Here is a 109,475-nt window from a genome sequence, read left to right as displayed (position 1 = left end):
CATAAATAAAAGAAAACAATGTTGTTTTTGTGCATAACAAAAAGCTCACAATTGTGCAGTCAAAATGTAAACTAAAAGACGCTGAGCACAATAACAAAGACAGATTTCACAGCTGCTCTGTTCCCAACTTGTACTGCGTGACTGACAGCCTGGAGTTTGAAATCCGCTTCGCAACCACGTCTCTTAACAGGTGCCATTTATGGTCCTTATACACAGTAGGGTAATATTACGTTGAAGCACAGTACGTATCACTCCGCGAGGCTCAGCCGTAATCCTCCGACAATCCATCAAGCGGTGCAGCTCCGTAGCTTATCAAAGTCGTACTAAAGCATTTTTTGACAGATTGCTGAGCGCCGTGTTTCACATAAAATCGGTTCGCGGCCATCAAGCACAACCAGAATTCATACATAAGGCGCGCTGTCAACTTTTGAGAAAATGAAAGGATGTTAGTCCGTGCAGCCCCTCTGGGCTGCATGGCGTTAGCGTCGTTAGCTCGTTAGCGTGGTTAGCTAGCTAACACGTTGACGTCGTCCAGCCCCACACACGGGGCGATGCGCAGTAACTTGTTAACGGAGATTTGCCGTGTCCATCTTGTCGCTTCCTGCAGGTGAAGCGATGGGGGAGGAGGGGGAGTTGTGTTCAGTGAAGGAGAGGCGAGGCCGAGTAACGTTGCGTAAAGACGAAAGTGGACGAAAGAGAGGCAAACTTGTGGCTCCACAAGTATAATTATAACGTAACATAGACTATATCGATATAAAGGATATTGTCACATCTTATATCTCGTATAAAAATATATCGATATTTTTTAAAAACTCGATATATCGCCCAGCTCTACTGGTAATGGTTTTTATTGGAGGTGAAACTCATTGGATTTACAAACAGTTTCCATTTCAGGCCACAGCATGTGCTCCTGGTGTTTTTGGCAAATGCCTTTGTGATGAAGCTAAAGTCAAAACTATATGCTATAGAATCAGAGACATATGCCAACCAGGGAATAGAGAACTGCTCGTGACTGTTTAGCATTGCTCCTTCACAGCATGAAAGTTCTGGATTTCTACCTAGGTTCTACCTAAGGTTGCATGGTTTTCCTTGCATTGTCTCGCTCAGTCCAAAGATATGTATGTTAGATTAAATTCTGATTCCAAATTGCCCATAGGTGTATGTGAAAGGTAAATAGAGAGTGAAAGTATATGGAATAACTCAGTTGGTGAATAATCTGTGAAATGTTTATTGCTTTGAGTTTTCAGTTAGTCCATATACAATGCAGTCCATATACCTTTAAAGCAGGTGTCAAACATAAGGCCTGGGGTCCAGAGTCAGCACAGCAAAGACTCCAATCCATCTTTGGAAAATATGAATGACGGCATAAATTTAGACTTTTTAACTGTTTTTTCCTTCAGATTTACAGCCTGTCCTACTGATAAAGAACTCCCCACAAGAATTCATGCTACAAAAACATAACTAGTAATAGATAAACGTTTAAATAATGCTTATCCTGTTATTTTTCACCAGTTGCCTTAGAGTTTAACTTGCTTCCGATTTTTATCCTCTCATATCTATTTCCTTATGTATGTATAACTAATGACGCTATGCTTACAATTATGGGTAAAAAGCTGCTTTCATCCGGTCGTTAAGTGATGACGTGACGAATCCTACTTGCGGGCCTAAAGTAGTCTGCGTTTAGTCAAGTCAAGGCTGACCAAAGTGCTGTACAATAAAATACAAATATAAAATACAATAAAACACAAGTATATAAAACACCTCACTGATAGTTAAACCTTGCTAAAAGCCAATGAGAAGAGGTGAGTTTTAAGAGCAGTTTTAAAAGTTACTAGGCTTGTGGAGAATCTGATGTGAGGAGGTAAACTGTTCCACAGTCTGGGTGCAGCCACAGCAAAAGCCCTCTCTCCCCTAGTCTTTAATCTGTACCTGGGAACATCTAAAAGCATCAGGTCTGCTGACCTCAAAGATCTCCTGGGGCGGTAAATGCTAAGAAGCTCTGCCAGGTAAGGAGGTGCAGTACCGTTAAGAACCTTAAAAACCAGCAGTAAAATTTTAAAATCAATCCTAAAAGCAACTGGGAGCCAGTGGAGAGAGCAGAGGACCAGAGTGATGTGGTCTCTCTTTTTGGAGTTTAATATGGCTTTTGTGTTGTTAACATGTTTAATGTTATGTATTTTCTTCTATTTAATCTCAAAAAGCTCCTAAAACAGTCAGTGATCACTGTTGACCTCCCTCGGCTTTTATTACCGCTAATCATTTATTTAAGCTCAGTTTTTAAAACCTTAGGATGTAACTACAGCCCAGCCCATGAAGCAGTATATGAATGACTAACCTCGTATTGTGGATGGATTATCTCAGTTGTTCTCCTGGCTGAAGTTTGGTCCTTTTACAGCATCCTGCCATGTGATTACATTTGTTCCTGACCACCGAGAACACTCACGTTAACTTTTATCGAGTGGAAAAAAAGTTAGCTTGTTTATATTATGCTAACATAGCTGTGTCGCTAGCGGTCACGTAGCACATCATTATATACCAGCTAGCCCAACTTCAGTAACCCTACAAACGTCACTGCTGTTTAGTTTTCTGTCTTCATTTATGCTGGAAGTGATAACAGAGCTGTACGTTTTAATTTGTTTCCAAAATCAAAACCAGGACATGCTATATTGTATTTAGATAGAAGCTAGCGAGCTAACTTCCTGCTAACTTCTAACTCCATTAAATGTCATAAATTCCGTTTTCATGGATGCCTGGATGTTAAACTCAATTGTTACACCCGGTAGAGCAGAACGCTGATCATTTTATTAAAGATGAAAGACTTTAGACAGTTTTTCAACTCTTAGTAATGCCATAGTGATCGTTTGATATATGGACCTGCAGCGGAGTTTAGGCCCAGACACGGCTAGTGACGTCAGACTTAACGACCGGATTGAGGGAGGCTCTGCATGTTTGATTTGGCAGATGTTAATACCAAGCCACCCTTCCTAACACAAAACCAAAGGAACTCTCAGGGATTGTATGTGTGCCTGGAAAATGACCCCAATGCTGTTCCAGTAAACGAATAATTATATGACGGTAAAGCAGAATGAGTCAAAGCACACCTGCCACAACTTGAATCCCAATTTCATCCCTGGGCTTCTTCTAAGATTAACAATCAATCACTGAAGTATATGCTACCCAAGGTTAGCCATGTCACAGTTCAGTGACCAAAAAGTAAGTTTCCCCTAACCACGGAAATCCACATTTCTGCTGCTGTTTATAGATCTTCTCACTAGTTCCTGGCTTATAGAAATTTAAAATGTCTTCTGACTTCCAGGAAGTTGATTCTGTTTATCTGGACAAATTATTATCAGTGGGAGAAACATTTAGTCACTCATCTTCACTCAGCTGACTTCCTCAATCTCACCTCAGCCTTATAACCATTATAAAATGACCAAAATTAGCACCACTGAGCATGAGAACCATTAGGAGATTTTCAGAAACCACAAGCCGCAGGCATATAAAGGTAGGCCTTTATACCCAGAGAAGAATCAAGCAGGCTTTTGTAGTGTTCAAATTTTTCAGAAGGGAGTACAGGAAAAAGTATCTATCATTTAAAAATATTTAATTTTCTTCAGCAGTTGAAATTACTAGTTACAGTGCTGGACCTTTCTGTGAGTTCAGGCCATACAGTTTTTATACTGCGAGAATACCAAATGATGTCTGTCTTCTTCCAGAACTTATCCTGATGTCTCCATTCGACCTCCTCTTCGCCCACATCCGCTCCTCGTCGACCTCCTATCTGCACCTGCATCACAAAGACACACACGAAAACACTTCAAACTTCTGCAGCCAATGCTTAAGCGCAGTAATATCTGACTCTCCAGACTTGATTTTAGCTCCATTGTAACTGAAATTTTATAGCGGGCATCCATCAGAACACATATCGCATTCCAATTCAGTTTTCTTTATTTCATTAAAACTTTAAATAATGAAGCCCTTCTGTAAAAGTGAATTTATTCTAACAGTAGCCCACTGTTGGAAAGAAAGCACATTTGGCTTCTTTCATGCTCCACTTAGTTGCACATCAGTGGACAGGGTCTTTGAGAGAAAGAGTTTCTGCTAAAGCTGCTGTGACAAGCTACACCTCACAAATTCATTTGGAATTAACTTATCCAAGTAGTTTTATTGCCTAAAAAGGGAGCAAAAGTAAAATTCTCCTAAATTACTCATGCTAACATTCCACAAAATAAATAACACTTCAATGTACAGCATAATCTCTCAACAGCCAGTACAGACTCTCATGCTAATAGTTGAAGAGAGTTTAAGTTGTATGAGTGTGTTTTTAAACAGCATTCTATCTATTCCAGACATACTCACAGTCTGCCAGATGACTAGATAATAAACTATTGCATTTCAGCTATACCAGGGGACAAACCAGACACAGTTATAATGGATGAAGGCTTATTCTAAATTATGTAAATGATAAAATGATTCTGAAAGTGGTCCAGTGTTAAAAAAAACAACCTCTCTATGAATGCGCACACATCATAGGGTCAACAGCAGTCATCTCTACACAACTCTCCTCAGAGTTCCAGTTTACTGGTATTGAGACCTAATAAACAGTCTAAATACTTTGGTAGGAATTTAAATGGGCAGCCTAAACCACATGCAACTAAATGAAAACAGTTCTGAACTAGCGGATCAAAATTCCTCAGTGGTTCAAAGTTCAAACAGTACTTTGCAGATACTGAGTGTTTGTTTGACCCCAAATCATATTGCTAGCCATAAAGAATTCACTGATGATAGAGATTTTATCTTTTTTCAACAGATTAAATTAAACCTCGTGCACTTAATGTAAAATGCAAAATCTATAACTGTTCTGTAACAGTGACTAGTACTTACAATACTCATGGTCCTGAGTTTTCGACTCAATGTGTAGTTCTTTTTTAATTTTGTTATCTTCGAATGATTTGTAAGGGCTCTTTATGGCTTTGTGTGCTCAGATCTTAGCTTCAGTTCCGGATGACTTGAAGTTTATTTAATTAAATTCCTTTTGTGGTCCCATTCTTCTTAGTTTAATTAGTCAAGTTAAAAAATATTTTCCTGTTCTGGTCAGTTGTGGTTGAGCCAAGCGTCTAGTCTGCATCTTAGTCTATTTCCTGTTTTATTTTGACAGCTTGTGTCCTGTGTTCAGTTTTGCTTCTTCCTGTGTCATTATGTCTTTTCATCCCAGCTATGTTACCCGTGTGTTTCCACTTCCCTCGTCATACCGTTTCCCTTTCGTCATTGGTGGGTACGTTCCATGATCCACCTTTCCTTTGTTAAAGTGTTTAGTGTTTTGTCATGGTCCCTGTGTATCTCAGGCCGGCCCCACGAGGCTACATTTATTTATTGTAATACTGCTCTCTCTCATGCCTGGGCAGATCTCACTGCGGGCCTCCACCTTTGGCCCACGCACCAAAGGTGCGTCTCGCTTTCGTTCACTTCCATCTCAGCTGTGTTGTCTGCATTTGGGTCCTCACTTAAAACATATGATCTGCCGCCAGTAATCATGACACAGCTGGGAAAAGTTGGTTTAGTCAGTTTTGTTCAAAGCACATCATGTAAGCCAGCGGTCCCCAACCCCCAGGCCATGGACCAGTACTGGAAGGGATAACAGGACTAATTACTGCCGTCAGCTGATCCCATGTGTAAATAATGCAGCTTTCCATTTGTCCAAAAAAAAAACAAAAAAAAACAAGCAAAACAAAAAGGGTTACTTTCTTTTGTTTGACATATTCTCATGATGAAAAATAACTGTAGTAACTGTAAGAAAATAACTGTTTCCTAACAGTCATGTTTATGTGCGATAAACACCCACTCAGTAGACATAATTCAGCTCCACACTCATTAGTTGTGATTTCCTGCCTGAGGAAACCATTGCTGAGACAGCACACATTTCCTGAAGTTGTGATCAAGAACCGCTAAGAGGTCTCCAGAAACCACAGACCATTGGATGTAGGCCATCGACTTTGCTCAAAGCCTGCTGGCAGAACTGATCTGCAAAGTCTGCCAGCAGAGTCATTTAGGGCCAAATGACAATTAAATTCTCTAAATTCTCTATTCTCTCTCATTACAATTTTAATGAATAAAGTCGTACTGTAAAAGGGATTTTGTTCTAAAATTACCTCACTGTTGAATAAATACATCATTTTTGCCATTATTCACTATCATGCAGACCAATGGAAAAGGTCTTTGAGAGACACAAAGGTGAGGTGGTAAAGTTGTTGTCTGGTGACAAGCTACTCCTCAGCTACACGCCAGGATACATCCCAAATAGACCTATCCAAGTAGTTTTAGTGACTAAATGATGTAGAACAATGTAAAAACAAAAAACAACAAAAAAAAAAACGTAGACTAACAGAACGGCACACAAAAAACAATACAGCAAGAGTAAAATTCTCATAAAAACCCACATTATCAACAGCATTACTAATTCTGCCATATGCAACTAATTCATCGACAGACAGGCCAGACTCTGTCATGCTGATATATGGGGCCAGCTTAATGCAATACAAAATGTCCTCATCAGATACCTCGCATCTCATGACACGCCACAGTTCATTATTACTGTGTAAGGCACTGGGCCTGCTGGTATCTCACAGTTTACTACACAGCAGCCATCACTACAATTTCCTTCACAGAGTAGCTCTGGGGAAAATGTCAATCAAATTAGGAGGTATCCACAAGCAAGGAAATTCCATAATTCCAGTTGTTGTTGTTTTGAATTACGTCTGTTCTCTATTATTATTTTAACATTTAAAAAAAACCATACTGTCTGTTTGTTAGCCACTAGTCATCCACTTCAAGACTGGGTATACATGTTTAACTTCTCATTATCACCAAAACAGAAATAACTAATCAGGCCATCACAGCAACTCAGCCCATGTACACAGCAAAATCTCCAGTGTTAAATTAACACTAGAGAGTGTCTATATGGGTCCACACCTCTGAGTGTTAAATACAACACTGAGTGTTAAATTAACACTTTTGACAGTGTTATATGTTTAAAAGTAACCTAGTCAGTTTTGAAGATTAACAAATACTAACACTGAGCAGTGCTGATTTTCTAACACTGGAATATTTCTAACATTTTGAGTTATTTTCCAGTGTTAGAAAATCAGCACTGCTCAGTGTTAGTATTTGTTAATCTTCAAAACTGACTAGGTTACTTTTAAACATATAACACTGTCAAAAGTGTTAATTTAACACTCAGTGTTGTATTTAACACTCAGAGGTGTGGACCCATATAGACACTCTCTAGTGTTAATTTAACACTGGAGATTTTGCTGTGTACATGGGCTGAGTTGCTGTGATGGCCTGATTAGTTATTTCTGTTTTGGTGATAATGAGAAGTTAAACATGTATACCCAGTCTTGAAGTGGATGACTAGTGGCTAACAAACAGACAGTATGGTTTTTTTTAAATGTTAAAATAATAATAGAGAACAGACGTAATTCAAAACAACAACAACTGGAATTATGGAATTTCCTTGCTTGTGGATATGCTTATGCTTATGATGAAGTCCTACTGTATAAAGCGAATTTACTCTAACAGTATCCCACTGTTGGAAAGAAAACACATTTCTGCCTTCTTCCATGCTCCACTTCCTTACACATCAGTGGACAGGGTTTTCACCAGATCCTCCCAAATTCATTTGAATTAACCTATCCAAGTAGTTTTGTCTAAAAAATGAGGCATGAGTAAAATTCTCCTCAATTACTCATGCCAACATTTTTTGACAAATACCCAGACCAGACTCTCACGGTAATAGCTGGAGACACTTTAGGTCGTGTGGGTGTGTTTTTAAACAGGATTCTATCCATTCCAGACATATTGAACTATGCCGTTTCAACTGTACCAGGAGACAGACCAGACAGTTTACTAAACACATTCACTAAAAATCTAACTTGAAAAGATTTAATGAGCCATTAAGACACCAACACAGCTAAAACATGAACATAACCATGCTGCAAGGATGCTGATTGGTCTGAACCAAAAGCACACAGCTGGACCCCTGAAAAAATGGATCACCCTCTGATTACAGCCTCACAAATCTCACAAGAATGTTTCTGTCTGCCATAGTAAGGGCTTCAGCACCCAACAATCTGATTTTTGTACAGCTACTTTTCATTTCATTTTAGTCACAGGCCACAACTAACAACAACTAATGGTTGATGGATGCATTGCTGTGACATATTTTTCTATTGGTGTGAAACTACTGTTGTGTTGGAATCTATCATATATGTGGGATGCTTATAATTAGATTTTTATGGTTGTTGTTTTTTCCAGGGAGCTTTGTTGTTAACTGAGCTGTCAGTTCAAGATCATCCTCACTGAAGATCTCCCAGTTAATTTACCTCCATTATGTCAAACACCTAAATATTTATAGATGAGGGAGTGGTGCTATTCTCCTTTGATGAGTCAGTGTAGTTAAGAAAAGGGTAAATAACCAAATCCCTGCTACTCTAATAACAAGAAGACCAGTGGTTGTATTTTGATGTGATATTGTTAGGGTAACACAGGGTGTCACACAATCTGGCATCTATAACTGGGTATAAAATACAAAAAAAAAAAGGCTGAGTGTTAGGATTGGTAGTGTTGGTTGCAGATGATTGCTTTCTTTTATCCATTAGTTCTTGGAACTTAATCTTTCATGTCTAAAACTTCACGAAGAGATGAATACTGAGTCACTCTCAGTGTTGTGACAGGCCAGCTTTAGCTGGTGGGTAGGCAATCCTAGAGCAATGTTTCCCTCTGCTGGAGTATTTGTAAATCACATTAAAATGTTCCTCACTGATGTTCACATAGAAATTACACTATATCCTTCTGAGAAGCGAGGAAAAAATAATCTTCCCATTAAACCTTTTTTGGAATTTCCTTCCCCCTTGGACAGTCTCGGTCGTTGTGTCCTTGGGCAAGACACTTCACCCGTTGCCTACTGGTGGTGGTCAGAGGGCCCGGTGGCGCCAGTGTCCGGCAGCCTCGCCTCTGTCAGTGCGCCCCAGGGTGGCTGTGGCTACAATGTAGCTTGCCATCACCAGTGTGTGAATGTGTGTGTGAATGGGTGGATGACTGGATATGTAAAGCGCTTTGGGGTCCTTAGGGACTAGTAAAGCGCTATATAAATACAGGCCATTTACCATTTGGAGTTAAAAGAGGCCACCCAAACACCTGAGATATCAATGGAAAGTCGAGGATTTCCTCTATGTCATACATCAGGACCTAAGAGGGTAGCTCAAATAAGTCAAAAGATACAGACCAAAAACAAATGTCCATTACAGAGGACATAAAAAAATAAGCTGTTTCTCAGGAGGATATACTCTGTATCAGAATGCTGAAACTACAGTTTTACTGGACTGCTTATGCCTCACCAAAAACAGCTATTATTGATAAACCTTTTTCCTGTGGTTTAGTTGGAAAACACCGTGAAAACTGTAAGCCAAACTGCGTGAAAAACCAAATTGACACTTGAAATTGCTCCATCCACTTACTAGAAAGAAAGTGCTGTACGCTGGACCAGTGGATGTTTCAAGCAAAACTATATGAGCATGGTGACAAATGAATTTCAAAGAGATGTATTCAAAATAGCACACTGCTTCACACTTTTGAAAGAAGTGCTGCCTTCATAGGACTAATCAGAAGCAGGAAACGACAGAGAATGTACAGGATCAAGGTCACATCATGTTCTCATCACTCACCATAAACAAGCTGCTGGGGAGTTTATGAGGAATCAAAGTGAGACAAAACACCTCCTCTAAAGGATCCTGGTGCAGTTGTGTGGCTTGCACTCAAGTCTGATTACTGTGTTCACAAACAAACTACACTGAAGTGGAAAATTAAACCAGAGCTCAATTTAAACAGACTAAACAGCCCAGCTATGAAAACGCGCTGCTCCTATTCTAGGAGGAGATGGTGGAGGAAGAAGTCCAAGGAGACAATTAGTGTCAGAAGAAATTCACTCCACTCCTATTGGCCATCTTCACAAACTTCAGAGAGTACTTCTTCTGAGAGACAACCACATGGTGGAGACAAAGGTTGTTAATAGAGCCTCATTAGAGGGAGTTTGTGAATATGGTCATCACCAACAAGATGAGAGATTCAAAGGAGAACACTTGAAACCCAGCACATATTTAAGTGGATAAATACTGTCAGATGTTCTAGGAATTGAGGAATTGGGAGCATGAAATAGTTTAAAATGTCTTGGTATGCTGATGCATTAAGAGTTCCTTTCACTGGAACTAAGGGTCCAAGCCCAGCAGCATTCAGCCCCACACCATATTCACACCGTATCAAACTCTACACTTGGCACATTAAATGTCATGGTTCGGCCGTGTGGCAGGCAGAACTGGACCAAAACGCAGGACTCGGAGACAAGGGTGAACTAAAAGAGGCAGCCGTATTGCGTTGTAGCTGAAAACTCCATTAAATAAACTTGCAAAAATAAAACCTAAACTAGAACCTGGAAACGAATAACTGAACACTGAGAAGCTAGAAACTAGGCTCACCGCCACAGGGCGCACTGAAGAAAAAAACCACACAGCATTATGAGGGCACAACACTGACAGAAAGAAACACGGGGCTTAAATACACTGAAGGATAACGAGGGGATGAGACACAGCAGGAGAGCACAGCAGAGAGTAAGCAAACATAATAAGACAAGCAAAATTAGATACACTGCACACAGGAGAGTGACTATCAAAATAAAGCAGGAAACATGGCACAATTCACAAAGACACAGACTAGACACTGAGACATGAAACATGACAGACCTGGACACAGAGGAAACATGAAACACAGAGACAAAAAGGTAACCAAACATGGAACACTGGGAAGGTACAGAAGCAAGAAGCTAGAAGTATAAAACATAACATCAAGAGAACTAAAGCCAGGAATAGCAAATAAGAAATACAAATTAAACAGATACAAAACACTGGGTTAGCGACCAAGGACTGTGACAATACAGTCATGTATCACTCAGCCATGGAAACATATTCCATGAAGCTTTCTGCGCACTGTTCTTGAGCTAATCTGAAGGCCACATGAAGTTTGGAGGTCTAATGATTGACTCTGCAGAAAGTTGGTGACCTTTGTCATTATGTACCTCAAAATCTGCTGATCACTATGGGCTCAAAATGTGGTCATAAATATTTTGTACTTGTAAAAAAGATTTGTATGTGTAAAAAAGATTTGTGTGTGCGTAAAAAAGATTTGTATGTGTAAAAAGAATTTGCGTGTGCGTAAAAAAGATTTGTATGTGTAAAAAAGATTTGTATGTGTAAAAAAGATTTGTGTGTGTAAAAAGAATTTGCGTGTGCGTAAAAAAGATTTGTATGTGTAAAAAAGATTTGTGTGTGCGTAAAAAAGATTTGTGTGTGGACTTAGAAAAAAAACCCCTGCAAGTTACAAGTATGGATTTTTGACCCTATTTTTCTTCCCTTCATCTGATTGGTCAATGTCATGTCAATCACAAATGTAACAATCCAATCAGAGAACAGATGGGTTTGGCTGTCGAGGGGCGCTTTTTTTGAACTGCAGGTCTTTGAAGGGAATAAATGCCCTTTTACATGCCAACCCAGCGTTTTCCTTCATCACCACGAAGGAAAACAGTCTGTGGTTGTCCGAGTTTGGTGATTTTTATGTCACAGGTCTACGTGTTTAATACAGGGACTTCCACAGCCTTTTCAACAGCGCTGCGGACCGCGGGGTGGGGGCGGGCAGTGTTTTGGAAATGACAGTCTTCATTACAAAGCTTTCTTCGTTATGAATTAGCATACATGTTTTTATTGAACATTTGAAGAACTAGCAAAAAAAACAAACTCTTGTAGAGGACATAAAGTCAGAGATAGAAAAGACAAGGAGCAGGTGCATCTAGTACAGGTAGAGCAGCTGCAAAAACCCACAGAGCCCAGCAGCCAGCGTAACAAATTCTGGATCCTTTGCTTTTAGTTAGCATTAGCAGCGTATCCTGCATCCGATGTGAAAGGACTTTTATGCTGCGCACTGTGACTCACAGTAATGGTCCTGGGTCAGCCCTGACTTTGTGTTAAACTAATCCTAAAGTAATAATGTTATTTCTAACCACTGATATACCACAACTTTTTCCTTTCAACAGCTACTGAAAGTTAGGGGACCTAGCTGCTATCGGATATTTATATAGCGATCCTCCAGCTTCAAACGGTATCACCCTTCAAGGACCTGCAGTTCAAAAAAGCGCCCCTCTGACAGCCTAACCCATCTGTTCTCTGATTGGATTGTTACATGTGTGATTGACATGACATTGACCAATCAGATGAAGGGTAGAAAAATAGGGTCAAAAATCCGTACTTGTAACTTGCAGGGGTTTTTTTTCTAAGTCCACACACAAATCTTTTTTACACATACAAATCTTTTTTACGCACACACAAATCTTTTTTACGCACACACAAATCTTTTTTACACATACAAATCTTTTTTACGCACACACAAATTCTTTTTACACATACAAATCTTTTTTACGCACACACAAATCTTTTTTACACATACAAATCTTTTTTACAAGTACAAAATATTTATGACCACATTTTGAGCCCATAGGATCCCACTCTGTGTTATGGCATTTGTGGCTTACTTGCTGTCATTCCCAATTGCTTCCACTTTGTTCTAATACCACTAACAGTTGACTGTAGAATATTTAATAGCATGGAATTTCATGACTAGATTTGTTGTACAGGTGGCATCCTATCACCCTAAGCACCCGTTCTTTCACAAATATTTGTAAATACCGTCTGCTTAGGTGCTTGACTTTATACACCTGTGTCCATAGAAGTGATTTGAACACCTGAACTCAATGATTTGGATGGGTGAGTGATAAAGTCATATAACAAATGTCTGTATAAACAGGCAGAGCCTCACTAAATACAGGATCTAATCAGCAGGCCTGTTATCACCCATGCATAATTAAGTTGTTTTTTTCCCCTCTGCCCAATCATTCTATACATTGTGATCAGCCTGCTCTCTCACTCTTCACAGTACTTACCGAAGTGAAACTATAAGGAAATGGCACTAAGTCTAATATATGCTAGTCATATGCATTCAAAAATCTTAAACACACAGAAACACCGTCTCACCTTAAAGTGGGCAATCTCAGTGCACAACCATAAATTGTAAACAAGATGAATATACCCACATCCACACCATGCTCCTACACAGACCTTTGCAGACCAGTTGTAGCTGTGCACTGTCACCAGGAGGCAGTACAAAAAAAGAACCAGTCTGTGGGCTATTTTTTATGTTCATGCTTCTATTGGTCCTTCGATTTGGGCACTGCCACCGAGACAAAGTCATAACAGAGAAATAATTCCTCTGGTTTTGGATTTTTGATGTTTGCTGTTCAAGACAACTTTTCAATACTCAGTACACCATCCAGTCTGCAGTCTGTTTCAACTTGCAACTGCTGAATAATCCTAGTCCATCAGTAGCGGTTTTTGATACGGGCGACACGGGCGGTTGCCCGGGGCGGCATCATGGTGGGGGGCGGCATCACGGGCATCGGCATAAAAATAAAAATAAAAAAAAGAATTACTCTTACTTATGCTGCCCCGACATCATGCCAGCGCATATCGGGAATGGCATAGGCACCGACTGGTTTTCTATCGTCCATTAGCTGGGAGTAAGGGCGCCCTCCGTTTGCAAGGTGCGCCTGCTGCTTGCGACACAGGGAGGAGAGGGCGGGGCGGCGGCGGATTCTCTGGCTGGCTGGAGCAGCATCTGACAACCAACTCGCAAAATAAAATAAAATTAAAACAAACCAACAAACATGAAAACACCAGACATTATAATACAGACTTATAATTTGCACCGATGTTTTTTCGAAATTCTATACACGAAAAGTGAGCGCGAGAGCCCTCGGTGCGCCTGCTCGCTGATGAAGTCAAAGTAAACTTTATTGTCATCTCCGCTACATACAGTCCAATATACAGAGAGACGAGACGACGTGGCTCCAGTTACAGCAGTGCAAGTAAACAAACAATGAATATAAGAAGAGTAAGAAAATAAATATACACTTTAAGACACGTGGTAAAGGGATCAATAACAATTTAAAATTTATAATTTGCAGTTTGATGATTTAAAGTCTCACACACAACCCGTCGAAAGGGGAGGGGGGGGCTGCTTCTTCCAAATAGAGCACATTTCATTCATAATGTTGTAAATCCAAGCCCATTATGTATTATTATGTGTTCATGATTTGGACCCTGGGTTGTGCAAAATCCCAGAAATAAACCCTAGACAAATCGAATCTGTGAACTAAGGTGTAAGTCTATTAGGTTATGTTGTGGTATCCTCGGGTTGGGGGATGGGTGTTCATACTGGAGTGCAAAATTAAAACCAATGGAAGATGGACAAGAAAAGTTCAAAGCCATCAGGTGCTCAGTTTAGAAAAAAGAGAAAAGAAGAGGAGGAGAAACGAGCAAAAGATACAGGTAAGCAGATGTGTCATTGGATAATGGCAGGTCATCCTGAAACAATCAAAATCAGAATCAAAATACTTTATTAATCCCTAAGGAAATAATGTCGGGGGGGTGCCAGAGGGAGTGTTCGCCCAGGGCGCCAAACAGGCTAGGACCGCCACTGAGTCCATCCTTAGTCCATCCGAATCTCTGAAGCTCCCGCAGATTTAATAACCTTCTGGCATGAGTTTACCACACAGATTTTCAATAGGATTCAAGTGAGGTCTTTGCGCAGGTCACTCCATAACGTTCACTTTGATCTCCAGGAGGTAGTTCTCCACCAGAAACAACATATTTTTGGATCATTGGCAGACAGACTGGAAGGCAAAGTGACAACCAAACAGTTTACTGCAGATTCTTTAAGGTTGTCTTTCAAAATCTTCACATATCCTTCTTTCTTCATGATTCCAAGTTCTACACGCACTGAAGCATCCCCACATCATAATACTCCCACCACCAGGTTTCACTGTAGCAATGGTGTTCTTTGGGTTGAATGCATCTTCATCTTTCTTCAAAGATAAGCAACACCTTTATGGCCATAGAGTTCTAGTTTCGTCTCATCTGATCAAAAGATGTATTTCTAGCATGCGTAATCTTTCTCCAGGTTATCCTTAACATACTTCAGTCTAGCTTGAAGATGTCTCTTCTGCAGAAGTGGAATTTTTCTTGGTCTGCAACCTCAGATACCATTTCTGTGCAACACATATTTAGATGGATACATATTGTCAGGCATGAGAAAAACTGTAATTGGTAATTGGGAAAAAAAAACAGGTTTTAAAATGGGAACATCACTGTCTTTGTCTTTGTTATTGTCGTCGGCAGATAGTCTGAATTATGGAACATTTGTTACTGAATCACTGTCAGTACATTTATAGAAAGATATTCATAATCTTTAAATTGTGCATTGTGGTTTAAGCGATTGATTTCTTTTAGACTGTTCTCGATGTTTGTTTTGAAGGAAGGAAGGTTCAGGGCTGAAGCAATCAGCATCATGGGCTCATCCGGTTAGAATAAGAAAAAGCAGCCATCTAATTCAGAATTATTCTCAGGGTTCTCCTTTTATTCTCAAATAAATAAGGCAAAGAAGGACGGAAACAAAGACACACATGGACTGCCACAGCTCAGCTGCCGCCCCGTGTGGAAGTGAAGAAAGAGTGAGCCAAAAGTGAATGCAGTCCTTATATAATGTGTGACATATAATGTGTGACAGGTGAGTGCAATCGAGGACAAGCACCACACCCAATCAAAGGTGAGAGAACTAAACAAGGTGCATCTGGTGAAGTGAGTGGGTGTGCTGGGATGTGCTAAAAGGTGGGTCTCTACAACAATGTTACTAAGTCATTCATTTGTGTGTTGGAAGTTTTTCTGGGGTCTTCAGACACACTAATACTTTTGTCCAATTTGTATATGCGATTTGATTTGATCAAGAATCTTGGACAAGAGAAAAAGACATTTTGGAAGGTGTTCTGAAGACCTATTTTGGATTTGAGATCATGTTTTGGAGTATTTTGTCCCAGGACAAGTCTAATTTCAACCACAAATGTCTATTTTAGTATTTTTTGCACGAATGGTTTTTAAATTAATGAGCGGTACAGAAATTGCCCTGTAATTTTAAAATGGCCCATTAGTATTGTGTTCAGTATGATCACTGGAACACTCTTTTCTCCCATAGACTGTTTATGAGACGTGGTAATGGGGCTAGTATCTTTGCGCGGTTTGATTTTGTAAAGCAGCAAAAATTGTGGTTTGCGCTTTGTTAAGTGTCAAATAATTATTAGGCGCTAAACAGTGAATGATTACCGCAACAGAACGAGCTTTTTAATGCTCGTGTATTTCCATTTTGACAGTGGATTCAGTGGGACTAAAACGTACAAGACAGCGGCGGAGGGATACACGGCTGTCAAACTGTGGTACAGCACGTCGCTGGTTTAGGTTTCCGGGCAACTCTGCTGCAACAGAAGGATACTGTCTACACAGATTTCCCGAAGCATTTCTTATACTTAAAGTCCTGTTTTATTTTATTGTTCTATTTGAGTAAGTGATCCCTAAGTAAATAAAATACAAGTCATTTAACTGAGCTTTTTTTCATCTTCACGGAGCTTGAAAAGTCAACGGGACGATGGTAAGTGTAAGCTAGCTAACGTAAGCTAGCTAGCCTTAGCTATGAATCGTTTAAATCGTAATGTCCTCATGCGACACTTTAATGCGTAATATAATCGTAAATGCATACGGTCTGAAGCAATAAAGCATATTCCGGCTTCCCTTCACAATGGCATTTATAATATTGGCAAACTGCAGAAAAATCCCACACCTGACGTGCATACAACGCTCTTTTTTTCATCATTTTATCGTCTATATATCGCAATTTTCGATCGGTGGTTTTATGTGTGCTTAACAGCTGACGAGATAGAAGAGAAGAGAAACGTTTTATTTATTAGTGTCTGCCAAATGCGCAGCACACACGCTGTATTGCGAGAGGACACAAACGGCCTGTTTAATGCTCAAATGTATCACCATTCATTCGGTTGATTAGCAGAGTTGTTGATGATGTGGTTGCAGTCCCCGAGCTTGGACCGATATTTGTGGCATTTGGTTTTTGGGTTGTTGTTGGGGTTTTTTTTTTTTTTTTTGTTTGTTTTTTTGCTCACTTATTTATTTATTGGTTCGCTTGGACTCGAGAGTGGGCGTGGTGCCGGTGAAGGTGCTGTGTAAAAATAGACCGTCCAGTGTGAATGTGATCTTTACCCATCTCGTTAATCTTGCGAGAAAGACATTGGGACTCTGAGTAACTGTCATTTTCGACATGCCACATAAGGTGCTGCAGCACGGACAGTATCTGTGTTAGCCACATCAGCAGGGTGTTTTGAACGGACTCGGACATGCGCAACAAGCGAGAAAAGGGGTCGTATTCAACCACCGATTGGGGTTACATAAGAATACGGCTCACAGGTAGCAACACTTGTTTGTCATATTGCAAAGCTTTCAGCAAGGCACTGCAACAATTTGGGAATAGATTCAATACCACCATGACACCATGTCCTGCGTTACGTATTGCGCCATAACGTTGAACCGCATTCTGCTTCTGCTGAATGATCCTCTTTTCCACCCCTCCTTTCTCGCCTCCCTTCCCCCCGCATTGAACCAAGCATCCCTGGTGCAGTCGGCTGTCAGGACCCGCAGTGTACCCTCCAAGATGGGATCTAACTATTTTAAATACTTCTAATATATACTTGCATGTGAATATCTGTATCATATCTTATCATGTGTCGTCTGTTGTTCATCTGCATTCTGTAAGAGAGCAGGCGAATGGAGTCCCTTGCGGTCTTTGCCAAGTAAGGAAACTTGGACAGCTACAAAATCCAATTTATTCACATGCTGCTCAAACACCATTTGCAAATATGATTAACTGGCTGCACTTCAGAAAAATATTGTCAACATAAGAATATATGACATGCTCTGTGGGGTACTGATGAGTTGAAAGCAAGCAGTACTTTTTACAGCAGCTGTATAAATCCTCCAGCTGTGCTCTGATCCAGACACTGCTTGCTTCAGCAACACTGAATTGGTTGGCAGTGAGCAGACTGGATACTCTGCAGTCTGCCATGCTCCCTTCTGCCTACCCCCCTTCCCCTTAAATGGGTGACTCATTGAAATTGACTTGAATGCATGGCATTACCACCACCACCGCAGAAATTTTGCTACAGAAATGTTGGCTTTAATCTGTTTGGTTTTGAAAAAGCAAGTTCATTTGTCCATTATCTGTGGTGCAAGAGCATGTGGATACAGTGAAAACATGTTTATTCGAGGCATTAGCTCAACAGCAAATGCACAGTGAGTCCTTAGGCAGTATTACATATAGCATTATCAGCTTATCCCCATCAACGAATTAGTGTCAGTGCTAAATTGTTGCAGACTCTAATGGTCTGTTTTATGCAGCAGGTATTTCAGTTTTCTAACAAACATCCTGAAGGAATATGCAAAGCAGAAGGCACATTCAAAGGGTTTAATCTGTTTTTTGTTTTGTTAACATAATGTATTTTTTTATTTTTTTTTATTTTTTTTAATTAAAATTTTTTTTTTTAAAGAGTCGAGGAGGTGGTTAGTTGCGGTGATATTCAGTGTGCTACATTGGCGACCCTGTTCGTGTCTCACTAATTATAGCAGGCGTGTGTATTTCGGGCTGTGGAGTATTTATACCAGTCCCTCATCGCACTTTCTCAGCCTGAAGTGAGCATGTTGACTGACTTGGACAGGCCTGATAAGGCTTCACATGGAGCGCACAATTATGTCTCAGATGAACTTGAAGAATGAATTTGTGTTACATGAGTTTAAATTCCTTGTTTGATTAATGAATTTATTTTGTGTGTGTGTGTGTGTGTGTGTGTGTGTGTGTGTGTGTGTGTGTGTGTGAGTGTGGTAAAAAAATATTGAACACTGTATGAATCAGCAGACACCCCACAATAAGAAATCACAATAATTCGGTCATGATACAATATTATTGTGATTTTTAACCATTTGCAACTTTGCATTAACACATACTGCCATTTTTCTTCTTTTTTCAAATGAGTATTTTTTTTCCTCAAAGTTAATTTGTTTGTATTTTTTATTTATTTTTTTATCCAATAAAAAAGTTATCTCACTTCAGTTTTCTATTGGTGGGGGTGGGGGGTCAGGCATACAAGCACTGTTATAGTTAGACATTCCTATTTAACTATTAAATGTACTCTCAGTAACCTTCTTGTTCTGTTGTAATCTAACTAGAATACAGCCGGTAGGCAGCCAGTCGAGTCCCCTCGAGTTGTGCTCGTTGACAAAGGCTCATTCAGACTGATAGCAATTTTTGGGCAATCTGTCTTCATTTACAAATTAAATAAGTCATTTACAAACCTTAAGTAATTTTTCTGAGAGTGATTGAATACTGGCCAAGTCAGACTGAGACTGCAGAAACTCCAGTGTTGGATTTTAGGTTGAGCCGATTTAATGCAAGTTTGCTCGGCTAACAATATCTCAAGATGGTGGAGCTCTCTTGTTTCTAGTATTCCCAGAATATTTTCATTTAGTTATTAACAATTATTATTACATGAGTTCAAACAATATTTCTTTAATTTACATACATTTGTATGTGAAAATGTGAACACATCTACAGTTTAAGTTTATTGTAAAGCTTTTTATGCTGTATTAACATAGTTTTATCTAGGTCATAGGTAATGGCCGGGTCTAGCTGCCAGAAAATACTGCAGTCTGTTTTGAATTAGTTTGTCTAAATTGCATTTGGATTGGCAGAGCCTGTGTACACAGTGGAGCCTGATGCACGTGTTCTCCATTTTGCCTGCTGGAAATTCTTTGTTTTTCTTTGAAAAATGATTGTTTTCAGGGTTTTTATATCAATCCAGAAGTGATTTAATTTGTTACTGCTTAGTCATTTCTTTTCCAAAAATATGAGAAACGGCTGTTTCATTTGTCTTTCTTTTCGTTTCTTGTTTATGAAATTTCATCATTTTCCCCATCAAGTTTAAGACCAGTTGAAAAATGGCAAAAAAAAAATCATATTTTGCATGGTTGGATCTTAACAAGGTTCCAAGTAGAGTTTCAGTGTGCAACAAGAAGAAATAGGAGTGAGACAAAAAAATTTTTGAGCATGCAATTTATTGAAAACCACGCTTAAACTGAAACAGGCTGTTTTACAGCTCATCAAAAGTTTAGCCTTAAAAAGGCCAAATCTGTGCAAAAATGTGGATTCATTGTCATTTTCTGTCAGGTAGAAAATGTCACACCACCCTTCCAAAAGAACCGGAAACTACCCCAAAACAGAAATCGAAGTTCCAGACATGAACTCGGTAATGAGTAGGTCCACCATTATTGTTGGTCTCTTCAAAAATTCTTTGTGGCATGCTTAATGCAAGCGTTTCCATGAGTTGAGTGGGAACATTTCTTCAAGTGGTGAAGACAGCCTTATGACGGGCATCTACTGTCTGGAACTGTTGTCCATTTTTGTACATTTCCTTTACCATCCATCCCCAAAGGTTCTCAATTGAATTTAGATCCGGGGAACACGCAGGAGGGTCCAACAGAGTGATGTTATTGTCCTGGAAGAAATCCCTTGTCCTGCAGGCATTGTGTGCTATAGCGTTGTCCTGTTGAAAAACCCAGTCGTTACCACACAGATGAGGGCCCTCAGTCATGAGGGAAGCTCTCTGTAACATCTGTACATAGGCGGCAGCCATTTGATGCCCCTGCACCTCCTGTGCTCTAGGGCTGTGCGATAGGACCAAAATCTCATATCCCGATATAAAACTTCTATCGTGCGATAACAATATAAATCACAAAAAATGTAATATTTCCTGTAAATTCTGTGAATCTCGGGTAGGTGAAGTGTTTCCAGCTGGGCGTCTTGTACCTGGAGTCGAGTGTTTTAACCGATGCATGAAACTACACATTTTTAGGCATAGGTTGTAACGGCCGCCGTTTTCTTTGTATTTATTACACAGCGTGCTGCGGGGAAAGCCTGTTCTAACGTTTGAGTCTAAGGTTTATTTTTTAGCACCTGACGACTCTTTTTTTGCTTCTCATCCGTCAATACTCTGCATACTTTTTCACGTGATTCCGTTTATTTTGAAAATTCTCAACAGGATCTTGAGCTTTCTTGTGAAAGGTTTATGTGGAAAATAAACAAGCGGACATGCGATGGTTTTACCTGGTCGTTGTTGCTAACGACAACCCATAAAAACAGGTGCTTGTCTGTCTGTAGTGTGGTTATATTAAATATAAGAGAAAGAGAGAACTTTAAGAAATTAATATAGCCACTACAGTGACCATCAAAACGATGAAAAAAATATTGCCGTTAACAGTTTATTTTGCGACACCACGAAACAAACGATAGCGTAAAATGAAACGATAGACGTTTTTATATCGTCATCCGATATATATCGTTATATCGAACAGCCCTAATGTGCTCCATATTTCCACTGAAGGAAAAAGCACCCCAGACCATTATGGCGCCGCCCTCCACTGTGGCGTGTAGAAAACATCTCAGGTGGATCTGCTTGTCATGCCAGTAATGTTGGAAATCATCAGGACCTTCAAGGTTAACTTTTTTCTCATCAGAGAATAAAACTTTCTTCCACCTTCAATGTCCCATGTTTGGTGCTTTCTTGCAAAGTCCAAACGGTCAGTTTTGTGGCATTCAAGGAGTAGGGATGGGTATTGTTTAGGTTTTATCCGATACCAATACCAAACCGGTACTTTTGAAACGGTGTCGGTGCTCGAACCGGTGCTTAAAGAATCAAGAACACAGACTTTGTCCAAAAACCTCTCATGTTTAGCTGTTTTTTGTAAAAAGATAACATTGTTAGCCTTTTCTGCAGCTATAGGGCATATATGGTATCACTCTTGGCTGGAAGCAGTGCTTAAACAATGGAAAAAAACACCAACTTTGTCCAAAAACCTCTCATGTTTAGCTGTTTCCCACTTTTTCTTTGGTCATTTTAGTTTCCGGTATCTGCCATCAAACAAGAAGACAGCCGCATGTAACTACGACGGTGTTTGCTAGTTCACCTTACATGCATTAATTTGATAACGTGGTTAGCCTACTCAACGTAAATTACACACAAACAACATTAAGCTACTCGCCCAGAGAGGAACGGCTGCTGCTGCCATCATCATCTGTCATCATTTCTGCTACACGGCAGGGCTAGGAGCCAGGACTCTCCTCTTCGGGTTCAAGTTGCTGACTCCGGGTCGATAACAGGCACCACACCCGCAGTAGATGTGCTCGGTGTGAGGTCTCGCAGCAAGCTATCAAATAGGGCGCATTTCTCGGCTTTTAAAAAAACGCTATGCGCCACCATGTGTTTCATCAGATTTGAGGAGTTACCTCCTTTGCACAGTATTACAGTATCAGCATAATAGCACTTGTTGCAGGCTGCTGAGTTTGCATCTTTTGCTGTGAAGTACAGCCAGACTTTTGACCGTTTCGCCTTGGGCATTTTTAATCTGTAGCCATAATGGCACCGGATATCGGTACCCATCTCTATCAAGGAGATGAGGCCTTTGAAGACGTTTTTTGTGTTTGTGGCCCTTCAGTCTCAGATGCTGTCTGATGGTTATGGGGCTGCAGTCAGCACCAGCATTGGCCTTAATTTGGGTCAAGGATCGTCCAGTGTCTTGACAGACAGCCAGTTGGATCCTCCGGCTCAGTGCTGGTGAAATTCTTTTGGGTCCTTTCACTTGACTTTTTTGTTCCATAACCATCAGGATCATTTAAGAAATTCCAAATGACTGTCTTACTGCGTCCCAGCTCAGCAGCAATGACGTGGTGCGAGAGACGCTGTTTATGCAGTTCAACAACCTGACCAGGGGTCCGTTCTTCGTACCTCACTTACTACATCCAAGATCAAATGACACATCCAAGATCAAATCATCGCGCTAACTTTGAGCTCGCTATCCCGGTTCTCCAAACACACCTGTTGTTGACGATTAGTATAGCTGGATGAAGTAATGTGAGATCACTGGGTGGCTTAACAGGGGCTACGCATCGATAGTAGAAACATTGATCGGCAACCCTTTGATTGGTTGGCGAAAATGTCAAAGGAGCGCGCTCGGTATTTTTCGGCAGCAGAGCAAGAACTCTTGATTGAGGGATTTCAGGAGTTTCAGAGTTTAATTAAAACGCAAGGGAACGCTGCAAAAGCAAGGAGAGAGGGCTGGCAGAAAGTTGCTGACAAATTAAACTAGTAAGTAATTTAATAATTAATAATAATAATAATAATCGATTGGATTTATATAGCGCTTTTCAAGGCACCCAAAGCGCTTTACAATGCCACTATTCAGTCACTCTCACATTCACACACTGGTGGAGGCAGCTACGGTTGTAGCCACAGCTGCCCTGGGGCAGACTGACAGAAGCCAGGCTGCCATATCGCGCCATCGGCCCCTCTGGCCAACACCAGTAGGCGGTAGGGTAAATTTATTATATTATATTACATTATATCCTCTTTCACATTAGAGCCACAACAGGACCCACTAGAACATGGGAACAAGTAAAAGTGAAATATAAGAATATTCTACAGAATGGTAATATTTATCACTTATATTGCTTTTAGTCTCTTGAAAAGAGACCCTGAAATAATCAGTTTGTTTGTTTATAACAGCAACCAAGAAAAGGGCAGAGCAAAAAAAGACAGGTGGTGGTCCTGCACCTCCTCGTCAACAAGTTGGTTAAGTAAATAATACCCTCACGGGAAAATGAGCACACTGTCGCGCTGAGCTAAAGGATCCTGTCTATCCCGCAATATACGCGGAATTCTGAAAACTCTCCTTATCAATCTTGCACCTTCCGCAATGGGTGGCTCGCGTATACGGACAGGACATGGCTGCGACAGACTTCCCAAATCCACCTTCGCTTTTATAGCCGTGGTCTCTCATCTTGATTACACGAAGTAATTTACTATTACTACTCTAAAATATGAATTACATCTGAAATAATCAAATACATGAAATAGAATGATTAATAGTACATTTCCCTTTTTTTAGGAAATGACCTAAAAAAACCCAAAGAAAGAAACAACTGTTAAGGTTCAAAAATATTGGGGATGGACACCAGAGGAAAAACCCACAATAACAACACTGGTTCGGTCGGGTTGAGTCAAACGATGATTTAATGATCACACACGTGGGAGATGGACACTGTATGCAGACAGTCTCAGATCTCACCTCAAAAAACACATCACCATAGTTTTATGAAATCAGGGTATTAGAACGCCCCCTCATGCGTAGTGACAGGTGTAATACAATCAATGTTGACAATTTTATTTAACACAAAGAATAACATTGTCTCCTTCCCGAGGGCAGACGCTGACTGCCCCCGTCTCCTGGAACCGTCTGTACCCTGCTAAGACACAACATGGCAGCTACAAGGACTCTTTCATTTGTTAAGACCATCAGTGTGTATTGCTCTAAATCAAGTATATAATATTAAATGAATATTGCTGGATCAGCTACTTCTACTTAAAACATATTAAAACATGACTAAGCACAAAATCACCAAGAATAACATCTTATAAGTGCTGTGTAAGCGCGTGCGGCCTTCCAAGCTCGAAGCCTTTGCCCTCCATAGATCAGCCAGACTCGCGCTGGCTGTAGCTTTTAACCTTTAATTACCTTGAGCACAACTCTAGAATGAGCAACAAACTGAAATGTGTATGGAATGATCATGGTTACATCTGCAATGAAAAATCATGTTATTATTCTGGTACCTGTAAAAAAAGATCAAACTAAAGTTATCACCATCACTGTAATGCAAAGAATAATGTAAGATCAAAAAACTTCAATTTATGCTTAATGCAAAGCTGGTTATATACTTCTAATGAACTAATAATGCCATATTAAAATATTAAATGATAATGAGAAAAACATCCCCTCCTTATTCTACACAACAAAGGCAACATTTTACAACTTCAACCTAAAGCGCTCTATCTATGCAAGATAGCATGGGTGCTCTGTAGGAGTAAAGTCAGTTTCAGTCCACTTCTGTATCTGTATGGAATCAATAAAAGAATCAAATACTGCATTATCTTTAGTTACATTTGATAATATTTATTTATGGTAAAACAGTGGTAAAATATCGCTGTTGCTTTTGTATAAATGAAGCGGACATACCTGAGTGGCCGGGATCTAATCTTGTTTACATAAAGTAAGCCTGCTCCCGAGCAGGTTTACGCTTACGGATCTGTTGCTATGACAGCAAGTCCCGGATGAGCTTCGGGGAACCGAACGATCCAAGATCACGCGAAATCGTCAACAATCAAATCCAGCTAACTTACTTAGCGAGGTACGAAGAACGGACCCCAGGGTTCAGAAAGGGAATGTTTATTTGCATTGCCATCAGAACGTCATGACAGTGTGACATTTTCTGTCTGACAGAAAATGACAATGAATCCACATGTTGAAGCTCTACTTGGAACCTTGTTAAGATGCCAAATATGATTTTTAATTTGTTTTTATTATTATTATTATTATTATTATTATTATTTATTTATTTTTTTTTTTTTTTTGCCATTTTTCAAGTGGTCTTAAACTTTTGACCAGGACTGTATATGTACATATATTTATGTCTAAAGTATATTTCCTCTACCTTGTATAATGTATATTTTCTTCAGTTTTTTGCATAGTATTGTTGTTCTTAGGCATGATGCAGCTGTGTCTATATAACTGCCCTCTCTACTGTGCTGTTGTAACAGTGTGAATTTCCTGTCTCTGGGATTTAAATGCTGTCTTATCTTATTTGCCTAGTCCTGATATAAGTTGAACTTGCCATTAAAAACTGTATTTCTTGAATACAATGCACGATTTAATAATTGTAAATGGTGGCAGGGTTGAAAAAGAGGTTATTTCCATGCTGAAGCATCAGTGTTTTATCAGTGTCTTTTTCCCTTTTCAACAGGCTGATCAGCTGACTGAGGAGCAGATTGCTGGTGAGTGCATACCTTAACCAAGCTTTTTTGACTTGTTTTAGGTTTAGCAACACCTAATTTCTCCAACAAACCTTAGAAACTAGGCTCTCAGAGATTATACAAGATGTGCAGGTCTATGGGATTGTATGCTAATTATGGTCCCATACTATTAACTAGATAATTGCATTCAATTTGTTTTCCCTAGGTATAAAATCAGACCCTGGGTAATGAGAAGCAGCAGGGTTTTGAGTCAGGTGTCCTAGAAATGCTTGCATGTCTACATTAAAGCTGCAGTGCTTTGTATTCAGCCTGTGCTCTTCTTATCAGGGGTTGTCTGTTCAGTGTCCCAGTTGTTGCAAATGCACTGACTATTGTGTATAGTCAGTGAATGTTCATTGGATTCAGTCTTCATTACAACTCACAGTTCTCTTTCTGCAAATGTACAGAGTTCAAGGAGGCATTCTCACTGTTTGATAAGGATGGCGATGGTACAATTACTACCAAAGAGCTCGGGACTGTCATGCGCTCTTTGGGACAGAATCCTACAGAGGCTGAGCTGCAGGACATGATCAATGAAGTAGATGCTGATGGTGAGATCAAACTAACATGCACAAGAGCTTGAAGTTGCATTACTTTTGAGAAAGCTCTTCATGAAGAGAATTCTTTTGTCATTCAAGAATTTAGTGACTGGCATAAATGCAGATCCTGATATCTGAGATGGCATAACTTGTTTCTGTTCTCTCTGTATAGATGTGTGTAGATTGAATCTAGTCTTTGTTGTTTTTGTTGCCTTGTCTGTTGTGATTAATAAAAATGATGTGCATTTCCTTTTATACTTTGAACTACCTTGCATTGTCATAAGCTAATTTTCCTGATCTGATTTTGAGTTTTTCTGGTAAATTACACGGTGATAACACTTTTTTTCTGGTTTGTTATTTGTTTTTGTTTTATTTATTTATTTTATTAAGGTAATGGTACAATTGACTTTCCTGAGTTTCTGACAATGATGGCCAGGAAGATGAAAGATACAGACAGTGAGGAGGAGATCAGAGAAGCCTTCAGAGTCTTTGACAAGGTAAAGTAGGAGTAAAGTGGAAATATTTAATTAGACTATTCAGCAAAAGGAGAGCCTCTGTATTTGTTAGAAATGACTTTGATCCATGATGATGGCTAGACAAAAGAGTGAAAAATGTCTGCATAAGCGATATTCTGGAGCGTTTCTGTCTTTCTGCTAGCCGGACTATTATATTAAGCGTCACAAACACACAAATATTGAACATTTAGCTCAATAGACTTCCTAAATCAGGATCTCGACATCACAGGTGAAGGGAATAGCCTTGTCTCTGGCGCTATGGTATCTGTAGACACACACCTGCCTGTAAACATAGAAGACACCAAGCTAACTTTCTGCTTTTGTTTTGCCACCTGTAGGATGGTAACGGGTACATCAGTGCAGCAGAGCTTCGGCACGTCATGACCAACCTGGGTGAGAAGCTCACTGATGAGGAGGTGGACGAGATGATACGCGAGGCCGACATTGATGGAGATGGTCAGGTCAACTACGAGGGTGAGATTTTAATTATTAACCACCATACTTTTTGTGAGTCTGCAAATGTGAAAATCTACAAGTTTGTGTGTATGCACTTTTTTTTTCCATCTGGTAACGGTGCTGTTACAGTTAGTTATTTGTTCATTATTTAACGTAACTTTAAATGTTGCTTTCTGTTCTTTTGTTTTCCACAGAGTTTGTCCAGATGATGACAGCCAAGTGAAGAGAAATTTGAAATTTCTTTTAACGTTGCTTATCCTCTAAGATCACTGTCAAATATGTCAAATATACCAAAAAAAAGAACAATTCTCAAATGATAAATTTACCCTCCCCTCCAGAAAAAAAATCATTTATCTAAACCGTTTGCAAATTGTGCTTTAGTGCATCCAGCTACTTCTAAGGTATCTGTTTCATCACCACCAGAACAGAATAATCCCTAGAGAAGTTAATGGACCAAGCTTTAAGAGGGCCAAAGCCCCTGGTACTTCAGACCAAGATTCTGCTGAGTCACCCTGCTCCTGATTAATTTAGAGGAAAGCGCAACATCATAAAAGGCAGAGGGATAGGAACCTATGCCACGGTTCATGTAGAGAAGTTGGCTTTTCAATTCTTACCTGATAGTCTTGAACAAAGAAAATCGACTCTCTTGCACCAGTGGTGACTCTCCAAATACTGAATTGAGTACTCTTCTTGCATGCACCCTTTCTGTGACTGTCTCTCGTGACAACAAGGAAGCTCTGATCTTGTCAGAGGTAGTGTTCAGGTTGTGTACACACTGGAGGTATATACATAAATATATAGCTATATATCTGTAAAAAATTTGTGTCACTATTGATTATTGCAAGAGCAAATAGTTGCAATGTAGGGTGTTTATTGGTGCTCTGCTGGAGATGAGCATTCTTATAACCTTGAAGAGTTCGAACGAAAACGAGGGACTGAAAATTGCTGGATGGTTTTTCTTTTTTTCTTTGTTTGTTTTCCTCAGTTGGATGTTATTTTGTATTGTTTTGAGTCGTGGGTTTTACGTTGCACTGATTGAAGACGGGAGTGTGTTGAATTGCTTCAGGATGATTATTGGGAAAACACACTTGAGGACTGCAGTTGATACATTTGTTCTGCAAACAGATATCCTGATGATGCAATATTGATGTAACGCTTTATAAATGTGTTCTCAAATATTAATGTATTGCTGACGAACTTTGGTCACAAATTATATCTATATAAGTGTATCGTTAAATTTGCAATGCCTATTGTTGTAGTAAATGATCTGTGACATGTTTTCTCTTCGGTTTTGAAATGTGCCATAATACTCTTAAAAAAAAAAAAGAAAAAAAAAAACCTTCAACCTTCTTGCAAGACCTGTAGTTCTTTAGAATAGAAAAACTCTACTTAATATAATAATATAAAAATACATGCAGTTCATCATATTTGCACTTTGGTATAAACCATGTGGTTGTTTAAAAAAATGGAGGACAAAAAAAGTTTTGTTTTAAAAGAAGAAAAAGAAACCAAATGTCACTGTTGCTGCTGCTATAACAACATGTTTCACTCATTGTCCTTGTTGTTGTCTGATCTTCAATTTATAGTCCGGTGATTCAACCTCCAGTCGGCTTGCTGTTTTACTAAACCGAATACATTCAGTGTATACTGACACATACTGCTTGTGGTGGGGGGGTGATGTGTTTCATTGAGGCTTTCATATGGGGAATGAAATGGGTTTGTAGCAACGACTTCAGCTTTAGATGTGCAGTTGGTTTCAGTGTTAGGTTTTTGAACAGTTGGCTAAATTTAAGCTGGGGAATCTTGTGATTTCCTCAATGTGTGAAACTTAATATACTGCTCTGTTTGAGGCGTACTAATTGGTTACATTTGAGTCAGATGTTTGGAAGTAAATGGTTATTGGACTGTTAATTTCTGAAGGTGTGTCCAGTATGGAAAGATGTGATATATTTTCCATAAATCAATAAATTGACTGAGCTTTACTTCACCTGCATTTCCTTGACATGTTTATTCTAAAATTAGTCATTAATGAAACAGACATCCTTTTGTTTCTTCTTTTTTGTAACTGTTCACAAATTCCCATAATGTTGCAATACACTCCCCCGTCCAGTGCTTCTGTGTTAGAAAGGAGACTCTTCCAGATAGCCTCAGACTGGGTCAGGGCAGGTCAGCCTAGGTCTTCACTCTAGAAACTATCCTGGGCAGAGGCTATATTTGGCAGCTCATGAGATTGCTGCAGGAGCCTGTGCTAATCCAGGTCAGCAAGGGTCACGACCCCTCACACAGTCTAAATGCAAAAAGCCTTTCTTGTTGAGAGGCAAGATCAAGAGCCAATAGAACAGCGTTTTATCTGGGCCAGGTGAATGTGATTGGATGTGTGTCCACATGCTAATCGTGTAAGTGTAAGTAGATAATATAAATGAATTAGGAAACAGGAGCACACTCAGCAGTACAATAAGAACCGTAGCACTACAGACAGGCAGGTGTGGTAATCCCTCTGCGGTTGTATAACAGGCTGGAAAGGCTTGCTGGTTTACACTGAGAATCAACAATGCACTGCCTCTTCTGCAGTGAGGGTTGTAGACATTCATTATAAATAATTGAATTACAAGTTTTACTTTCGATCTGCTGTATCAAGTGGAGAAAAGAAAGAGAGGCAATCACTTACAGATTACAACTGTACCAGCAAAACAGATTACAAAATCTGATAAATATCAAAGACACAGTACACTGAAAAACAGCAGCGCCCCCAGCACACACCAGCCATTTAATGTGCTGCTCAAATCACAATGCCTCAATGAATACGAGCCAATAATCAAATAACACAAGGCTATATATATATGTGTGTGTGTGTGTGTGTATGTATATATGTATGTATGTATATACATACATACACTAAATGTTTCACTACATTTCCAATGCAGTAATTTTCACTGACATTAAATGTTTATAACGTAATTCTACAGTTTGTATGGAAACTTGAGTAAATTTTCTGAAGCACAGTAACTGAATCCTTGGTAATTAGGCTATAGCAAAGGGGTTTTGGACTTGTTTAGCCATCAGTAGTGGAATATTTAGTCTGGGTCCTCTATATCTGAGATGTCCAATTCTGAGTCAATGCTTCCGAGTTCCTAGCTGGCCTCATAGCAGCCATGTTACTTAAGATATTAAAAAAAACCATCAGAAAGTACAATGTTTGAAATGCACAGAAAACTATAAACAGGGCTGCACATACAGTGGGGCAAAAAAGTATTTAGTCAGCCACCGATTGTGCAAGTTCCCCCACCTAAAATGATGACAGAGGTCAGTAATTTGCACCAGAGGTACACTTCAACTGTGAGAGACAGAATGTGAAAAAAAAAATCCATGAATCCACATGGTAGGATTTGTAAAGAATTTATTCGTAAATCAGGGTGGAAAATAAGTATTTGGTCATTAACAAAAATACAACTCAATACTTTGTAACATAACCTTTGTTGGCAATAACAGAGGTCAAACGTTTACTATAGGTCTTTACCAGGTTTGCACACACAGTAGCTGGTATTTTGGCCCATTCCTCCATGCAGATCTTCTCGAGAGCAGTGATGTTTTGGGGCTGTCGCCGAGCAACACGGACTTTCAACTCCCGCCACAGATTTTCTATGGGGTTGAGGTCTGGAGACTGGCTAGGCCACTCCAGGACTTTCAAATGCTTCTTACGGAGCCACTCCTTTGTTGCCCGGGCGGTGTGTTTTGGATCATTGTCATGTTGGAAGACCCAGCCTCGTTTCATCTTCAAAGTTCTCACTGATGGAAGGAGGTTTTGGCTCAAAATCTCACGATACATGGCCCCATTCATTCTGTCCTTAACACGGATCAGTCGTCCTGTCCCCTTGGCAGAAAAACAGCCCCATAGCATGATGTTTCCACCCCCATGCTTCACAGTAGGTATGGTGTTCTTGGGATGCAACTCAGTATTCTTCTTCCTCCAAACACGACGAGTTGAGTTTATACCAAAAAGTTCTACTTTGGTTTCATCTGACCACATGACATTCTCCCAATCCTCTGCTGTATCATCCATGTGCTCTCTGGCAAACTTCAGACGGGCCTGGACATGCACTGGCTTCAGCAGCGGAACACGTCTGGCACTGCGGGATTTGATTCCCTGCCGTTGTAGTGTGTTACTGATGGTGACCTTTGTTACTTTGGTCCCAGCTCTCTGCAGGTCATTCACCAGGTCCCCCCGTGTGGTTCTGGGATCTTTGCTCACCGTTCTCATGATCATTTTGACCCCACGGGATGAGATCTTGCGTGGAGCCCCAGATCGAGGGAGATTATCAGTGGTCTTGTATGTCTTCCATTTTCTGATGATTGCTCCCACAGTTGATTTTTTCACACCAAGCTGCTTGCCTATTGTAGATTCACTCTTCCCAGTCTGGTGCAGGTCTACAATACTTTTCCTGGTGTCCTTCGAAAGCTCTTTGGTCTTGGCCATGGCGGAGTTTGGAGTCTGACTGTTTGCGGCTGTGGACAGGTGTCTTTTATACAGATGATGAGTTCAAACAGGTGCCATTCATACAGGTAACGAGTGGGGGACAGAAAAGCTTCTTACAGAAGACGTTACAGGTCTGTGAGAGCCAGAGATTTTCCTTGTTTGAGGTGACCAAATACTTATTTTCCACCCTAATTTACGAATAAATTCTTTACAAATCCTACCATGTGAATTCATGGATTTTTTTTTTCACATTCGGTCTCTCACAGTTGAAGTGTACCTCTGGTGCAAATTACTGACCTCTGTCATCATTTTAAGTGGGGGAACTTGCACAATCGGTGGCTGACTAAATACTTTTTTGCCCCACTGTAAATGGTCTGCAGGTGCGCATTCGCTGTCATCTAAGGGTTAAATTCATTCTATTACATTCTAATCACGTTTTTTAAGTAAGGCGGTGCTCAAAAATGCACAATACTTTCTACTAAAGAGAAACTAAAGTAGAAGTTGTATTAAAAAAAATTGAAGCGCTCAAGTACGCCCATCAAATTTGCACTTAATTAAAAGTACACTTCATCACTGCTAGACAAAAACTTCTGGATTTCCCTGTCATTCTATACCTAATACCTTTGACATATTACATTGTAGGTAAAGAATATTTCCGTCGAGCACACACACTGCAAATAATCAAACACTGTCACCAGAATAAAACAACATGAAACATTTTACACGTCCACACGGTGGCAGTGTTTCATCACGTTCCAACTGGACTCAAGATGCGCTGCGCAAGACAGGAAGGAGATGAGACAGCCTAACTGGAAACAGATGAATGAAATCATTTTTTGAGAAATCGTGTTTTCTGTTGAAGAACATTAAAGGGTAGCATATTCTTAGTCACAGAAATCTTTAGTTGGAGGGTGAAATGGTCTGTTTGTGCACATGAAGAAACATGCGCGTGTATTGTATGTGTGAATTGTAGGTGCATGGGTTTGCTTGGGTGCACCACACCCACTACCCATGCTTGTGTACGCTGTAACCTAACCACCCCTTTGCTTTAGAAACATATTATATTTCTTTCCACTATCATTGTGTCTGAGGGAGGTGGGGTAGTGGGCATTATATAAATTTCACGGTGTAAAGCAGACGCCTAAATAATGTATCTATTTTAGGGTTGTGTTTGGACAGTTGTTCTAACTTATTTAATTTTTTTCACACAACACCTCCCTTTCCAAGACCTCCCAAGAATCCCCTTCTTTCTCCTCATATCTACAGTTTTGACATAATTCAACACTGTGCAAAGCCTGGCACACTATCTCGCTTTGCATGAAGCGGAACACATTTAGTTTCTCCTGCACGTTGTATATATTCTTCACTTTTGTATCTTAATGTTATCCACCAACTATCAGTGCTTTGGCTTAAAATATAAAGTGTCTCAAAATAGAAGAAAGAAGTGAAAATATCTAGCTGTTGCATAATCCTCTTGCTGAGACAATATACACCTGACTAGCCAACAGTTCCCAAGTTGTGAAAAGGTGACCTGGAGGCTATCTACCACACAGTAGCAGAATTTGAGATGCAAGTTGGGACAGATTGGATTAGAAGTTCTGAGGCACCGCCAAAGCTCATTGAGAACAACAGGGCTCAGGTCCCGTGGGACCAACCAACATCGTGGTGACTGACAAGGACCAGAAGACCACAATCCCAACAGACAACAACATCAGGAAGAAGGTCCACGAGAATTATCAGAGGGTGAAAGAACAACTAGAACCGGAAAAAAAAAGTCCAAAGTGGTCCAAGTGTTAATTGGAGCACTTAGGAGCTGGAACCCTAAAACTTAAAGAGTGGCTCCAGCAAATTCCAGGCACAACATCAGAGCTCTCTGTCCAGAAGAGTGCAAGATTAGGAACAGCTGAGATACTGCAGAGAACTCTCAAACTCCCAGGCCAGCATGATTTATTATAAAAACTAAACAATCTTGGACCTTCTGCTCAAAGTTCCAATGCATGTTGTGTTTGTCCCCTAAAACTTCTGAATGTTTATTTTGAAATAGGCTGTCAAAATAATAGTTAGCTTTGTCTTAACCTTTAATAAAGACTTTGCATACATTTCAGATTATGATACTGTTAAGCTAAAGAGAATAAACAAGAAATGAAAACTTCTCACGGTTAAAGTACTAGATATGGAAAGTAAAGTTTCAGTATCCCTTTCCCATCTTCAAAAGAAGGGCTATGTGACATTTCACTTCAGGTTGAGTGCTTTCTCTTGCTTTGTGGTTCCTGGAGCGGTTTCCATCTAAGGCTGCTAAAGACTTCAGCCAAATAGCCTAGATTTTTCTAAGTATGATCTCTGGTATTTAATTTCCTTCTTTCTCCGAACTTACAACCACAATGGTCTCACTATGCTTAAAAAAAGAAACCATAACATCATTTTTAATGCAAGTCCTGTAAGTCTCCACACTCAGGATGCAAAACCTGACACTATAAAGTCTTTCAGGCTGGATCTACTTGTTTTGCAAAGCATAGAATAAAAAGAGTTTTGTGGAGTCTCTGCCCAAAGGAAATCATTTATCCATACACGTGGAATTAGTTGTGGTGGAGAAGAAAAATCTTCAAACTCTGTGTTATTTGAAAAGCTTTTAATTTGATGGACAGAAAGTAAAGCCAAGTCCTGCAAATAGATAAGACAAAGCAGTAGGGACCTCTTGAAAAAATAAAAAACAACCAATAAACAGCTGCCATCAGCAGTGAAGACGTCTTCATATACTATTGTGATTTGAATTGCATTAACCAAAGTAAGCCAGTGCAGGCCTGTCTTATTATTTTTGAATTGTAGCTGCATGTCTATCGTCAGGGAAGCCCTTTCCGTTTCTGTGTACACAACTGCTAACAATATAATTCTGGATGTAGCTAAATGGCAGGAAAATGTTGTTGACTGTGATTTTCTTAAAATAGTTCAATAAAAAGTGATTGAATTTAAAAATGGAAAGAATACGAAAAAGAAAGTTCTAAGTTTTTACTTCTTGTTTCCTCTTTTGCATTTGTGGCCAGATGTTTTCATACATTCGTCACTGGCATGAATGTCACATTAATTTTGGGCTGAACCATTCGTTTTCCAGGTTGGAATGACTTTACAGCATACGTATTTAATGATGTATTTTTTAAAAACAAAGAATTGGGTGCACAAGTTGGATTTCCTCTAAACCACACAGAGTCAACAGTATACATAACCCCCCTAATATTTAGTTTACCTTGACCAGATGCCGAAAACAAGCTTCAGACATAATTCTAGCTTTTCTCTCTCATCTTGGCAGTATTAGTAGCGTTCATATAAGTTGGCTGTTGGAATTCACAATTGATGGTTCACTAAAAGCAGTTTTGCTGAGGACTAAAGATGAATGATGTGCTCAAACAGAGTGGTCAGTTTATAGAACAGAAATATGCAATACATCTTTGTGTAAAGTAAGTGAGGATGAAAAATACAAATGTTAACAGAATTGGCATGAATTGTGAGCTCAAATTCTTTCAAAGTATTTTGGGATTTTGCACATGGGTTTGTATCTGTATTAGATCAGCAGCATCTTCTCCACAATCTTGAGCCTACATCTTTACGGTCTGCGTCAGCATCTGGCTCATAATTAGAGTGTGTTTTGCGTCACCGGTCTTTCGAATGTAAAAACACAAATGAAGGGTGAATTTGAAAGGAGAAAGAAACAAAGCCCACCGTGACATGGGAAGGTGAAAATACGTGGTGGCTTATTTAATAATTTAGTGATTATTATTTCCATGACTTCAGTACCTGAATCACTCAGTTAAAATAAAACAAGAACCAGCAGGAAGGAAGTGCCGTACAAATATGGAAAATCTGTGTAGGCACAGAAATCTTTTCTTTTTTCCCCATCTATTGTATTTTTTTTAATCTACTCTTACTTGGCCCTTTGAAACATGTCAACAGACACAAGTGCGCAGCATTCATCCATATGCTAAATATGACCTTTTTCATAATCTAATTCAGCTTTGGGAGCTTTTCCAAGATCTCTTGAGATCTGATTTGACCTCCACTTTAAACTCAGATCTTTTACCGCTAACATCTGCTTCCAATTAGGAAGACAAAGAAAGATGAAAACAACCAAGTTCAAACACCTTTGAACTTCACATGTTTCGTAATTCTGGTGAAGACAAAGTAATGTCATTATTCAGCCACTCTGTAGGGAAACATGAGGTTTGTTTTTTTCACGCTCTCTTCCTGAAAATGAATTTTCACATCAGTAAATTCCTTTGTCCTAAATCTGAAATGGCATTTTCTGAGCAGAAAACAAAGCACAAGCTGATGTGAGATGCGTCATATGTTTTACAGGAAAACTGCTTTGACATTCAACTGAAAGTAAAAAGATGCTCATCAGGTAAGAAGATTTATATTCATGTCCACTCACTGCCTCTACTGTACTTAAAAACAGCTGGCTCATAGGCTATTATTCTCTTTAGAAAAGAAAAGGAAAAATACTGTTCAAGCAACATTTAGCTAGACTTTGTTTTCATAGCAGCCTTTTTTTTTTTTAACAATTCACAGACCAATGTAAGCAATATATTTTGATACTTCACTTAATGGCACACCATTTCTAAATAGGAGTGTTTCTTGTATTTTTAAACTTGCCAAGCAGCCAAGTCAAGAAAAATGCAATCGTGGGGTTCACACATCTGTTTCATAGTCCATCTTTTTTTACTTCCATTTTTAATTTGGACTATGCGCACAGTCAGGGACCATTCCAGGTCCCTATAACCTCTAACAGCATAAAAACAGCAGAAAGATGCAGAAGTGGAGGTACTAGTTCCATCTACCTGTGTCAGGACACCTATTAGTCAATGCAACATCTCTAGCTCCAGCAGCCAGGTGGATAAATTATATAAAATGTTAGCCCTCCTCACTCTTGCTATGAGGGGTTAAGCTAACCATAGATTCAAAACAATTTGGGGCATTTTAACGTAAAACTCTGTGGAATTACTCAGTTTTTGGCGCTAACCTCAAGCAGCCAGATTGGCTTAATTTATCAGTTTCCAGAGTTTTGTGAGTGTTCACTTGCAAAGACTTACATAGCACTCGTCTTTCTTCGGGTCCACCACTTGCTGGTGATGCACCAATACTTGCGTCAGATGACAGTCAAAGGTTAGTTGGAAAAGCAAGTAGAAACAGGATTTGCTTTTCTTCTTGGAAAATTCGAGCCATTCACTCATCAGTGGCAATGCAGCACAATTTTTTAGGGGTTTTCTTACATTTAAAAACACTGCTGTGTCACCGTAATGGATGGAGTCTGCTCAGTGCACTACATATGGCTTATTTAACTAGTCAAAAATACACAACAGTAGTTGTTATAGTTCTACTAATATTTACATGCACTGCCAGAACCTTAGACTGTTAAGTCAAGGTTAGTGGGGCCGCTTCGACTTTCCAAGTTGCAAATCCGACTTGAGAACATGTTCCAGTTGAAAATTACCACTGGGAATTCAAAAATTCTGGATTGCAAATTCAAATCAAACAGACTCCGAGGTCTTGGTGGTTTGATCCCAAGGTCTCCTGTCAATCAGTGTTAATAATCTGTTTGTCCATCCAGCTGTCCATAATTCTTCCTGTCATTACACATCTAATCATTTCATCCAGCTGTTCTCCCACTCATAATCATTATCAGCCTTCTAGTATCCATTCTGTCTACCAGTTATCTATCCATTCACCCACTCACTCATTTATTATCCAAAATATCATTCCCTACTCTACTTATCTATTCATCTACCAATCACCCACCTACAGTCCTCTCACTAATCTGTCCATCATACAGCATTCTTCATTTTTCCAGTATTTTGCCATCCATTATTTCTTATTTTGAGTACATATTTCATCTGAACTGTAGTTGCCAGATCCATCTAGTCATTAATTAAGATCATACAAGCAAACACCTACAGCTTTGATTGTAAACCAAAGCTTTGCTAAAGCTATTATAAACTGCTTATGTATCTAAATAAGCAGTTGTTTAAATTTACCAAGTGTTATGATCTTGGCGCCTCAGTTGCTATGTTCACAAACTCATCTGATGGTTTGAGGAATGTTTGCAAGTATGTCTGCATTTGTTTTTAGCTTCTTTGTGTGTTGTTTATTTAAAGTTGCTAGCCTGGTTTGCTTTATGGGCAAAGCAACTGTAAACAACTCAAGTGCTATCCAGATCTCAAGTTGGTAGTTAACAGTAAACTTTGTGAGGGAGGGAGGGAGGGAGGGAGGGAGTGCTTGAATGCTGGAGAGATGAAGTGAAACTGAGAAGGCTGAAACTGCATGTCTGTATTAGCTGTGTAACTCTGCAAAACTCAACAAAGTATAACACAAGGAGAAATCTGATCTGCATTACTCTATCCATAATTGAAGCTTGGCACTTTGCTGTTATGAATATGACTGGTCAGCTACAGAAACAGCAACAGGAAGCAAGCGTGAATAGGATTACTCTGAGAGGAAAGTGAGCAGTGAAATGTAATTACTATGTTGCAATTTGTATTCATGGCTATTGTTTGTGATGACTCTATTGTTAGTATCCTTTGTAGGTGTCACTGAAACAAACCATTAAGGACTAAAGTAATAGCACATGAGGGATGAGGGTTTTTATGTTTTTCAGCAAACATCTCATCCCAGCTATTTTCCTTTGATTTGCTGATGAAAACAGTGTGGCAAAATGAAATAACAGGGTCTAGTGTTAAATGTATTGCTCTCCGATCATTTCTCCTCAGTGGAATCCAAGCGCAGCCTGCACATACATCAGTCAAGAGAATGGCCAGTTAAGGAAGATATAATGATAACATATGACTGTGTAAACCCTTTTATATGTTTTTGTGTGTATAGGCGTCATGTAAGAAACAATACATGTAGTAATACGTGGCCAACATGACATGGACAAATCAAAGTGAAGCACTGTTTCCAGAGCAAACACACTTGAAGGATTAACCTCTGTATTTACCCCCCCGCCCTCTCCTAATCAGTATTTTACAGACTGTACAAATAAAACAGAAACTACAGCTTTCACAAATTAAGCATAAACCAGTGTGGAAGGGCTGAGGCTGCACCCATCACAAAATGCTCAGCCAGTGTGCACTGGCTCTCTCTCTGCATCGCTGGACTTGTGCTAAAGGCTGCATGAAATGTAAGCAAGCAGAGATTGAGGCTATTCAAAGCACCTTTATAAAAATGAATGTCAGACTCTGCCAAACCAAATACTTACACAAAAGACTGATTAAACATTTTGTTCTTAGCTCACATCAAGATGAAGTCTGTGTGTCAATCTAAGTGTGTGTGTGTGTGTGTGTGTGTGTGTGTGTGTGTGTGTGTGTGTGTGTGTGTGTGTGTGTGTGTGTGTGTGTGTGTGTGTGTGTGGGAGCGTGGTCCACAAATACATATGCTGTCAGTATCTTGTTCCTATTTCTTATATATAGACCAACCACAGTTAAGTTTACTTTAGCTCACTGCAGCCTAGACTCCAGGTATTATTTAAATGGTTCACAATGGATAAGTTAAGTTGTACCCCCATCTTTATTAGTGATTTATGATATATCAATCACTAAATATTTCGGTGCAAATGCACACTATCTTGAAATCTACACCATCTTAGAACGGGAAGGGTTAATAGTCACGAGAAAGCACCGAAATTCTATTGGATTTAAATACGGTTTTGCATCGGCTCTAAAGTGTCCTGTTGCTCAAGATGTCATCTGATTCACAAGTGCAGTGGGAGGGACTATAGCCTAGACTGCATCGATCCGAAACCGGTTAGGAGGCACAACGACAACAGAGAGATAAAGTTTGAAGGAGAAGCGCCGCGCCAGCAGTCCTCCTCTCCGTCCGTGGATTCATTCTGTTTTTCCGACACTTCCAGCAGCGGTACATTTAAACCCAGCACACCAGAGCAGACTCGTGCTACCTTTAATGATTTACCGAAAGGGGAAGAAATAACTTTCAAGTACTTTTTATGTGTTGGGGGCTTTCTGTCAGATCCAGTAAAAGGTGAGTCAGTATTTCTTAGTAAAATTTGATATATTTTAAGCGTTTCAATGTGATGACGTAAGAAGAATCAGAAAAGTGTGGCTGTTTTGTATTTTGTGAAAACGTGGTTAGGGTTTCCCATAGATTATAGCTTTATGTTTATGAGAACTAAAGATATGTATTCGTTGTTTTCTTTGTTTGTTTTTGGTCCACAGAAAGATTTGAAAACTGTCTACAAGAAACAACCAGAGGAGGCTTCTGATATTTTGATTCAAAACAGGATTATGAGTCTCACCACACGTCTCCTCTGTCTTACGTCTTGCCAAATGTTGCTGTCAAGAGGACAAGATTTTCTATTGATGTCTGGGAATTCCTTATTAATTCCACACTGAGGGGGTTATTATTTTCTTCTCAACAAGATGAACAATAGCATTGTTTCAAATGAACCATGTAACCATACCTGCATTGTGGGCCGTGATGGCAAACCGGCCACAAGTATCATCATGTTTCTGCTTGGTGTTGTCGGAAACCTCCTGGCTCTGTTTATCCTGGGAGTGCATCAGAAGGAGCATCGCTCCAGGTCCTCTGTGTTCTGCATCTTGGTAACCGGCCTGGCTCTCACAGATCTTCTGGGCACCTCCCTTCTAAGCCCACCTGTATTCATCTGTTATGCCCGTAATATGTCCCTTACAGACCTGGGCGGTAAAGGACTGTGTAACCTCTTCGGCTTTGCCATGAGTTTCTTCGGCCTTGCACCCACGCTCATCCTGTGCGCCATGGCTGTGGAACGCTGCCTGGCCATCAGCCACCCTTACTTCTACTCTGTACACATCCGCCGCAACTTTGCTAAATTTACCCTTCTCTTTATCTACCTATTTTCTGTGGCCTTCTGCCTACTGCCGTTCGTTAGTTATGGTAAATTCAGGCAGTACTGCCCTGGGACATGGTGCTTCATTGACATGGATGCGACTGAGGATGAACAGGCCAACTTGGTTTTGGCTTTCTCTCTGTCCTACTCCTCCCTCACGGCACTGCTGATCTTTGCAGTGTTCGTGTGCAACGGTTCCGTGATTATCACCCTTTGCAAGATGCACAAGAGCCATAAACTGCGCCGTGGCTCGGTCGGGTCAACGGGCAGAAAGAGGAGGCTGAGCCTGGCCTGGTTTGGCCAGGGAGAAGAGGAGATGGATCACCTGGTGCTGCTGGCGCTCATCACTGTCATCTTTGTGGTCTGCTCACTGCCTCTCACTGTGAGTCTATATTTGACCTTCCCTCTGTGCAAGCTACTGATATTATGTTGTTTTTCCTTTTAGTTTTACTACACAGTCACATTTGAAGGAGAGGTGACACACTGATTGCTTTTATGCAGTTTGCTGAAACATGACCACAGCTCCCCAGTGAAATGAAAAGAGGTTACAGCAGTTTACAGACAAAAAGGGGAAAGTTAAAGAAGGTTTAGTTATTGTTATCATCATTACTGGCCTGTAGTGGATGTTTTTGTGCACAATCTGCAGTGATGATAGATAAGTCTGATGTAATCTGTAAATAAGATGGATGGAGCCACCTGACTTCATGCATTGGTGAGTGCTTTTTAAGGCTCAATTTTAGCGTTGTGGTCTTTGCTTTGTTCCTTTTTTGGTGCAGGAAGTGAAAACATTCAGCCAAGAGGGTGAAGTGTGTCAGGCTGCAAAAATGCTTATGTCTGCAAAAGTCCAGGCATTCTGCATTGTAGTCTGAGGTTGGACTCACTTTTTGATCCTCAAGTGCCAATTTAAGGAACTGGAGATTTTGGCACCTCAGTGTTGGTAGGTGGTAGGTGCTCAGTAGGTGCTGTTTGGTGGCAGGCAAAGTTTACAGAAGTAAGGTCATTTTAGCCTCAGGGTTTCCTAACTTTGTGTGCATCTAATAAAGTGAATTCCTTTCCCCCCTTCTGTAATTATTATGGACATAGCAAGCTGTTGGTGGCATGGCGACGGTTGATGTTTTTGTAAGTTGTGGTATGTGTTTGTCTGCCCTGTTGAAGTCTCCTTAACGGTTGTGCTTTGCTAATGAAAGGTGTGTCCCTAATGGCAGCCTTTGCCACACAAAGCACACTGTCGCTGCTTGTGTGTTTGTGTTATGCATTTTTCTTCACAGCTCGGTATCTGCCTCTGTTTAAGAGGAGTGTGCCTACAACCTGACAACCCTGGCAGACTGGTCCGGCCCTGCCTTTCACAGAGGATGTGTGAATCGTGTTATAAAGGCATTCATGTGCTGTCATATGTATATTAGCCTTTTTTAAATTCTTAAACAGACGGTTTCATGATAAATTAGTTTACAGGAAGCTGAAAATGCATTTTGTCACGCTTGTGCTATTCACCGTCTACTCACCATCTGCTTCGTGGTGGTTTGTGGTAACATTTGCCCTAAAGCTTTGACTAACCTAGGGTCCATGTGATTGTACTTGCCCTGAGTTATGGTTAAGAGTGACAGGGATGACGATACATACTCGTTCACACTCTGAGTAAGATTCCAGGAAACTCCAACTTCACCGCTTGCAAGCACACGGTCCTCCTTTTAAGAAGTCATGCAGACAGTTTGTGTTTCAGTTTCAAAGTTAAAAATAGAAAATTGTTTTACTTTTGAGCTTTCCTATGTATTTCTGTAATTGAGCTTTGTTTTCGAAAAAGTCAAATTTAGCCTAACGTTAAGTTTTGCTATCAACGTGCTTAAATTATGAGCTTGATATCCGTTGTGTATATGATGAAAGACAATGTTGCAGCAGCGTCTCAGCAGACGTGTGTGCATGTATGGTTGTTCACATTGTGGTTTTGATTGTCGTGTCAGAGCTTCCAGACAGATGTAGGCTCATGATTAATAATGGTCGGTTTGCCTGAGGCACAGCAGATGTGGGCAGAGAAGTCTGAATCTGTTCATTGCAATGAAAACAATGTAGAGTTCAAGTGTAATTTTTATTCTCAATTTCTCTGCTTCACTTAAGAGGTATACGGTCTTCATTTGGTCATTAATTCTTGCACTTCTACAACAACAATGTGCAAAAAGAAAAAAGAAGAAATAAAAACATTGAGCATGTGTTTCCGGTTAGTGTTTGTTGTCTCAGATCACTTCTGAGGAACTGAATATACTTTAAAGAATTGGGTTTTCTTCTGTGGCTCTGCACTCCACTTGGGTTGATGTAGGTGAGATGAAAAGCAGGCACTGGAAAATGAACACTTACATTTTTAAATTTAAGTTTGGCAGGGAATATCAATATTTATCGTATCACGACACATTCATTATTTTCAATGGTCTTTGGCTCACAGGTATAAATAATGTGTGTGGACTTTGTATTTACAGATCACATTTCACAATCTTGCATCCGCTGAATGGCTTTTGGACACTAATAAATGAAGCGGTGTTTTCTCTGCATTTTTCTGAGGTCTGGTTCTGAGTACGGCAAGATTAACTATTAGTGTTGCAGACAGAGAGGTGGTAAAACACGATCTATGAGACAAAGAAGGAAAGGCAATGTATGTCTAGTTTACTGTTGCCTGGCTCGCATAAGCATTATTTAGCAAGTTTGTCAAACTATGACCCTGATCTTAATGTTATCTATTACCTCCCACTCACACTTTTAAATACCGTGCAATTGATGCAGACAGCTGGAAACTATTAGGTTCAGTTATCCAATTAGAGCTAATCTCAGGCAGACACTGACACATTGTTACAGATTTATTGTCAAATTTATTGCCAGTATGCTCTCTGTTGGTTGTAAAATGTTTAAAAATACAGCTATGAAAAACAAAAATCATCTCCTGCTGCTGGAAAGGTTTTAAAGCGTTCTCTCAGGATTATGCAAGTTGATACTGCTGAATTAACAGTAAAATGACTGTTGCATACTGCCATTGAAGTTTATAAGCATTAATTGACAGCTCAATAAGAATCATGTGAGTATTTAACCTATTGTAATCTCTATTTTAAAAGCTGTTTCCTTCAGTCTACAAATCGATGCCCTTCATAGTGTCACTATGGGAACTCCTGAAGCGACCCATCTGGTCAATACCTGGCTCAATAAAGTTGTTTTTGCTAGAAATTTTCCCAATTATCCCATTTGTGAATAATGAAAAACAAATGGCAGGCTTTTGGTTTTTCCTGGTTTTTAGGGTTTTTTTTAAGTGAGCAACTGTATCAGCAGCAGCATGGGCTCGATTTAATCACTAATGTTTTAACTTATTCATAAAAGGTTTCCATTAGGGCAGATGCCATATGCCCATCTCAATCATCAGATCTGTATTGATTCCTGTGTGTGTGGTTAGGGAGTGCAAAAAAAATCCATGATAAATTCCAGCTAGCCGCTTTTGAAAATATTATTTGTATCTAAAAAAAATAAATAACAGCTCGAATGAGGTCATACTAATTCTTCAGTCATTGATCTTCTGAGTAGTTTTACCCACCATACGGCCGTCTAAGTAAGGTGGAAGGCTAGAGGCTGGGAAGTTGGAAATTGAATGACAGTAAATGTCACCCTGTGAATGTTGTTTCCTTCTTTTCAGTTATTTAAATAATAAAGTTATTTGTTTTAATCGTTTTCAAACCATCAGCGTTCTGATATATGACGTAGGGATCCAAAATAATTTGCTAGTCTAAAAGAAGGAAAAGCATCAGAAAACATTTACAATGAGCACACTTTCAATGGACAAAGTTAACCATTGTCCAATGAGCTCCATGAAATATGAGTCAAGTTTCTTGATAACCAAACATGTTTTAAATGTAGCTGAAATGTGCGTCGTGTATCAGATTAGCACACACAATGATTAAATTACAGTGTTTGGCGAGCTTTAACAGTGCTAGCAGCAAGAACCTCGGTTTCTGCTAGCATCATTATGCGGTTACACATTGCTTTGGCTGCGTGGTTAGATTCCAGTTTATTCTGACAAAGCCGACGTATAAGCTGCTCATTTTTTAATATCTGAGTACTGCAAAACAGCGCTGCTATCGTTTGTTTACTTTCCCCCGTGCTTGTGTACATCTTCCATTCACAGAGAATAATACTTTTCCCCAAATATTATTTCTAGTACGGACCATCAAGACAAGCAACGTTTAAACATCTAGTCGACTAGTCGCCCACAGCCGCAGTATAAAGTTTGGCATCTCCTTTGCACATTTGTCAAATGTAGACCAAAGATTAAACACTGCTTAGTGGCAGTAGCAGTGAAATAGCAAATAAAAATAAAATTTCCATTTTTATTTTGTTTAAAAAATGAACCTTTTTCTTTTTGATTCTTCTCACAGTAGATACGTCATGTTACCGTTGATTTAAGCGCCTCAATTACTTTAATGTTAAGTCTTTGGACTTCATATAACTCCTGTTGAACCCTGTCTCTCTTTCACTCTGCTGGGGCTAGTGATATACAAATCTGACAGGAGCACAGTTTGTTCTGTGATTTGAAAAAAAGAAAAATGGAAATATCAACTTGCTTCCAATAGCTGTGAGCTAACTGGGCAAGAGGGCTGATTGCTGGGAAGATGATGAACAGCAGGCAGCTTTAACACATTTACAGGGCATCATTCCTCCAAGAATCATCACAGCGCTTCATAAATCTGGATTGTTTGACAGGCCTGGACAAGAGAAATCACACAGAGTGAAGTTTTCAAAATGCTATGTGGAACAGTATGCAGCACACAGTTCTTCTGTTAAAAGACACAAAAATTTCATTGGTAAACTATTTGTCAGGTCATAGATTTAAGAAAGATTGAGGTATTAGTTAACAAAATGTTATGAAGACAAATTTCACAGGATATTCTGCTTTTAGTTCAAGAACATTTAGATGCATGTTCGTTGTTCCCCTGCAGGACTTAAACAAGCGTACAACTAAATATTATAACAATAGTTTCCAAACCGCCTGGAGTTCTTACATGCATTAACATGCCCAGTCATAGCCAAAGCCTGAATGCCATTGAAAATATGCAGAATAACAGGCTTTTGGTGTTTTTTTCAGGGCCACTCCTATTTGCATCCAACTGGATCCAGATTGAGAAAATTAGTGTGGATGAAGAGGGGAATTTCCCAAATCCAGACAGATCCAGAAGATTGAAGTTAAAATGCCTTCCAGAGGTTGTCTAAAATGAAACCAAAAGTTGGGAATCTCAGTTGAATTCTTTAATTCTACTAAACTACCAACTTGAGCGACTAGCTGGAGAAAGAACAAGAGCTAAGCATCCAGAAAGATCTCACACAAACACCAGGTGAACATGCAAACCCCACATAGAAAAAATAGATGGCAGACTTGAACTCAGGTCGTTCTTGCTGTGAGGCAACCGGGCTAACCACTGTGCCACCTCTATAAGCAATGCACTTGTGTTTTCTTGTTAAAACCTCCTGCACGACCCTTCTCGCTCCCCATCTTCTCTATGGGAAAACTGTTTCCACACCACGTAGGAGCGAGGACAGGAGGAAGCATAAACTAGAATGGAAAGCACTCTGTGTGACATTAGCATAGGATACCATTACCTTTGCATGTGTTTAGGTTGTTGTTAGAAGCACAGTCCACGCAGCATGGGCGTCGTACTTACATGTGTAAAAGTACTTATGCTATGACAGAGTTGAAAATAAGAACCTTTTTTGTTTCTGTGGTATTTTAACCCTGTTGTGAGGTTTAGTGTTGTCTCTAAAAGGAAAGATGATGCTTTGCAATCAGCAGCTGACTTTGTGAAAAGAACAAAGAGGATTCCTTTCCTTTGTGCCTATAAGCAGATACACACATGCAAACATCTATACAGTGTTGGGGAGTTTCCTTGAGAGATTATTAGTTGTCTTGTTGAAACTATATTGAGTCAAGTAATTGTAATTGCTTCATCAGAGTAAAATGTGTAATTAATTACTTTGGATTGCTTTTGTAAAAGTGGGCACTGGGGCATCTTCTTTTTGCTGCTGGTAAACACGCTCTATGTTGTACACTTAAGGCTTTTTCTGATTACAGAATGGAAACATTGTTAAAGTTTAACCACCCACAAGAAAAAAAGGGCACCAATAAAATAAAATAAAAACTTAAAAATTAAGCACATATTGCCTGATCAATCAAGTAATTCGTTCACAAAAAATATGTAAAACAATTTAATCAATGTTTGTTTCTATTTCTACACAAACAGTTTTATTTTTAACATACATAACATACTCAAAAGTAACTCAATAAAAACAATAATTGCTATAAAATAAGCATTTATTTTGTGCACATTACAAATGCGCATGCATGTGCACGCATTTATTTGTATTTCAGTAGTCAGATGGCTGCAGGCTTGTTGATCTTGCTTTTCTTTGTACTACCTGTAGTTTTATCCTGTTTGCCTTACCTTTGAACTCATTCTGAAATCGGACAACATATGATGCCAACGAATCTCCTGAAGAAACCTTTTGATGTGCCAGTTAAGTGTGGGAGCTGGAGAACATGGCTTTGGGCTCCAGTACAATAGGAGGTGAGCAGCTGTGGAAGAGGTCTTTAATGGCTGAGGAATAGAATGAATGGAAGAGGCTAAAGACAGATGTGGAGCAGATGGGGGCAGCTGCAGCAGTCATCATCTGTTCATGTGTTTTTGGTTCCCCGAATGAAAAATTGTTTGTGACTGATGATGATTATGTGCTTAACTGAACCTTGTCCTGTACTCTGCATGCTTGATTGAGCTCGAAATGCTTTGGCACTGTTAATGAATACCTTTAGTAGATACTTTTTTAACAGTCTTTTTTGTGACTTTCAACTCTGAGAATGTGAGCCATAACTATAGCTGCTTATTTGCACATCCAACAAGTGTGAAGCAGCCTAAGCACTTATTTAATGTTGTGTTTCTGAATGCGTCCCTCAGTTGTATCCCCATGACCAACTCCTGAAGTAAAAATAAATCTGTTCCTTTAGCTGCTATATGTTCTGTTTACCATCTAGTTTCTGACATTTTTGGTCTGCTGTTTGGTGCAGGCTAGGTGACTCTCAGAGGATCTTCTTTTGTGCTGAAAACAGCTGTCTTGAGTCTGGCTGATAATTCACTGTGGATTTGTGGCTATGAGAGACTCTTCTATACAAGTCATTTTTTGTCTCAAATCTAAACGTCAAAACAGTGATTGTTGCGCTTTTGCGCGTCATTTATTTCCTGTATATGGCACTTTTTTTTCTCTGTCCTTTGAATGATCTCTCTACTTCCAGCCAGATTGTCTACCACACATTTCTCTGCAGTTACATATTGAATACTTCAGTGGTAAAACTGGAAGGACAAGACATTATGAAATGTAACAGTTTCACACTACCGCTGCACTCTGGCTAATGCTTGAGGTTACAGGCCCCTTAATTCTGCAGAATTTTTTTAAAGATAATTGATGGTAATACAGCTGGAGTCTATCCCACCTACCACAGGGCGAGAAGTGGGAGTACACCCTGGACAGGTCAGTCTAACCAAGGCCAATACAGAGAGGCAGGCAACCAGTTGCACTCACAGCTGGATTACCCAGCAAGAATTATTTGCTATTATTTATGGTAGATACAGTAAAATGTCTTGTAGAGGAACCAGTGATCCACTGTATGATTCTATATGTGTTTAGGCTGTTAGTATTGCATATACATTTGTTGATAAATTTTCTTCCTACTGATCTTACTGTGCATGGTCACTAAACCTATGTGGCTGAGGCCTTGACAATTAAAGCAAAAGATCAGCAACTCTAGGAAGGATTCAGTTCTTTTTCACTTGCCAATCCCTATCGGGAACATAGGCATTTGGTCCAAACAGATGCAAGGTGTCATGCTTTGGTGTGCCTGTGTGCATACAAGAGAAAGTACCAGCACCCCTTTTTTCAGTTAGCCATTTGCTGCATATACATTCACTTTGAGAGCTCTTGGTAGTTGGGTAGCTTTTTTTTTTTTTTGCCACGTGTGTGCACAGTTATTTGCCTTTCTGTCAACAGTGTCATTGTTCACACGCTGTTGTGTGAAATGTGCTCCACACCCAAGTTTAGAGTTTCTCAACCTTAGGGCTTGTGTAGTCGCTTCAGATTGTGAGGAAAGTCACAAGACGAGGAAAAAGTTTATATAGAACAAATGATATAAAATGATATGTTGGTACATACAGTAATCACATTTCCCCCAGGCATACATTGTGTAATTAAAAATGTATTTTTGATTTGAAAAACAGAGGTGTGACTTTTTCATAATGGCTCCACAGTGTAGTGGTTTACACGTTCACCTAACAAGCAAAAACCCCTGGTTTTATATGCAGGTGGAGACACAAATCTCCGCCCTGGCATCCAGAGTTAATTCAAATTCAATAATTTCCCCCAGGGATCAATAAAGTATTCTGATTCTGATTCTGAAATCCATTTTCATATCCACTTATCAAAACACAACCACTTATCTGTGTTTTACAATTGATAATTAGCTTAAGTAAACACAGCTAAGTCTAGTCTCCTTATGTTAGCAGCTCCAGAGAACAATAGGATTCTTGTTTTATACTCCGCCTTGTTTGCAGCATTAGGAGATAAGCGACCTGGCACAATGGCACAGCAGTGAAATACAACACCCTCATATCAAACAGACGATAACAATGGCAGAATAGGCAGAGCATCTGTTGATGTGCTGAAGGACACTTGAAAAGGGAAGCAGTTGACACTCGAGTTCAATAATGTGGTGAAACCCTTGCTGCAGTTAAAAACCATTATCATAGCGAGGCTGGTTTTTAGCGTGGCCAACTAAATGACTGCTTCGGGTGATCCCTGAGTTGGCCACGCTGCCTGCTGGAGGGGCCCCAAAAGAGGAAGGAAGAAAAAAACTTTGTGAACTGTAAAAACTGTTAACAGTTCGGTCAACAGTCTACAACTGACTGACTCTCACATAACCTGCTTTTAATTTAATCGTCCAGCTGAGTAAGAATCATGTATGACTAACCAGGTTACTGATATTTCTTGTAAAGACCTTTCTCATCTCAGTAAATCCTATTAATGTGTGTATTTTATGTGCTCAGGTGTGCCCTCAGCTTGGGTCATGAGGAAGTCTTTTGAAGTCTTTTAAAGAGAAAAGAAAATCTCCATGAGAAAGCAAAATAATTTTGCTAGTGTCACAGTGAAAAATGTAATACAAATTTCCTGTTACAGAAACTGCTGGCTCAGTAGTGCAGTGGTTAACATGTTTGCGCAACATGTGGAAGCTTGCTGGTTTGCTTCCAGCTGGAGAAACTGGTGCAGAGCTCTGCTAACCCAAACATGTTAACCTGCTGTAGTGGTACCTTATCACAAAGGAGCGGCTGAAGGTTTCTTCTTCTATTAATGAAATCAGAGCATTGTTCTAACTATTCAACACGGAGACAGGATACGTCAGCATCTGTACTTTCCACACATCTCATAAAGTTATAGAATTACAATGAAGTCATTGATCTAGGATATCAATAAATTAAAAAAATGTTTGTGGGTGGAACTGATGGATGAGGGGTGGGGGGGACACATCAATGAATCCTCTTTATGATTCTTTCCAAAATGCATTTCAGCTGTGCGTGGATTAACTTCTGCCTTCAAACACATCTAAGACAGAGTATGTAGACAACAGGGACTAAACAAACGAAACAACATAATTGCAACCAGACAGTAGTGACGAGTTGGTGGTTTGAAATTTTGGGGGTCACTGCACCCTGGCTAATGTTTACTTCTGCAGCGAACTTGAGAATATGATGGGAAGTTTCCTCTGCTCTCATCTTCTCCCAGAGAGTCCTGCAAAATCCTAAAAATACATCATGTCGGCAAATAGCCAGTCCACATAGGGTGTATTTGTATAGTTTTAGATGTGTGACCCTCACTGATGGAAATGAGACTTAACTTCCTAAGTAGAGGAACTGTTTTTTTTTTAAATTACAGACAAGTTGCTGTTGATAAAAATTGTGCACAAGTGACATGGCGAGGTACTTTTTTAATTGTGTTTTTTTTTTCTGTAACACTCAAACTGAAATGAATGCATGTAGTTTAAAAAGCTGTGATATAAAATATCTAACTTTCTTCTTCCTGTCATGTTTCTTCTACACAGAACAGAACTAGAAACCGAAACAGAATCAATCAAAACTTTTATTCAACAGCTATTAAGCGATAGTTAATGAATAACATGTGTGTGTGTGTGTGTGTGTGTGTGTGTGTGTGTGTGTGTGTGTGTGTGTGTGTGTGTGTGTGTGTGTGTGTGTGTGTGTGTGTGTGTGTGTGTGTGTGTGTGTGCGAGCGCGAGCCTGTTATCTGGGAATAAAGACTGAAAACATAAGGAATCAACTAGCTGGCTTCACTTCTCACTCTTTGTGTACATTATGTCTCATTTGGTTAATCTGTCTCGCAGTTGTGTAACAGTTAGCTTTGCGTTAGAGTCTGTTCTGTGTGCTTCGATAGTGCCGTAATCCAGACTTCAATCCTTGTTATTATCTTCTGTTTGAGAGGTTTCCTTTGATGCTGCTATGCTGCTGATCCCCAGCTGACACACACCCAGCACACAGCCTGGCACGTAGATTCTTGGTCCCAGCAGCTCAGTGGGAAAAACTAAGAGATGGACAATGACAAGGAATCATGCTGAATCACAGCTGTTCTGATCAGGATGCCAGTTATAAATTTAATCAAAGATCCAAATAAACATTCAAACACAGCACTTAGCAATAGTCACTTACAGACTTCATAAAGGAAGTGCTTTGTGGTTATTTGGAGCTCGCATTAGCAGGATAAATGAATTATGCAAACCGCTTTGATAACCTTTAAAACTGCACCATACAGGGGGTGAAAACCACATAGCGATGCAGGTGTAACTCTCTTGGCTGTGTTTAACCAGAATAGTGTTGCAATATTGTTGCTAATATGCTGCGCTTTTATTTTAATGAGGTTTATAATGCAGTGTTTTTACTATAATAATGAAGCTAATCCCAAAAATATAACAACTAAAGACGGTGAGGGATTTATTTGGCTTTGGTTTGCTGTTAGAACCAGTTTGGAAAAGCCCAAAATAAAGGCCTGCTGTGCGTGTTAAGACCTGGAATTCTTCTTTGTATGTCACGCGCTCCTCGTTGTGGACAGCATCCATTCATTTAGTAGTGCTAAAAAATATCCAAAATATAGGGCGAGAAAGTAGGTCTACGATTTACAGAATTATAATATGGTAGCTCAAAAGACAGGCTTAATGTAAGTAATGTATTCTTTCGTTTATGGTTGCGTCTTCAGAACGTTTAAAGTTTTTGGAAACAAACTAATTTAAATGTAAAAAATGCATATTTTACTTTCACTCTCCTGTCACTGTTGTGCAATAAAGGTGATGAGCTGGATCAAAATGAGCTCAGTTAAAAAAGGTCGACTTTACCTTGTGCGAAAGTGATAAAAACACACAGTCGCTTCCAGTGATGTTCGTCTAATAAATATAGTCAACACAAAAGCAACAGTTGTCAGCTGAACAGACTTTATTGGCATTGCAGTAAAGTGAGGAAATCACCTGTCACCTGCTGTGGGTGGAAACAGTGTGCTAATCATAACCTCCTGTTTTTATTTTACTGCTGTATAGATTCATAACTATATGAAAGTTAGTTTGGGATGACAAGCAATAAAATAATTCTGTTTTTTGAAAGGTCGTCTGAATCGTGGCTTTATCAGCTACAAAGTGCTTAAAACATAGAGCGCTCACCGGCTACCTCCACCCCAGCTGGTTGTGTCACCCTTTGACTACGTGACCATGTCACATATCATCACATCACCAGAGTTAATATAATGCCATAACAGGGATGGAAGATCAATAAATCAAACAAAAAAATAGGACTGATCAAGGGCGTAGATTTGGTTTTGGCCTTGGTGGGGACCGAACTCTTTTTTCCTTTTTGTCTCTGCTTCTTGATAAAAGGAGGAACACACTTGCCTACATATGCTATTATACATGCTTTTAAACCATTTACAATCACAATTCATAGTTTTATATGTGAATTATATAATGTTAAATTACTATTAAACAAATCACTGACTAAGTATTTTAGGCTTTAGTTTACTTCAGCCATATTCCATATAAATCAGGTATCATACAAAAATAAAAACAGCTTCAAATACAGTCATGACAATAAATGAATATGACTTTAAGGACTTAACAACATTAGTTCAGTTATAGTACACCAACATCTGTTATACTTTGGCACTAAGGCACACTGAATGACCTGGTGGTTTTTGTCCATAAACTACTCGTCTAAGATCACCACAAAGTAAAAGATCTCTCAGCAAAATTGTGCAACATTTTAGGCACTATTGCCCCGATCAGATCAGTGAGCTGGGATGTTTTATTCTAAACACGAACTACTGTTACAGCAACAGACATGGACTACTGGTGTCCCACACAACAACTCAATGTCCGCTATGTGAAGCAGCCAAACACATGCCTGCTCCTCTCGTTAACTGAGATAAACTGCTGGCATGTTTGTTTTACATCTATACTGTCCAGTCTCTCCTGGTGGACATACAGCAGTATTGTTTAATTCTTCTGTCACCTGACAAATAGGACATACATGACAATAAGAATACAATGTGAAGCTGCTTCAGTGTTTCTGTCACTTTGTGCAGATCTTGACTCATCAGTAATGTTTGTAGGGTGAGTGCATTTTTAAAACAATTTGTGCAAACTGCACTACAAGGTGGAATATTTGTAAAATCATGACTACCTCATGACATTTTGTCTCAAAAATTAACCCTATGAATATGTCAGTGCCGTTAGGATGAAATTATTGTGTCACCGACATTTTAACGTTAGACATATAATTCTAACAGCCTCTGTAATCTAATATCCTGGCTGCTCGAGGCTGCTGTTTTCTCTGACAGTTTCAATCAAAATTAGAAATGCTGCTCTGAGACTGAGAGAACTAATAGTGCTGCATGTTGTGCAGTTAGTTTCCAAAACACGTTATTAATGGGTACATACAGTTTTAGACTGATGTGGGCCAAAGCCTAGCATAGCCTGTAACGTGATTGTGACGGACACATTTTATGAGTGAACTTGACTTTAAGTGACTTACAGGTTTCTTTGAAAAACACTTTCTTACATCCAGGTTCTTCCTCTTTGTTGGCGTCTTCCTCTCCTCCTCGCAGCGCAGGTTTGCCGCTGCTAAATAGTGGTGTGCGGATCGATACTGAAATATCGATTCTTCCGATACCAGCAATTTTTGTTCTAGAATCGATTCTCATATTATAATATCGATATTTTAGTACTCTGGGGTAAATTTGTAGTTTTTCCATTAAAATGAATGCAGTGGAAAGAAACTATATCATTTGGATCTTCTAATTTTGAAGGAACTACTTCCTCTTACGCCTTTCATAGTCATATGCGAAATACGGCTGTATAAATGTGTCGCAGCCCCTGGCGTGCACACTCACAACAATGGCTGAGCGCAAACAGAGTCATGTGTGGATGCGTTTTACCTCCACAAACAGCCCAGACGCGGTTTGTGGTATATGTGGCAAGACAGTGGGGTGTTGTGGCAACACCACTGACATCGTCAAACACCTCGGAGTAAATCACATCACAGAATATGATGAGCTTATGTTGAGGCGAACTGAAGAGGAGGACGGGGACAGGTGCTGCTAGGGCGAGAAAGACGTCTCTCGCAGAGTGCTGCAGGCAGGCAACATGCTCAAATAGCGCACAACGTCAGTTTTTTTTTTTAATATATGATTATTCTGCATTATTAAGCAATAAAAACAAGTTGTCTGATGTCCTCTAATCATTATGAAGCAATATGGTTATGTTATTATTACAATTACATAATACAATTATATATTGTATTATGAAATGCAATGAAACATTAAGTTTTTGTACAGAGTATCGGTATCGGATCAGTATCGCCGATACCACCCTGAATTTTACTTGGTATCGGATCGGAAAGGAAATCAGTGGTATCGCACATCACTACTGCTAAAACTAAACAGAGCTCCCTGAAAGGCTCAGCCAATCACATTGGCCATATTTGTCACATGACGTAGGACTCCAGTAGAGGACGTAATTGAACTCTTTCTGCTCCGCTGGGTGAATGAGACGCTGACACATCGTTTTTTCTTTCTATCGGGTTTGTTTTTCTTTACTCGAATAGATCAAATTATTGGTGGGGACACGTACCTTCCGACCATGCCAAATCTACGTCCTTGGGACTGATGTTTTAAAGCAACAGCAAATTAGTTCCAGTGGATGTTTTTCACTGCTAACAGCAACAAGGGATTTAGTTCATAGTCCTCGGTTATATGCGGTTAATTTACATGGATGATGTCCAGATGGCTCTCTGTGAAAGAATGTCGCAACCAGGATTAAATTCATCTGGCTGCACTAGTGACATTAAACACAGCCTCAGTCAACAACAGTTACACTTTACTGTGAGCAATTCTGTTCGATTTGAAGTTATTTCAAAAGATACACTCCTGCTGTTTTCAAAGGGCATATATGACCCTGTCAACAATACACGAAAGCACAGTAGCATCATGTCTGTGAAGGTTCTCAGTCATCCAGGTCACCGTAGTCTAAGGAAAGAAAAGCGTCTGGACTTCTTTAAGTTTCAAGAAACTTAAAGAAGTCCAGGCGCTTTTCTTTCCAAGCTCTTTAGACCACAGCAGCATCAGATACAGCAGAGAAAATGAGCATTTTTATCTCCAATGAAGAGGAAGTGTCGGTCTACAGCTTCTTCTGTTGTAACACTCTCAAGGTTTTGTAATTTGCCCAGCTAAAACACTGTGCCTCATATTTTACACTGTCCAGTTTGAAAAGTGGGGTTTTATGGTTTCACGGTTACTTCCACTTCCTCTTTTGGGGAGTTTGAGAAGTGTAGTTCTGACACCAGCCTCTTTTTGTCAGTTGTTAAGCAAACGACAACTCCTACACATTTGGCACATCCTGCTCCCGAGACAGGATTTAATTGTGAGAGAGTTCAGAGTGACAGCTTTATTTGGCCCTGAATTCTAAAGAGATTATAAAGGTTTGTCTTAAAACTTTTATGAGTTTTCCACGAACTTAGAAAGCATGTAATGTATAAGACATTGTGTACTATTTAAAACAGGAATCATTTTTTTGTGATACCAAGGCATGCGTGTTAAATGTAATATTACTTTGCCCTGTGGTCTTTGCAGACAGTTGAATTGATGTGTGAGTGTTCAGAGAGTCCGTTATTCTCAGAAGTCATTTATAGATGATGATCATAAAAGGTTTAATGTTTTCAGGTGCAGTAGTTCACTGTAGTGTTGGGCACATCTTAGAGAGGAAGCTCACTAATGGACCGTAAGTGTAGACAGTGTAATTCCCCTGATGAAGCATGTCTGATTATATCAATATAGACTGACTATACTACCGTCACTTATTGCAGCATATAGTTTTTTGTCTTCTGGAAATGTCTTTCATGGAAATGAACAGCTTAATAATAATCTCCAAAGACTGGGATGTGTTTTCTGTGAAAAAGTCAGTAAGGAAAACAAATGTTACCATTGAGCCGTTGTACATGCACGAGAGATGTATATCCTGCAGACGGTGTCGGCAGGAAACACCCACTCATTTTTCCTCTCTGTACGTTCTCCTTAACCTCAAATGTCAGAAAACACGCAACAAAAAAACCTGTCTACCCTTGCATTATAGTGCCACACTGAATAATTCACCAACTACAAAAACAAAACAACTTCAGGATCTCAGGAGATAATCATCCTCAGAGATAAGCATCCTCAGACAGCCTTTATGTCACTAAGCCTCGTGCTGCTCTGTTTAAGGCGTTCAGGAGAAATAACACAGAAAACACTCCTGCATAGCTGTTAGTGGAAATCCTATAATCTCCAATGATCAATGGATCAATGAACTTTAATGTGGTGTGGTGAACCTTTCGCTGACCTTCTAGCGGAGTTACGAGAAAATAAATCTGCTGTCATGTTTTGAATGAATCTTTTGATAAATACACACGGGCAGAAAACAGGGATAAGGTTCGTTGATGTGTGAAGTTGAAGAGAAGTGACAACTCGGAAAACTAAACAGGGGAAAAAACACTTGGGTGAACTCACATTTCCACCAATTTACTGCATGTGGAAAAATGTCACTAAAAGTAAAAGATTACTTTCAAAAATAAAGCCACGAATATGTACACAGTTCAGCCACAATATAAATAAAGAAAACACTGAAAGGTGAAGCGAAACATAGTACGGTCCTGGCGTTTATATGGACGTTATTTTAACATGTGCCACCCAAACCAAGTGTATCCTGTGTTAATGGCACCTTACATGCACATGTGCCCCTCTTTCCCTACCAGGACAGGGCGTACATGCAAGCTATACTAAACAAACTGGCCAAGAACAGTTCAAGGAACACAGAGTCCTTGCTGTGCATCCCACAGGACCCAGAAGCCCTTCTCCCAGTGTTGTATGTTAGGCATGGAAAAACACCACTAAAGGGAGTTGCACAATAAAAAGGCCGTTCATTTTTCTGTCATGGCTCATCTGTGCGTAGTTAGTAGTTTTTATGATTCACCTCATTTAAAGTGCTGAATGAATCAGATGCCTCCATGCTATGCCATGGTTATAAATCTTTGTACGATTACCTTTCAATCAATCAATCAATCAATCTTTATTTATAAAGCACTTTTCATACAAAGATGTAGCACAAAGTGCTTTACATGGTTAAAAGCAGCCAATCCTACCCCGCCCTCCAACTCACTCCCCACACTCTCATTAACATAAACGATCATGGATACCCATATGGAAAAGATATATATAAATCTTATAAAGTTTGTATCTGTCTTGTGTGAAACTTGTATGAAAAGCATATAAGAGTGAAAACAGATATAAGATCCCTTGAAAAATTATATAATGAAACTTGTATGTTTTGGATACTTACTAAAACAATGTATGAAAGTAATGAGAAAGTGGCCACTTTCATGAGTAAATCATATAAGTTTTTACTATTTCTTTTCCATATGGCTACATACACACACACACACACACACACACACACACACACACACACACACACACACACACACTTAAAGAGTAAAATTGGGCAGCCACGGTCGATCACAGCCCCGGTGCAGAGAGCCCCCTCCGAGGAATCTTTGTCGCTGCACTAATGCAACCTTTTGGCCAAAGAACAGAAATACAGCAAAGTTTCACGCACCTTTGGTAAATTGTGCTCTCGTGCTGTTGCCAACTCTACAACCCAAAATGATTCATTTGTTTCCAAAAAAGCAAGACGAGAGCGTTAATCAAGCTCAAGCCTATAAATTTATTCCATGGAGGATGGGTGTGTTAGATTTCTCTTAAAGACTTAAATGAAGTGAACCAAAAAGTCTGCAAATGACTCACTATTGCTTGTAAAGGCTAACAGCTGTAAGCAAGTTATGAAGCTGAAGGAAACAGAATATCATCAGTGTGAGCATCGCTGAATCACTTCAGAGCAAAATGTAAGTGAATGAATCAACCTGAGGCAATAAGGTCGCACGTGTTGTGTTACTGCTAGCTTACCCTTGAAGGGGATGGCTACGGTGAAAGGCTTTTACTTTTAAGGTCAGGTTCAGATCAAATGTTAGGATTCGGCAAATAGTGAGTAGATTCCATGAAATGACTGTAAGTGTGACGTCCTCTGAAATGATGATAACACAAAACTGTAAGTGCAGAAATTTGTTAAACAATAATGTTTGTGGCAAACATCAGTACACATTAAGCTACTTCCATACTTAAACCTGTTAAAATCAGTGCTTTTGTATTAAAAACAGATCAAATGAGTTCGTGTATTGTAAATTGTGGGAGTCATAGCTTTAGATTCGTGCAGATCTAGCTCAAGCTATGATCAGTGTTACTGACACAGGCTGTGTTTTTTTTAACGGAAACACTCTGAGCGACCTCACACTACACAACACGCTTTCCATTTCCTGAAAAGCAAGCAGCCGGGGGGCAAACACTGGGGTGCATTAGGTAACTAAAGAAGCAGCTGTTTTCTGTAGAAGTTAAAGAAGCACAAATATTGAATACAAACATGTAAGAAGCTGCACATACGATGTCAGTTTTGTATTAATAGTTAATTTTCTCCAACTAAAAAAAACAAAACAAATATTGCAGGTTTAACAGGCACCAATGAGATTGATATTGAGCTTCTCTTCTTACTCTAGGAATAAGTAAGTAATTACGCATATTTTCCAAAAATCTTAATTCCTTCAGAGACTGTAATCGATCTGTAAATGATTTCTAAAAGCCCCGTTTTCTCTGCACTGTCTGATCTAAAGTTTCAGAATAATCTGCAGTGAAACAGGATCAGGAAGACAGAGTTAGGGGAGTCCACTAGGACAACACGATAGGCAGTAATGGGTTGTAGAGTGTAGAAATCCATTATGTGGTCTGTTTCCTGAATGAAGCAGCCATCATCAACCATCTTACATGCAACCTATGTGTGTCTTACATGCCTTATTTACAACAGATGGCCTGGATCCAGGTACATGAAGACTGTCAGAACAAAGAAGCGAGATCCATAAAAAACAATTTGAGCAAAATAAAACAAAAGCAAAATCTCCAAAACAAAATACGGGTGGCCTAAATAAAGGATAACTGCATCTCCGGTCAGACCAGAGCAAATGATGCCACGTGCCTCCTCATCTCCTCTGTCTTTCATCACTACCATGACCCAGAAATCAATCTAAATATGCCATGCTGAAGGATGTCTCAATTCCTAAAATGCATCTGGCAGAGAGGAGAGAGGAGGCTTGTCGGACGAGTTTTATTCGAGGGTGCACAGGTGTTGCATCCTCTGCTAACGTGCGTGACACGGCTGGAACATACAAACCATGGCATTGGTGGGGCGGGGGTCTGTAAATAAAGGAGTCTCTTCATTCATTCAGATTGTCTAAGCATCTAAGCAAAAATACCTCATTTTGTTATATGCCTGTTGCCTTGGCTCCACTCTCTTTGCATCTCTGCTGGGTAGGATTAAGACTTGAGGAGAGGTGGTGAGGGAAGGAACTGAGGATTGAGAAAGCTGCATGCAGGCAAGGTAAAACCATACTGAGAAGTCCGAGGGCTCTTGAAATATCAAAGTAAAATAGGCTGGATGTGAAACCATCAGCTGAAATATAATAATAATAGTCTGGTACTTGTCTGGTAACAGTGCCCTCCAAAGCTTTCTGCGTATAATTGTGAAATGTTTAAAATCCATCGATTTCTTTACCTGCTTTAAAAGAGTATTTGGTTAAAAGGTAAATATCTCCATGGCTACAAAAGAGACGAGGTTCTGTTTCATTCAGTATTTGTCATTACAATTTGCAAGGCTGTGGGTGGTGATAGGTGAATGCAACTGCACATGTACGGCACTTTGTTGGCTAGATTTATATACGGTACATATATAATACATTATATGTCTTCATCACGCCTTCCCTGCAGCTCCCTGGTTCTCTGTTCTCCTAAATAATCCCCCATGATGCTTTCCCTCTATGTCTGGCCTGCTCTTTAAGCACAGACAGATCCATTAATATGCTCCTGTTTAAGGAGAGCCTGACATGTCATCAGTTTTGGCCCCACAGCCTGTAGTGCTTTGAGTGGACGGCTCGTGATTTGTGTTTGTCTCTGCGGGGCTTAAAGCCTGCCGAGAGCACCATAAGAGGCAGGGTGGCATGTAGGGAGCAGAAGCATGAGCGAGGGTGGTAATGTGGCGTGAGACAACAATAGCGAGGAAGGTAGCAGAGCACACGAGTCTGTTTGAAATGTTTCTGGCAGCGCCGCGTGATGAATTAAGGGTACCATAACTTTGCATTGAGCACAAGAAGCATTTGTCATTGTGTTTGTTAGTGTGTTTAATGCCAAGATTCATTTTTGTTTGAAACATTAAATCAAATAAGAAATTATTGCCAGCATGAGACCTTTTCCTAGGTCAGAAGCCAAAATAGTTAAGGGTGTTGTTATATTTCCTTTATCGTTCCTACGAACATCTTTCTCTATGATTCTCCAGAGCTTTTAAAATGTATCTGCCACCAAATTGTGCTGACATCTGTACACTCGGGCCCTTTTCCACACGCACACACGATACATAAATCTTGAGTTTACTAAATTCAAATAAACAGTTTGAATTCAGTAATCTTCCATTTTTCAGCGTGTATATCAGTGTAACCTTTGATGCCTAGGCAACAAAAGCCAATTTTAAGACTAGTAATGTACGTGATCTACGCTGGCAATCACAAAGCAGTTAACAGCCGCTTCACGCAGTGATGAATTAAAAAAAATTAATTTTCAACTAACAAAACAAACATTCAAAACTCTCTGAATACTTCCAGATGAGTTTATTAAATAACCGCTCCCCAATTTTTCAAAGTTTTATTACCGCTCTTGATGCTGCAGTGACTTCCTGCTTACATACTTTGGGTGACTATTTTTCAAGTTTGCTGGCATTTCATTTACACACAGTCGACATTGATAATTTTATTGAGTTCCAACTCCATCTCGGAAGCTACTGGTTTTTACTAAAGCTGGAATTTTTTTATTTTTTATTTTACTACCAGTTGCTACTAATGTAGTAACAAGGAGGAGAGAAACTTACTAATAAAGTGGTGGCAGCAGGTAAATTGTGAAATTTTGCAGTCTACGCCTGCAAAAAAGGAAACGTGTTGTGTGAAAGGAAGTTGAGGACACACTAGCTCAGATGTGTTTTCGTAAAATCCCTCCGTGTCTTATCTGCCATTTATTAAGCCTGTGAAATCCGCTAGAATCTGCCAGCATCAGTTGTGCAATTCAAGAAATTTTAGACGACTTAAAATTGCATGATTACTTCCTAAAAAGTCAAAAACATCTGGAGAGTATTTCATTCCACGCTCAACTGTAACTGCTACTGACACATGCAGGATGACGGCTCTCTTCCAGGATTTTGATGTTGTTATACCGTTGAGCTCAACCCCTTTCAGTAAAATCACATGATAAGTGCTGTTATTTTGGGTGTGCCTCTTCTCTTATTCTCTGTCTTTTTTTTTAAATTGTTTGTCATCGGCATACCCAGACATCTTTAGGTGAAATATCATGTTTGGTTGATTTTAGCCAGCTGATAAGTGTGCGAAGCATGCAGTCATGCTTGTGACTGGTCCCTGCACTGGGTCTGGACTCTCCCTCAGGCCTCTCTCATGTTTCTTGCTTATTAGTTTTCAGTCCAGTCCCTAGCAACATGGAAACATTTACACCGATGTAGAAAAGCAGTCAATCAGCAGAAGCCATTAATTAGGAGAATGTTTGTTGGATATTTCGTGGAGGAAATGGAGAATTGTTGATAGAGAATGGGAGTGAGGTGACAAAGATGCTTTGCCAGCTGCTGCTTCTCTCTCTGCCCTGGCTTTGTAGGCAGCCAGCTGCTGCTGTTGTCTGGCCTGCTTTTCTCCAGTCTGTCATACCATAAAGGTCGATACAGGAAAAAGATGTGGTTTTAACATGCTGCCTTATGTGGGTCTGTTTTCGGAACACTTTGTACATTTGAAACTTAAAGATGCGCTTACACAGAGTGTGATGATGCTGACATTTGTTAAAGCCTTGCACAGCAATCTCCTTTGACACTGATGCTGAACACGCAGTTGAGTTTTCATCTGGCTTTAGCAACAAAGTGCCGACGACTCTGCTCTATTTGCTGGAGGAAGCTTCGAATGGTCTCCATCCAGTTGAGACAACGTTTATTCTTTAATATCTTTAATCGTGTGCCAAAAACTTTCCGCTGTCAAGAAGTTTCCTCTCAAAAATTTGTATTAATGTTTTTAAAAATACATTGTTACCGTTTAATAACTTATTACTGTTTGTCTTCTTCTCCATACCTTTGTCTTCATCATTCTGGTACAAGCTCATCTTGGTTTCATCCGTTCAAAGATTATTTTAGAGAACTGTGTCGGCTGGTGTAACCAGTGGTTTGCACCTTGTTGTAAACTCTCTGTATTTCCATTCATGAAGGCTCTCTTTATAATAAAGTTTGACAATGATACATCTGCCTCCTCAAGAGATTTCTTGGCTCAGTTAGATGCTATGAAGTTGTTTTTCTTAACCTTGGAAATAATTCTGTCATCACACACTTCAGTTGTCTTCTGTGGTCTTTCAGGTCTTTTGGTGTTGGTGAGCAGATCAGTGTAAAATTTTTTGTCAGCCTAATGATGACCTCCCGCACTTACACTAACAGTGAACAGCTATGACATACATATTCAGTACTTTGAAGGGAACAGGTCTTACCTGGCCATAAAACTGCTTTGATTGTCTCATTAATTTTGAACTTCTGAGAATGCAGAGCTGTATATAAAATAGACAGATTTTTATTTTAATTAAGTTGAAATTTTGCACTTCAAACACATCTTGATTGTTTAATTTACAATTCTACAAAAATTGTCTCTCTAACTGTTGACCTTGGCCTTGTAGAAGAGACGGTACAGAAACATTTACACTTGTAAACTGGAAATCACAGGAATTGCATCTGACCTTGACGCTCTCTCTGTCTTTTCTTTACAGATTGCAGGCTTTATCAATGCGATCCATCCATTTTGCGGTGACAAAGAGAACCTGACAGCTTTCAGATTCTATGCGGTCAACCCCATCGTTGATCCTTGGGTCTTTATCATCTGCCGCAAGTCCGTGTTTCGCCACCTTTGCTCTCTGCTGAGCTTCCGCTTCAGTAAAGGAGCCGTAAAGACGACAGCACACTGCGCTCTGTCTTTACCCCTTGACAATGTCATACAACGCAACCCACCAGACACGTCAGTTCCACCAACCAACATGTATTCCAATTTACCTCGATGACCCACAAAAACCCATGGCAGTGCAAGGTGATGGCCTGGAGGCTGGAGGACGTTTCTATATGGAAAAAAACATTTAAGGAAAACTCTAAAATGAAATGAATGTATGAATCCAAAATTCCTGCACCTAGTATTTGAAGGCACAAAGACAAGACTGTCACAATTTAAATCTACGCGCTGCCGTTGAAATTTCTCCCTTAACTTTGGAAAAAATGACTGCACTAACTGTTAACTTTCCACTAATGGACAGAAGTTATTTCAACATTGCAAGGGGAGTTGTGCCATTAAAACAGCACTGTGACTTGGGACTAAGGAACACTTACAGTCATGTCAGGCCCAAGGATGACATACTGTAAAATCTGAATATATGCAGTTGAGGAAAGCTGTATGGAAATGTATGAATGTATAGTTGTTGTTGTTTGAATCTCGATCAGTCGGCCCTTTCTTTAAGGCACAGTAAGTCAGTAAGTCTGTTAATGCATTATCTGTGTCTAAAGCATGGATGACATGAGATTCAGCTCACGCAACGTGCCTGCTTACACGGTTTATTTGGATGACATATGTGTGTAACAGATATACACGATTATTATTGAACTGTCCACTGCCCATAACCCAGAATAGCATTAACAAGTCTGCCACCATGGATATCCCCATATGGAAATTAAATTAACTTACAGGAAATGTTTGTATTTTGTATGTCTTGAAAGACTTGTGTGTCTCATACTACAACTTATGTATTGAAAATGTATTTGTGTGTCATGAAACATGAATTAAAAAACATATGAATTAAAATTTAATCAAGTAAAATTTATTATGCATAAGAATAAATATAGAACTAAATCACAGTGTGATATATAAGTCTCATAGAACTTTCTGTATATTAGGAAACATTTACTAATGGAGACAATGGGGCTGGAAATTTATTTTCCATATAGGGGTGATCCAAGCTGAATGCTAATGATGTCAATGTTTGTTGTATGTGCAACATATGCTAATGTGTAGCAGATCCAGTGTTAGCAATGCTAATTACTAATGTGTCAGTGGTTATTATGAACGAGCATGAGTGTATCCAGTGAAGAACCCAAATTTGGTCAAAAACCAAAGCACTTGATATGGACACAAGTACTGGGCCACCTAAAGGAGCTGCTCAGGAATGGAAACACATACCATGAAGCTCCCCGGGCACTGTTCTCATGCTGATGTTAACTCTGAAGTTACTGAGTCAGCAGAGAGTTACAGAGAATTACCGACCTCGCTCGGTACCTTTACGTGGCCTGCTTCTTCATGACTGAGTTGTTGCGGTTATTTAATGTTTCCACTTGCAGTAAGATCACTCAAGAGGGAAGAGTTCTACAAACTTAATTGCTGCAGTGATGGTGTCCTATTACAGTACCTTTACTTGAATTCAGTGAGCTCTTTAGGACAACCTGCTTTCTCACAAGTGTTTTCAAAGGCAGTCTTCATGGCTAGGTGATTGATTTTGTAAACTTGTGGCAATGGAATAGAAAGCACCTGAATTTGAAGATTAACAGATGAAGCCTATTTTGGTTTTTTTGTCTATATAGTGTATTTTTATTTAAGACCAAAAATCTCAAACACAGGTTGGCACTAGACCAAAAAGTCAGTAGATTTTTCTCAATTTTACAGAAAGGTCCCAAAGGGTCAAGCCTACATTTTTCTGCTCTGCATTGTGTTGACCAGACTCTGCTGGTGGCTTCAGAGACTTTCTCAGGCATCGCCCACGTTGTATTTACTTCCATATAAAGAAGCAGTAGGCAACAAAGTAGAGACCACCTTATCTCGACTGAAGGATAAACATAGACTGTCTGTCTCAAGCATAACAACTTCCTGCGGAGGGGAGCCCTCAGAATGGGAGTAACAATAACATCTGTAAACACGTGTAATGTCCTTTTTCTCCAAGAAAGTGTAAATGCTTCTACAGTTTATATCAGAGTCCCCTGAAATATCCTTTCTGCATTTAAAAAAAATCACATCGTTGTCAAGACATATGTATCAAGAGCAAAACCACTGTGACTGAAAAAATGGATTTCAGAAACGTAAAGCTTTTACTTCTTCAGGAGTTAAGATCGCCTGACTCATAACACTGACTATTTTGTGTTTCATGTGTTTGTGGTTGTATGTGTGTGTTTTCTAAAATACATCCTCTACCTTTACCCATAAGGTTTAAGTGAATGTGAAAAGGTAATACATAAATGTTTATGTATATATGTTGGTACAGTAGAAGCTTTTCATAATTGTGCTCTGTTGGAGGGAAAAATTGTCGTAAAAATGGCCTATTCCTTTTACCACTTACTTTTGCATTAAAACAGTAATGTAAAGGTAAACCTGCTTTTTTTGCAAGTCTAATAATAATGTTTTATGTTGAGAAACGAAAGGGATTAGTATAAGTTGTTGCTATTCCAAACCATCTCTGAGAGTTGGGTTACTTCTTTTTCAGAGAGGGTTTCATTCCTGTGGGAGTCCTGTTCATAATGTCACTGTATTGCTTGAACATTGCATTCTCCTTTTCTTCCTCCTTTTCATGGATCTCTAAACTACCTATGATGATTGTGAATGTCATTTTAAGAGCTTTTTGCTTTTAAAAATTCCGTGCTGCTGCAAAATGCACTGTGAGAATTAGACTTTTAACTTTAAAGCTGTAACTGTATTCCTGTGCTGTAAAGCTGTGTGTTTTAATGATTATGCAAGTTTGGTTTATGCAATTGCAAATGTATGAGTACGACAAAAATTGGGATTTTTTTTCTTCAAAACATTTTTGTCTTCAATCCACATTCACGTTTTGATTTCACTTATGCTCAGTCATGCATGTCTCGATGTTAGACACATTACCACCCACACATTTTGCTTTGAGGATGTAGTGTTTAATCATCAAGCTGTAAATCTGTTGAATTGAATGAAAGAATATCATTCATTCTATCATTAACATTTCATTCATATAAAATAAAATCTCATTACAGTTACAATCTTGTCAAAAACTCTTTTGTCCATGTAAAAACAAAGCAAAAGTGAACATCCTTACTTGCACTGTTTGTCTTCTATGAGACCCGATGTTTGAAGAACATGACATGACATGAAAGCCCTTATGCAGTGTGTGTATATATATATATATATATATATATATATATATATATATATGTGTGTGTGTGTGTGTGTGTGTGTGTGTTCATTTATAATTTTTTGTGGCAAGTAAAAATGTTAAAGTTAAAAAAAAAAAAAAAGTGTTGCAACAGTACAACACACTTTTTGATTTTTATGTTAACCATATTAGAGAGAATATAACATGGAGGTCTTTGAGAAAGATGTGATCTTAAATTTTTTTTTTTTTTAAAAAGTATAATTGCTTTATAGGTTTATTCAGATGCATCAGATGCTATTTTGAAATTCTAGTGAGATCACTCCAGATGCCGATGATGTGGTAAGAAAGTTTCTTGAGAAGTGAAATGCTGCCTAAATTTCTGAAATAACAAGTAATCTGACATGATTCAGAGTGAAAGAGATGAAAATGAGGAACATTTAAAAAAAAAGAAAGTGCAATATTAGCAGTGAATGACTCAGCAGTCACATGATGGCAGCTGATTTTGTAAGTGCCGTGTATCAATACTGGTTTACTGTTTTTAGAAACTCTTTATTTGTAGTTGATGAGTTTTTACTGTCATACTTTAAGAGTTGGGGGAGCAGCTGAACAGTTACTGGTACTGCAGCTTCACCTTGTGGTTACTTAATGTAAACATCCCAAGATGGAAAGGTTATATTCCCAAGTGTTTTTTGTTTTCTCAGGCAGCCACACTTCACCACTAATTGAGTGTGGCAGAAAGGGTTGTGTTGAATGTCACATTCATTCTTTTCTTTGATTGGCATCTTTTATGCTGTCCTTATATCCAGCATTTATTGTATCATTTTGCTAGCATATACTGTACTTAGTCGCACGCCTAAGTGACCGTTTCAAAAATTCAGGAAACTCAAAATACAAGAGAACTCTTCGGTTACAGTAATAACACTCGGGATACTGCCAAATTTTGTTGTAAAAAGGATTTTTTCACTTCTGATATAAGCACACTTATAATAGGTTATCTAAACCCAATGTGAACTGAGTATCATTTTAACTCTTTAAACACACACAAAACAAAATTTTGTGATGTGAAATCAAGATTTACTTGTTATCTGAGTTCACACAGTCATGCTATATTATACATATATTACAGATCCCAGTGGTTGAAGGGGAACCACAAATGTTGCCACACAAAACAATGACTTTATTTTCAGTGACTTCTGAGCATAAATGATATTTTTTTTTAAAAACAGCTGCATCACTGTGGTTTGAGATATACTGAAACCCGACCACAGAAACTCTACGAATAGTTTTGTGCTTCAAAAAGTTTGATTACGATGGCTTCGTGGGGCTGCAGTCTGAGACTGTAGAGAGATGTGGACCCAAAACGATCCATCCCTGTGCTGGCTACAAACAGCCCGGCATCAGGCAAGCTCGAGGCCCAGGCAGGATCCAGGCTTTGAGGCTGAAACCCGAAGTTGAGCAGAACAAGGAAGTGGACACAACCCCAGGAGCGTAGAAAGGCAAGAATTGGGGGAGATAAAGGAGAGGAAAGAGAGGAGTTGGAGGATGACGAGGTGTTGAAAGGGAGGAAGGTGAAACTGCCATATTGAAGCGCTTCTTCTCTGGCTTTGGAGAAGCTGAGGGAGGAGAAGAGCTGAAGGGCTGCACGGTTCATTTTGCCCTTTTCCTGAGGAAGAGGGGAGGATGGCGACAAATGTGAGAAAAATAAATACAATATGCCCCAAATACTGCAACAGCTTTGCAAGAGTTCCAACTGCATTTGTGAAAAAAAGTCAAAGAACAAATCTTATTGAGACATTTTTAGAGCACAAGCTAGCTTCATACTGAGTGTTTGGTATCTAGTAGCTCGTCCATCTGTCTGTGAGACATGCAAATTTTCAGTGGCGTATAATACAAGCTGCAATGTTTCAGATGACATCGTTAGCGGTTAAAAATCATTCATCAATCAATTTAAAGTCTCAAACAAGGCTTTACCTTTGTTTTCTCCATGTCTTTATCATACTGGATTGCTGGTGATCCTGGCAGAGTCATCATCAACACCAGGAGTAACTTCTTCAGTTCCTGAGATGCGTTGCCTCCAACCTGTTAAAACAATGGAGAGAGTGACCATATAACTACTAACTTTCCAAACCAAAGCTGAAAAAATAAATATGTAATGAAAAGTAGTGCATAAGAGCTGCGGTTTTTAGTATCTTTGTAGTCTGATGCTTGTAAACTGTCACATAGAAAGTTGGCTAAGGCTACGTTCACACTGCAGGTCTTAATGCTCAATTGTGATTTTTTGATCAAATCCGATTTTTTTGTCTACTTGTTCACACTACAAATAAAATGCGAGAACAAACGCTCTCTAGTGTGAAACCTCAAAGCGGCCCACATGCGCAAAAGAAGATGTCACACACAACACGCTCTGTTTCGATCCAGACCAAACAGTGTTGTTTGACTGATGGCCCTAATATAAAGACTTGTTTCGGTCTTTACGTTTCCCAATTTTGTTTAAGTTATAAAGTTATTTTGTTATTTACATATGGCCTAATAATTATCCTTATTGCTGTTTTAGAGAGGAGCGGTGCTTCAAAGGATAGTTGCAGACTTCTGTCAGAATCTGCAGATTATACAGTACAAATAAAATGTTCACATTTCTCCAACATTGTCTTCCCAACAGTTTCACCGGATGGCCAGGAAGGGTTCATGATGTCTTCTCCGGCGCTGATAATTGGCGTCTGTGTTGTGTCAGTGGCGTAAAAGACGGATTTAATGCGACATGACCGTTCAAACAGCAGTCGCTTTCTAAAACATCAGATATGTATCGGATTCAGTACCACATACGAAAGTGACCCAGATCGGATTTGAAAATATTGGATTTGTGCCGTTCACACTGTCACACCATGATCGGATATGGGTCGCATAGGGTCAAAAAAGTCGGATTTGATGCGCTTTCGCCTGCGGTGTGAACGTAGCCAAAACGAACGTTAGGGCTGAGCTGTTCAGTCAGAAACAGATAATACCACTAGATTAAGCAATATGTGCATTAGCTTTTCTGACATTTAATAACACAAATAACAGGTTTGCTTATAATGGAAAAAAATGACTTGATGCAGTCAATTAAAATAACTGTACAAGGATTTTAGGAAAATTTGCAAAATCTGTAAAATAAGCATTTTTCTATCAAAATGTACAAGAATCTTATAGAGAAATCTTACTGTCCAGCTGGGCCATATATTATCTCCTCTTGTTTGTAGGTGTCTCTCTACAGCATCAGCCACTTCCTGTGCAAACAGTGGGTGATGTGAACGAGGGAGAATGGACCTCATGACCACATCCACCAGTGTAACGTTGACCTGACCGGAGCCATTTAATGGACACAGAACATCTGCCGTCTGTTTAACCACGACAATCCTGAAATTAAACATTTTTTTCCAGCAATCCTTGAGCTTCCTTTATAACATAAAAAAACTCTGTATTTACATGCATAACAACACCTTTCCTCCTCGGGACTACTGAATTCCCCAAAGACACGTCTCCACTCCAGCAGAGTCTGAAAAGTACACATTTAATTGGGAAAACTGAGCCTATGGTAACGCCACTTGTAGCTAAATTCAAAACTAGTCAATATCATTTTACCTTTTCTGAATATGCTGCATCAGTGTCACAGATAACAAAACCTGCCACACCTTTTTCCAACCAGAAGTGGAGTGCACGCTGTAGAAAGAATATCCATTTCATATTTTATGAACTCCTGACTGAGTGCATGATCAGAAAGCAGGTTTTACCTGTGTGGTAGCTGAGAGGTTTCCAGTTACATCCTGAAGTGCCAACAGATCCCGTTTACACAAGTCAAGCACAATTTTAAGACCTGCAGGACCAGCATGAAGCCTGTTAATCAGTAATAAAGGCCCATAAAACCACGTCTGAATACCATTTGCAAAAAAAAAAAAGTTCTTTACTCACCTGCTTTGCGGCTCACTGAGCAGATGTTGTATCCAAGCCAGTGGAGCAAAGTTTTTATCAGCGGCAGTGAGGTTTAAAGGAAAGACCTCAACATCAAACACACCCTTCAGGATTAGAGCCCCTATACCCAAAGACCTGAGGTAGGGAAGCTGCTCATGCATTGCTTAAGAAAATACATATCAGAAAGAGTTACTTATTTTTAATCAGAATGCCATGATATTCAGTTTCCTCATGTGATGGGTTTGCATTCATGTTTATTTCAGTAGAGCTGTTATTTATCATTTATATCGAAGAACATGTTGCGCACAGATGCTCATGTGGGATTAGAAAAATGTTTTCTATTTTCAAAGCAAAAGCAACAGCACTTTCTCAGACTCTCATAACTTGATACAATCGTGTGGTAGCCCACAGTATTAATCACACAGTCAGATTAAGTAGTTATCAGCACAGAGATGAACCCAGTGCAGCTTTTGGCCTCACAGTAATAGTGAAACTGTTTAACTAAAAGCAATAATTGGTACAAATACAGCCACGCTTGCACATTGCATTTTTGGGTACAATAACATTTGTGTGGTTTTAAAAGCCGTTATTGGCCCTACCAACATAAATGTGGTGGACAACATAATGGAAAAAATGGTTTCAATGAAAACTGATGACTGCAGCTTTCCTGTTGTCGTGACTGCCAGGAAGCAGGTAGTTAAGTGATGGTGAATGAGGTGCATCTAAGGTTGTGCACGCTGCAAATTTTGATATAGATCAGATACCATGTGTGAATGTTTGTGTGAATGGGTGGATGACAGGATGTGTAAAGCGCTTTGGGGTCCTTAGGGACTAGAAAAGCACTGTACAAATCCAGGCCATTTACCATGTAATTACGGGGCCAGTGCCTTTAACTTATAAAAGCAGCTTGTGCATCATGACTGAGATGAATCATCAATTTGTAAATTCTGAACTAATTTTGATCAGTCACTGTGATTTTCACTTTCCAAAAATAATCAGTCAAAGCAAAACATTTTTCAGTTTCTCATGTATTTTGAAAATGGGGAACTGGAATGTAAATGTGTCCGTCTAATTTGGGCCAGGCTATACAAAGATTCAGACATTTTTCGTAGTGCATGTTTGAAGTCGTCCCCCCTCCTCCATTTTCAAAAAACAAACATAAATAAATAATTTACCACAGTTTAGTGGTCTAAAATTGAACTGAAAGGATCGAAGCAAAGTATCTATCTTATCGTGCTAATATCGATCCAATATCAGCGTCGGAATAGAATCTATCGATATTTGAATTGATCACCCACCTTTAAATTATCCATCATGTCAATTTTTTAAGCATAGAAATATTAAACCCAAATTTCAGCATTTTGTTTCGGCGCGTCCTACCGCACATGCCCTCTGAACCCTCGGTCTGCGCCTCCGTCCACTGGTCGGCCTGCAGCTGATAGAACACAGACTCCTGCCACCATTTCAAGGGCGTCGCAACCGGCCGGGGGCTCTTTATTATGATGGCGATAGAAGTGGCAAGTATGGTGACCCAGGCGAGCCAGAACAGCAGCACCAGGTAACAGCGCACGTTCCTCCAGGCAGGCCCAGCAGCTGCCTCGAGCTCCTCTCTCGTCATTGGCCTCCACAGAGAGTCGGACTCCGGAATGAGCAGAGGGCATGTCTCTGAGGCTCCCGGCGGCACACTGCTATAACCCACATGCCCTGCGTTCACGGGCATCTCACGCTGCTGCAGGTAGATTAAGGGGATTATTTTAACTTTAAATGAACATTTAGACACTCAAGCCGAAGCACGCAGAAGCTGTCCAACTGTCGCTTAGGTTTTCTTTGGACTCGCTAAGTTCGTCTCTTTCAGTAACTCGCTGTTTCCACGCGACACTGAGCACAAGGCAGCTTTGTAATGAGCTGCACCTACCTGCCGGACTCAGGTGCAACATTTAATCTGACACACAGTCCTGTTGTCCCACTTTCTTACAGTGGTGGCGCAGTGAGGGACAACGAGTGTCCTTGTTCCCCTAAACAAGATTAAGCGTTTGGAGAGGGGGGCAGCACAGGAAGGACTATTCAAGATTTAATTTACTGATTATTTCACATCATTGTAGTTTGTCTTTTTTCAACACTTTTATTCCCTCGTGTACTCTGTGCTACTAATTGCTCGTGGGCATGTTTCCTCTTGTCCTTAGCTGTGCCTCCATTAAATTAATTTCACTGGCAGTGATGGAAGGCAGAATTAACAGCTCTGAGTCAGCGCATGCAGCTCTGATGAGCTGAAACTAAAATTAGTTGAATTCTGGAAAATTTTATTCTTGCAGCACAAATTCACAACAATGGTCACTTCAAGGCACTTTACTATAGTAAGGTAAAGACCCTGCATCGTAATAGAGAGACAGCTCTTGGTGGCAGTGACACATTAGGGGGTTTTGGGGGGGATTTTACCATTCCTCTGTTGCAACTCAGACAGGAAACTAGTAAAAACAGAAATGATTTTCTGAACAGATTTTCCTAGAAAGTCTGTACCTTTAAAATATGCTCAGATGATTTCTTTTATTTATAAGATCATATGTATAAGCCGATCCTCTTTGTTTATAACTTCTCTGCACTAGAGGCTGTAGCCATCCCAGCCAAGCAAACACTTCTGTAAAAAGTGATATTTCTGAAAATTCCAGTGTTGCCTGTAAAAACGACAAAATCCACTGAAATTGGAAACAATTGCAGCACCTGAAGGAAACAGCTGGTGAAAGTTTCCAGCCAGTGGTTCATACCCAAAGCTGCTTAACTTCCTGCCGTGAGGCAACAGAGTCATTTTAAATCAGTTTAAATGAACTTAAATGCCACAAAACCCAGTTATTACTCACATTTTATATATGGTAGTTTCTTTGTGCCTTCCTCTCAGGTGCTTTTCTTCTTCTTCTTCTGTACCTCTTCTTGTTTTTTGTTCTCTCTTGTTATGTTTGTCCAAACAAGTGTTCAAAGCTGAGGGATGCTACCCTGAGCTGAAAATTTCCAGTGATTCGACTTGTCAGGAGTGAGGAGATGTGAAGGAGGAACAGTCCAATAAAAGCTCTGCTCTGGGAGTTAATAAAGAGGTGCCGGGCCACATCACACCCTCGCAAAAAAGTTGGGTTTTTTTGAAAGCCTAAGTTAGGATAACACTTATATTTTAGACTCTATATGTGAGAGATAAAATATTAAGTGTTAAAGTAAAATAATTGTGACTGTCTATAATTTGAAAGCTGTACACATGGAGCAAACTAAGCTAACTGTGCAAGAGAGATCCACTGGCTAAAACTCCACTGCAATTTGAAATTCACATTGACGTAACACATCACACCCGCCCTCTAAAATGCTGTAGATCTTAGAAGTAATGAGGCAGATGTGCTAATTCCCAGAAACCTCTCATCCTCTTCATCCAGTTTGGTCCTCTAACCCCCCCCCCACACACACACACACACACACACACACCCACCCACCCGTCTTTCTCCTAACCTCTCCTTCATTCTTTATCCTTTTGTGTCTCTCGCTCTGGCTTTCCTCTCTCGTGGCATACGCTTATGTTGATGTAACAAGTTATTGCCATCTGTGTGACCTTTGCTCCATGACAGCACCGTGCAAACTGATTGTTTACCGAGAGATACTGTGGTCCATCACAAATGTCAGATCATTTGTTTTCCTCATATGCAGCTTGTATACAATATCACATGGCAATGTAAATGAGCTGCATTACACAGACGCTTCCATGATGAGCAGATAACTATCAGTGTCTGACCAGGCACTGTGTGGTTAAATAATATCAAATACTCCCTGGATAAGCAATAGAAAATTGATGGGCAGACCCACTGTCATAAAGTACAGTACTGTACACAAGTCATGAGTCACTACTCACATCTTAGCGTTTTGCTAGTAAAATGCGAAGCTGGTGCAACAATTTATTGAGACACGCAAATATACAAATATTGATATAAGGCAAAAACACAGTTCATTCTAACAAGCTTGATAGTCAACATTTGCTATGACCCTCTTTTACACATGAACTTTTTTAGTCAAGCGTTCTTCTGATTTCTTTAAGTCGTGTTCAGAAATAGTTCTGCAGACCTGAAGGACATTCAAAGCTCTTCTTTGGACCTCGACTGCCTTTTTGTTTTGTCCTGTGTCAAGATGATTTCACACTGCTTCAATAATCTTGGAGTCCATGAGGCCAGTCTATGACTGACACTCATCCACTGTGTGTTCTTCTGTCCACTGGCCATTGGTAGTGTGTTTGAGATCATTGTTGAGCTAAAAGAAAACGTTGCCAATCATACACTTTCCAGATGGTATTGCAGGGTGAATCATAATCTGATGACAATTTTCTGTGTTCATAATTCCATCAATTTTGAAACAATCCCCAGAGCCTCCACTGTGGTTTACTAATGGTTGACAGTCACTGTTGTATCTCTCTCCTGACCCATTCTAAGCATACCGTTGTAATTTGAACCAGAAATTTCAAATTTGGATTCATCACTCTGTAAGAGCTGATTCCTTCCAGTTCTTGTGTCATTTGGCACACCTCAGCCTTTTCCTATAAATGGCTTCTTCAGGGCCGACCTTCCACTGAGGCCATTTCTGATGAGTCTTTGGCGACAGCAGATGGATTAACTCAAGTACCAGATGTGTCTCTCAGATCCTGGTGGACATTTTCTTATTTCTTAAGGACGTAACTTCCAGATACTGTTCATCTGCTGTAGGTAGTTTTTCTTAGAGGTGTTGCCACTTTTTCTTTTGTCCTCCACAGTTGTCCAGATCCATCAAATCTTTACAGAAACAGAGATCTCTATGCTAAGATATGCCAGCAAGTCTTTATGAATCACATCGTTGCTGCAAAAATACTATTTTGCCAGTCAAACTGCGGTATCTTTGGTATTTTCTATAGATTCAATTAAAGAAATACGAAGAAATTATGTGGAGTGGGGTTTTTTTGTTGGTTTTTTTGCCTAATGACACAATTTTAAAATAGTTTTTTGCTAAGTTCTTGTGTGTAGTGACAACACTGTTTCCCTAGGTTAGGCGACCTTTTTTATGCTTGAATGATTCATAGGTCAGTGTTAAGTGGCTTAACAAACAGCCATGAAAGAGCTGGACTGAAAAACCGTGAAAAGCAGCCAATGTTCAAATAAAAGCTTTGAAAGATCTCCAGAAAGCCCAGAGGACTATTGCTAAAGACCACGGAGGTGCTCAAGACCTTTGCTCAAGACCTTTGCACATTAATATAAATTTTTTAGATAAAAAGTGTCACCCAGCCACCCACCCTCCCACCCCAAGTGAATTAAATATAAATAAATAAATAAAAACACATGCAGTGGATGTATCATTTTGTTCCTCCATATTAATATGATTTGACCAGAAAGCAAATATGTGTGGCTATACCCAAAAACAAATATACCCTATACCCAAAAACGTTACTTAAAGAATTGTGCTTAGTGTGGTCCACATCTAAGAAGTGTCTAAGCTTTCTTCATGATGTTGATTCTTCGTGGCTTTAGTTTGAGTCTTCCTCTGATCCTTCAATGTCCTGAAATGTCACAAGACAAAGACATAGTTATTTCAGACCCGGTAATGCTATAAAATAGAAATTCTATTAAGTTGTTTTGTAATTATTATTATTTCCTTCTGAGACTCGGATGAAATTATTATTTTTTTGATTATTCTGTTTCAAGGAAACACATTTTAAACTTGTTATTTATTTATTTTTCATCTTCTGTTCCTGGAAGTGGACAATAAGTCTTGTTTGATCACCGAATGCTATGATGTCTGAGTGAGGCCTAAAGATATTTTACTCGGAACTGTGGAAGTGGGATCGTGCTCAGAGCTGTCAAGTGATGAGGGGGAGGAGAACCAGACATCAGTGCAAGAAGGTTAAAAATTACGATGGAGGGCATACCGACTTTTGGGGCACCTGAGAAGTGGTAACATGACAACACTTCTTCTTCATTATGGATGAGAAGTGTTGCACAAGCTAGACCTCTGAAGTGGTGGGATTTGAATCACTGTCTGTCTCCAAGAGGATCATCATGTGAAGGGAATCATCTTTCCATGGCAGCCTTGTTACATTCTGTTTAAGAGAGGTGTCACTTCAGAGACTCCTCAGCTCATGTATTAGTTTGATGGACTCCCTAATCTTGAAAAATTGGTTAAAACTAGGAAATGGGAAATTCGGTTATGTAGGCAAGGCAAGGCAAGGCAAATTTATTTGTATAGCACAATTCAACAACAAGGTGATTCAAAGTGCTTTACAGAGACATTAGACATGTATGATGTCATGTGGTGACCACAGATATAGTGCAGAAGTTTTAATGCCACCTTTAGAAATAACCATCTCTCTCTTGTTTGTGTGCTCCTTTTTTCTAAATAATGCCGGGTTGCCTGTTTCCTGTTTGATGTAATCAGAGGAGCTCCTGTTTCAGGGTTGTGGGCAGCATTATTCTGTTTTCTTGTTTCATCCTAAAAATAAAATTTCAACCCAATTTCTGTATAGTTGAAATCGAATTGATCCTCAAAAGCTGTTATTTCCTCCTCTGAGATTTTAACCTTCCTGCTCTGATGTCTGGCTTTCCTCCACCTAATCCCCTGACAGAAATAATTCTGACTCCCCTTTCACAGTTCTGACTTCATTTAATTCTCTGCTTCCTGAAGTAATGACTTAGGTCAGACACTGAAGACACTGAATCAAAGTTTTGTTTTGCAAGAGGTAAAATTACTGTGCATTGCTGAAATCCTGCTAAATGTTTCAAAAGAATATGGAAAATATGGAAACTGCAATTCCCGTCATTTTAAAGAGAAAGTCTGTGTGCTCTGTTAGCTCAACCCCCACAATGTTGTATAGAATAGAAAGCTCGGGATTTCCCCTTGACAGTACAGAGGGAGTCATATAGATTGCATAAATGGGCTTGATGTAATGGTCTCAGACTTATGTACCAGACAGAGGACAAAAAATGATTGCTGGGTTTTAGGAGGAAAGGTTGCACTAAATAAAACTGGGATTTGAGCAAAAAACATTAAACATACTGTCACAGAAAGTAAACCTGCAAGTCTTCATACTTCAAACTTAAACTAGAAGGTTGATCAGTCACAACAACAGCTAGTTGCAACCATATGTGTTTAATTTTAAAATTCCAAAATTTCATTCTGTTCATCTGGATGTGGCGTTCTCAGTGGGAGAAATCCACAACTTGTGGTTTGGTTAATGTCGAGAGAAATCCTGCCCTCAGATTGTCCTGCTCTCTGGAGCCTGTTATCCCTACTTTAAGGTTTTCCAACTGTAATGTGACAGAAGATAAACATCCATAGATCTACCAGCTTTTGTGACATTTCTTATGCGTGTCTTCTATGCATTACCATAGGCTCCTGAGTCCTTAGAGCCATGATGTGTTTCTGGTATGCTGAGATGATACAGTCTCGCCTGCAAAAGTAGAAACACTAAGAGTAGGTATTTGATTCTCCAAAATTAATTACACTTCAAACACATCAGTGTTGGCGGCGATTCGTTTGCTCACTTGCTGGTGATTCCTCCTCCTGGGGGCAGTCCCGGCATCTCTTCTGCTGCTAGGAATTTGATCACATATAGAAGGTCAGGGTCCTCATCTTTGCACCTCATCATCTGGATAATTTCTGTGGAGGTCAATGAGTAAAACAACCTGCTTATAAAAATGGAAATTAAGAGCGATCTATTTTAGCATGAAGCAGGAAAGTTATCAGCAGTACCTTCCACTTTCATATCAATTTGTTGCTCAAGCTCTGCCTCTTGTTGCAGTGCCTCCTGTGACACCTGGGGGGCGCCAGGGAAGCAGACAATGATGATGCTGATGTTATCCAAGCTGCCCTGCAGAGGGAGACAGAGCACTTTGATGCAGATCGAAATAAGAGTAGAAAGTTACATGTACTTAAATGCTATCTGAGGTTCTTGTATTTTTTCCATGTCATGGGGAAAAAATGTTTTTTGGCTTTTTTTGTGATGTCACATTGTAAACTACATATTATAGCTTGTAACTCTGGAAAAATGCATCCTGGAAAGTTATTGCAGTGTTATTGCCATCATCCTGTTGCCTATGAAGTGAGGCTCAGTGTGTACTGGAACATGCAGTTATTCAGCAGGTACAGTAAAATAAATAAATAGCGCCCCATCGTAGCCGGGATAAAGTGTCTGAGCCAGCGTCAACAGCCTCACATTCAGGCCTAATCCCAACCATGTGCGGCTTTTCTTCCCTCCAATCTTGTCCCCAGGATTCCTTAATACAGCTATTTATAGAGTATGGATAGTAACTAAAAAGCATTAAGAAGACCAGCAGGAGTAATCTACTTACGTAACAAGTTGTTAGCATTAAACCTCCTCACAGAGACTCTCCCCACCACCACCCCCCTCTTGACGTAAAGCTTGCCATTCACAAATCCACCTGTGGTAACTCTGAGTCTTACTGAAAGGTCCAGTGTGCTGAGTTTGAAGTAAACAGAAGGACTGCTAAGATAAGACCTCGCGATGATACACATGTGTTTGGGAATTAAGCAGTTCAGTTTAAAATTTTATATATATATATATGTATGTGTGTGTGTGTGTGTGTGTGTGTGTGTGTGTATTCTTTTAGAACATTGCAAGTCTGAGTGCTTCTATTCACAAAGTGCTTCACTGTTACTGTGGATTTTGTGGCCTGATTTCTCACCTTATAGAGGCAGAGATCAATGACTTGGGTACAAATCTCTCTCAGGTCATCGCACACCTGCAGACGGTTGCGTACAAAAGCACACAGTTCTTCATTTCCAATGGCATCCCACACACCATCGCAAGCTAGAATTAGGAACTCGTCTTCAGGCGTCCTCTCCAGCTCGTACACCTCCGGCTCCGGAGACACGAGTTGCTCCGTCTGTGACCTCCAGTCCACCTCCTTGAAGTCAAAGTCTCCCAGTGCCCTGGAAACAGCCAGCGAGCCATTGATTCTCTGCAGGGTCACCGAGCCTCCGGCGTTCTGGATCCGCTCCTTTTCTCTGGGGTTGAACGGCTTGTGGTCTTCGGTGTAGAAGACCACCTGGCTGTCATGGCAGAGCAGAGTGCGGGAGTCTCCGCAGTTGATAAAGTAAATGTGGCGCGGAGAAATCAGCACACCTGCTGCAGTGGAGCCACTTCTGTCCCAGTTGTCCTGACGAGCCAGTTTGTGCATATGACGATCAATGTCTAGGAAGCCTTCGCGTATCCCTTCCTTTACTTGCTCAGGATCCTCGTTTGTTTGAATCCCACCTGTTGGAAAAGAGGGACAATCAAAGATAGATGTTTGACTTGTGACATTTTACATTTAACTTTTAATGACACAGAACAAGTTTAGAGAAAGTGCACTGGAGAGACAAACATTACTGAGCAGTACTGTAGCTGTGAGCAAACGTGAAAAACTCAATGTAGTTTTGTTTTTTCTCCCTGTAGAACTGCTGGGTTGAAATTACATGTTTAAATAAATTCAGTCCCTGCGATGTTTCAAGTGTTTCTAAAAGCATCTAGAATTTTTGATTTGAAAAAAATGCATACTGTAGTGTAGTGTGGTGTTTTATTTTTTTAAATTCACTTTAAGTAATGCACAGTGTGCTGTAACCCTGACCTGTTTATCAAAGGATTTGTTTTGGGACTGAAAATACACATGTTCTGCTAAAGTATTTAACTTGCCAGACCGCTTCTCCTTTGCATGATGTTGCTTATTTTATTCTTTAAGAGGCTTTGGTCCTAAGCAAACTACAGCGAGTGCATTTCAAGTCTGAATGTTAATTATTAAAGCCACAAAAGACTGGAAGCGTTTTCCTGTCAAACAAGTAAAGTAAGAACATGTTTGGGGCTACTTTGAAGGTGTTTAGATATAAATATAAGTTTCTAAAAATCTTACATTTTGATTCAGAGTCGGTGGTTAACACGTACCTGCAGCCAGGATGTGATCCAGCAGGTGTCTGGCACAGTACTGTGCCACTGTGGTGCCTGCGTGTCCATCAAAAACAGAAAAGTAACCCCAGTCTCGCAACTCTGCTCTCAGCTGGGGCATACAGGCGTGGGCATCCTCCATCTGAGCCCTCCACCCCTGCATGCTTGCCACAGCATAGTTCAACCCCACAGGAGATCCCCCCTCAGACACATACTTTTCCAAAATGGGATGCTCCAGGTACGGGCTGGGTAGTCCGTCATCTTCATCCAAGTTGTCCTCCTCCCCAGGCCCTGTCTCCCTGGATCCTCCTTTGAAGAAGAAGGTGACCATCTTCTCTGTCTCTTTCACCAGCTGTCGGAGGAAGGAGGGAACCTCCACGTTGCTCGCCCGGCGTGCTGTCCTCATCACTCCACGGAGTCTGTGCTCAAGCTTCCTGCTCGACTTGGCGGCACCTCGTCTCCTCCGGGTGCCCCTCCTCCGCCCCTGTGTTTTTCTCAACAGGTCCAGTGCAACAGGTAGGTTATAACCCTCTTCCCCCCAAAGCAGGGGAAGCAGGTAAACTAAAATTGTTTTTACAGTGAAATCCGGTTAAATGAAACACTGCGTTAGTTTTCTATTTAAAAACACCAGGGGCATATTTTTTTAAAATCCTGCGACTTTCTTGTAGAGAATCCTCCCTCGTCAAGACCTGGTTCTCACTGTCTGTGGGGTTTTTTGTTTTGTGTTTTTTGTCTCCCTCTCTCTCTTCTTTTCTTCTCACTTTATCAACCTGGCACTTCTATTGGCTCATCTATTTCCATGGATTTATCTCCTCAATTGGCCCCACCCACTCCCTGTCCTTCTTCCTCTACCTCTGACTGTGTAGTACTGGCTCTGTAGGTAATGCTGGATTATCACATGGCCAGCATGCCAGCACAAGAGTCCTGTGTCTGCACACATGCATGGATTATAACTGGGACATTTAGCAAAACACTGACAGAGCCCATGATCAGTCTTGCACGCCTGTGGGAGATTAACATCTCTGACGATCTTTAGAGAGAATGTTTGAGTGACTCATGAATCCTATTGTTTATTTGTTTAGGGATCATCACAATACCCTGTGAGGTTGCCAGTGTTGTCCATAAGTCAGTCTATAAATGTTCTTAATTTGCTTGAAATGTGATTATTGGAAAAAAATCATCTTAGTCATCTGTATACGTCATAATCTAGCTAGCACATTTTATTTGATAATCTAATTGTGTAAATGAAACACAAGTTCAATTCAAGTGATTAAAAATATATATCGCACTAGGTTCAACGTGCCTCTTCATAAAGACCAGTGAGCTCTCCTGTTAAACAAGGGAAATCACTGAGAGCTCAAAAAGCCACGTAGCAGACTTTGAGATGAGCGCTGTAAATAAAAATGAGATATTTTCATTTTTCGTAAGGTTTTCTGTAACCACTTATCTCTGTTTAAGGTCAAATAAAACTTAAGTAGAACTTATTTTTGCATGCAGTTATTTCTTTTAAAATGTCAGGAGGCAAATTGGTGGATTTAAAAATGATCACAACTGCAACAAAACAAAATCACTGGCAAATATCATTGTGCTGAAGTCTGGAGCCACCCTTCATACCCTTATATTTTGCTTCCAAGGACCCAGACTTTGTGGACATGAAGTGGTCTTGAGAAGTAGTTCTCCAGGCTTGAAGGTCATTTCTTTGGGCTGCTTTTCACAGTTTTTCAGCTCAGCCCTTATACTTGGCCATTTTCAGAGGAATTCAGAGGAATGTTTGTCAACCCACTTAAATGGGCTATAAGTCATTCAAGTGTAAACAAGGTATCTTACCAGGGATGAAACAGACAACTTAGAACCATTGTAAAATTGTAGGTTTGAGGCAATTTGCTACTAGCAGCCTGTAAATACATCATTTCTCCTCTTTTCTTTTGTTAAATGTATTTAAAAAATTCCCAAAGATAACACAGTTTGACAGGCAATTTACCATGTCAACAAGGTGATTCCAAATTAGATCCATAATAGCTAAAAACTTAATGTCTCATCATGGTGTGCAGTGTGGCATTAAAATTGAAAAAAAAAAAAAACTGTAAAAAAAAAAGTAGCAGACCTTAAAAAATTATCTAAGGAGATTAAACAGTATTTGAAAGTCATATCCTTACGAAATGGGTATAAACCCAGCAAATACCTGACAAATAAATTTGGTCCTTAGTGAAAGAGAGGCTGTCAAGAAGTTATTCTTAAGGAAGAGAAATGGGAAGAAAGGCTGAAGTATGTCACTTGACACAAGAACTGGAATGAAAATATGTGACAACAGGTGTTTTAGAGTGATGAATATGACATTTTTATTTCAAAAGTAAAATAAATTGTTGCTTATCAACATTTTTGTTTCAGTCATCTGTAAAGCATAGTGCAGGGTCTGTTCAGCCAGTGGTGTTGGAGAAAAGTATCATCATATTTTTAATTCAACATGCATTCCTCTCTGGAAAGTGTTAGCTGGGCAGTGGCGTAATCTTTCAGGATAGCAACATATTACCCATGCAACAAAAGCATACCAGGATAGAAAAGCACACAGTAGAACATTAGCAGTCATGCATGGGCTTTCACCGGTTCCCAAGCTTGAACTTGCCAGAGAATGGAACAACTGACTAAAGAAGAGCTTTGAATGTCCTATGAGAAGCCTGGAAAATTATTTCTTGAGACTACTTGAGGACCGCTTGCCTAAGAGAGTTCAAGCTGTTCAAGCGGAATAAAGGCGATCATAACAAATAGCGACTTTCACGCTCATTAAATTTCTACAAAATCAGTATTTGCTTTATATACTTTTCTTCCATGTATTTTTGCACATGCTTTAATAAGTCATCGCAAATATTTCCCATTTCCTAGCGAAATTTTAACAAAGTGTGTGTTGGCCCAAGACTTTTGGACAGAGCTGTATGTTCAGATATTGACTCCCAGTGAGTTAATCATGAGTTATATTCACTGTGAAGTTGAATTCTATTTGTTCACACTGGACTTTTGAAACTTTTGAAGCACTGGCCACCATTCTGCCTTAAATGTTGAGAATGGTAAATGGTACCAGCTCCTTTTGGCTGTGTACCATCATCTCTGATGTATGACAGAAATCTAAAAGAAGTGCTTTAATGTTCATATGAAACAGAAAGATATGCTGTTTAAGGCTAAAATGGAGGATATAAATAAGCTAAAGTAAAAGTGGAACTTGTTCACATGAAGAGACAGATGATATGCAGTAAACTGGCCCTCGAACTTGTAACCTGCTGATTGTGTGTCAGATGACACCTCTGCGTCCTAATCTAATTAGTTTGTGTATTTGCGATTTCTGACCTGGTTTAGAGGTTAAGAGCGTTAAGGTCTATATGTGTGTATCTTTGTTGTCATCAACCTAAAAGTAGCACTAAACCTTTTATAAACTGACACTGGTCCTTGTGTTTGTCTGATCATGGAAACTGCCAGGTGTATAACTCAGGATGCGACTGTTTGTTTTTAACAAAAATAAATCTAGAACTGTTCAATTACATGTGATGCTAACAGTGGATAATAATGGCTGTTTCAGCTGCATGTGTAATGTGCTGTTGTCTCTCAAATCATTTCGTGTTTAAAGCAGTCCGTCAGTTTTCCACCCCGGTTATGGAAATCATTCAAGAAAACATAAATTGTTTTTGACATCTCTCAAACATTTGGACATCAATCTGTCATGTGAATACAATATATGGCTTAAGTAATTTGGTCTATTCTCAGATAAAACCCATTTAAGCTGTTACACAACACTGATCACCTAAAAATTAGGTTTTAAAAAAAGTTTACGTTTAGCTTTTTTATGAGTAAATATGTGAAATTTTATATAAACTATGAAAAGGAAAATATATTTGTCTTTGTTGAGGCACAGCTTTGACCTAGTGGCAGCTGTGTAACTGCCATGATGTCATTCAGCTTGCACTTCTATTCAGTTTTTTGGTTTCCTTTTTTTAATTACAAAAATCCAGTTTAAATCTATATTTTCCCCTTTTAAATTTCTGCTTTTAGTTACTTTACGAATGATTAAAAAATGACTCAAACATCTCAGTAAAAGAGCTGCGGTTTGGATACATTAGCAGTGTAGTTTTATGAACTGAAATGAAGGGTCTATGTTGTAGTTCAAAAGCTGAATTTTACATGAATAAAAAGCATTATGAAGGCGTCATACTGCACATATTTTTTCCAGCATTGCTCAAACCAAACTATCAGTTTTTATAGCTGCACAACACTGCCTCCTGGTGTTCGTTGTTTCCCAGGCCTTGTTTCCAATCTAATTAAAAGCTTTTACTTGAATTTTTATGCTACAGTATATTATATACTGCATATTTTATGGCTGTGGTTTTAGTTGTGTGTTTATAATATGAGAAAACAGAATCTGATCTGTATTACTAAAACAAACTAAAGCTGACGAACCTTACATGTTAGTAATGGGATGTAATTGAGGATTCAGCTCATCGTACCCAACCTATGTTTTACATTTATGTTTTACATCATTAATGTCTTCATTCTCTGACAACCTGATTCGATCAGATCCTGAGATGGGATCACATGATGACAGAGAGAGGGAGAGGGGATAGATGGGTGTAGAGTAGCTGTGAATGGGAGATGACAGCAAGCTGAGGCACACAGACACTCGTGCCTTCCCCCCTTTTGCTGTAGCGTACACTACTACTACAGCTGCAGCCTTAGCGATGGAAGAGGAGATGTAGAGGGGAGGATGGTGGAGTGAGGCAGGGCAGGGCTGTTGAGTGACTGAGCGAGAGGCAGGAGAGGGAGGAAGCCTCTCAGTAGATGACTGAGACACAGAGGGAGGAGGAGGAGAGAGAGAGAGAGAGAGAGAGTCCACAGGACGTGAGTGTCGGCAGCAGAGGAGGAGGAGGAGGGGGGAGCTTCCAGACTGGATGACTGGATGGGCCCAGCAATGCCTTGATGGAGCATGGGCCAGGTTTTAGGATTCTCCCACTGCCGTGAGTCTGCTTTGGTCCTTCAGTTTGTGTTTCAGTGTTGGGGGCGTCTGCATTTGCTTATCTCACCTTTCCATCATCTCTTATATTCCAGCTCAGTATCTTTTCCTGCTAACTGCTATGAGCATCGTATGTGTTAGCTCTCCCCCTCCCTCCTCTCCTGCATGCTCTCTGTTCCTCTCTACTGCTCATACCTTTCATAAACACATGGCTTAATGGAGCGGATGCAGTGCAGAAGCAGATTGTTTGGTTGTTGTTATCTAGCGTTGGATAGCAGATGTTTATTTGGTTGTGTCTGAGAGGGCTTTTCAGCCAGGCATGTTAGGCATGCAAGTTATTTCAAGCTGCCACAAGCTTCTGTTGTGCTTCCATATCTGCCTTTTATTTCAGCTTTCTGACAGAATATGGGCACGATCCTCTCTACATTTAAATTAAAGTGGCTGCTTATTTGCATGTGCAGACGAGAGTATGCTGCTTCGTTCCACTCCCTGGTTTATTTATTAGCTAAAGTCATGCTGGCTGTCTAATGTAGTGAAGGCCTTTACTGCTGCCAGCACAACTCTGCAAGGAAATGAATCAATATGCAACAAAATGGTTGATATGCACACAGTTTTATGCTTTGTTGTTTTACATAGAGGTTGAAATTGCTGAGTAGGGTACCTCCCAGTCTTTTTCAATGTGTACAGTGACAGTTCACTTATAACCCTTAAAACAGTGACTCATAACGAGTTACTGCAATGCTTCTTTTGGGGTTTTTAATCATTAGAAGAAACACCTACGTTCAGTGTTTGCCAGGCTGTGAGCTCAGTGTGAGATGGTGGAAAGAATGGATTTACAGCAGCTTGCCTTAAACATTCCTGTTTTACCCGTGGGTTCATGCAAAAGTTTCACTGTTTTGTCCTTTCAGAGGAATATGGCTCCGTGGCATCCACTCCAGACTCAACTCCTCCCTGCACTGATGGTAAGAAGCAGATACTTAACATCCCCAGAGATATTTGGTGGCAGAATGTCTACTCATTGATGCAAGTTCACCTAAATGCACCTGTTATTCAACTTCTCTAATGCTAGCAATGAAGATCCACAGGTTAGACTAAAGGAACGCTGATTTGTTCCTTTTTTGTAAGGAGAGCTGTTTTTGCACTTATCAAAGAAGGCTTCATCTTTCGACTCTGAACTCTTTCTTCTCCCTGACATCAAATAGGATGCCTTGCAGCTTTCATCTGACGTTTCCATTTAATAAAACTAAAATCTCTCTCCTTGCATAGCACTGCAATAACACTAGTAGCCCCAGTGTCTTTAGATTATTTGTAAACTGTTTTTTTCCCAGCTTGTATCCTGTTTCTTTGTCTCTCTCTGTTTTGTTACTGTGTGTCAGTGTGTACGTTGAGCTCACATCCATCTTGTTTTTCTATTCGTTCAGGTGGAAATGAGGAGTCAGAGATGTATGAGCTGCACACGGCCAGGGAGTGGTCCGACGACGATGAGGGGGGCGATGGAGATCCAGATGATGATGATGAAGGACTGGCTTCATCCCCGTCTATTTGGGGCACACCGCGTCAGAACTCCTTCGAGCAGACTTTCTCCTACATCGCTATTGCCGAGGCTGAAGCAGTGGGTGCCTCTAGACTCCTCCGCGATCGACGCAGGGCTGGTTCTCGAGGCAGTCGCACTCCTCTGATCCGCACGGACACCCTGGAAACACTGTTGGACTCCCCTGATGCAGACTGGGATCCTCAACTGTTCCTCGGTAGAGATGAAGAAGAGGAAACGTCAGAAAGCAGAGAGCATGAGAGAGTTGAGACGAGGACAGAAAGTGCTGGAGAAAGACGGGAAAGGGAGCAACAAAGACAAACTGAAACTATTACAATTCAGCCCTCTCCCCAAAACCTGGACCCAGAACCTCAAGAGAGAGATGAAGGAGTTCAAAGAGAGGAGAGTGTTGACGAGAGTGTGGAGAATTCCCCTTCCATCCTGTCATCCCTGCAACAGAGCCCCTCACAGATACTTCAGAGTGAGAAATATGTGATGAGGTTGCTTCATTCTGTGTTGTGTGAAACTCTAAAATATGTAGTGTCTGAGAAATCTCAGGATGCCTCAGTACAGAGATGACTAGCTTGGTTGACTGAGCAGTAGGTTTTCAACCAAAAAAATGTAATGAGCTCTTTGCACAACTGACTTGTAATTTTAAGCATACTGAGCATTAGAGTAGATGTTTTATAAGTGTAGCCTGTATCCAAAAATCACTATGAATTCTTATGATCAACTAAAGATACATTAGAATACAAAAAACTGAGTTTAGGCCTGGGTTATTGATTCTGTCAGTCAGCATAATGATCTTGTCAAAAGTCTTTTGAAGTCCTCATGTGATCTACAAAAAGATTATGTTGTTGTATGCTGTTTTACCTTCATTTTATATTATTTTTACACTGAATTTAAACATCTTGTAAAGGAGTCTTTCCAAATTTTACATTTATTGAGTATAAGAGACTTTTTTTTTTGTTAGTTCCTCCTAACAGTCTCCACTTTAAAATCTTCATGTTCTGAGAGCTTAAGTGATGACCTTGCCTTGAGTCATGCTTCACGTTAGGGTCTGAGGCAGAAGTGACGACAAATCAAAATGATTAGACAATTGTAGCATCGAAAGGCCGCATAAATATTTTGTAAACCCACTTTCCAGTGGGTTTTTATGAATACATTTCATTACATATAAATTTATTGTGCTTAAAAATTAAAAAGTGAGAAAAAATAGCATGTATAAATAGAAGAGCAGTGGAACCCCAGATGTAATTTTTATTTCTAAAGGCTGTAAAATACCCAATTAACAACTCTAATCTAAACTACATTCAGTAGTCTGATAGCCTCATATATCATTTGTATCTTGTGATCGTGTCAGTGTAAAAGAGATTTTGTTTGTGGTGAATGTTATAAAGACAAATAGTGGTCAAATCAAACAAATCCGCATTCTTGTGCAAAATATAGTTTGCTGCTGTTTAGTTAAGCACATTCAACGTGATGGCATTACCATAGTGACACATTCTTCCTTTTCCCAGCAGCAGCAGCTGAGCCAGTATCTCCTGTTGCCAGGGAAACCATTTCAGTCAAGCTTCTCACAACTGTGCGACCGGGAGACCCAGCGTCATCTGCGCCGCCTGCCATTGGCCTAAACACTCAGGAACAACTGGTCAGAGATCACTGGTTTTCAGCACTTAACCTAACAGAGGACTGGGCAGCATGCACACACATAGCAGGTAGGAGAATAAAAAACGTCTGTCTTCTCCTGACCTCTGCCTCTTCTCTCGTTCAGCAAGATTCTTTCACTGAGCTCAATCAATACTTTAAAGAAGGAGAATATCAGATTTCACTTTCTGCATGGACCTTCAGGAGCAGGCAGACAAAGATAACTGACCCTCTCCCCACCCCCGTGGAAGTGCTGGCTGTTCATTGTGTCTCCGTAATAACCCTCTTTTGGGATTTAAGGAGTGATTGGCTCATTGTGAGCAAACCATAGCTGGCACTGGCTGACTTTTCAGATTCATGCTGATGTCAGCAACACAACAGAAAGAAAGATGCACATAGTATATGGGAGGAGTTTCTGTGTATGCAGATTTGTGGCAGTTTGCTAGCATTGTAGTGGTGAATTGACCCTCGAAGTGGATCCTCCATCAGAGTGGAGCTCGGTCTTATTTTAGACGACTGTTTGAGCGTTAATAAATGTGCGGGCAGGCTGATGACAGAGATTAGGGTCCCCTGAATAAGTACTGCAAATATATCTATTGGAATATCATGTTTCTTTTGGTTTTATGACTGCTTTTAGTAGCATTGTATCAAATTTCAAATATTGAAACTGGCAATGATAAATGACTGGGTTCTCATTCAGCACCCTTTTAGTCAGTCATTTTAGGCCTTGTACTGCTAGTTGTTTTTAGACATTTGATAGCTTAAGCATTTTATCTTGTTTGTTTTGTCACATTAAATCATAAGTAGAATTTATAACTCTAGAAAAGGTGAAAAAGAATGCAGCTTTTCAGTTGCTCTTCTGTTTTTTTGTCAGCAGTGGAAACAGAAAGATGGGACCTGGTGACATAACAGAAAAAAAGACACTCATTCTCCTGTTTCACACAATTTAAAATATGAACACAGCTCTATAAAACAAACTCCCAGTTTAAAGGAATGGATTCATTCATCTGTCTTTAGAGTCAGAAGATCTAGTGTAATGGTTGCGAATCATCTCTTTATGGGTGAAGCTCTTGTATTTTCTAAGAGTGCTGGGCGGTGCTGCACATGAGATTATTTTAGGCTGTCAGGCCTTTGGACTGCTGAGCGAGCAGTGGGTGGCCAAAAACAGCTCACAGGGGTGAGAGGTACACACAGAGAGAGGGGCAGAGGGTGCGAGGGGAAACGCTGGAGCAGCAACCAAAATGGCCAGTAAAGGTGAGATGCTCTGGATGTGGAAATAGAATTTTCTACACCTTTATAGGTGAGCTGTAGGTCTAAGCTTAGTGTGATGAGCTGAGGGACAACTCCCACAAAGAGCTGTGTTTCATTTCAGTTAAATTGATGGCAGAGAAAGCTGCAGATTCAAGTGGTGGACTGTTTAGCTTTCTGACTGGCTTAGAGAAGGCTGGTCTGTCAGAGTCCTGAAGGTTTAAACTGAGTGGATTTCCTGCTGCTCGCTGGGGATGGGTGTTTCCATCAGCTGCAGGTGTGTTTGGCACTAAACTAATCAGTTGTTCAAATATAGCCACATTTATCAGTACCCTGGATTTAAATGAGCACCAGCCATTCAAATGACTATAAACTTTCAGTCATGGGTTGTAATATATTTGCCAGCTGGGTTCTCTTACTCTTTGGTGTCTCCTCTTTAGACTGAAGAGCTGGCACAGATGGAGTTTCATTCTAAAGTAGTACGAGGTTTGTGGCAACATGCTTGAGCTGACATGACCAGGCACAAGTGAAATGGATTTTGGGGGCTGAAATGAAATTATGTCAAGCCAAGGTGGCATAAAGGACGAGTTGGCTCTATTACTTTTGTTTGACTGGTTAATTGACAGTTGATTGACTGTTTGTTTGATTAATTATAATCAAGAATACAGTAACATCCTGTATATCGTAGTTAAAGCACTGCAGTTTAGCTAATGTGAATTGCACCATGTTTTAGCTCAGTACTTGATATGTTGTGAACTGTGGATGCGCCTGAGTAATAAATAAAAAAGACCAAAGCCCTTTTGTACCTTTTTTTGTATATCTTTATTTCTACTTTTAATGTGGTCATTTTTGTTTATGGGCTTTCCTCACTTTTGGAGCCAGGCTCAGTTGTCCATAAGGTGCTGCAGTTCTTCATCTTAGTGAACTATAGTGGACTGAAGAATTAAGCTAACTTGTAACCAGTGAAATACTTCCTGTCATGTGGAGATTAAATATTTAATGCATGGGTGGGCAATTCATTTTGCAAAGCGGCCAATGGGACTGTTGTGGAGAGCCATACCAGCAACTCTGAACTCAATTCTGGTTAACATGATTTTTATCTATTTATAAGCTTATTGGTGCAGCCCTTCACAACAGTCCCAGTTTCTCATGTGGCCCTTTGGAAAATTGAATCCATTATTTAATGTCTTAAGTAAAGTGACTGAAAGTGGAGCCCAACTGATATAGGATTCTAAGACCGATACTGTTACCGATAGTTGATTTAAAAATTCGAGATTCTAATATATGTGCAAATTTTTTCTTTCTCTCTTTATGTTCAGTTGTCTATTTATTTGTTTACTCTCTGACTGTTGTGTTTGTGGCATGTGTTGCCAACAGGGCAATGTCAACACTCATAACATGGTTGAAGGGTGTTTCTCCAATTTCCTGTTTGCTTTTGAAGTTTTGATTTATCAGCCCTCATACATGCCAATGCAAATCGATCAACAAACAGCTAATATTATTTGTCTGATAAATTGTTCAAGTTCTGTTTGGAAAGAAATTGCTAATAAATAAATGAAATAAACCAACTTTAGGGGATTACAAGGGGAAGTCACAGTGTTTTTGCATATTTACTCGATACTCGTGTGTTTAGAAAACCCTGAGCAAGTAATAGAGAGCAAGTAGTAAAGTACAAGTACAAGGTGTGTGAAGATGAGCCAAATACAATGTGTCTTCCATGGCCAGTTTTGATGTCATACTGCTGTTTATGTGTTATTACACTAAACACGTATCCTGCTGTGTCTCCATGTGAGTGTCACTGTCCCGGAATGGCAGCAGCACAAACAAACACAATGAACAGGTGTGTTCCAGGGGCATCATGGGTATTAATTGTGTGCAGTGATGTTTATAAATAACCCACCTGCTGTCAGTACACTCCATTGAAAGAGGCTTCCCTTTATTCTAATGCTGAGGCTTAGCATTTCGCTGAACGACGAGTACAAAGTACCAGGTCTCTCTCTGACAATAATTACACAGCACAGGGACACTGCATTTACAGTGAGCTGTGTGATGGAATTTTAATTACTGTTAATTGCTTAATCGTTTTCTGTAACATTAAAATTGTTAAGAGAAAAAAGATGACCCACGAATTCTACTGTGTACATCAAAGTTGTCCACTGTAGTACTGCATGACTCTGCAGATGCCTCAGTCTCCAGGGCAGCTGTTGCTGGGTGACAGAGAGGGAAACTAACAGGGTGTGGAGAAGGGGCTGCCGATGTCCTGACGACTGACAGCAGGTGCTGTGAAAGGCTGCATTTAAATTCCCCTCAACTGCTTGTTTCCCTCTTTCATCTGAGGGCTAAATTTAACTGGACCTAGAGCCTGATGTGTCCTCGGAGCTGCCCTGTGTGCTTTCATGCCTGAGGCTTAAAATCCCTCCTTGCCTCATGTCTTCAACCTCTCTGGCCACCCTTTCCATCTCTTTTCCTATGCTCCAGGTGCTCTTTCAATGGTGCTTCTTAAAAAATAAAAAAAGGTATTATTCAGCCGAATGTTGAGGAGTTTAAATGATACAGCAGCTTTGTCAAAATCGAATATATTGTCAACAGTTGCCTGGACTTTTCAGCCACTGTTTTTATTTTGTTTGTTTTTTTACTTCCTATTCTGTTGGCTCTATCTTTTTTTAACCTTTCTTTTCTTCAGTTGTTGTCAGAGGTGTACTTACACTCATCATGGGCATAAATGTCATGGTAATTTGGTGCTTTTGCTGAGTTTATTAAACTGTTCTTTTTCCGGGGTGGCGTGATTATACGGGTAAATCTTTAAAAACTTTTCAAAGCTTGAATTAAGGGGCAAATGTTTGTTTTTAATTCAGATTTTCTCCAATCCAAACTGGGTCAAAAATAAACTCACATGCCCAGTAATATTTAGTTTCATGTACCTCAGCAAGTTGCAGCTTGTTTTTGTTATATATCAACAAACTTCTGGCATAATTCTGGCTAGATATTTGACTGCTATTCCATGCAGAATTGGAAGAGTTAGATTAGGTTAGAAGTCAGGGATTTGGGAAGTCCAGTCTAGAAGTTTAATGTTAGCCTGCTTCATCCAATCCAAACCCAGTTTGTGTTTGGGATCATTGTCCTGTTGGAACACACAATTGTATCCAAGTTTTAACAATCTAGCTGTTTTGCAGTGAAGTTGAAGAATTTAGAGGTAGTCATGCTTCATTATTTCATCCATTTTCTGCAGTGTACCAATACCAATGGTAACAAAACAGCCACAGATCATGATGCTACTACCACCATGCTTGATAGTTGGTACTGTGTTAGGTTTATTGTTTGAAAGCCTCACCTTTACTTTTCCAAACATACCTCTTGTGATTGTGGCGAAACAGGTCAATCTTCATTTTGCCTGCCCATAAAATGTTCACTAAAAGGCATTTGGTTCGTCCATGTGGGCAGCTACAAATTTCAGTTGAGCTTAAAGGTATCAATTTTGGAGCAAGGGCTTCTGTCTTGGTCAGCACCCTCAGTCAAGGTCAATATAAAACTGGCTTTGCTGTGCACAGTGATGTTGGTGTTCCAGCAGTTCCCAGTTCATTGCAGGCTTGACCTTCGGTGCTTAATGGACTGTTTCTGAATATATAACCAATTTCCCTTCCTCTAAGGGTGACAGTTCGTATCTTCTTTTGAACCTTGGCAAAATGGTGACGCATCTGAATAACTTGTACTCTGAATCTGCCCTAGTTTAAAATTGGCTCAGCGAGACCTTCCAAACTTATTTAAACCTACATTTCTCCTTTTCCTTGAACTCGGTCATTTTAATGTGTGCTTTAAATAAATCCTTTAGATGCTGGCAAAGCATTATTTAATAAAAGATTTAAGTGAATGTATGCATGTTTGACTCCTCTACACCTCTGTGCTGTACAATCATTCCACCCTGGAAATAGAACATCACAAAAAAAAATATTGTAAAAGTCTCAAATTTCCATGATATTTGTGCTTATGATAAAGCATGTACATTTCTGACCACACGGTACCTGCCTTGCCTTTTAGTGATGGACTTGATCTACTGGAAGGACACGGAGCGGAGTGGCATGGTGCTCACAGGGTTAGTGGTGGGATTGCTGTCCCTGTTCCAGCTCAGCATCATCACTGTGGTCTCCACAGTCTCCCTGGCTATCATGTGCTTCACCATCTCAGTACGGATCTACTACCAACTCCTCTACATCCTCAGCTGGGGTGATGGAGAACATCCGTTCAAGTAAGATGCTGTGCTTTTATTTAATGGGGACTTGACCTTTGTTATTTTAGTTTTTATACAAATTAATATAGAATGTGCTCAAGACCAGGGGGTTAAGATAACAACTTTCACTCAGGAAACCTTTATTTTTTTGTTTGTTAAAGCATACTTGAAATATTGTCACTTTTGTTGAATTTTCCTTATAGGATAGTCATCTTGTTGCAATGCCTCTTTATAAAATGATAGCTTTATATGTAAAATGGATTTTAAATAGCTGCTGATGACCTGGGAAGTTTCAGAGATTGGGCAATTTAATGGCTTTGAAAGTTATGACAAGTATATGTGCTTGAAGTATTGTGTGGAATCTGTGTTTTTAAGGAGGAATGACTCAGAAAAGACTCAAAAATAAATGCAGTGCAAAGAAATGTGAGACTAAATCTGACATTTCAGCATCTAGCTTCTGCTTTTGTCATCCTGTCCTATCAGGTCTTATTTGGACTTGGACATCAGCTTCAGTGGAGAGCAGGCTGACCTCTATATGCAGAAACTCATTGTGATGACTCTGTCAGCTGTTGACACTCTGAAGAGACTCTTTTTTGTTGGCAACCTTTTTGAATCCCTCAAGGTAAGTTAAGCTTTTTAGTCAAGTTACTTTTTTAAAATGATGTGTGTGTATGTGTATACCAGCTTCATATTTACTCTCCTAATCACCTGTCTTCAGTGATTTGTTTCGCTTTGTCCAGAACCTCTCCTCTCCATTTTTATCTTAATTTTATCATCATTAACCAAGATATCATCCTATCTCCGTAGTCCTTCATTTTGCTTCATCATCTGTCATCTTCCTCCCTGCCTCATCCCTCTATCACTGGAGGTTAGGTCATTGCCGACTGTTACTCTCATTCTCCCGGCTCAAAGCTGAAGCCTCTCCTCCTAAATAAATTAATAGCACTGCTGGCAGCTGTCAGTCCCTGTGACATATTTTTGGTAATTGTTTGGAAGGCTAAGTGTCCCTTTGGATAAAGAATCCTTTCAGATCAAACTGAAATGCCTCACTCTTCTCATCCAACCCTTGGCTATGCCTCTCCTGCTAGCAAGGCCAAACCCTTGCTTGCAGGAGAGATCATATTCATCAAGTCAAGAGCGGAAAATCTGCCAGCATCACATAATTAATGATTTATCTAGTTTGCTGTGATGGAAAATGCTTTGTTGCAGTTTTTTAGATAAAACTTGATTGACTTTAGGTTTATGTCCTTTCTCTGAAAGCTAATGCATAAAATGCCAGTTCTTAATCAGCCTTTTGACACAGTCATCATTAGGCTCAAGTCATTTCAAATGTAGGTGTGTTCTTGAGTAATGCAAGTGATACAAGTCTAAGAAAAGTTTGAGGGATCCTCTGAGGGGTCAAAACGGTCAATCAAATATGAATAAAAAAATGTGTGATGGCTACTTACCTTTGATTAAATTTAGGGTAATTTCCACTTATTTCATAGAGAGTAGTATTAGACTGGGATAGGAGCTATTGATGCAGCATTCACTATACACGTGTACCAGTCAGTTACAATATAGTTAGTAAACCTCACTGCCAGTATTGGAATAACATGCAGAATACTCTAGTTTTACCAGTATCAGTAAAACATCTACATAGATATGAAATTGTAGCTGTTAACAGCAGGCTGAAATAACTCATTTGCAATAAATGGTGAGTCAGCGTAAGCTGACTGAGCCCCTTAATCCCAGGACCCCCTGTTCTCAACCCTGACCTTGCTGGAATGTGGCATGACACACAGGGATATGAACTCAGAGACACCCGGGATAAGCTGGAGTCTCCTTCCATCTGACACAGGGTGTCCCATGTCAGTATCATATGTACAGTGACAGAACTGAAAAATGAGGGGAAAGAGTTGTATCATATTGGGGCGTGGGGGTTATATTTAAAGCTTATTTTATCCGTCAAGGAGAAATGATGTCAGTGACAATAATTTAATGAATTCTGTATCCTATTTACATAATACAGTGGAGCAAAATCAACAGTGTGTTAGTGTGATGGACTGTTTTCTAGAAGGAAATGAAAACCAAATGGAGGTTTGCAGGAGGGTTTCTTGATAACAGCTTAACTTTCTGGTGAAAGCTAAAGTCTGTGCAGCTGTTTCTTTATTTTATGTTTATTCTTTTAGTTCCTGTTTCTGATGTACCTTGTGACATACCTGGGAGACCTGTGCAATGGCCTTACTTTGCTCATCATCAGTAAGAAACGCATATCATCACTGGACATATGAAAGCTATTGATACACTCTTTGTTTATCACTTTGGCAACTCTACTTTTTTTTCTCTTCTAGGTGTGATCGCTGTCTTTTCTCTGCCCCTTTTTTATATACGACGTCCGGTAGCAACTTTTTTTTCTATTTGTACACTCACTGATATTTAATGTCCACCATATCCTTTAACATTTGTACCCTTTTTCTGTTATATTCCAGGAGCAGGTTGATGGCGTTATTGCAAAAATCCAGGCCCAAATTGACAACGTCAAGGACATGTGAGTATGACGCCATCCTGTGGCAGAAAGGTGCTATCACCAACACAGTGGAGCTCATGATCTCAGATACTTCTTTTTACTTTAAGTATGCACCAGAGCTGACTGCACAAAGTATCATTCACACTGTTTAACACAGTATATAGTCAATAGCACTATGCAGTCTATAAGAAAAATAAACAAATATGCCAAATCTATTCATTGCTGCAGTACTCAGATATGTTTTTAACACTATAAGGAAATTACATTTTGAACATGTTGAAAAAAACTGAATCTTTAGGCACTTTTTTTTGCAGCCTGTTGTAGAAACACAGACATAAACGAGTATTTTTGCACAAAAAGGTGATTCTCAAAGTGCTGTTAGCTGAAATGCCAGATATAGCAAATATGATACAAAGTCAAATTAATAAAAGCAAATAAATCTTACATTCATTTTTGTTTTTAATTTAAAATATATATATTTATACATTTCTGGCGAGTGTGTCATGATTCAGCTTTAAATGGTAAATAAATAGGATATGACTAATAGAATAGAAAAATAAATCCAGCAAAGACCTGAAACAGGACCTGAAAAATGCATCTGGCCCTTCAGCTGATCCATCGACTGTACATCAGAAATGGTTTTAGGGGAAGGGTGGCTGTCATTCTTCAGGAAGGGAAACAGGGAGAAAAGGCTGAGGTGTACCAGATTACACAAGACCTGGACTGAAAATCAATGACAAATCCCACTTTACATTTTTTGAGAAGGGAGGCTCAAGATTTTGCACAGTACTGCAATTAATAAAGCAAACACATTGTACTTTACATCACAGCATTTAGTTTCAGCTGGTCAGCAGACTGAGACTGAACATGATGCTCAATGATTTGTGTTTAGAAAAAAGCAACAGATTTTTAACTGTTAATCAAATGATTCTCATCAGAAGAATGATCCACCATGGCTGTGCAGCATGACAATGCTATTAATAATAATGGTAACTAATATGTTATAGTGTATTTGCTCATTATCTGCTAATTATTGGCCGAATGTTGAAGTATAGAGTGTTAGTTTGGAGATCCATTGTTACAGTTGCATGAGTTTTTAGCTCTTTTTAGCTCACAGTGGGATCTCAGAATTTTTAATGTTCACAGCCTGGTTCCATCAACCAGATGTGTCCTTGACCTTTTTTCCTGTCTTTTTTCTAAACAAGAAAATAAGTAGGATTAACAAACCTGGTTGTCGATCCAAACTGGAACCACTTACAACCAAAATAGTTTATCCATTTCCCAGTCATGCCTTCCAAGCCCACGATAATATGCTGATATAGTTAATGGCAGTAACAGTATCACGCACACACAATCCCAAGAAAAAATACCAGGTAATCCGTATCAAAATGGCTTCAAGCCACTAAAACAAACCAGGGAGGGATCTAACTGAAGTAATTTAAAAGGTTCTACTATAAGGCTGGTAGGACGAGCTAAGGGGACTAACTATGTTGGAATGTGTTCCTTAAACATAGAATTTATCAGTGAGGCATTAACACACACTTAACAAAAAATAATGGTGGTGGATGATGCTAATTTTCACTTATTATCACTTATGTGTCTCCCCTGTAGTCTTCAAAGACTTGTCCAGGGTGGTGGCCCTCCTCCTGATCCAACTCCTGGTGGTGCCAAACCCAAAACCCAGTAATCACTCATGGACAGCGACTTAAAGAGAAGCTACATGAGTTACAGATTGTCACTCAGATGTCTTACATGGCAGTCTGTGCTCAGAGCTCCAAAGAACAGAGCTCCAGAAACGGGGAAGGGAACGAAAGGGAGGTTATTTAAATGAATGATGATGAGGACTACGCATGGTACTTCACACTAACTGTATCCAAGTTATGGGGGTTAGAGGATGGGGCTGAGATGATTCTGCTTCATGGTGTATGAATCCTGGATAGGACTCTTGCTGCTGGTTTCGAAGAAGAAGAGATTCTGCAGCGCAGGTGATTGCGCATGACCATCTTTGGAAATATTGTTTTTGACATGTAAAAAAGAATTCAAAAAGTGTCTTAAATTGAGCTGTAGTCCAAAATGAGGTACAAGACCATAAAAGGGAAGCTCCCACACTGACAGCTACACACCTGAGTAAAGGGAATTGAGTCGTTGAGGGGATTTGTGCGAGGAGCACTAAAACAGGGGTCAACACAGATCACGGCAGCATAAAACTGGCAATTAAAGACGTGTGTGAAATCACATGTACATTTCTCCATGCATATTCATTCACATGACTGTTTATCTGTGTGTGTGCAGGTGTGTATGGACGTTTCTGTGTTTGTGTGTGCATGTATGCGAGTAACTGACATAGAGCTTGCTCAAACAAAACTGTTACCCAGCAATTAAAGTCACATTTCTTAATTTTCCAAAATTTTGTGTTTCTTTTCACCCTCGCTGGCATCCATTTCTATTCACTATCAGTCACCCTTTTTATGTTTTGTGTGTTTTTTGTTTTTTTCATTGCTTACACTAAAAGATTCATGGATGTAGTGAAGGGAGTTGGTGTGATAGAGGAGGCTGTTAGGGAAAGGGTGAGATGGAGGCAGAAGATCCGCTGTGCTGACTCCTAAAGGGAGCAGCTGAAAGGCACTGCTTTCCCTCCTTTGATATAAACAGAAAGATAACTGAGCTCCTCGGTGACTTTAGTAATTTACAACATTATAAATTTTACGAGAGGAAGTTCTTCACTGGCAGAGTACCAGAGGTGTCAGTGTTGCTGAGGAGTTTCATGATTGTGTATATGGGCAATAGACAAAGTGCTAAGATTTCCCATGTTCTCTGTGCTCTTAAAGTGTTTTGTCTCCCGTTGTAGAGGAAGCTTGTGAAGGAACGTGAAAGTGTAATACAGCAGGTGCCTTTTTAACCGCAGGTTACAGTGCATGATCTGATTCACAGTACTTACAACTTGTTTCCTCCAACAATGCACCACTTCTCGTATCAGCCTAACCATTTGTTTCCCAATAATGGAGTTTTGTATATGTACAAAACTTACCGGATTCCTATATCTGTACAGGGCAAGGTATCTTATATGGAACTGTAAGTAGATCTGTTTTAGGAATAATAAAATTATTCAGGATACTCCACAGTTGAAGTCCATATTTCCCTTTAGTGTCTGCTTTTAAAGCTCACACAAAGACTGTTATGCCTTATAGATGTGAATTTACATCCTACAGAGAAAGCATAGATATAACCCGTTAAAAACCTAATGGCCAGTTAGTGTCAGAAATCATGTGCTGCTTGGTCATAGAACTACAGTAGTAGCATAGACACACCCATCTGTCCTTTCTTTAAAAAGATGGGTGACAGCAATATGTAACCACACAGCTTAACATGTATAAATCTGTTTTGTCATGATTCCTGTGTACATATTTAGCAAAGCTGCTACTAATCCAGCCAAACTTCATTTTCATAGAGTTGTCATACCAGGCCTAGATTACCAGAAGTTTTTGTTTTCTATTTGCCTTGAAAATATTAATCTAAACAGAAAACTGACTTTTAATTCCTTTTCATTTAATTTCCAAACAATTGATCACTCGTGACCTGCATTATCTTAGTGCACTTTTCTTTGTATTCCTGAAAATAACTAGTTTTATGGCTGGAAAAATAAACTCTTGAGAGATCAATTCAACATATACTGTGGCTTTTTTAAACAGACAAGAGTATTAACGCTACCTGTTTTCAGGTATGTCAGTTTCTCGCTGCAGCCACAAGGAGGCGGCAAAAGGCAAAACATTTGGTTCAGTTTTCGAGGTTTCCAGTGTCTTTGACAAATTAGCATAAGAAAGCGGATCACCTTAGATATTGGACAGTTTAAAACTGGCCGATCACGTGGAGAATACAATAAAATTTCCATTTATTGATTGATTGAGTAATCTTGTAGATTCTGGATGTTCCTTCTTGGAAAAGCGTACTAGTACAAGGTAAAGTAAGTCAGGAGGCTGAAGTCTGCGTATAAAATTTCAGCACTTTTTATATCCATGTTCAAAAAGGGCATCAAGGCTTCCTCCTAACTAGTGAGGACACGTCTGGACATGCCTGCAAGAGATCAAACATTAAGCCCATAGCAACGCAGTGTGTAACAGGTTAAACGAGTAAACTACACAATAATATATTGAAAGGAAAGATTGATAATAATAATAAAAACACAGGATCGTCCCTCTTGTTTTCTAATTTTCCCCAAACAGTTTAATAAGGGTAATGTTCTTTTCTTCAAAGAACACTTGGATTCACACTCCCACGTTGCTGGGCGGAGCCAATGAGAAAAAGTAGGTGGGATTAGTCAAATTAATCCTAAAACACACACAAAAAACACTTTGGGTCCTCCCTCGCTTGGTAAAACTGCAGTGTTCAGCGGTGCAGTACTGGACGATAACTTCCCGTACTGGATTTGACAGCGCGCACAGGAGGAGAGGTTTTACGCACGAGCTCCGTTTGCGATCATTACCGTTTGGAGGGAAGAAAAACTGCAAAGGAGGAAAGAACCTGTTCTCATGGTGGGTGTTTCACCGGTCCATCGAGGAGATCGCGGTGCAGAGCTGGCTGACTGAAAGGCACCTCCACTCAGAATGGATTACGGTAGGACCATGGCCCCTCCAGTGCCTCCTCATAAACCCAAACCTACCCGGCCAGGACAGGCGCAGGAGCGGCTGCTGAAGTGCGTCCTGCTGGGCGATGGAGCGGTGGGGAAAACCAGTCTGGTGGTCAGCTACACCACGAATGGATACCCGACGAAATACGTCCCTACTGCATTTGATGACTTCACGGGTAAACAGACATATTATTTTATTCATTTTATTCCAGATTTTAGAAATGTTGTGAATGCACAGGCAGACCGTGTATGTGTGTCACCTGTCATAGCTGAACATGTCCAGTTTATTTAAACGAGGTGAATAAACTTAATAAAACTTATGACACTTAAAAAAAAAAACCTCCTATAGAAAAATCTGTTGGTTTCCATCTACCTGTCAGTATCACCCATTTTTCACAGGATGCCTTTTCAACTCTTGCTTGTTTTAGAGATCAACTTCGCCCCACCGCACCTATATTCCCCAATGTCCCTCTATTATTCAGATGTTAAGGACTGATAGATGTCTTTGTGTTTCCTGCTATCTTGTCCTCCATCAGCGGTAATTAATGTGGATGAAGTATCCTCCCTGGTGTAGCTGGGTTTCCATTTGGCGCTGTACCACTTTCCAAACTGTCTCACTAATCCCTGGAAGCTTTTGCGATGTAAGAGAAGAAAAACAAAAATCCTTTGAAGGTGGTGTTTGAACCCGAACAGTATTGGAATAGAAAAAAAATACACGGTGACCTGTTGATCGCTTTTATTGACGTGTGATCGCATCTGTTATTTAGACATACCATTTGAAATGCAGTTCTAGAGCAACATAGAAGCTGTTTTGCTTTTTCGTGCAGGATTATACCCTGATTTATATACAAAAAGATTTTGGTATTTTACCTTTTCAAAATCTAACATTTTTATTTAAAAAGAAAACGGCTGGCTATGAAAAAACTTGTAAACTTAATAGCTAATTCCCTGACATTACTCTTGATAAGCATTAAAAGGAACAATGTGGCCAACCCAAATCTCATAAAACACTCTTGTAGAGCACACACCACCCTTAGACAAGTGCTGGCTCAACTCTTCCATACAGAACAGAGGTTGGTTCACTGGTTCACGGGTTTTGGATTGCACAACTCTGCCTATTGTTGTCAGCCTTGACCCGCAAGGCCTCTCTTCTATACTGAAACGGGCACATCTGTTGCAGTAGCTCTGAGGCAGAGATTGTCTTTCTCCCTGGCCTGACAGAGAGTGATTGTGCAGTTGGGGCCCTTAATAGTGATGTCATTTTTCAGTGCCTGGAATCAGAGCGTTCCCTTGAAAGCTGATTTCTGAGCAGTTACACAATGCCACAGGTGGCAGAGACTTGGAGAAGCGGGAGGCTAGGAGACTGGACAATAAGGAGTTTTGGATGAGAAAATCAAAGGAGTATCATATGTCAGGTATTAGGAAATGATTACCCAATGGCATCTCTCTTATGTTCCTTCTTCTGTGTCCTCCCGTGCTTCCCCCCCTTTGCATCTGTGAAAGCAGGGTGTTCTGACGGCTGTCCTCCTATATGAATAGTTCCAGCAAAACCCTTTGATCAGGTGGTATGACCAACCACACGCTCCAGGCCTATTGTAAATGTTTCCATGTGCCTGCTGCTCTGCGTTGTGTTCAGTTTTCTGAATAGAATAAATGGCCCTGTAATGAAACTCACTGTGAGATGACTCACTCCCTTTTCCAATCTGGAAATGAGGCCAATTGGAAGAGAGTCACTAAATAAACAAAATCTGCTTTGTTTTTACCCCCATGCACACACACATAGACACACCATCAGACAACCTTTGACTGGCCTCTGCCAAAACACAGCACAGAACAAAGCCCACCGAGCGGTCTGAGCGACAGTAAAGTGTTACGGTCTGAACGGTAACTGGCAGAGTGGGTGGGCGAGACTGAGCAAGGCCATTTGCGAGCTGGAAGAGCAGAACAGGCGGCAGCGGGGAGTCTTTTTTGTTTTTTAAACTGTAAGGGTTTTGTTTATTGCTGAGAGTGTTGCGGTTAGTAGCTGTGTGTGTGTGTGCATTAACTCGAGTGTCAGGTGGGGGTACATACACAGCCTTAAAACTCATACTGTCACCTGTGACTCACTTTGTTTTCTTTCTGTCCCTTTCTGTATCTGCAGCTGTGGTTCAGGTGGATGGGAGCCCAGTCAGACTACAGTTGTGTGACACTGCGGGACAGGTGAGTTTGCACACAAACACATTGCATTACCACTCTACGCAGGTCATTGACATACAGTGCCTGCATGCTTCTCGGCCTTTGCTCTACATAACTCTCACATGTTGGTTGATTAGTCGCCGTTGCTTGGTTGCAGTGTCATATGCAGAGTTATGCAGGAATAGTTTTTAATAGCACATATTAGGGTCCTTGCATGCTGCTAATGTTTAAAAAGACATTTAAAAAAAAATCTTGAGTACATTTGCAGACTCATCCTCACTATATTTGAGGCACTGAAACGATGGAACAAATAATCGGTTAAACGTCATTTGGTTATAAAATTATAATTAGTTGTGAACTGTTTTCTGTCAGTTACTAAGGTGAATGAACTGTGCTACACAGAGCTTGCCAGGTAAATTTATTGACTCATTATTATGTTGATAGGCCAATCTTGGAAAGAACATGTTGTGAAACAGTGTTTCTGTTTCTCTGGGGCATTGGGTGGTTGTTTCATAACCCACTACAGTCAAACCCTGCCCTGGGAGCAGCATATTTGACATTCACAGCCGCTGCAAGGGCACTGCCAGTTCTGCATAGAATCAAAGACAGTTTGGCTATAAAGTGGAATGAGGCATTTGAGTAAACCCCTAATACGTGTAAAACCTCACAGCATGTTCTGAGCTGTTCACGGCCTTAAATCTGCACACACATACACGCAGACGCATCCGCATGCAGACAAGCTGGGGCAAATTCAACTAGATAAAACTCTACAAACACTTACTGTAGTGATGCAATTCTATACGAGGGTGGGGGGAGAGCTTGAACCAGAGACTGGTCGGGTGTGCCAAAAACATTGAGATGAGAGAGGAGAGAGCGAGGAGAGATGGAAAGACACAGAAGGTCTGGAAAAAGATGATAGCAGACACTTCCAGGGCTGATAAACAACGTCGCTCCTCACTCAGAGATGTTGATACGTGTGTGTATATTCTGCAGATGGGCCTACGTCATCAGATCACAAAGCGCAGCCAGACCTTGTGTGTGTCAAACTCAGAAGCGGCATGTGCTGGGCCTCAAATCCACATGTGGAAACTGCTGATATTTTTTTTTCTGCACATTTTAATTGTGTTTTAAAGGGCAGAGAGCGGGCTTGTGGTATTGTTTAGTTAAATAAGGATTAAGAGATATGTGTTGGAAAGGATGGAGTTAAACGGAAAAAAAGGAGAGGTCTGAGTCAAGTTACTGCCAACCTTAATCTGTGTACTCAAGGATGTGGGAGGCCCATGTAAGTTAAAGCTGTGTGGCTCCAAAGTGTCAATTTAAGAGATTTACTGCAAATGGTATAAATGTGTGGGCAGGATTTGTCTGTTCTGAATATTTGCGCAATATAAACACTATTGAGACGGTTTGTTATTTAACAGTTACTGGCACCACTCCCTTTCCTGTGATGTGATGTTACAGTACTTGAGTGTGTTCAAGTGCATCTGTGTGTGGTCAGAGTGAAGGGAGGTGGCTCAAATCAAAATAAAGACTCTGAACCAGACATATGTTAAAATATATATATATAAAATAAAATTTCTCTCTTTGTTCTTCTCCATCAGGACGAGTTCGACAAACTCCGCCACTTCTGCTACAGTCGGACAGACGCCCTGTTGCTCTGCTTCAGCGTGGTCAGCCCCGCTTCCTTTCAAAACGTCTGGGAGAAGTGGGTCCCCGAAATCCGCCGCCGCTGCCCCCTCACGCCCATCATCCTCGTAGGGACGCAGTGCGACCTGCGGGAGGACGTCAAAGTGCTAATCGAGTTGGCAAGAAGGAGGGAGAGGCCGGTGCCGGAGGAAGATGCCAGGGCGCTGGCGGAAAAAATCGGGGCTGTGACGTACGTTGAGTGCTCGGCACTGACACAAAAGAATCTGAAGGAGGTGTTTGATGTGGCCATCTCTGTGGGACTGCGACAGTCTGATAGGCGAGCGCGGCGGGAGAGGAAGGTCCGCAGCACAGCCGATAAGATGAAGATGCTCTCCAAGGCCTGGTGGAAGAAATATGTGTGCGTCCAGTAGGGGGGAAGGAGATAATATTTCTGTAACTGATGTAAAACTGGAACTGCTGACGTATTTGGGAGTGTTGAGTTGGATGTAAGGACTCCTTGTTACTTTCACATGGACGGCCTCAAATGACCTACTGTGACTTTAATTCGATGGAGCAACAGTTCAGCAGGGGCACCTGGCTAAGCTATATGGCTGTTTGAGGATTTGATGGTTTTACTTTGACCAGAAAAGACCCTATGTTGATGCCTAAGAGACAGTATAAGGTTGTAACCACTGTCTGCTCTTCAGAGCCGGTATGTAAAATGTGACTGTGACCATCATGGAACCAAAACTTATGGCACTAGGAAAGTGTTACGGCTCATGGACTGCATATCATACAGAACTTGTCCAAAGGAATTCCAGCTGACTTGGGGGTCGTTAAGGTGATGATATCGCATATTAAAAATATACTCTTTCTTTTTTATGATTTGGTTCATTTCTTTATCAAAGTATATTATTTCATTTGATCTACACTGTAACTCGGATTTCAAGACTTGTGATAGATTTTTTCCCGATTTTCTTTTCAATTTTGTTTTATTGAATTCAAAGCGTGAACTGCTCCGCCTAAAAGCCCAAATTAAACATTGCAAGCCCTGCACTTTTTCCTAAATGAGAGGCATCTGTGAGTCAAATAGCTTCTAAAAATAGGCTCTGTAGTTTATCAGATTTAACTCATCCTTTTAAAAATTTACAATCAAATGTATATGAGTATAATTTTTTTTTAATGGAATGATGATGACATCTCCAGGATGTGTATGACCGTTTTGAATGGTGTGTGTTGTGCTACAGGCTGTTGTAGTTTTGTCACAGCTGTTAATTGGCCATTAAGCTCCTTTACCAATAGATTGATTTTGCAAAATATTAATGGCAAAGATCAAATACCGATCATCATCCAACCAACACAATCTGGAGAACACATCTCTGCTGTAGGTTTATGGAAGATTTAGCAATATCGGTTTTCACTTTGACTGATTCCGAAATGTTAAAGCCAGTTCGACTTCATGACATTTTGTTACTGTTACAATGTTGCAGCAATACATGGGTTATACCACTGTACCTTGGTTGTATTATCCACATTTCAAGCACATCACTTAAGTCTGGCCATGCAACGGACTTTGGACCAGTGAAAGAGTGGAAATCCTTCTTCAAAAGTAGGATCCAAGCAGGTAAAGGCTCTTAGCTGCTCCGCTCACTGCTTTGGATGATCAAAGGGTCTTTCGTTGTCAGTCAGTATAAAACCAAACTCTCTCCACTTTTGAGATTATGCAGTAAATGAGGTGAAATCGCCAAAGAGACTGATTCTGTGTTTGCTTCTTATTTTTCAGAAGCCTTTCATTCATCTGTCTATTTATCTGATCTTTCTGGGCCAATAACTGATCAACAGCAATACACAGCAGATGTATGAGATCTCACACGCCGTTATGTATGTTACATAGTGATCATTTGATGTTTGTAATGTCATCAGGATAAATCTGCTTGTACAGATACAGTATAAGTGACTCGGTCTTTGTCTGTGCTGTCCCAACTCTAAATGGGCTCCGTATGATTGTTTCAGTTTGTGTCTGATTCTGCCATGAGAGAAGTTCTTTGGGTTTTATGAGTGGAACTAAATAAAATGTGAAATATTTAACCTGCTTTTGTTGTTGACTCTTCTGTGGAGCTGTGTTACGTGGTCACGTGGTAGAGGGCAGGGGAATGTTTCTGAGGTTAGTGGTTACTACAGAGCATGAATAGACGTTTTTTTTCTCCTAAAAGAGAAATTTGATCCAAATGTAGAGGTTTACATACAGGGTTTTATTTGTTTGCCACAATGAGGATCAGAACAACAAACACAACTCTATGTGTGTTTCCTCTATCTTTTCAAAAGTAAAATATCCCCTCTCTAGTCCCCTTTATAGCATTTTCACTATTGTTATCAGTCGGATCTCAATTAAGAATCATTACACTAGATGTAGTTGACTCAAATCACCTTATAGCACTGTAAAAGTAATATACAGTAAGTGATCATTAACCATGAGATAACCTGACAGAAAACAACAGTGAAGAACTGCTGCATGTTTTATCACCAGTCATTTATTCTGCAAGGTAAGCAGTTCTCTCTAAAATGAACTAAAACTTCATTTTTGTTGGAAAACGCTTCAAAGATTCAGAAACCTCAGAGGTTTTGTCGGGAACCAAGACTTTTAACTTTGCAGGATCAGATGATTATAATTGACTAAAATAGCCCTTTCCTGCCATATATAGCTGGGTGTCTACACCACACTACAACAATGGCAGAGAAGGATGGTTAGGTAGGTATCTTGTACTTGTTTAGAAATGCTAATGATAGGGTAGGTGACTAAAAGGAGAGTCTGTGTCGTCTGGCAGGCTGCAGATGAGTATGCTGTCCGGCCTCAGAGTGAGTGAAACTAAAGCAGGAGTTATGCCAAGTGGTCTAATTATGATAGTTAGCACGGCTCCACTTTCCACCAATATTTTAGTATGAAACCCCATTGTTGTGTCTCAGCAAGGCAGCTGTCTTGCAAAACGTCCTGTGATTTAGCATTGTGGCTTGTGTGTTTGACTGTAATATCTACCTGCCTGCTGGAAGTTCAGGTTATTGTCTGCGGCTGTAAGAATGTCCAAGCGCACGTCTTTCTGCTAATTTAGACTGCAATACGTTTCGGTGCCTTGTATGGAACAGGAATATAGTAAGAGAACCTTTCTTCATTATCCACGTGAGTATTTAAAAACCCGCAGTTTGTCCTTTTAAATGAAGCAACTGTGAAACAGTTCAGTGGTTCTGGAGGAATTTTGTCAAGCTAGTGAAAAGAACTTTGATATTAAAATGAGTAGTGCTGTAACAGGCTTGGAGTTGTTTTGGGTTTTTTTTCTTATCTTTTTTAAGTATGGGAATGTTAACAATATAGAGAAGGGTTTAGAGTAAAGACACTGTCAAGTTACATTAGGGGAAGTCTGTGCTTTTGAAGCATGACCTATATTAAAAACCACAAGCCAGAACACTTCAGCCTCAGCTCCTTTGACTATTCTTTTTTTAGTCTACATTTCACATCGCCCACCATTCGGAAGGTGTATTGCTGAAACACTACTGTACCCTTCTCTTTTTGTTTAGTGCATCTTGGGAAAAAAGTCACAAAACTTAGGAGGACACAGTTTGTGCAAAAATATGGCATTTCACAAGGACTGTTAAACTGCTGTTACACTAAAAAAAGAAAAAAAAAATAGACTGCAATACGTATTTTACTGCATAAACCAGAAGAGCTCAGTATGAACATATGTGGGGGGATTTGTGTTACAAAATGTAAATAAAAAGATTACGTCAATGAGCCAAACCCATGAAGATTATGGAAGTCATGTGGAACTCACAAAATATTATCATTCACTGATAATCTGTGCATGCAATGGAGCCCATGCATGGTCACTGGTTAAAGAAGTCAAACTAACATTCATTGCTCAATCAGATTTCTCCCATTATGGCAAATATTGGGTTCAGTCCAAAAAAGCTGCTCAGTTTCTCTTGCCAGTGCAAAAGTGCCTTTAATCTGTATTCTCTTTCATGCTCAGCAAGTCAAGATTCCTCTGGGAGCAAAGAGACATCTAGTTGTGCAAAAGTCAGATCAGTGACCTGACTAAACTCTATGTGGTCTCAATTGCTAGTTTTAGGTCTTTTTTAAGACAACTTTTTGTTAATTTTTTAAACGACTAAAAAGAAGGATAAAACCGAGTTTGCTTCACAATGGCTTAGCTTGTGATTGACA

At 39.9% G+C, this 109,475-nt stretch overlaps 6 protein-coding genes across 7 annotated transcripts; 4 read left to right on the top strand and 2 right to left on the bottom strand.

Moving 5' to 3' along the window:
• Positions 1-16,425: 16,425 nt before the first annotated feature.
• calm3a (calmodulin 3a (phosphorylase kinase, delta)) lies at positions 16,426-29,496 on the top strand. The gene is made up of 6 exons (XM_085379764.1): positions 16,426-16,632; positions 25,951-25,981; positions 26,407-26,550; positions 26,929-27,035; positions 27,392-27,527; positions 27,704-29,496. The coding sequence occupies exons 1-6, from the start codon at positions 16,630-16,632 to the stop codon at positions 27,730-27,732; spliced, it is 450 nt and encodes a 149-aa protein (XP_085235890.1). The 5' UTR covers positions 16,426-16,629; the 3' UTR covers positions 27,733-29,496.
• A 10,291-nt stretch (positions 29,497-39,787) lies between these two features.
• On the top strand, positions 39,788-66,640 carry ptgir (prostaglandin I2 receptor). Its single transcript, XM_085380702.1, has 3 exons — positions 39,788-40,005; positions 40,200-41,234; positions 63,434-66,640. Exons 2-3 carry the CDS (start codon positions 40,404-40,406, stop codon positions 63,719-63,721), a joined length of 1,119 nt encoding a protein of 372 aa, XP_085236828.1. The 5' UTR covers positions 39,788-40,005; positions 40,200-40,403; the 3' UTR covers positions 63,722-66,640.
• A 352-nt stretch (positions 66,641-66,992) lies between these two features.
• LOC146654099 (amino acid transporter heavy chain SLC3A2) lies at positions 66,993-73,992 on the bottom strand. Its single transcript, XM_085380931.1, has 9 exons — positions 73,615-73,992; positions 72,140-72,488; positions 70,760-70,922; positions 70,582-70,684; positions 70,433-70,510; positions 70,291-70,346; positions 70,012-70,207; positions 68,786-68,893; positions 66,993-68,477 (listed from the first exon to the last, which is right to left on the bottom strand). The coding sequence occupies exons 2-9, from the start codon at positions 72,477-72,479 to the stop codon at positions 68,088-68,090; spliced, it is 1,434 nt and encodes a 477-aa protein (XP_085237057.1). The 5' UTR covers positions 72,480-72,488; positions 73,615-73,992; the 3' UTR covers positions 66,993-68,087.
• A 2,282-nt stretch (positions 73,993-76,274) lies between these two features.
• ppm1na (protein phosphatase, Mg2+/Mn2+ dependent, 1Na (putative)) lies at positions 76,275-81,299 on the bottom strand. Of its 2 annotated transcripts, XM_085379815.1 has the most exons (6): positions 80,685-81,299; positions 79,450-80,021; positions 78,497-78,614; positions 78,289-78,403; positions 78,131-78,194; positions 76,275-76,307 (listed from the first exon to the last, which is right to left on the bottom strand). In XM_085379815.1, exons 1-6 carry the CDS (start codon positions 81,088-81,090, stop codon positions 76,275-76,277), a joined length of 1,308 nt encoding a protein of 435 aa, XP_085235941.1. In that variant the 5' UTR covers positions 81,091-81,299. The 2 variants fall into 2 exon arrangements, with proteins under 2 accessions (XP_085235941.1, XP_085235942.1); XM_085379816.1 differs by lacking the exons at positions 76,275-76,307; positions 78,131-78,194 and having other exon boundaries at positions 78,285-78,403; positions 80,679-81,299.
• A 4,226-nt stretch (positions 81,300-85,525) lies between these two features.
• On the top strand, positions 85,526-100,075 carry rtn2a (reticulon 2a). Its single transcript, XM_085429387.1, has 10 exons — positions 85,526-85,681; positions 86,586-86,639; positions 87,099-87,689; positions 88,729-88,926; positions 94,139-94,346; positions 94,812-94,950; positions 96,500-96,569; positions 96,662-96,708; positions 96,800-96,858; positions 98,449-100,075. The coding sequence occupies exons 1-10, from the start codon at positions 85,651-85,653 to the stop codon at positions 98,522-98,524; spliced, it is 1,473 nt and encodes a 490-aa protein (XP_085285513.1). The 5' UTR covers positions 85,526-85,650; the 3' UTR covers positions 98,525-100,075.
• Positions 100,076-101,197: 1,122 nt separating this feature from the next.
• On the top strand, positions 101,198-106,830 carry rhoub (ras homolog family member Ub). The gene is made up of 3 exons (XM_085429388.1): positions 101,198-101,637; positions 103,602-103,660; positions 105,235-106,830. The coding sequence occupies exons 1-3, from the start codon at positions 101,439-101,441 to the stop codon at positions 105,688-105,690; spliced, it is 714 nt and encodes a 237-aa protein (XP_085285514.1). The 5' UTR covers positions 101,198-101,438; the 3' UTR covers positions 105,691-106,830.
• Positions 106,831-109,475: the final 2,645 nt, after the last annotated feature.

This window comes from Rhamphochromis longiceps, linkage group LG14 (genome assembly GCF_057381845.1).
Source record: "Rhamphochromis longiceps isolate RC_006_pf linkage group LG14, R_longiceps_female_GT1.1, whole genome shotgun sequence".
Classification (NCBI taxonomy): Eukaryota; Metazoa; Chordata; class Actinopteri; order Cichliformes; family Cichlidae; genus Rhamphochromis; species Rhamphochromis longiceps.
The sequence above is the reverse complement of the archived record's forward strand: the minus strand, read 5'-3'. Positions and strand labels throughout refer to the sequence as shown.

Bases quoted from the DNA above. Each gene is read 5' to 3' on its own strand.
- LOC146654099 (XM_085380931.1), bottom strand. From the start codon at position 72,479: ATGCCCGTGAACGCAGGGCATGTGGGTTATAGCAGTGTGCCGCCGGGA. The intron at 70,923-72,139 runs GTAGGACGCGCC...TATTTTCTTAAG, and splicing joins GGGTTCAGAGGGCATGTGCG to CAATGCATGAGCAGCTTCCC. The intron at 70,685-70,759 runs GTGAGTAAAGAA...ACTGATTAACAG, and splicing joins CTCAGTGAGCCGCAAAGCAG to GCTTCATGCTGGTCCTGCAG.
- rhoub (XM_085429388.1), top strand. From the start codon at position 101,439: ATGGATTACGGTAGGACCATGGCCCCTCCAGTGCCTCCTCATAAACCC. The intron at 101,638-103,601 runs GTAAACAGACAT...CTGTATCTGCAG, and splicing joins TGCATTTGATGACTTCACGG to CTGTGGTTCAGGTGGATGGG. The intron at 103,661-105,234 runs GTGAGTTTGCAC...CTTCTCCATCAG, and splicing joins TGTGTGACACTGCGGGACAG to GACGAGTTCGACAAACTCCG.
- ptgir (XM_085380702.1), top strand. From the start codon at position 40,404: ATGAACAATAGCATTGTTTCAAATGAACCATGTAACCATACCTGCATT. The intron at 41,235-63,433 runs GTGAGTCTATAT...TTTTCTTTACAG, and splicing joins TCTGCTCACTGCCTCTCACT to ATTGCAGGCTTTATCAATGC.
- ppm1na (XM_085379815.1), bottom strand. From the start codon at position 81,090: ATGAGGACAGCACGCCGGGCGAGCAACGTGGAGGTTCCCTCCTTCCTC. The intron at 78,195-78,288 runs GTGAGCAAACGA...CTACTTTTGCAG, and splicing joins GGAGGAGGAATCACCAGCAA to GCGAGACTGTATCATCTCAG. The intron at 76,308-78,130 runs GTAATGCATAGA...GTGACATTTCAG, and splicing joins TAAGGACTCAGGAGCCTATG to GACATTGAAGGATCAGAGGA.
- rtn2a (XM_085429387.1), top strand. From the start codon at position 85,651: ATGGGCCAGGTTTTAGGATTCTCCCACTGCC. The intron at 94,951-96,499 runs GTAAGTTAAGCT...TTATTCTTTTAG, and splicing joins ACCTTTTTGAATCCCTCAAG to TTCCTGTTTCTGATGTACCT. The intron at 96,709-96,799 runs GTAGCAACTTTT...GTTATATTCCAG, and splicing joins TTTTTTATATACGACGTCCG to GAGCAGGTTGATGGCGTTAT.
- calm3a (XM_085379764.1), top strand. The intron at 25,982-26,406 runs GTGAGTGCATAC...GCAAATGTACAG, and splicing joins GACTGAGGAGCAGATTGCTG to AGTTCAAGGAGGCATTCTCA. The intron at 27,036-27,391 runs GTAAAGTAGGAG...TGCCACCTGTAG, and splicing joins CCTTCAGAGTCTTTGACAAG to GATGGTAACGGGTACATCAG.